This window comes from Rhea pennata, chromosome 12 (assembly GCF_028389875.1).
Source record: "Rhea pennata isolate bPtePen1 chromosome 12, bPtePen1.pri, whole genome shotgun sequence".
Lineage (NCBI taxonomy): Eukaryota > Metazoa > Chordata > Aves > Rheiformes > Rheidae > Rhea > Rhea pennata.
The window spans coordinates 11515192-11658792 of record NC_084674.1 but is presented as its reverse complement, the minus strand read 5'-3'; the positions used below and the strand labels follow the sequence as shown (position 1 = coordinate 11658792).

Genomic DNA, 143601 nt, shown 5'->3' with positions numbered 1-143601 from the left:
GGAAGCTTGATTTTGCCAGGTACTGAGTGCCTTCTGCAAAGCATTGAGTGCCATCCTATCCTTTGCAGCCAAAAAGGAGTTGATTGCTCTTGGCATCAGGCAAATCTGGACCCAGAAGACCACAGGTAGTATTTACCAATTATTTATGTGCTTTTGCATGCCAGAGGTTGTCTGAATTGATTTCCCTACAATACAAGAGAATTCAGGCATTAATGACACTTGCCTGCCACTAAACACATTATTTTTTGAAAGTAATACAATAATAAGCATGAATTTTATTGCATTGCCACAGGGAAATTAAAAACAAAAAAAAATTAACTGCAGTCCAAATAACTATTAGCTCCTTAGAGCCATGGCAAGTGTGTGAGTTGTGTACCCTGAATGAGCACCATATGCCAATTTATTATGGCACCGTGAATCACAGGACACACTGAAAAGCAGTAATTGCTTGGCATACATTGTAACATTTATTTGGATTTTTTGTTTGTTTTTTTTAAGAAATATATTCTTCACTCTGACAATAAAATGAACATTGTCTGATATGCCAGCATTAGAGGCCGTTGCTTATTTTATACTTAACCTGGAGCTTACTCACTTGTCTCTCACCACACTCATCCTCTATAGCTTTTTTCTTTGTGACTACTTGTATCATATGTATGCAGTGTCAGAATATCAGGATTGTGCTTTCCACTCAGTATTGCCTTTTTGTTTTATTTTAATCCTCTTCTCCTCTCGCCTCCTTGTGTTCTTTCTTGGTCTGATAGGGAAATTTGGACTGGATATAAGAAAAAATGTCCACCCTGAGAGTGATGGAGCACTGGGAGGGGCTACTCAGAGAGGCTGTGCAATCTCCACTCTTGGAGGTTTTCAGATCTTGACCAGGCAACCTGACCTGCTTTTGACATAGGGCCTGCTTGGAGCAGAGGGGTGGACTATATGACCTCTAGAGGTCCCTGTCAACCTATATTACAATATGATTCTGTTTAATACCCTTTCCCTGATAGGAACGTGGTGATGTGTGGTCGTTAGTTCTTCATTCCCCATTGAGTCTAACCTCGTTCATGCCTGCATAAAACAGGAGTGACCTCCCTATGGCTGATGAAATTATAGAGGTTTTACTTGTGTGGTATCAAAATCAAAATGCAAATGGTAACTTCAGTTTGAATTAGTAGGTGAAATTTGTGTATTTCAAAAATTAGTACGAATTTTGACTACCAGCTTCAGGAATACCAGGATTTCACTTGAGACCTCTAAAAATCTTCAGTAAGTGCCAAGTAAAGCTATCAGTTAAAGAGTTTTATGCATAATTATACCAGGATGATAGATATTTAAAAACTAGAGATCAGCTCTTTCCTTTTCAGTTACAAATCATGTTCTGTAGCAGCACAGCCTCAAGTAGTCTTGAAGAGAGCTTTGGGGTATTTAGGGTTTAGCTCATCGCCAGGTGCCCTTGCACTGCAGTTCTGTGCTGATTTCCTCCTGTGGCTATAACCACGTGAGGGATTTAATGCTGCACAGAGCATCTGTTTCGCAGCTGAATGCCTTCCCAGTGCTGCAGCCGTGTGCCAAAGAGCTTTGGACATGCATAGGGGCTTACGTGAGCTCTGTAAGGTAGCAAATTTTCACGGGTTGGTCAGTGTGCTTGCAAAAAATTCCATTTTTTTGGCATATTGCATTTTAAGTGCACCTGAAAAAAAGCAAAACCACGCTCAGGTTCACCATATCAGTCTAAGGAATTTTCAGTGATGATCTAGCTATTACCAACAACATGAAGAAACCTCCAACTGCTAGCAAAAATAAAAATAAGGAAATAATTTTATAGGGTTGCTCTTTCTGGAAAACTCTATCAAGATTATGTGGTTTTCTCCATGTCTCTCCTTTATCAGCAAGAAATAAGTGGCTTATACAAACACCTTATTTCCCATTAGGCTTTGTCAAGAGTCAAGCTTACAGATGGGGCCACCAGAGCGGATTGTGATCTCTCAGTTTTAGAGAAAAAGGCTGAGTCTGAGCAATCAAAAGCCATTCTTGTCCCTTGTTCTGCAAGGCAGGACTCTGAAACCAACATTTAACAGGACAGACTTGCTTTCCTATACTTCTTCCAGCAATTGCTGCCTTTCCTCTTCTGTAACCATTTAATTCTCTCCCCTTGGTGCAGATCCTCCTTCAGTGATGCAGTGGGCTGCTCTTTCAAATTTAAAAAGGGACTTGTGCTATGGGGAAGCAATACAGTAGCAGAAGATACTGTTACTCAGTAGAGTTCAGAGTTTTTCTGCTCCACTCCTTCTGCAGGGCACAAACTACTGATTACAAGTCAAATTCAATAGACAAGATAGTATTCAAATAAGGGATATAAAGCAAAACATCTAACTCTGAATCACCTGGGTTTGCAGCTCTAGAAAACTGTCAGAAGTTCACAGAGCCTTTGTATGCCTCTCAGCCATTAAAGAGGTCTACAAATGTAAAACAAAATAAGTTATCTCACTTTCTGCCATTAGCTTGCATACAGAGCATTTTTATGACTAGCTCAGCTCTTTGTCACGTACCCATCATTTATAAGGGAACTGCAGTTTCCCACCTGTCTGTAATTAGCTCTTTTGCATTCAAAAAAAAAAAAAAAAAAAAAAGGAAAAAAAAAACACACTCTCGTGATGAACAGAGCTTTGGGTGTTCAAGGTTAGTATGCCACCCTGATACCTCGTGTAAGAGTGCTAGCTTAGATGAAGTTACAGTAAGAAAGAATTTAGCCTCCGCTGCTCAGTTTTGTGAACTTTGCCTCCAAACTGGTAAACAGAAGTTGATTGAGTTTACAGTAGTCAAGTTACGACTATAAAAGCAACCTGCAATGCAAAGCACTGGCTGACATTTCTTTGGAAAGATAGGGCATGGAGGAAAGTCCTCGAGCTGTTCCTATTTTGTCCTGCTCTACCCGGGGACGCTTTCCTGCAAAAACCAGCAGCAAAGTGAGTGTCTGTAGCCCATGGGAGGGAGCAACCCTGGTATGAAGGTAGGACCACAGATACCTTTTACTTACACTGGGTCAGCCTGTGCTGCTGGCTCTTACGAAATCCCTTTGGAGTCAGCAATTCCCGCGTGGGTTCAGTGGGGCGTTTGTCCAAGTAGCGTGTGGGATCGGGTCTCCGGGCACGGAGCGGGCTCGCTGCCTTGCAGACCGTGCTGCACGGAAGCGGTTTACGTGTTACTTTCCTTAGAGAAGTAAAGTGGTGGTTCCAGCGCTCTCTGCTTTCCGTATCTGCTGACATAAAAACGAACGCAGCTCTCTGTGTGTGAGAGCTGGTGTCAAAGGTCTGTGGCTAAGTAGAACTGAAAATACCTCTCTGAGGAGATTAGCCTGAATCATGTGACGTTTAGACGCTTACAGGGTTAGTGGGGGATACAAAAGGTTTTGCTTCCAACTCCAGCCTTCAGAACAGATGGGCAGCGATCGAAAATTTGTGATTTTTGATCAAATAATGCCCAGTCGGTGGCTTGCAGGAAGCAGCGGTGCTCCTGCTGGAAGGGCCTCCTTGAGCCGGGGCTCCGGGACGTCGAGAGGACGGCGCAGCCGCGGCGCCCAGCCGAGGCCACCCTGGGTTGAACAGCAAATGCCAGTGCGCGGCCTTGCAGGCAGGCACCTGGCACCAGCTGCACAAAAACAAACACGCACCACCGTAGCTTCGCCTTGGGTTGTTTTTTTTTTTTTTTTTTGGTGAAAGTTTGCAGTTCAGGGACGAGTTTTGCAAGGTTGTGCTGTCTCTGTGAGCTTATTCATCAGCTCCACCACTTCTTCTTTTCGCACATCCCCTGTAGAAATCCCCTGCGCTCTGTTTTGCTCTGCCTATCGGTAGTTTCTGGTTCATTTCCTGTGTGAAATTTGATAACGTTTAAAGTTTCTGTTCCTTTTTTTTTTTTCTTGAAGGAAAGAAAACAACAACAGTAAATTAAAGCTCAAAGTGCTTAGAAAATCTCTTACAGTTCAAGGCCTGGGAGCAGCAGTGTCCACTAGTGCACCGCGCTGCTAGAGCAGGAGGTTGTCTCCACTTGCTGTACAGCTCTACTAGCTATAGTAGATTCATGTTTTCATTGATTCATGTTTTCACTGCTAATTGCTGCCACCGTGGAGGAGAAGTCAAGACTGAAGTCAAAAGTGACTCATTCTCGTCGTGGAGCGTCGGAGCTCACGGCTCTGTCCTCGAGGCTTCCCTCAAACTCCGCACTCCCGCCGCGGGACTCGCGCTGCTGGCCGCGCGCGCGCTTTAACCGCTTTCCTGGTGTGACTCGGTGGCCGTTTTGCACGCACGTTGCCGTGTTGCAAACCCATTCTTTCCATTTCTGGTGCATGGTGGAAAATCCTGGCCTTTCAAGTATTGCGCAGACAAGAGGGAGGAGCAAAGAAAAAGAGGATTATTCCCCTCAGCCAGTGGTGCTGGGATTTAAATTTGTGAGAATAAGGGGCTTCAGTTCAGGACCTCCTCCCCTTGCAAATGGGGAAGCTGCTTGGAGGCGATGGAGAGCTCCACCAGGCACAGCCCTGTCTCTAGCTGTATGAAAACCTGAAATCCTAATTATTGCATGACATATTTAAACAGCTGTCACAGGTGGGTTAGAAATCTGTCCTCAGATATTGTTTAAAATTGAGATGGATGGATAGAAAAAAATGAAAACACAACTCCATCTGTGTAATTGAGGTGTCCTAGCTAGATATGGCAACAGGCTGGGTACAAAGCTAATTGAAGCCTGTAGTGTGTATGGAAAACTGAGCTTGTTTCTCCCAAAACATATAATCTTATGAATATATGCAATTATTTTCTGTTTCGAAAACATACTGAAAAAAATACATCAATCTTCAATTAAGAAAAATCCCTGAACAGTAGCATTAGTGGACATCAGTGAATTTAGGGCCTAATTTTAATTAGTTGCAAAAACAGGTAAGTATAGAATGCTTTATTTCCAAGAAAAAAGAACTTTGAAGTAATGAATTTATACATTTTATTGTGCATTTGCTTCATCAAGTGGCTACTTTATTGTTTCTCTTCTATGCACTTGGGCTCTACTCTGTTATCATTGCACTGAGATTGCTGCTAGAGGGTTACATGCATTTTAAGTGCCTTGCAGATGTGTCAGATAGATTCAATACATTATTAATCACATGCAAAAAATTCAATAGGCACAACACACAACACTGACTGTTCAAGTTCATAAGCTTTGTAGGCTTTAAGCTTTTTTTTTTTTTTTTTTTTTTTTTAACAGTATCAGGAGCATCCCTTCATACTCCCTAATTTCTTATGTGATTTGAGTGGCAGTAGAACTGGTTTAATTGACACTGAGACTTGTAACTCCACTGAACAGCAGACCTTTAAAATCAAAAAAAGTAAATAAATAGGGTATTCCACTTAATAAAAATCTGCAGGATGCAAGCTGATTGAAAAGGAGAGGCCATGCACATCTTTTTGAGACAACCATCTCACCTGGAAAGCCCTCATTTTGCCATGCCTCTTGGATATTACCTTGCATTTTGTTAAGGACCCTCCTTTAAAGATAAGGGCCTGGAGAGGTGATGCTGTGCTGGGAATTAATGCTTTTTTCCTTTTGCGAGGGGAGAGCTGGCAGAGCAGCAGGGATACACGGGGAAAGCAGCAGGGAGTGGGTGCTTCTTTCCTCTATTGCTGATCAGAGGTTGTTACCTTGCACCCCCCTGAGGCGTTAAATCAGGTCAGCAGATTCGGTCCTACCTGGGAGACAGGAGACAGGGTGGTGCCCACAGCAGGATTTCCAGAGGACAGAGTCATAACCAGTATGATGGAGTGCACCAGTCACCTGCTGGACTGCTGGCTTTAGTTGTAACTAATTTATTCTTTCACATAAATCGGTATAGCAAAATGGGCAGAGTATTACTTGACTGTAGATTTTCTGCTGAAACCTGACCAAAGGTTCAGCTTTTTATACCAGCTGTGAGCTGTGACCTGATACCTATATGAAGAACATGAATGGAAACACCACAGAGGAAAAAGTATGTGGGGGGGAAAAGACACCTTTTGTCCAGACCACAACAGATTAAAAAGAAATTGCATTAAGCCTTGGGCTTTCCTTTCATAATATACTTCAGCGATATAAAGGAATGCATTTTGCTCCCAGAAAATTTTCAGTAGCAGATTTCCCAGTCAAGCTTAGAAGAGAAGTATAATAGTGAAACAAGAGGAAAAGACGAAGAAGCCATATGGAAGATGGCAAAAGCTGGAAGGAAAAATGAGAAAGAAGAAAAGATGAAGGGATAGATGTTATAATAAATACATATACTCAAGAAAAAGAAATAAGAAAAAGAAGATCTGAAGAGTCCATTAAAGACAAAGAGAATGGGCAAGAATTATTGCAGGGAATTTATTAGAGGCGTTTTTAAGAATAAGATTAAGAGAGACAGTGTGTACATTTAAAGTTTTTCTTTTCAGAAAGTACAGTAGGTAGTTTGTTTGATGAGGCAGAAAGAACTTGGATATCAGTTAAAGACAATAAATGAAGGAAGTTGGTCTTTGGTTCCTGGTGTCACCTCCAGGGCTGCCAAACAAAAAGAGATTTTTTCTCTTCTGCAGATCAGAAAGACTTGCACAAAAGCCGTAAGTCTGATCAGGCTGTTTATTTTAACCATGTATTGATTGGCTTAACCACACTGCTGCATGAAGGAGGAAGAGCTGTCAACATCAAGAGTTACAAGTTTCAAATTCCGAGTAATCCTAGGAAATGAGCCAAACAATAAATACAGTTTTATTTGGGATGTGATCCTACTACTGTTGAAATCAATATCAGTTTTTCCGTTGTCCTCAATGGACTGAAGCTGGTTGTTTGAAAGAGCAATTCTAATCCAGCAATAAGTGCTTCTAATTCTGAAATATTCATGACTGTAAGACACACAAAAAAGTCCAAAAGCAAACCACAGATACATTGACAGATCAAGGAAAACTCAATTTTGTATAGGAGGATGACTTTGATTTCCAAGATATGCAATAAAGAATGGTAGGAAAATAGGAGAGGTGGCAATGTCTAAAGAGGCCATGAGTTTAAATAGCGTCATAAAAGTTAATTATAATGCGATAAAAACACTGTCTTTCAAAAGCCATGAGACTATAATGAGGGAGAACACACAGAGAAGCTCAGGATACACAGCCAGCAGAGACCAAAGTTAGTAGCAGAGAGTCCTTGAGAACAAATGTAGTGGTACACATCATGCTACAGAAACTGTCCATAAAATTAGCAACCTGGATATGCAGTCATTCTTCAGGCAGAATTCCCAATAAAGATGCAGATTCACTAAGTTCGTATTTTGCTTTTAGATTTCTAGTGGGAAAAGAGGCTGTAAAATAATTTTTCAGTTACCATTCTAGTTGCAAATTCAGAACGTCATTGAATCCCTATTATGTGTTTGTGTTGCTATGTGTTGACCAAATAAGAAGTTGCTCCTTTGCAATGGTTCATGATCTTCAGGTGCAAGATTGCACATGTATTTTAGCATGCACAAATATTTACGATATCTGTGTGCATAGGCAGCTTTTGTTTCCTGCATGTCCATCAGGGGTTTGTACACCGCTGTTTTGAGGACTTGATTTTTAAAGCTTATTAAGGGAAGTAAGGGAGGACATGATGAATATATCTTTGGGGCTCTGACTGGTAGGTGTTACCATACACTGGTCCCCTCTCACTGGGCCCTAAGAAGCATGGAGTGGATCATTGCTGTAACCCTAGAGCAGAAGACAAACAGTGTATTTTCAGATGCATAATCCTTGGGTTTTCTATCAAAAAACCTCTGTGGTTCAGCAGTAACGTGAGCTGTACGTTTGTTCGGACAACCGACGGGTTCCAGCTGCGCTAGTGGCCTTCCCTCATCTACAGCACTCCTCATCTGAGCCTTCTGTGCAGTGTCTCCTGCTTCCCCGACCGCTCATTTTTTGCATGTTATGGAGGCTTACTTCTCAATGCCAGTATTTTTCAAAGGGCATGGGTTATCTGAGGTGCAGGCGGGACGTGCAAAGATCCGACAGTTGTAGCACGGGAGAGAGTCCGTGGAGGGCTGCCCGGGGTTAGCTGCAAAAGCTCGCCGCTTATGGTTAATCTTTTTTGGCATTTTCAGCCGAGCGCCGACAACTAATCAGTCATGGGGGAACAGCAAGAGCGATGGGGTCATCGCAGGGGAATATTTTGCCGGAGGGATTTCGTGCACCTGACTGACAGGTGGCAGCGGGACAGACGCGTGATTCTTCTGCGGGGATAAAGGAGCTATTGACTGCAGGGGGGAAGGGGAGCAGGCGCTTGGGAAGTGCCAGGGGACCGCATTTGCTCCCGTGTTAGATATTTTTCCACATTTCACTGGCATTGATTTGCCAATCGATAACTTCGGCCTCCGTTAATTAGGGTTTGTTCCAGCATACGTGAGAACCGACTCCGGCGCTGGCTCGGGCTGGATCCTTTCTCCCCTTGTTTTCAGGTCAGGGTCTCGCTGGCTGGCTGCACTCAGCCTCTTCACATACTGTAAATGGCAGCCTTGAGTGCTGCTTTTTATTTATCCATATTAAGTTCATCAGATCAAGTTGAAGCTTCCTGGAGGGGGAACTCTCACAGGCAGACGTGTCTCGGCAGCCTTGGATCACTCGCTTTGGACTGTGCAGTTGTAAGAGCATTTTCTTACAATATTTTTCCTTGGGGGAATTAGATGGGCTTAGATCTCGGATACCATCCCCACTAAGTGATACAGTAAAAATAACCTATTCTTCTCTGGTTCTGACCTGGGCGGTGACAACATATTGTTTCAGCATCTCTGTCAGACCGTTTCCCTTAAGAGCCATTTTAACCTCACCCAGTGGGACATAACTAAAGGAAATGAAACTCCAACCCCATTAAGGAAAAAGACAATGCCTTTTACTAAACAAACTTGATTTTCTTGGCTTTTCTTCGCCCAGGAGAATCGCCTGTACCCCCCACCCTTACTGCCTTTGTAGACAGTTCCTGTAATTGGTAATGGCTGGGTGGACACCAATGGTTGGCAGCAAAGGGGGATAAATCCTACATCCCTTGAACGTGACACGGGCTAGGACTGCAGTCCCAGGTGGCCGCTTAGCGTCAATTCCTATGGTGCTGGCCGACCGTACGTGCCTGCCAGCCACATCTGCTGGCCCTCAAAGCACAGTCAAGGGTTTAGCAAGACTAGATAGAAGATGCATGGTGAAACCGGGCTGTTACATGTTTTGCACAAGTGTCAGGTGCTGTACCTTGCCCTGCTAGAGCTGGTGACTTGCCACGAAATCCCAGTGGTCCATCTCCTGGCACCTCCAAAGCAGGTGTGGCCTTGAGGGTTTCTCATTTGCAGGCTAAGGGAGAGATGGAGATCCATCTTCACACTCCAGCTGAGGTTGAAACAAAATTTACACTGGGTAATTAATTGATTTTGGGGGCTTCAGCCGAATTAGAATTCCCTTTTTAAAATGCAGTCCCACACAGCTGCAAAGTTGGAATCTGAAAAGGCACCATTTAGCACTGTGTGCGTGTAATTAGGACAAACCGCAGGGTGATCAGCTTGCCTTGGGGAGCGGGAGGATGTACAGAGTGCAATAATCTGGTCGAGCTTGCAAATTCTGGGTAGAACTGAGTAACACCTAGGTCAAAGTAAATCCGCAGTGAAGAAGATTAGAGTGAGATGTGAGCCAGAAAAAAAAAAGGGGGGGAGAGAGAAAGAAAGAAGAGAAGAACTCTATTGCAAGATAGAGGTGAATGGCTAAAAATTGCAATCCTGGAACACTTTTTCACCTTGGAGGGGGCTGATGTCTGTAGGTCCCCTCAGTTTTCACACAGAGATTCCCTTGGTGCCCAGTGTTCTGTTTCTGGATATTTCCCGTATCAGTCATCACAGGGAGTAGTTAAGCTCCTATTTTAGACCTTAATCCTATGGGGATCCATACATTTATATATCTCTGTGCCCTATTAAGCAGGTTTGCAGCCATCCCAGGAGTCCATCAGAAAATGATCTGAAAAATGGAAGAGTGCCCTACCTGCTAGACATGAGTTATGCTCTCTTTTGCACACTCTTTCTCCACCTTCTGATAAGTATTTCAGTAACCTTTGTGATGAGCAATTTCCAAAAGAGACAGGGTGAATGCCCTCCATGCCTTATCCCAGAATAGCCTGTTGCCTGATGGTTGTGACACTCTCCTGCAAGATAAAGGACTCAAGTAGCACAAATAGCCAAAGAAACTGAAATTAAGCTATCTGCATCCCATGTTGCTAATACAATGAGGACTTTGGTCACCTTGTAGGTATTGTTTTGGAAAAAAGGATTACACCTTTTTTTTTCTCCCCCCCCCCCCCCAAGAAATTACTGCAGAGGATGATGGAGGGTCGTAACTGCCTGGGGGACCTGGAGTGAGATGTTAATGCCCCAAGCAGATAAAGGCTTCTGCGAATCCCTCTCTGAGGCACCTGTCTCTATCTCCAAGTGCCTTATTAGAAACCTGATTTGCTTATTGTGAATTAATTCCCTGAAGCAACTAAATACTGTTATAGAGCTGGCCTTACCGTAGTTATTCAGTCACTACACTAGTTAATCTCATACCTTGTTTCTAACAGCAGCCAGTAGGAGACATTTTAAAGGACTATACATGACCTACCCCCATACCCCTGTAACGGATAGTGGTTATCCACCACTCTGTCTTCAGCTTTCTCCTTCTATGAGCTCTCTCTGCTGTTGACTCCTAGGTATTGCAGCTGCTCGTATCACCTCCATGCAATCAGTAGTGGCATTAAAAAAAAAAAAAAAAAAAAAAAAAGCAGAAAGTCATCATGATTAGCACTGTGCAGATTAAAGTTCCTTTTCAGATCATAGGCTGGTAGGCAACTGCTATTGCAATAGCTGCTTTGCAAAGGCCAGCAATATGTCACTGGGGCAAGTGTGGAGCTGCTGTGTTTTGTCAAAATTTAGCCTTCTGAGTCTTTCCACGGTGGATAGAAAGATTTATTGGTACAGTGATGCATATCTGTCTCAGAAGTATGTTCGGATTAAAAACTTCCTGCAGAGCTAATATCAACTCAGGTTTCAGGTCACTGCCACAGCTAAATCAGGTTAGAGATCAAAAAGTAGCAAGCAGGTACTAGGCCTGCGGCTATCAAGTGGGATAATCTGACGCATGATTTTTTATGACTGTGCATACATAGTGACATGTGCAAGTAGGGAGTGGTTATGGTCTGGAATAGACTTGCTGGTTTGCTTGGTTCTGGTGAAAATTTTGCATGCTTTTCAGCATCAAAACACTATACAAAAATAACTGGTCAGATCCAGCTACAGTCACTTGAGTTATGCAGAGAATGAATTTGCCTTATATACCTGAGTTTTGGTTTACAGTGAGAAATACAATTTGTTCCTTATTTGTTTTCATTAGGAAGTCTTGGATAAAAAGACACTTCTTCAATAGAGTAACTCTATTTGGTATTATTCTTACACAATCTATGATTTTTTTGCATTATAAATTTAGCTAGAAAGGTGTGGTTTAATTTGCTTTTGGTTTTGCATCAGGTGACTCATGCCACATTTTTAATTAACCTAGGAACCATCATTCTTGCAAAATGTGCAGTTGCATAGATGTATAAAACACAATAATTGAATATAAGGGTTTATTTTTTTCCCTTTATTGATGTCAAGGGAGAGCAGTGTAGTTACGAAAATGGAATAAACTGAAAAGATTCCTTCAGCTCATGCAGGTTGATTAGGACAAATGACTTTCCAGTCCAGTTTTTATGAATGTATAGTTTTCTAAAGGCTTTATAATACTTCAGGGAAAGGAAATTGCAGGCAATAAATGATACGGGACGATTCAGGTGTTGGGAAGCAAAGGAATGAATTTTATCTGAAAAAGGTGAGATTTGCTGCTCTGCTGTGTTTCACTTGAACTTTGGCGACGGAGTCCGATGCGGTGATTTGCACCTTATTATGGGCACGGAAACAGCCTGAGACGTTTGCCTGTGCAGCAGAGGGGCTCCGTAATGGAGCTGAGGCTCCAGAACAGCGGTGGCAGATGCGGGGCGCAGTCTTTACGCACCTACACACCTCTCGTCTGCGGCCAGCGAACAGGCGGCGGTGCCATGCCGCTGCTCTCCCCCACGCTGCCCTGGCCGCTCCAGCCGTGGCAGCAGTGAGGTATCTCAGGGTCCAGGAAAGGTTTGTCTCTCCTGATCAGTAAAGGCAGCGTATGTTTTGATATCTCGACTAAATGGCAATGGCTTTTATGGAACTGAGTTGAGTGTGGTTAAACAGTCCTTGCAGTGTTAGGGAGCTGTACCAGTACAGGCTGTTTAATAAACCCAGTTTTTGTTGGTTTTTTTTTTTCCTATATAGAAAGCAGAAATATGGCAACAAAGGAAAAGCTGCAGTGCTTGAAAGACTTCCACAAGGACATCCTCAAACCTTCCCCCGGCAAGAGCCCGGGGACTCGGCCTGAGGACGAGGCAGAAGGAAAGCCGCCCCAGCGGGAGAAGTGGGCGAGTAAGATTGACTTTCTGCTCTCCGTGGCTGGTGGATTTATTGGGTTAGGCAATGTCTGGCGGTTCCCGTATCTCTGCTACAAAAATGGCGGAGGTAAGTACTTCTTATTTCCCTCTCGCAGATCAGTGTGCCTGCCTGCCTCTCGTGCTTGCTATTTCTGAATGCCTTTGCTCGGTTAGAAAAAATGATAATCAGACATCTGCTTTCTGCCTTTTTTTTGGCCAATATTTAGGAGATATTGTTGTACTACTTAATACTTTATGTTAAAACTTGGTTGTGGAAGAACAACAAGAATTTAAAATTTGAATATTACTAAACCTTTTACTCTCTTTTGCTTCTGCTACAGCTGAGTCTGAGTTTTAACTGTAAGATATGCTGTTAATATAGATCAGTAGTCTGAGTCACGCACTGCAAATCCAGAGTAACTCAAGTCAAGGGAGCTGCTGTATGGTAATAACAAAATATCAAACCATTGTTTCTACTTGATTTCAGAGTAAGAGCATTCTGAATTAGGGTAAATTGTTGTGTGTCTAACTCCAATGTTATTGCAGGTTTTTGCTTTAAAAGGTTTAAAAAGGTATGAAAATCCTTTCCTGTTTCTGAAATCCCTTTCTAATTTTATTCACCTGTTCCCCTTGTAGCATTTGAGTATGAGCAAAAATATTCTCCCCAAAAGATTATTGCATACAGATAAAAAAATCTGTGTCTTTGTCTACCTACGCCTGTTAATATGTTTTAGAATAACTTGAATAGATTCACTTGCTTCATCTCAATTTTGTACCATCATATTTTTCTCAACAGGTGCATTTCTTATACCTTATTTCATTTTCCTGTTTGGGGGAGGTCTTCCCGTGTTTTTCCTGGAGGTGGTGCTAGGACAGTATACCTCCGAAGGTGGAATCACATGCTGGGAAAAGATCTGCCCTATTTTCACTGGTTAGTACATCCTGTTGTTCCTTATTGCTTAAAGACACCTCTGTAAACCAGATGCAGCAATGTTATTCCCCCCATATCCATTAATTCAGTTATTTGCTGTCATAATTGAGAATATGATATTGGTTCCTGGAAAGATGGAAGTCTGAGAGTCTGAAAGACAAAGTAAGGTATTGATTTTGATGCTGTCATCTTGTTAACTGGCAGGAGGGCCAATAAGCAGGAAAGACATTGCATATTATGCATTAAAAGGGCAATTGTGCATTGTGTTCATGGGTGCTGGAGAAGTCGGGATTGTTTCGGAAGGCTGGCTGAGCGGAGCCTTTTATGTGGCCTTCTGTGGAAGAGTCTTCAAAAGATTATTCTGGTCTGGAAATGAACTCCTGCCCTGTAAAAGCTTATCACTGGCATAATCCCTCTGTTGCTGATGCAGCCAAAACCTGGGCAGCATTTTGTAGTAGGATTCAGGAATGGGACTTTAATCGTTACTGAGTAAGTCCTGGCAAACAGTCGCGGTTGTTTCCTATTATTAAAGGGCCTTTGCCAACAAACGAAGAATCACTCGTTACTCACCGGAATTGTATGAACACTGCTTTGGAAGTTAACGAGAATGAAAAATCAAAGCCAGGTTACTGAAGTGAGGATGCCTGCCTTGTATATAGATCACCTCTCCAGGCTGACAGCCTAGGCAGAATTATTTTAAATAATTGCACTATATAGAGGGGCACTCTTTTTTCCAAAATCTTGTTTGGAATGAAAGGTCACTTTGCACTGACTTGTCTCCAGCTCTGCCACTGTTACCACTGGGGACATCTCTCCTTCCTCTCCTTTCAGGCAGAAGCAAAGGTTTCTAGGTGGCTCATACTCCCACCTAATATTCACGTTACTGAGGTTGATGTAATTGTGCTGCTTTAGCTCAATTTTCTTTCTCCTCCCACTTCTATGAAGCTTTTCTTTGAGGAAGAGGAGGAAGAAAGAATGTTCTTTGTTTAAATAACAATATTCCAGGCATCCATGAGAAGAGAAATTGTTGTTCTAATAATGTGACTAGCTATATATTCTGCATGAAATGCAGCTGTGTAGAATAAATAGTTCTTGCTCTGGCAGTTTTAACCCAGCATAAAAATAATCCCTGGTGGTAAAGAGTCACAGCGTAATATAGTTTGAAACTGTGAAATATGAGGCAGGTATTCCAGGTGCTGCCACAGTCATCAGAGTGATGCTGGAGGGAAACTTAAAGACTTTTCTTCCTCTTGTGAGAAATTGCTCTCTCTGTTTTTAAAGGAAATCTGTTTTTTTCCCCTGCTATTCCTAAATGGCAAACTTTGTAAGTTTTTGGAGGCTCACATTCTAGATACTGAAAGATTTTCAGAAAATGGGACTTTCTGGAGTCTTTCTGTTTTTTAAAAAATAGTAACTACCTCCGACTTAACACATAGTTTGAATCTGCCAGTGGAGCTAAACTGCATAGGTTAGAGATATCAGACTCAGAAGAATAGTTTTGGCGTTCAGTTAAAGCCTTCTCCAGAGCAGCATTCCACCAGCTCCCTAAATTGTGTAGGACTTGGCCTTATCTGCCCATGACCCTGCTTTTAAAACAAACAGGGAACATTTTTTATTGTCAAATATTGATAGCAGAGTTAAACATTGATCTAATTAACCATAACAGCTACCAATATTATACTTCCTTTGCACAAGTGAAATTGGGGCAGAAATTGTAGCTTTCACATTGATAGCTCTGGAATTTTCCTTTTGAACTCGTTCAAGAGTTGGCCTGTTTTGCACATACGCTGCGCTGAGCCAGTCAGTAAGTCTGAGTGGCACGTGGGCTCCGCAGTGAAGCAGCCTTGGAGGAAACTGCCCCGGCGCCCAGTGCTGCGAGGATGGCGTTGCCCGTGTAGGCACACAAGATATGAAATGGAGCAGCTCACAAATGAGCAAAGCATGATGCCTTGACTTCCTTCCAATAAAAATGAAAATAGCTGGATTGGGTTAAAATGGGTCCTGCAAACCTCCCTTCCAATCTCAGCAAACTCTAGCTTGGAAATTCAGCCCAAAGTGCCAATACCAGTCAGAGATGGTGGCAGGTCTGTACTTCATGTGAATGGCTGATAGAATTGGGTTCAGTTTTAAGCAACGGTGTGGTAAAGAAGGACACAAGTCCACAAAAAGGTGGGAAGAGCACCAACTACTTGAGATCATGAGACGTCCTACCAAGTGGCTGTTACATAGGTGCGTATTTTTTTTTTCCCTCCCGCCAGGAATTGGTTATGCTTCCATAGTGATTGTGTCCCTTCTGAATGTGTACTACATCGTCATCCTGGCTTGGGGACTCTACTACCTGTTCCAGTCGTTCCAGAGCGTCCTGCCGTGGGCACACTGTCACCAGAAGTGGAACACGCCAACTTGTGTGGAAGACACTCTCAGGAAAAATAAAACACTCTGGATATCACTGAATGCCACTAACTTCACTTCTCCTGTCACAGAGTTTTGGGAGTAAGTGCACCTGGTTTTGTTGTGCTTTTGGGATGCTTCTGTTGCGTGGCTGAGATTTTCCTGAGGAGCCTTGGGGAATTTTAAATATGAAAAAAGTGCTCCAAATATCAGTTTTTAGATCATTTTTTCTCTACCAGTTCTCACCATTACTGAAACAGACTAGTGAGCCTGGAAATAGTGGAGGAAAGTGTTAGAGGTATAATTGCATTTATCCAAGAGAGTAGAGGGAGCCATAAGAACTGCCTATGATTTTGTTTACTTTTTTGAAGAAAACTTACTCATTGCTGACTTGGGATTCTCTAAACCAAGCATTAGAATAGGAACAAGTCCACTACAAATGCTCCAGTAGTAAGGATTTACAGTGGAAACAGTAACAAATCACCACCCTTGTGGCCACCTCTATCTCTTTTTCCCAAGCTGTTATCATTTTAAATATACTTTGTGAAGCTGTAACATATCTCTTACCAGACTGATCAAGATGCAAGGCATTGACTTTGCAGAGAAAACTGGCAGAGGTGTTCAACATTTTTCTATAAGTTTCTCAGGTCATTTTTGTTACATCGTTTTTCTCTGCAGTCTTTTCAAAGACACTATTTCGCCATATGCCTGGACTGCATCAGGCCCAAGCTTCTTATTCCCATTTATCTGTGATAGTTCAAGCTTTTAATTGTATTGCGTAACTTGATTTCTGAACCTCAGATCTCTGGGTGTTGATATAGGCATCAAAACATAGCAGCAGAGAAAGACATCTGTGGGGAAAATTATATCCAAATGATCTACAAATAGCTTAGGAAAAAATATTTTTTAATTGGACTGCTGAGATGGTCACTTCATAGTAGAATTTGGTTCTGACCCAGCTTGGCTTTTTCATCGTGATTAAAATCCAACTTGCTTCCCTGATCAACTTGTACCTACTTCTCTATTTTTAAAAATAAATATCAGCCAATAGCCCCAGCAGGAATAATGTTCATGCTGAAGCTATTTGGCCTGTGTTAGGTTTAGAAAAAGTAATCTTATGAACTGTGCTAAAATTTATAACACAAGAGCCAAAATACAAAATGCAGAATAGGTCTTAGATTGCCAGTTTTTCAAAGTGTGCTGATGACTAGTGTGACTGACAGAGTACAGGCTGTTCAAGCAATTATTTTCTCTGAGCCACAAGCACTGGAGTGACAGATGCTTTCCTAGGTGATTTCCTCCCTTGTAAATACAGACTGAGTTGGAAAAGATTTGTTAAATAATATCTTTGGATGCTTTGTGGGAACTTGAAGGCAAATTTAGGTACTTTTTATTCGTTTGGATTCTCCGACAGTGACCCTGGGACCAAGGTCTTTGAATCCAAATCAGTGGTTGGCTCGGTAGGATATTCAGAGGTCTCCTCAAGCCCTCCATAAGCATCACAAGTCTGCAGTGCTGCCGTACGGTTGCTCTGTTACATAAAAAGAGTTAGTTACAGCAAAAGAGATGTGAAAGATTAAATGAACAAGGGGTTCAGCAAGACAGGATGGTAGAAGAAGGTGGGGGAGGTAGAGATGGAAGTGAACAATGGAGAATCTCACTGAGAGACGGAGGAGCAGTGGAGGAGCAAGAATGAGCAGTGGGCTTGTGGCAAGGGCAGCGAGGGCTCCACTGTACATGGCCTACTATATCCCATGACACCCATGAAAGGGAACTCCAGGACCTTTTGGGGATGCCAGAGTTATCTATGTGTAAGGCTATGGTGTGTATATGGTGGAGGGTCTAATAGTGCAGCAGCCCTTCTGTGGGTTGGGAGCATGATGTCCCCATGGGAGCACTTTCGATATGGAGGTTTTATTTTAATTTCCTCTGAAATAAATCTAGTTTCTGTCCTCAAAACTGCTCTGCAAACTGAACCAAATCCTCCTTGAGACAAAACCTTACGTGTAGAGTCAGATGCCTGAGACTAGAGAAGAAATCTTTGGTCCTGACAGCACCTTCCTCTGACTTCCCCATGCAAGTAGTTGTATGTCTGCTCACTGTTCCTTTAGTACAGTCAGAGCAAAGGTTGTTCAGGGATTAGTGCTCAGGGAGATAGCTCTCCTTGCCTTTTGCAGCCTCTTTAACTTTTGTCCTCAAAGAGCAGTTTTAAACATCATGAACTAAGCTCTTCCCTGGAGTTGTGCCAGGGAGAAGTTTGGCTCCATACCACTACTAACACAGACATACTGTCCTCAGATCACTGTTTCATCATGAGGTAAATTGTCCTAAACAAAGCAAACTGCCTTGAAAACTCATGGCACTTACAGAAGTATTAAAAATAGCTGATCTCTCCACATAAACAGCTACTGGTATCTTAAAGTAAGAACAGAGATCATGCAGCACTGTTGTAAAGAAAAGATGTCACATGGCAGAAGCTTTTGGTACCCTCAGTTTTTCGCCAGCCATGCTACTATTCTTAATGGCTCTGAAATGGAAAATAGTCTCAAGAACATGCCCACTTTCAGCTACTTTGCCATTGTAGCCAATGCCAGCTACCACATTCAAAGGACAGGTCAATAAATAGTCTCAAACTGAAGATATACATCTGCCCTCTGGCACAATTAATTCCAATTTAATTCAGGGGTTTGGAAGTATTTGGTTTCTGAAACCCAATGCCATTTTCATTTGGGTGATTTATGTAGTATCCTCATCGGTGCTGCTTTGTAAAGCTAGCCCTGCACAGATATAATTGACCACATTGAGACATTAACCTCTTCGTGCTGAAGAACACGTGTCCTTCCCAGCCTGGCTGGACATATCGTACTGCCTGATATTTCAGTTCATTTGAACTAATGTTCTGTGCAAATCACATGCTTGCTTGAGCAGCAATAAAAGGGGGTTAAGCAAATCTGGCTTTGTATCAGGAGACTTACCTCTTGGCATCACATGCTTCAGGTTTTATTTCTTGAGATTTTATTTAAAGTTCAAAGCCTTAAAGGCTTACACACATATTAATACATAAGGGATAAGTGTTATGGGGTAATTATGATAAAACAAAACCTCTGATTGTCTGATGCTGGCCAAGTGTTTATAAATATTTGGTAATCAGCAGACTTTATTCATCCAAATCCCAAGAAAGACCATCACGTGCTAATGGCATGTAATCCTGAAGGGAGCAACAGAAAAACTAAACACAATCCGGGGCAGCTGTCTCTGCCTTTGAGGGCAAACTTGAGAATTAGAAAAATCATTTCATAGTCTCCCTGTCATAGCCCCTGGTACATACGGCTTCGGTGTTAGTAATTCTTGTTTGCGCAATATTGAAGAGTGCTTCGCCTCTCCTGGTACGAAAGGTCCTGTCTGCTTTCACTTGATTAATGAGCTGGAATATCCTTCAAGGATTGTGTAACTCTCCTCATTTTATTTTTGTTTATGTTCTAGAGCCAGTTACGACTCCTATTACATTTCCATATTCTGTATTACTAGAACACATCAGTGTATTAACAAGGTTGAAGCATTCTTGTTTACCACAAACTCAGCCTCAGCATGTTGTCCCATTCATTATGTATGAGTGACAGTTAATGACAGCACATTTACTATAAATTATAATTAATAACATCTTCATGCAGAAAAGATGTAAAGTTAGCTGAGAGAGCTTGGTTTTATCTATGTAGCAGTGGGTTTTGTAACAAAAATGAAGAGCTAGAAGTGTAGCCCAGCTCCTGTTCCCCCCAGACTTGAATTTTCTAGGTATTGAGTGTGAGTAGTTCTACTACAAAAATATATTTGTTTAGCTCTTACAACATAATTTTAACACTGAGGTTCTGCTGGAAATTCAGAGCAGATCCCTTAAGGTATTCTACCGTTGTGAGAAAGGATAATGCAGAATAGAGAAAGCCCTCACACTTCTTAATGCGCTTGCTGCCCCGACATTGGAAAGTAGCATTTCTAGCTCTCAGTAACCCGCTGCGGTGTCCTCTGAGAAAGCTGGACAGGGTTGCTGGGTCGTGCTCTAGGTGAGATGACCATGTGTTTTTAGTTCTGTAATAGGAAGCAAAGAGGTCTTGGGTAAATGCTTTAATTGGTCTCCTATTCCAAAACACTTTTGCAGTGAATTATTTATTGCTTCCTGAGAGCTATAGGTTACCTTTTACTTTTTAATAGGAACTGCCCCTTTAATTGAAAAGTTGCCATTTTTAAAAAAAGTTCAGAAGAGTACAACTGAGGTTTGTCTTATAAAGGTATTTTCTTCTTTTGTGTATGCACAGTGGGTTTTTCTCTGATTTCTTTAGGCTCAGGTGAGCCAGGACTGCAACTTTATGCAAAATAAGCATTATTGAGGGATTTTTCGTAACTGTTGACTAGCAGTGCTGATTAAGGCAGACTTGCTGTCCTGGTGCCGCTAATTCTTCTCCATAACAAAACACACACGTGTTTGAACAGCATAAAGCATTTGGGGTGAGAACACATTCACACATTCAGGTAATCTGAGTTTGGCAGATTACCTGAAATTACCAAAAATTTGGCAAGCAGAGCAAAAAAACCACACAGATGAACGTTTGAGTCCTATTAAAGTGGTCAGTTTCAGGATTTCTTTCCCAAAAACTAATTGCAAATTTTCCATCGGTGACTTCATTAGCTGTTATTTCTTTGTGTGTGCTTTACACTCCACTCCTGTAGGTGAAGGAGAGTTGCTGATTTTTGTATTTGGCAGAAAAGAAAATTGTGTAACTCTCTGTTAGGTAACAAGTTAATTTATCTAGTTTTGGGCAACGCATTTCTGTTTTGATTCTGTTCAAAATTCTCCTTAACTGAAAAAAACTTGCTAAACCTTGAGCTTAGTAGGTTTATTTCCAAAGGAGTTTTACCTAAGTAAATAATAGGAAAAAAAATGTTCTTTTATTCATAATGATCATGAATAAATTAAGTATCAGGTATGTGAGATCTCTTCAGTGCATGAGGATAGTGTGTGTTGCACAAAGTGAAAAAAAGTGATAGTTTTAAATCAGTATTAATGAGGAGCTATGGCAATTACCAAAGAGAGTATCACAGTGAATCTTTCCCCCTCAGGAACAGAGTGTTCTCATGGTCGAGTCTTGCCCCCTTAAGACCTATCTTAGAATAGGAATCTCTTTTTGTGTATTAACGAAGTGACAGAATAAAGTTTACAAGATATGTGGAGTTAGCTAACAAGACCCTCCTCGTGGCGGTGGTGGCTGCCGTTGGCAGCGTGCCCTGGACGTGGTCATGTGCAGGCAGCCAGGAGAAGGCAGAAGGACAAGAGAGCTTGTATCTAATGCAGAATTTGTGCTTCATAGCCACCCAGCGCGATTTCCTACACTGCTTTTTCTCTTTCCTCCTTGCAATAGTCACAGTAATGAGCTGAAAATGAGGAGAAATGCACAAACACAAGGTAGTTCCCAAAGTCTGTGATGGAGATGATGTGTGCAGTGCTGCCGCATGGCTTCAGAGCTGGGGCTGGAGAGATGCCAGGGCAAGTCGGTTCTGCATCGCCAAGGGGAGCAAGCACAATAGCCACAGTGCTTTGAGCATGCATACTTATCTCATACCCAGGTGGTCATAGGCTACTAAAAAAAGAGCTTAAAATGAAATGTTTGTGGTATATATTGTCAGGAAGAAGGGAGAAGTGACAGGACTGAGTCCTGCAAAGCTTAACGTTACTCAAATAAACAACGCTAACTTAGACAAGCAGCATTCAAAGGACTGGGATATACCAGTGCATCTACTGTCATAAATGCAGTTTTATACTCTCAGACATCATAACTAGACTCTGAACTAACTGAGCTCCTGCATCTCTCTCTTGCTTTGTTTTCTTTCAAATATTTAGGCGCAATGTACTGAGCTTGTCCTCAGGAATTGAAGATATTGGTATTATCAAGTGGGATCTAGCATTGTGTCTCCTCCTTGTCTGGGTGATATGTTTCTTCTGCATTTGGAAAGGAGTCAAATCGACTGGGAAAGTAAGTGCTCTTTTACCCTTTTCATAATCATTGCAATAAAAAGTTAGCAGACATCATGAGTACTAGGTAATGCCATTGCAAAAATATTTTTGCACTGAATAAAAGAGGGATTTGAATGTCTTTGGAAAGTCATTGCTGGCACTCAAGGTACAAAATGCCTTTGAGTCCAGTAGCCATCATTGCAGTGGCATCACAAGGTAGATGCAAACAGCTTAGGCAGCTTTCTGAATACCCCTTTACCTCTGTGAGGAAGAGCATCCCGATGATGATTGTAACCATCTTGGGAAATCTTAGACTTATGATAGTTGTAGTACTCTGTGCGTCCTACCCATGCTCTCGTATCAGCCAAGTTCTCCCTCAGTGGAGTGGAGCGGTTGTTAACATAGCTGAGGGGGAATGTCTGCAGGCAGTGGGAACTGCTGGCTGCATAGCATTTTTGAAATGCTGCTCACTTACGGAAGAGCTCTGTGTAGACCCAGCAGACTAAACTCAGTTGCTCTTTTAGAAGTACTCTCCTTAGCAGAGATCCTGATCTAAAACTACTGTGACATTCAGGTGTTTTTTACCAAATATCGAATTCATTTGCAGTCTGCTTATCAGGGCTCTGACTCACTTTTTTTCTCTACTAAAAACCTGAGATGCAGCTTAGGGCTGAGTGAAATGAGAAGAATAATGAATTCCTTTCTCTTTAGTGTCTGCACAAAAGCCAGAGTAGTAAAGCAGAGGCTTCACTTTTGCATGTCTCTGTAGCTTTACTTCTTTCCCCATCATATTCTTATTAGTCTGCTCTTTAGAGTCACGTTTTTCTCCAAAGGGTGACAGTTAAATCATGCCTGAACTTCACTCTACTCCAGTGCAAGTAACAAATTATAGAAAATCTTGGTCAATTACTTAGCAGTATGGGGCATGGTATTACTGCCCCTTGGGTACACGAATGTTTTTAAGTCTAGTTTCATGAGAAAACAAGGCTTTTGAAGCCATTGCATTTGTTTGTGTCTTAACTTTCAAACCTGTTGTTTGAGTCAATGTTTTCAGATAAATCTGACAGAGTTAGAGGAGTCTCAGGATGTTAAGCTCCAACAAATTTCTTGTCAACTAGGTAAAAGGGAGCAACTCTGTAGGCTCACAGCTGAAAAAAAAAGGGCACAGGGTGAACCCTTATTAGATCCCAGAGAACTCACAAGAAAAGAGAAATTGTGAAGGCCTCAGCTGCCAGAAAAGCATCATTTTGCAGTCGTACCTCACTAGTTCCTGAAGAATCAACCAAGAGACACAACTCCATAGGAAACCAGACCTCATTAGTTCGTCTGTTCACTAAACTAATTCTTTCACTGTCATTTCTGTCTTGCTTTCTGTGGTTTTCTCATGGAGCCTCATTAAAGTCAGGCTGGTGCCTTATTGTGTATTCCTGCCAGGTTTTGCCCCAGAGAACAGTTTCCGCACCTTTAAGTATACATTGACAAAAATGTTTGTGTTCTCTGTTCCCACTGATTGATGTGACGCACAGAGGTGACTGTGTAAGTTTTACAGTGAAGGTGAACGCAGTAAGTCTCCCACAGAGCAGAACGGAAATGCCCGTTTCGGCAGTGTGCTTCGTGAGCAGGGGGTCTGCTTGACACGGGCTAAGATGGTTCCAAGAGATTTTCCAAGTTCTTATTTCAGGCTCCCATGAATGCAACAAAATCAATTTGAATCAGTTATCTAATGTTTTTTATCTTCTAGAAACCTAGCAGAATTGTTCTTATGGCCTCCTTTTCACAGTATCCAAGATCATTAGGGGATGGAGCCACAGCCCAGTAAAACCATTGGAAAGTCTCTGGTTGACTCCATTAACTTTGGGGTCATACAAAAGTAAACTGTAAACTCTAATGGAGGACTTTAATTATTTGAAAAGTCTAGTTTACTTTAGTAGATCATTGTTTATAGCACTTCCCTGCTTTCCAGCGTGTTAATAGCTCTTAGGAGAGCAAGAAAAAAAAAAAAAAAAAAAAGAGAGAGAGAGAGAGAAGAAGACACAGTTTTTAAATCTTGTAGTAGCATATTGGGGAAATAAATACCAAATCATGAGGGAAAAAATAATAATTGTGCTTATTCTTTTTTTGGATAATGTGCTTGATCTTTAAAACTCCTTCAGAGCTCCTGGAGAATTCTTACCTGTGGGGTAAAGTTGATTTTGTAGGTGGAATTTACTCAGTTCCTGTGAACACATGCAAGCATATCTTTCTTGTAAGAAAACTTTGATTTTATGTAGACTGAGATTACATGTTAAAAAAAAAAAAAAGATGAAAAAGTACAGAAATTCCCCTTTTATCCTTCAGTTTTTGGTGAAAATGTGTAATCTATATTATTTGTCAGCGGCAAATATACCACTTATATAGAAACTTCAGGAAGAGAATGGAAAAGGGTCTGTATGAAAACATTTCCTTTCATTTTATGAAATCAGTTTAGCTCCATGAATTATTATGGCAATACTGGCTTTTGAGTTCTCCTCGTTATTCTCAGAGGACACACTTAAAAAGAAAAATGATGCATCCCAAGAGCTTTACTGTAGTTAAACAAATTCTGAAAAACAAAAATGTATTTTAATGCAAGGCAGCAAACTAATTACCTGAGAGGATCATCTGACTCCATGAAAAAAGTCCTTTCTTGGACAGTAGTGGTTCCTGATTGTAATGCAGCAGTTATATAAAAAATGAAAAAAGCTGTGATGAGCAAGGACAACAAAATGTTAGAGGTCAAAAAGTATGGGTCTAAAGATAGAACTGTCCAAAGCCAAGCTAAATTAACCCTCACGCTCAAGATTAGAGCAAAGGGCTCTTTCATCAAATGAATGAATAGAAAGCAGGAAGAAAAGAAGTAGGCTGTTATTCACAGACAGTGGGAAGAGAGGTTAAAGATAATGAAGACATATTCTCAAAACTAGATGAATAGATCCTTAGTTTTCAATAATGATGTTGCTGAATAGGCAGAAAAGGCAAGAATATAATTATGGAACTGGAAATTACCACTGTCAAGGCTGATGCCAACCTGGAGAGCTTAATGCATCCAAGGCAATGGAAAGGGAGACGAAGAAGCACAGACTCGATTATCTTCATCTCTAACAGAATAATCACTTGAAAATGCTGATATTATGTTTGTGAGGCTTCAGTGCAAATACAGAGTTAGCAGCAGATCTGCACAGTTGAAGAAAAACAAATGGAGTTCCACTATTGAAGAAATTCCTTGTGAAGCAGAATTTCTGGGGAAGGGTCATGGTGGCTTGCAGATTGCTTACAAACCACCCTGTGGGTTAAAGGTTCGTATAAAAAGTGAGCTAATGCTTCCAGCACCTTTGGCGCGGGAACCTCTCCAGCTTCGTTGGCAAAGGTGTGCTTGTGATATGAGGAGAAGAAATAGGGTCAAGGCAGAACTTCTAACTAAAGTCATGAGTTGTATAAAGTCCTCTGTATTCAGTGCCTGAATGACACAACCACTTCCTCGAGAGTGGTCAGAGAAGACTGATGAACCTGCATTTTCTCAAAGCCTAAAGCAACATCCTGCATTGGCTGAGTGTAGGAACCAGGAGAACAATTGCAAGTGGGAAAGAGCATTAAACTAAAAATAGACTCAACAAACAGAAACCCAGGTCAGGTCCTTTTTAGGTATGAGGGGACTTTGAATTCCAGTCATTAGATCTCTTCTGATTCTGGAATTGTAGTGTCAACCAGCACAGACTAAACATATAGTGTTTCTTTGTATTGCCAGGTAGTGTACATCACTGCCACATTCCCATTCATCATGCTCCTTGTTCTGCTAATCCGCGGAGTGACCCTGCCTGGAGCTGCAGAAGGCATCAAGTTTTATCTTTATCCTGATATCTCACGGTTAGCTGATCCACAGGTACAGAATCAGGAATGGGGAGTGGGATGATTTCTTGAATGCTTTTTACTCTGAAACAAGGGGTTCAGTCAGTGGAGGGTGATGGTGGTGATGTCACGGCACTAGATTTTTTCCATGGTCTTTAGGGGTCCAAATATAGCATGAACTTTAATGCTCAGTTATATTTTCCAGAGTATCTGTTTAAAAAGATCACTGTTATATGTGTTAATGCATTTTTCCATGTGTATGTATGTGTGTATGCGTGTGTGTGTATTTTTTTTGTGTCAAAGGACTCTGAGGCTGTAGACTCTGTCCCGTTATAGAATCTCAGCTTTCTTATTGGTAAGGTAAGGGAGATGCATTTTTTTAATGAGGATAGCCTTTAGTTTCAAAGGAGAGAAACGTGAGCTTCACAGATGGAACAAGAAGCAACAACTGTGAGTATCAGTGTCACTTAGTTCCCACTGCTCAGAAGGAGGAGATTGGGAAAAAAGTGCATGAAATAATAGAATGGTGGAGACAAATGCTTTCTGAAGCACAGCAGGGAAGATTGCTTCATACTGGCTAGTGGGAGCTAGGCTTCCTTTTTCCTTACAGGCTACAATTAGATAAAGATCCCTGTCTGGGCTCACAGAGAGCAAATAAGTGACACTTCAACAGATCAGCATCACTTCAGCCAACAGTGATCACATGAGAAATGCAAAACAATAAAATACTATACAAATAAAAAAAGGAAAAGAACAGATCTTTTAAAATAATGAAATATTGGTGACCTTGAGGATATATATTTCTTTGATATTTCTTTCTAACGAGTATTTGGTTAAAACAAAAACTATAATGGTAGCAAAATAACTGAAGCAGGAAAAGTGTAATGGAAAAACATCCTGGATATTTGTTTCATGCTGTAGTCTTGCCCCCTTTATACAAGACACCTATTTTATAGGAGACATTATATTTTATGAATGCATCTTTTATGGGACCCTATCATTTTTATGATCTACTATTAGCCCTAAGCCCAGAGTGACAGCTGATGAATGTAGAAGAGATTCACATGAGCTGGCAGGCGCCTCTTCCACAGTGAGTTTTCTAGGCTATCTCAGACTGTCCAGCAAAAGCATCATCTCCAAGGAGCTACTAGTCAGTAGGATGCTGAAAAGTGATGGTGGGAGGGAGGAGATGACTATCTACAATCTTAATTATCATTTATTCAGATGTCTTTGGTGGTTTCTACTGGCATTAGCAGATTTGCATTAGCAGAAAGAAGCTGTGAATAGATGGGCTCAGTGGATGAATTTGATGGCTTACTATGTATTTACTAACTTAGAAGTTCACAGAGTAGTGCTATATCATTCTGTCTGTTTTTTTAATATCGGAAAAAATCACAAGACTGAGGTGAGATACAATTCTCATAGTTTAAAGTGCATTATATTGTGCTTTTTTTCCCTCATTCCTATGACTTTTTATCTTGCATTTGAACAGTTAACAAAATAACCAGAAAGTGAAAAAAAAGCAAAACCTCTATTTCTCAAGCTTTTCCTATCTTCAGTGTAGAGACGCTGTAGGCTGATTCTAATTTAAATGAGTTAAAGCAGACATGAGCAATTTTATTGCATTTCCTAGTGCATTGGAATACTAAAAATATTGATCATTTCTGGGGAGGGAATACTGGGACTATTAAAGGGATGATGTTCTTGTGGGCTCTGATGCTAACAATTTTCTTTTCCCAACAAATTTGCAAATGTGATAGTCTCTTTGCCTTCCTCCCTGACCCTATAGCTATCCTCCTCAGTGGAAGCAAGTATTTTGTTAGTATTACATAGTTTGAACTGTGTGTTTGTGTTGAATGTTGAAATGCAATGATGCCTGTAGTAACAATCTTTCCATCTTTCCCTTTAGGTCTGGATAGATGCAGGGACACAAATCTTCTTCTCATATGCAATCTGCTTAGGAGCAATGACTTCCCTGGGGAGCTACAACAAGTACAAATACAACTGCTATAGGCAAGTTTCCATCCAAGGGGGTTTAGTGTTTTAGCTAAATGATGTAAATAAAGTAGGGACAATGGGTTAATTTTTTTTTAATTAACTTGCTCCATGACATATGTGTGACTTAGGGACTGTTTGCTGCTGGGATGCCTGAACAGTGGTACCAGTTTTGTGTCTGGCTTCGCAATTTTTTCCGTCCTGGGCTTCATGGCACAAGAGCAAGGGGTGAACATTGCTGATGTGGCAGAGTCAGGTACGATGGTATTGGTGGCAGTGGTGGTGGGCACTGCCGCCTAGCGTGTGAGCAAAGTTCTGCAGACTCAATCAGCTAACATCTAAAAACAGAACAAGATTTCCCATAATCTCCAGAAAAATAAGCACCTTCACACCTGTTGATTTGGGCTTGCATCTAGAGCAGTGACAACTAGCTGGGGTTATGTAGTTTACTCTGTCTTGGTTAACAGGGCAGTTAGTACGTTTCCTAGAGGGTGTCAATCCATTTCAGTTGAGATTAGCATTAAGAGAACCACACCGTTATCTAGGGTCCAGAAACCTAATTGATACGAAAATTTATTCCATCCTTCTTGTCAGACTACCTTTATTTTCACTCAAATGCAAATAGCCAGTATTTATGTATTTTTCGTAGCTTAAGTTTTGCTTGCTCACAGCGGGAATGTTATCTTTGCCTTTTGAAGGGACATGTGTTCCCAAGTCTCATTGAAAGGCAAGAGAAGTTGGAGATTAATTCTTTTGGGTTCTGTGGACCATTTTCATCCGCAATAACTCTAGTTGTTGCAGTCCTGTCTTTATCACATGCAGCTCCAGGGTGAGGCTGATGTAACTGTGAGAAGTCCATTTTGAAATGGGATATACACTTAGTCTTCCCTGATGTGAATGTGTTCTTGCCGTTGATATTCAGCTTAAGCGCACGCAGCTGAAGGAGGCTAAATCCTCACAGCACGTGAATATATCTTGGACAACCTAGATGACGTTTCTCTTCTGTGCGTGTCTTATCTGTAAGGGCAGGTGTAGCACTGCATTTTCCAGTAGATGGTGAAGCGACAGAGTAGATGGGCATTACCAGCCCCAGGAACTCAACACGTAACGAGTCAGGCCTCAACAGCCACAGGGCAGGCTTAGAGCTCACCAGATTCATACAGTGTCACTTCTGTGCAATTTTAGCGTTTCTTTCTGATTTTTTTTTTTTGAGCAACTATAATTCACCTGCATAGTATTTGAAAGCTTTTCTCTGCAAACATACCATTTAAAAATAAAATAAAATAAACAGAGCAAACCTGTCTTCTAATCATATGACTCCAGGAGTTAAGTCTTTATGAAAAATAGCTCACGTTACAAGGGCTAATGAAAAACTAATGACACTAGTGGCACCGCTGGATTCTTGGGTGGCTAAAATTGGCATATCTCTTGCAAATGCAATTAGTTAAGTCTCTTGGCCATAATGATTATTTTGATCAGAGGTTGGTTGCTTTGTTTGGACACAGGAAGCAAGGGAATAATCCTACTGAATGAATTGTAAATAGCCCCACTTTTTTAATATGTAGATGGATCAATTCCAAAAGTAGTGTTTTAAAATATTTATACGTTGAATTTTTTTTTCCTGGTCAATATTTATTCTAATTTTGATTAATTAAATCCACTGATAAACAGGCAGCTATACTCCTGTTACTTGGCGTTTGGTAAATTAAATTATTTCACAGTAACGCTGCACTATTTTTTTAAAGTAAATATTCTAATAGTAACCTTGCACTATTAAGTAATGTTTAAATACAAACTAACTAATGAATTTGGTGCTTACAGAGCATTTTTTCATCAACAGCTCAAAAAACATTTTTTGAAGGGGACTGACGTAGTCCCAGTTTTATGCCTGGGACAGCAATGGCACTGTGTAGTTTCAGAATTTCTCTTTCGGCTCTTTGCACATTTTCTAGTTGATCCCTTCAGGTTTTGTAGTTTGAGGATTTAAATCCAGCCCTAGTTGGCAATGGCCAGAAATTGCAACCATCTCAGCCGGTCGAGGGATACCTATAGCCCGGGCTGGTCTGGCTAAAGCCGCAGGGGCGTTTTGCCGCGACAGTAAGCGTTGCCGAAATCCTTCCAGCGGGTCCCGGGGTGGGTTTTCCCCGCCGCCTCCCTCGGCAGAGGCCGGGTGCTGAGCGCGTGCGGTTTTGTGTCACACGAAGTCACAGCCATCAGTCATGGGCTTGCCGGAAACGTTTCCGTTTCCCGCGGACTTTACGCCTTATATTCCAGCAGTTAGTTTCGAAGGGAAATAAAAGCCAGCGCAGAGCTTAGGGCGCTGAGGCTGCGTCGCGGAGCGAGGCCACGTGCCCCGGGCGAAGCGGGCGGCAGTCGAGCCCGGTTTAGCGAGCGCAGCAGTTTTGCATCTGTCTCACCAATTGCACAGACCAGCCGCAAATGCCGTCCTGGAGCAGGTCCTCCTGAGGCAGGTCCCCAAATCGGGACGGGGGCGGGGGGGGGGGGGAAGCCAACCCCCTGCAAATTTTAGACACCCACCAATTTTTTTTGATATCGTCTGTCGAATAAGATCCTAGTTATGTTTCATTTTAAATAAAATTAGTTGCTCGATTGTTGGCTAATTTGTATTTATTTCTGTTGAAGTATTTTCAGTGACTTAAAAGTTTTCTTTAGTTTGAAAAAAGGATTTTTTTTTTTTTACTTCTTCCTCTTCTTTTTCCATCTTTCTTGTTGCAAAGGAAAAGTGGGAGGTAGGAAGAGCAGCCTTAGAGACTTTTCTGTACATATTAGAGAAGAGAATTCAGTTCCCACACTGTAGCAGCTAAAAACCAAAATTCCTTCCCCCATCGAAAACGAAGTTTTACTTAAATCTGTTTAAAAATCATGGGAAATGATGATTTTTGAGGCTTCTTAAAAAAAAAAAAAAAAAAAAAGACAAAAAAAGAGGCATTCCCGGGTTTAATGGAAAGGCCCTGCCGGAGCCGGCAGTAAGCGCCGGCTCCGCGGCGTCCCCTCCGCAGCGGGCTCGTCCTCCCTCGGCGCTGCAGGGAGCGGTGGCCGGGCAGCGCCCGCGTCCCGGGCGCGCGGGGGCTCCGCGCGCAGCCGCCGGCCGCCCCGGAGCCGGCGCTCGGGCCGAAGGCTTCGGTCTGCCGAGCCCGGAGGGAGGCGGGCGCCAGCCCCGGTGGCGCTGCCGCGCCCGGCGCTGCCCGGCGTCTCGGTGGCCGGGCCGGCCGCGCGGAGGGTGGGGGGGGGAACGGGGCGCGGCGGTCCCGAGCGGGGACTAGCCTGCTCGCCCCAGCGCAGGGTTTGCAGAGGGGCTGCCCGTGCAGCGCAGCCCCCCCCCCCCCCCCCCACAAAATCCGAGCAGGGTTTGGAGGTGGCCCACGGCGGGAGGCAGCGGGCGCGCTAGTGCCGATCCCGGGGAGCCTTTGGAGCAGAGTCCCTTCCCTGCATGCAAAATAGTTTCATCATCATCATCTTCATCGTGCTCGTGGGGGCTAGCGATGGGATCCTGCCACTCCCCTGCGACCCCCCTCGCCCTCCCCCTCTGCGCCGGCGCTGCAGCCGCGCGGCGCAGGCATAGGAGCAGCTCCGTTACGGGCATGTTTGAGGCAGATGTTAAAACCGGTGGTCTGTTAGCCGTGGCCTTGGGGGGGTTGCCTGTGGTTTCTGCTGTAGTCATGCGTGCTTCGTTTTCAGATAAAAGAGCCAAACTGTTTCACTCCTGGTATTTCCAGCCGCGTTTGGATTTATCTGAACGGAACCAGGCATTCCTGCATTTGAGTGTGCCTACCTCTGCCAAAGAGCTGGTACTTACTATTTTTCTTCCCTTCCCTTCCCCCTTTCCTATTTTCTTTTTCTCCTCTAGGTCCAGGCCTGGCCTTCATTGCCTACCCAAAAGCCGTGTCCATGATGCCGCTGCCCACCTTTTGGGCAATCCTTTTTTTTATTATGCTTCTGTTGCTTGGACTGGATAGCCAGGTGAGTGCACCTGGCCACGGAGACGTGGCTTATCATTTCAGGCACGCGGCAGACTACAGGAATCTGTTGTAGGGTACTTTGTGCCGTGGCAACCAGTTGGCGGTGTGCTATGGGCACTCCTTCAGTAACGAATGTTGTAAGAATTAGTAAGTACGAGGAACGCAGGTGCCGAGGGTTGCCAAGTGCCAAACAAATGCAAAGCCATGTACCAGGCACAAACAGCACAAATTTTTTTTGGGGGGGGGCCGGTATACCCAGGGTAAAAGTTCACAAACTGTTAGAGGGCAAAAAAGCAGCCTTTGCCATTGGCCTGGTTCTCAGAGATGCGGAGCAACTTGGGGTGCTGCCGGCTCTCCGACGCCAGCCTGCCCTCAGCACCTCCGAGCGGCCCAGGGAGCATCTCAGAATGGCTCCAGCTGTCCCAGTGACATAGCACATGCTGCTAGTAATTAATAGCAAGAGAAAAATCAAAAAGTTCAGTCCAAGCAAGGATTTAGGTTATTTTTCCCAGTGATTGCTTGCAGGAATGTTGGACTGAATACCACAAAAGAACCTGTAAATCATTTCTAGATAGACCACTTACAAGGAAACAGATGTGACCAAGGTTTATGCTGTGACTCCGTGTTTGAAGTTGCTTAAGTTTTCAGGGCAACAGGCAGCTTTTCTGCACTCAAATGGAAAGTAACTAAGATTACAAAAAACCCCATTGACAAAGGTGAAATGTTTGTTTAGCCTAAATCCTCTCCCATATGAAGAGAGTTCTGTAAATGGATTTTTACCCAGTCATTGTGCACTTATCTCTCATATTTTTGCTATTCCATTTATCCTAAATTACTCTTTACAGCTTAATCTTTGAAATCCATTGAACACCTTGCAGTCACTCCAAAATGAATTTAAAAGTGCCCAGTACTGTGGTTCGGCAACTCGGTACTTACGCAAACTGGAAGCTGTCCATTAATTTTAGAAAGCTCCTGACTGCATGGAATGATTAAAACTAATTGGAGCGCTTAATTTCTCTCTTCCAGCCCTCTTTTTTTTTTTTTTTTTTTTTTTTTTTGGAGTGCAGTCAAGCAGGTTTCTGGAATGCCAGAGCGGTTTAAGATCAAATCAGACCAAAGGAAATGATTGTATTTAAAAAGAAAACCAGTTTTATAGAAGTTATAGTAACAAGATAGAGGACAACAAAATTTAGTGGCATAATTGCAGAATAGGCTGTCATTCCTGAATGGGACTTCAGCTCCTGATCAGAAAGGGCACGGTTATTACAGGGCACTTCTGGGCACTCTCAGAGCAATTTAGATACTGGATAGGAAAAGATACCTTGTTTTGGAATAACACTGTGTCATGAACTCTCCATGATAAAGTGCTGACTGTAAGCTCAGCCACGGAAGGCGAAGGTCATCTCCACAGAGGCTGCCTTGGCTCTCCTTGATATCCTCCTGTTTTCAGTGAACTTGGTGCTTTTGCTTCAGGTAGAGTCCAAAAGCGAACAGAAGGACTTGCGCTGACGCCTGCAAGTTTTGGACCTGGCCTGGTGGCAAGGCAGGACTTAGCCAATTGATCTCTCTCTTTCTCTGGATTTGTTTGAGAGGTGCTGAGCAATCCCTTTTCTCTGTAGGCAAGATGGGTCTTCTGTTCCAGAAACTTAAAACCTTTATTCAAATCCAGTTTTGGTTATTTGGTTAACTCAAGTTACGCGTCTTACGTAAATCTCAAACAGCACGTAAGCACAAACACGGTTAGCATGGAGCTAGATAAATTAAGATTTTGGCTAATCTGTTCAAGGCTGCATTTTTGTTGTACATGTTCAGATATTTTACCAAATCTTTGTACAGGAAATGTTTCAAGAGATCAGTTATTGTTAAACAAGTGCCCCATAGCCTCTGTCATAAGTACGCTGCACTCAAGGTTACGAAAGACTGCCTATTTAGCATCAAAGCCTGCTTTCCACTGACTGGGTTTTTATTGCCAAAACCAAGAATAAAATTATATCTAATTATAGAATTAACTGAAATAGTACTTATGAAGTGCTGGGGCACATCAAAGAAAGGCTGAGAGGTGCTGTCCCAGCTCAGAAGGCTTAAGCTTTTCTGAGCATTTTTTCTCCACCTCTTTTCTAGCACACATCTCCTATTCATGTGAAACAGCTATGGCATGGAAGCCACATAAGTCCTTCCCATCACCAAATTAAGTTCCTCAATCCTTGTGGCTTGCATTTACAAAGCCTCTTCAGCAGTTCAGAAGGGTGCTAGGAAATGAACAGCAATTCTGAAAGCTTCTTCTAAACTGAAAACTACCCCCACACTTTAAGCTTTGGGTTATAAGGAATGGTTTTGGAGTTATTTGTTCAGAGTCATGTTTTGCCACAGAGTACGGTTACAGTGTTGCTGTGCAGTGTTTGTTTAATGATGAGGCAGAATAAAATGCGTGGTGGATACGTTTTGAGTCATGTTTCTTTATTGTCATTTGCTTTAGTTTGTTGAAGTTGAAGGACAGATCACGTCATTAGTTGATCTGCACCCATCCTTCCTAAGGAAGGGTTACCGACGGGAAATCTTCATCGCTATAGTGTGTTTCCTTAGCTATCTTCTGGGACTAACTATGGTGACTGAGGTAAGTTAGGCAGATGCTGAAATTGTCTTCGTTTTTGGCAATGTGTAGACCAATTTACACTATGAATCAGACTGCACAGAATTAGCCACTCTGAAAAACAGGGCTCTTTAGAGCTCCACTACCTCTTTCATCCCTTGATCTGAAAGCATTTTAAAAGGGAGCTGAATACTCCCCCCTTTTCAGTGTGAGGAGCAGAGAACTGAAATCTCATTAATATCACTCCAATCTAAGGTATTAATCAATATGAGTATGAATATTAACATCTGGCTCCAAATGATGAAAGGCAATGGGAATCTTCAGGAAAGCAGATTAAGATCCCATCCAGTGCATGCAGGGAAAGAGATTTTAATCTTGGTTACACAGATCTGAATCAATTGTATGCCCTTGGATTTATTGTAGTATAAACAAGGCTGAAATATGTTCCAGTGGCTGCACTGTTGTGATATTTATCTCCAAAATAAAATTCAAGACAGCTTTTAAAAACAAATGGAAGAGGACAGTTGTGAGAGTTGAAATAATACCTCTAACAGCGGTGCCTAACAAACTTGGTTTTTCAAGCAGAAGTGCAGGTATATACAGTTCCATGTGGTGAGAGCAGTGAGTCTAGTAATTCAATATTAAGCCAAAAAATAGAGTTAGAAAGACAAACTCTTCTGATGAAAAGCAGTCCTTCCACTCAATTCATAAATGAAGATCCTCTTGATGAGCTGACTTACTTACTTTTTTAGTTTTTTGGAGGCATTTATGTTAAAGACCTATTATTTCTTTACAGTATTCATTTCTGTAAATGCCCATCCTAAAATACTTTTAAGAAGGAAAAAGACTTAAGTGACTCAGTCAATTATACTAAGTGGCTTAATTTTGGTTAATCATCTTCTCGTTTAGAGTGCTTTCTATAGTAAACAAGCATATTCTCTGGGGAAGGTAATGCCAGGTGTTTGCTTTACCTAGTTGCTTGACATTTCTGCTTATTAGAGAGCAGTCATAAAGATATGTTAGTAGATATTAACTTGACGTAAACATGTGCCTGGCAAGGAGCATATGCTGTTCACAAACATATTTTATTTTATAATGTATTTCTTTTGCAGGGTGGCATGTATGTTTTTCAACTCTTTGACTACTATGCAGCTAGTGGTGTATGCCTTTTGTGGGTTGCATTCTTTGAATGTATTGCTGTAGCCTGGGTTTATGGTAAGTGAGAACGCTTTCATCTAATACCTTTTGATGAGTCAGTGACAATTTTTCTAGCCAAACATTTAATAGTTAGCCATTCCACAATCTTCTTCCCAGCAACAGATTTCTGCCATAAATATAAATTTGCACTGACCTCTTGGAGGCAAATTTGCATCTGGGATCAAGCCAGCCCCCAGTGTTTTTCACAAAAAAAAAAAAAATCCATTGCTAATTAAGAAAGGCACAATCAAGCATTTACATGCGTTAAGTTTAGAGATGAGAGTTCAAAGTTTGGCCAGCCATGAAAACTTCTGTTTGTCTGTCAAAAATTTTCCTTTCAAAGCTGTCTGCAGGGGTCGAGCCAACCAAATAGAAAGTATGAAAGAAAGCCAGTGGAAAGTGCATTCTGTCCTGTTATTTCCAAGTGATGCTGATTGCCAAGGTCTGACAGTAGCCTCAGTTGCTGCCTGCAACAGTAACCTAGGAGTGATCAAGAAAGATGGCTGTTTGTGACTCGTCATTTCCCTAATTCTTCACTCCATGTCCTTAAAAAAAAAAAAAAAAAAAAAAAAAAAAGGCCTTCATTTTGGATCAAATTTCCAGAGAAACTGGGTGTACCTTTTGCTGTTGTGTCCTTCCCCGATGACTCCTCCAGCACATTAGTGGAGAGTGGAGTGTGTATGGTGGAGGGTGGAGGACCATTTTCAGCTGGTTTCAGAGGGCTTCAGCTGAGCATCCTTCTTGAGCAGTATGTAATCCTGCTTAATCCATAGCATAATCCACTGCCTTACAAGGCTTTTATATGCAGGGTTCTGATAAATATGCTCACTGTCTGTTACAGGCGCTGATAATATTTATGATGCCATTGAGGATATGATTGGATACAGACCTGGTCCTTGGATGAAGTGGAGCTGGATCGTGATCACACCAGTTCTCTGTGTGGTGAGTACTGACCCGGCTGTTTCAAGTCTTCCATGTTGCAGCTTTGAGCCTTCATCTCTTTAACTGAAGGCTGCTTCATTCAGAAGCTTGAACATAGCCCTCAAAGACATGACCTTTCTAGATGTTAGCTGTTAACGTGACCTCTCTCTGCTGTGCCTGTGCAAAATGTAGCAGGCTAAATCTGGGTTGATTTATCTTTGACTTGGCAAATGTCAGCTTCATGACACAGACAACTCACTCTCCAAAAAGCACCCTCTACTCTGAGAAATAGGACTATGAGGCCATTTTAATGAGAAGATCTCAGCAATCTGAGGCAGACATTCGACATACTTCATTTGCTAGGAAGAACATCCCAGTACACTCTTTGCAATGTGCAGCAAGTTGCTGAGCCCTAAAAAGCCCGAGGAAGCATGCTGCGGCTGCCCAGCACCATCTGTCAACATCCTATTGCCAAGCAACACTTTACATATAAGCAGATGTAGAGGGCTCTCTCAGTAATTTAAGTGGCAGAATGATTGTTCCGCTGGCATAAGATATGTTTTGTGTCCATCAGTTCTGCCTTTCAGTGCCTGGCTTCCTTAGGGCCAGTGATAATGACAGAGCCTTGCTGCTTTCAGCATTTTTTGAGTCTCACTTTGTTTTCCTTTCTTTTCTACACAGGGGTGCTTTATCTTTTCTTTGGCCAAGTACAAACCACTGACCTACAACAAGGTCTACACATACCCAGACTGGGCAATCGGCCTGGGCTGGGTTCTTGCCCTTTCCTCCATGATCTGCATCCCTATGGTGATGGTCATCCGCATCATACAGTCAGATGGGTCACTCATTGAGGTAAGGACTATCTCCTTGTGGGGCAGAGACAGATATGGGAAAGTGAATTCAGGTCTGAGTCAGGGCAGTGTAGGATTCTCTTTGCATTGGACTTCTTCTCCAGGCAATTTGCTTTAACAGAAACTGGGAAAAGAGAGGTCCCACAGGTAGGTGAAGTAGCCCTCACCCTCCCTACTTTAAGAGGGTGGACTGCTTATAGAGCATATGGGTTGCAAACATGCTGGCTTTCCTCATTAGCTTGATAAGTTAGACTATAATCTGACCAGGCATGTAGCCTTGTGTACAGTTGTCTGTACAGAGAAAGAGAGATTTAACTTGCTCTGATTTACATAAAAATAAGCACAATGATTGGAAAACTGGCACTTTGTCCAAGTAGGGCAAAGTTGGATATCTCTCCTGCAGCAAATGCAGATAAGACTGCTAAAGATCACCTGTCCTTTTGGCAAACAGTAGGAGCAGAGCAAACGCAAAGCCTTCTGGCCTCAAATAAACACCAGATGATTTTACTTCCTGCCACTTCTGAATTTTTCAGCTTGGCAAATTGTTGCCTTCGTGTGCAGACAAGCACTCAAAGACTTTCTTTGCTGTTCTCAAAGCTGTTCCTAGCTATTCCTCCTAAATATCACTGGGAAGGTGGATATAGACCTAGATCAAACCCTGATGCCTAAAAGCTTATTGAATTTTCAGGAAAATTCAGATACACTTGTGGATTCTGTGGCTCTCAGGCCTGGCCTTCACTCTGCAGGGGCTGAGTAAAAGTCAGATCCCAGTGCCAATCAATGCGCTTCACTTTTTAACTGTTTTCTTTTTCTAATTAGTCCAATCAAAACCCTGGATATAGATTCTCCTGAGCTTTGGAAAACTTGGTTTCAAATTCAGACTTGACAGTGCAGATTTGCTCAGCTTCAGATTTTTATGCAATCTCTTGCCCTTCGCACTTCAGCGCTGGTTTTCCTGGTTTGTTTTTATTCCAGCAGAGAGTTTTTAGACATTGTGCAAGCATTAAACTTACCACTTCCCATCTGTGGTTTCGATTTAGTTTTGTTTTCTCCTAGTGAGACAGTCTGAAATGCAGAGCAAGATATTCCTGAAGAAGAAGGTGGGATACTTTGGGTTAGAAAAAGAAATACGGAATAAAGTGAGAAAGGAACGTTTCCTGGAGCACAAATACTTGAATTTGTTTTCCTCCAAGTGTTAATAGTCTTTTTCAGCCGCAGCCAGAACATTTTCTTGAGTGTTTATTTTCCTGCCTACAGTGTCACCATCTATTGAGAGACAAGTCTAAAAGTAGCCAAAATACTCCTCAAAAACCATGTTAGGAAATGGAAGAGAGTAAACACTGGTCAGATGCCATTTAGTTTGCCCTTTGTGAACGGAGATGTAGGAGAAACGTTGCCACTTGGCCAAGAAATGTTGGACTGAAAGGCAGAGTTGTTCCTGAATGAGGGAAAGCAATTCGAGGAGCAGCTGCAGCACAGAAAATCCAGCGTCCAGGATGCTGGCTAAGCTTTTTCATGTCCTCTGGTCTCTCCAACTTCCCAACCTCAGGTCAAGCTCGGCAGCTGAGTGAAAGTTGACAAGGAGCATATGGACATGGTACCCATCTCAGCATCAGGGCTGTAGCATAGTCTCCATCATGCTTGCAGGGCCACACAGCACACACACACCTCAGACAGCCGCTTATCACCTTCCTGACGTTGCCACGTCCTCCACCCTGAGCATGGAGAGGTGGAACCTGTGTTTTGCCTTCTTACCTTTGCTTTCTTTCTCCTTTCAGAGGATAAAAGCGGTGGCTGCCCCTAAGGAAGTGAATCGGTGGTCCAAAGAAACGGAGAGCGGCACCCCCTTCTGCCCCAACGGGACGTCGAATGGCGGATTGATCAAGCCAACTCATATCATTGTGGAAACCATGATGTGAGCTCTCTCTGTGAGAGGATAAACCTGCTTTAACTGCCGTTTACTAACCATAGATTCTCATAGGACCAGGTTTACAGAGCTTTATATTTGCACTAGGATTTATTTTTATTTCTCACAGAGAAAGTTATTTTTTGTGTGTGGTTTTTTTTTAATATTTTGTAAGGTAATCACAGCAGATGTCTCTCTGTAGAGGGAGAGCTTTCATATCAGACTAGACATATTACAGGAATTTACTATTATTGGTTTTTTTTAAAAATATATATATCTTTATCTCTAAATATTATAAACCTTACCACTTGAATTGATTGTCTTGCCAGCAATATATTCAAGTCTCAGAAAGCAATTTTAGGTGCTGGTATGGTTGGGAGCAGGGTAACCTACAGAACACACAGAAGGAGCTCTGTTGAGAGATTGAGAAAAAAGACACTGTTTCAAGAGAATTTTCAAAGGTGTAGTATTTCCACTCTCTGGTTCAACTGTGGTAAACGACAGGCTTCAGGGTCCCATCAGGAAAAAGGGTACCGTAATATTTTGCGTAGTCCCTAAATAAAGATACAGCTGGAGCAGCTGAGCAGATTGAGGAGGCGGAGGATTTGGGTGTGGAAAGGCTTGTAGCTGTCCCATCTGAGCATGGCATTGGGACCCCATCACCCACACGATAGGAGTTTAGGAAGAGGTTTGCCAGATTTGGCATGGTTCACTCTCTTTTTTATTTTTTACTTAGATGAAATGCCTGCTATTTTTGCGTGAGTAAGGAGGTTGAGGAGCTGCTCCTTAATTTCACAGCGCAGCGTACTTTAGCTGAGGTATCGCTGTTGTAAACTTGAATTCTGCAAAATGAGACTAGCAGGCTGTCCCTGAAACAGCGGGGTCAAGTGCTGTTGAAAAGCAGCACCTGTGTTCTTGGTGCTTCAAACATTTGCTTGGTCTTTGGGTTGCTTGTTAACTATTGGACTTCGGTTTCAAGCGAAAAAAAAAAAAGAAGGAAAAAAATCCCTTATGGACTCTGACCGTCCAAAGGTGAACACGAACCACATCATCTCCAACAGTAAGAGCAAAACCACTCACCTACGCCCACAGTAATTCATATTTATAATAGACACATTGTTAATAATAGTAATGAAGATAATAATATCACTCAGCAAACAGGTGCTTTTCAGCTGTGTATCTCAAAAATACTTTACCAAGTGTGGTAACCAGGATTTGCTTTATTTATTTATTTTGGGGGTTTGGTTGGGGAAACAGATAAGGACTAAGGACCTTGTCCCATGTTACTAAAAAGTAGCAGTGGACCTGGACACAGATTGTCCAGTCTCCTCACTTGTCTTAGGTTAGACTGTAATTATTTTGGGTTTGGGGTGGGGAGTAACATACTTATGAGGCCTATGAATCTAACTGTGGAAGAAGTAGGGCTTAAAGGATTTTAAGTTAAAGCAAAGGAAACATGTGACATATTGAAAGATTTTGTACTGGGTCACAAGGAATAGCATACCATTCCAGGTTAGACTAAGGAATAAAGAGGAATCACTACGAGGACTGTAGACGTGGACGTGCAGCAGCTGAAGTGAGCAGATAATGAGGTAATGCCATGGAGAACTGCTCCCTGAAGACTGTCCAAAGGCTGGACAACCTCCCGCCCCTTTTATTTGTTTTGCTTTTTGTTTTTGTTTTTTTTTAACTTGAGCAAGTTGTGCTGGGAACAGGCTCTCTGGAGAAACTCCGCCTTTTCTTGTGGGCACGGTATTCAACGGAGAATTGTTTTTCTTCTAATGATACCACAATTAGGCCAGCCAAAGGTATCTAGAGGAAATGCTTGATAAAAATAGAGTTTGTATCTGGTTATGCTACTGTCAGTTTAGGCTGTCAGGGCAGGTTTTGTCATTTAAACAGGAACATAGCCAGTTCTTAACATTCCTACATGGTAGTTTTATTTTTCTTTAATGTCCCATGGACTAACTGGCCACAGCAGCACAAATACTTGTTGATTAACTTGTTGGTATTACTGTAAAAGAGAAGGGGTGATATAAAACTAAAAGAGATGGACCAAAAACAAAGAAAAGAAAACCCCAAAAGTTATACTTTTTTTTTCCAATTTTTTTCTAATTTGAATTTATTTATGTTTTTGCATCGGATGGCTGAATTGCAGAGACAAATTAGCCACTGCAGTGTTGCTTTTGTTTTCTTCTCTGGTGACTGTATTATAAGAGTTATAAATTAAACTTTTCCACAGGTGGAGATGGCAAATACCACATTTTACCTGCTGGGCCAGCGACAATAGCCATCCCAAAGCCTTGAGAATCTCACTGGAGAAATTTTGCTTTTTTTTTTTTTTTTTTAATAAATCTTTTACCATCAAAGCCACAGAAGTGGAATGAAAGATAACTCTCGTAGTGGGCTTTGACTTGGACTCTTGTTCTGGGGTTACAATTAGTGCCTGCGTAAACAGGCACACGTCCCTGGTTAAGATGGGAGTAACAGCTTAGGCATCTAAATTAATGGTTTGAGGAGTGCAGATGAAACACTGATGCTTGATTTTTTTTGTTTGTTTGTTTTTGATACATTGTCATATAACTGCTTTTGAGATTTGTTTGCACATTAGTTTCATGCTATGTAGCTGAGACAAACTTTAGTTAGTTAGGAGGGGGGGAAAATGGTTTGGCTTCATGAAAAATGTCTCTGGTGAGTCAGCTGGATATTGAGCCATCTCCCACCTTGCGGAGAATGTCTTTGCTTTAGGAACCAGAGGGTTAATACTACACCTTTAAAAGTACAACTAATAGAGAACCAGAACCCAGCCCCAGTTTGGTATAAACTGTGCCATTCAAATCAGTTGCTTCCATGTACCAAGTGAAAACGTCTTGCACATATGCAACAACCTCACTGAAGCGTTCGCTGCGTAACTTCTCTAGCCCCGCTGTGCTCTTTAGCATGGCTGCAAGGCAGGGCTGGGATCCATGAAGAGCGAATAGAACATTGTTTTGGGAAAATAGTGCCCCTCTCCCCTTTTCCTTCCCCTAAAAAAAAAAAAAAAAAAAAAAAGAGAGATTCTTTTTGTTATCACTGGGTTTTGAGTTCCAATGAGCACATTCACTTTTTTTACAGTTTTGGTTTTTCTAACACTTATTTTTTGGATTTCTGAATTTTTTTCTTGGTTATAAATTTGCATTTCAATATGGTCCACTGCCAAATTCATTAAAAAATATTTTTTAAAAATGTCTGTATTTTCTACCTATTTATGATTGCAAATACAACTAATTTTTTTCCTAATTTACTTGTTTAAACTATTGTGACCTATTTTACCTCTTTTATGTAAATGAGGAACTCTATATTAAAAATATCACAACTAGTCATAGATGAACTGCATTGGAGCCAGGAAAAATTAGTTTAGCTTTTGGCATGAAATCTTTAAACCAAATCATTGAGTTTAAAACTAGCGTACAGCAAAACACACTTTTTCATATTTCATGCAGCTTTGTATTCACAGAGTCTTCTGCAGCTGGAAATGACAGGTTTTCAGCAGTATTTATTTCTAGTTGAACTGAAATCAGGAGTTATTAGAAAGGTAAAGTGGAAAATTTATCCCACAGCATTCTCAGACCTATTCTTTATCTTTCTCAACTTTCCAAGCTTTTTTCAGTTCATCTATCACTAGTTATGGTCTCACTGAATGGGCATCTATTGTAAGGGACTTTACCAGTAGTCTGTATTTTGGTATTTGAACAGTATGATTTCATAAATAGAACTGTTTCTTATTGTTGCTGTTGTTATTGTTCTCATTTTCCTCTTTATCTGTAGTTTTCCTTTTCATCTGGTCCAAAACAGACCCGCACACTTAAAAAGTCCTTTTTAAAGTGTGAGATGCTAGGTCCACAATGGATTTGTTCTTGTGTTAGAGATGAAAATATAAAAGCCAAGCGGCTGTTTATTTCCATCCAAAGCAATGCCAGTGTTGGGCCTGCAGTAGCAAGGCAGCTCGTGGAGCGGAGCTAGCAGCTAGAAAGGATCGGCTGGAAGAGGAGGTGGAGCAGCAAAACGGACTTTTTTTTTTTCCCCCCCACTGCTCTTGGGGAAAGGAGAAAGAAATTCAGAGTCTTCTGCTCCTTGCACCACGCAAACCCATCAGCAGAGCCTTTTTTGTCATCATCAAGACAGCACCTGTGGCAGCTAGCTGAAGTACCAGCTCATGCTCAGGCTGATGGGCATCTTCCTCTCTCAACTGCAGATCCTGCTGCTTCCTTGTTTCTATTGTGATGTTAGACAACTCCAGTAGATCTGCCAACATGTGGACATTCCCATTTGCTAGGCCTTTTACTGGTCTCCTCCCAGTCTGCTTTTCTTTGCTAAGGAGACTTTTACAGTTTTGGTGAGGTCATGCTTGTCACACTTGGGTTCAAAGCTCCTGCCTGCTGTTACCAACGGCAAAGGTCCACCAGCGGGAGAAGGATTTGAACATTTTTGAATAACTGATTCTTAGCTTCCGCGTCTTGTGGTCGCTGCAGGATCACAGGTGGAGGTGTGGTGTATATAAAAAAAGAAGTGTTAAATAAGCTGTGTATTGAATGGAGTGGCCAAGTTAGCTAAGCAGTTCAAGTACACTTGGAAGAAAGATGACCCTGACATCAAATCCAGGAGAGTCAATGCAAGTTGCTCACTTTCAGTAAAATGTAAATCTGTGCTTAAGTAGAATATTATGATGTGAAGTCTTCCACCCACCCACAAGTGGGGACATCATTGCTTCTGTTCCTAGGCTGCAGATTATGCCTTTAGGTTTTGCAGACCTAGCCAGCATATGGCTTGAGAAAGTTCAGGCACTTCTCGCCTGCAAAGAGCCTACCTGCTGGGGAGTCTAAACTGCCTCTTCTAAACTGGCCATGCAGGGAAGGAGACGTAATGACACGAGCTGGGACTGCAGCTGCACTGAAGGAGCCAGGCTCGAGGTTGGACTTGAGGCTACTTCAGGCTCCTGGTAGCCACTGAGCACCCTTGGGTGCTTGGAGAGCTCAAAGTGGGCTCCGGTGGCTGTCCTAGGCTTGCTTCCTCCAAGATCGGCACCCACAATATAGGTTGACTGGAAGAGTTGCTCAAGGAAGACTCCCACCATAGCTGAAGCTGGGCCTAACTAGACTTTTTTGCCACTGCCACCTCTTTCCCACCACCGGCTCATTGCACTTTCCATCCATTCCCAAAATAAATCTGTTCATGGCCAATACTCTCTTGTGTTTAAAAAAGAAAAACTCTGAATTTGTTTTTTTTCTATTAAAAATGAATAGAAGATGTCAATTTTATATATATATATATATATATATATATATATATATATAGGGGAAAAATACTATATATATATATAATATATATACATACATATATATATATATATACATATATATATAGTTCCCCCCTCTTTTTTTTTTTTGGCAATTGTCAGTACATATTGGCTATTTTAATTTACTTGAGGCCTAAAACAAGAACTGGAAAAGCTTCAGGCATATTCTTAATTGGGGGGGGCACTCCAAATAAAAGGTTGAAAAAAGTTTTGTGGCAGCTTTCGCAATTGGGGAAAGAAAAAAAAAAAAAAAAAAAAAAAAAAAACTCCTGACCTTTCCAATACTGCTGCGCAGTGCCGCCATGTGCTCTTGGCACTGCTGTTTTGACATCATTTGAAATAATCAGAAAAAAAGTCAGAAATAATAGAATAATCAGCACATGCTTTACAAAGCCCCGAGTATTAAAAGCGAAGCAAATCAGAGGCAGTTTTGAAGCAGAGTGAGCACAGGTGCTTCCTCAGCACAGCCTGGCCCTGCTGGCTTTGCCCTTCGCAGCCCAGGCAAAGCTGGTGCCTGAGTTGGGAAATGGGAAGAAAAAGTTGGAGGGGGGGGGGAGGAGGAAATGGGTGCGTGGGTTGGGGGGTACCTCAGTTAAGCTAAAGCGCAGCATGTATGTACCTGGCTTGGGGGGGGGGGGTCACTCCTGTAGCATAGTATGTGTTAGCATGATACATATTGGTCCTAAATCTCTTGCATTTGCTTCTGCAGTCGAGATGCTGAAAAGATTTATTAAAAAAAAAAAAAAAAACAAAAACTATTATTATGATTCTTATTATCCACTATATAAAGAAAAAATAAAAATGAGAACAGTGGCAAAATAATTGTGTTGAGAGACTTTAAAAAAAACCAAAACAAAATTAAAAAAACAAAAACAAACCCAACACCTGAGGGGGCATGGTGCCTGTGTTTGCTGTCTGCTCCCATGCTGGAAGCCTGCGCTGGTCTCTCGGTATTGCAAGCATCCCAGTACTGTTCTGAAACGCTCGGTGTGTGATAGGATGTTATTTTTCTCCAGTGTAATGTTGTGATTGCTACCTGATCCATTTCCAGGGACTTCATATAAAAAAGAGGTGGTCCATCATTTGATGTATTTGCCTAAAAAACAGTGGTGTTTTTTTTTAATTTAAATTCCTAGCAACTGTAACTAATGTGATGAGTAGCACATGAAACAAGGAGGCTCCTTCAGTGATGCCCTCCTTAAAAACCTGTCATCTGAACTTTTTAAAAATATATATATTAAAAATATTTTTAAAGCATTTTAAAACTTGTGTGTGTGTGTTCCAAGAAGGAACATTTGTATTTGAAAACGATCCTGGAGTGTACTTTAATCCTAAAACCCTAGCCTTTGTGTATATGGTAAATGTTTGTATTTTGCTGTTTCTGTTTTTGCTTTTTAGATAAATAAACTGTATATGAATATTTTTAAGTCATCTTTGCTTTTTTTAGATGAGTTTGTAATCACCTTATAACGGAAAATAAAACGTTCCTTTATAAACTAGATGCGCTCTCTGCTGTTTCTGTTAGATCATTGAGTCCCTTGACTTTAGGCACGTGTAGTGCATTTTTCAACAAAATTTTGGGGAAGCCCTGGCACCAAGGTTCAGCCCCACTGCCTGCTGCACCGGGGCTGTCGGGCACAGCGCGCGTGGCCTGGCCATCGCCCCTTCCCTCGCCCCCAAATTCCTGGGTTTGGGCCCTGTGGCAGCTGCAGCTGCGGTGCCGGCACCCGCCTGGCAGCTGCTGCAGAGCCTCGCGCCGCTGCTTGCGCACACCGAAACGCTGCGCCCAGCCGGCAAAGCCAGGCTGCACGAGCGCCTGCACCCTTGGACCCCAAGCTAGGGTGTTGCTACATCCAGCTTTCCTATGATGCACCTTGAAGCAGGAGGACTTTTATTTATTTTTAATTGTTTTTGCGGGGGGGCATTTGGTTGTTTTCTGCTGGGTGAACAGGACTTTGAGGACTCTGTGGGGGACTTCCCGCACCAGCGATGCTAAGCCTGGGCTCAGCAGCTTAAGACTGGCATAGCCGGCAATCGCTGTGTGCACTGGAAAAACTCAATAAATAGAAAGAAACTAAAATCATGCACAACAAGCTGCTGCAGAAGGGCTCCCTGGGGGGCTGGTGGCTGCAGCAGGGTGACTGCTGCCGCGGCGGGGGGGGACATGCTGCACACCAAGGCGCCCGGCGGTGCATACCAGGCGGGCAGCATCGTGCCGGCCTTTCGCCCACGGCGCGGGGCACCGGGGATGCGCGCTGCCCCTGCGTCCACCTTCGAGCAGCTTCGGGGCTCCGGGCCGGCGGTGCCAGGTAAGGCTCGGTTACGGCAACGATTCGTCACCCCAGGAGCCTTTCCCCGCGGAGCGCCACGGCCGCGCGCCCGCCGGCCCGTTACCCGCTGGCGGACGGAGGGCTGCAAGCGGCGGCACCCCCGGCAAAGCTGCCGCCTGCCCTCTCCCCCCTCAAAACCGGCAAAATCTGGGGCAAATCCGCCCTCAAAGGCCGGGGAAACGGGGCTGGAAGCAGAGCGTCGCCTCCGCTGTCGCCCTCTGGCAGAAAGGGACGCAAGAACGGAGAGGCAGGCGTTTCATCTGCTTTTATTTAATTAAAAAAAAAAAAAGGGCAAAGTCATCGCAATCCCATTTAAATACAGAGATTTACAAACAGGTCCAAAACAGGACTAAAATATTCTTTGAAATGCTGTACTTTTAAATATTGTGCTTTCATAGATACATAAGAAAATTAGCATATAAAAATACTTTACAAGGAATACACTCTAATATATGGATAAAAATACACATTTAAGTAATGCATTTCCTCTTAGTATCATTCAAAATGCATAGGAAGGGATACAAGGACCAAGGTTTTCTTCCTTTTCTTTTTTTTAAAGCCTTTATTAAAAGTCTTCATTAAAAACCTACGAGAAGCCGCCGCGAGCTTCCGCTGCTCAGAATATTGCATATAAAAACTCTTTCGGCCGCGCTGCCAATGCTCCACAGTGTCGTTAGGGCACGTTACCTAGTAGCGGCAGCGATGGTTTGGGATACTGCATCCTCCGAGGGAAAGCGGCGACGACGACGACGAACGGCTGCGCGGGGGCCGCCGCGGAATAAAGTGCTGACAGGCGAACGGCGGCGCGGAGGCGCCGGGGGCTTCGCTTGCGGAGGGAGGGAGACGAGGCAGGAGGGAGGGCGGCCGCCGAGGCAGAGTCCCAAGCGGCAAGGCCCGAACGAGCAAGGCGGCCAGGGCTTTGGGCAGGGGTCCGGGGCCTGCAGTGCCACACGCGCGCGCGGACGGGTGAGTCGCCGCCGGGCGCCTTTGGAGCAGCGCTGCCCTGCGCCCGGAGCGCGAGGGGCTGCGGAAACCAACTCACGGGTCGGGGGGGGGGGGGATTCTGGCCATAACAGTAAAGTCCCTTCGGTCTCGCTCTACACGATTAACCAAGCGAACGAGAAAAATAATAGCACCACGGTGTGTCTGCAGGGCGGCCGGGACCGTCTGGCCCGGGGGAGGGGTCCGAGGCCAGGAGCCCACGGCTGCAGCACGCCCGGCGCCGGCCGCAGCCCCACACGTTCCCGCAGCTCCACTCGGGCCTTCAAAGCGGTGCCAGCCCCCCCCCCACAGCTTAGGGTACACGCAGCGTTTACAAATACCAGTGCAAAACGGGGGAAACACCCCGCGCACCACCGCGGCGCGGCAGGGCGCCGTCCGCTCGCTCCTCAGAGGGGCTGCGCGCTCGGCGCGGCCTCGGCGCCGGCGGCCGCCCGCCCCGGCGGCTCCCCGGCGCCCTCGCGGGCGGCGCCGGCGGCCAGCGCCAAGGGGTTGCGGCTGATCACCAGGTCCAGCTTATCTCCAGCCTCAGAAATCAGCGGGACGGCCAGGCAGCAGTCAAAGTCCCTGGTGCGGACGCGGTTCACCTGCCGGGATGGATTTAGGAGGTGCCATGGGGAGGAACAACAGAAAACACCATGTTTGTTAGTCAGAAAACGTCAGGCGGGCGTTAAACCCGCACCTGTGAAAACACACAACCCGAGGGGCGTCCCCACGCCAGGCCGGGCGCCCTCCGGCACCAGCGTCCCCGTCCCTGGTGGGGCGAGAAACAATGCAACGGCTGGGAGGGGAAGGGGAAAAAGGCCTGGGCCAGGCACAGATCTTGGCCCTGGGTGTCCAGGGCAGTATTAGAGCAGATAAACTCTGCAGGGCTCAGAATCAATTCTGCAGTTCAAGCCTGCGAGAGAAAGGTGGTCTTTTTTTTTTTTTTTTTTTTTTTTTTTGCCCTTAAGGGCTTTGTTGGCCTTAAATCTGTGATACAGGTACTCAGCACCTAGCAAACACACACAGTTCAGACCCTCGGTCTTAAGCCCACTGCTTTCCAGTTTGGCCAGCAGCAGCCTTTAAGAGCCTGTGCAGACTACAGGCAGTAAATCAGAACTAAATTGAACAGATTCTTTTTCTCCTCTCCCCATTTACAGCCTTCGTTTTGGGGGAGTATGGGTGCACGTTCACATGAACGGTGCAGAAGCTGCAAATCCTCTCGGCAGGACCCAGCCATGAAAGCTTTTCCCCGCTGTCTCTTGCAGAACTTCAAGCACATTTCAAGGCTAGGGCACCTGCATGAATCGCCTCAGCTCTCCTGCCTACAGCTCCCAAAGCGCCTGGGCTTGGGGCCAGGAGAGCCCTGGGGCAGGGGGGACTAGCAAACAGCATGGGGAGGGGAAGCAGGGAAGGGAGAAAGGAATTTCCCACCCGTCTTCGGAGCGAACATAACCCCTGGGGCCAGGCTTTGCTTCCTTTGCCGGATAAGGGCTAGATGAGCCCATGCAACCTTTGCACCCCAAACCCTTCCCCAGGCTCAGGCACACCCACAGAGCTGGGCTCCCACACAGTTGAGCTGCCCTGGTCCCACCACCAGCTCCTTACAGAGACGTGACTAATGGCAACTTCCAGATCACATGCGAACAAGGAGAGACAAGACACGAGCTTGCTCTATGCCAGGCAGGCAGCTCCAGTGCAGAAGTCACATTAGCGCAATACCACGCTCCAGCTAATCCATCTAGCCGAGGGGCACAGGGTCTATTAGCAGGGACGCGGGGTTTCGCTAGCCTTCAGCGCTGCAGCTTGCTTGCGGGCAGATCGTCGTGCCCACAGTTAGCAGCAGAGCGAAGCGTCCTCAGCAATGCATCGCTGTGCTTCTTGCTTGGAGGTGCCTGCGCCAGGTCTGCAAAGCCCTCATTCAGCGCAGCCGTGCACGTCAACGTGATGACAATTGCTGTGTCCTCTCGTAGGTGTAAATCGTGCGGTGCAGCATGTGGAAGCGGGGGCTCTCAAAAGTCTCTGCTCTGCTCCATTTAGGATTTCGGGCACACCTCCCAGAGCACTTGGCACTTACAAAGAGCGACACGTCCAACATTCAACAGAAAGGCAGCCCAGAGCCTAATTAGCTTCTTGTTCATTCTTGCACCATCTTTTATTTGAAGCCGAGAAGGAATAATTGTATAGCAGCCAACTGGCTAGAGACCATAACAAGCTTAAACAAGGTTTCCCACAGTGCTGCCAGTCCTCCAGTTACCTGATGTACATAATATATTGGCTCTACTCCTACTGCTAGCAACCCCCATCAGAAATTAGTAAAACTAAACATCCTTCTGACTGTTTCCAAATATGGTCACAAGATCTACATTTCCAAATGGCAATTTTTCCACTGGTTTGTACTTTCTCGTTCGCTATTTGAGTTGCCCTAAAGATAAAATACTTTTTTCCCCATCCATGTAAAGTTCCTCTCCAATCTCTGAAACTCATCCTGCTCTTACTCTCCTTAAGGTAGTTAGATATGCCCAGGTTTTATTTACTACAGACTGTGCTTTTGACCAGAGTTTTTATTCGGTTTCTGCATCAGTCATTTCAGATCAAGTATCTTTCGAAGAAAAATATCCACGAAAAACACTTTGCTTGAAGGACGTTTCCTAGAAAACTCCTTGAGTTGTCAAATGCATGCAAAGAACTTCAGTGGACAGCACTTAATTCCACAGGGGGCTACACAGGAACAAATATTGGTCAACACAGTCTGGTTCATCCAAAAAATTACCCTCTTAAATAACAGAAGAATGGACTCAGGGTGAGGGGGAAAGCAACAAGGCTTTTTGTTTGTCTATTTTTTGAGCTGCCACAGTTCAAAAAGAACAGGACTGGGATCGGCTCTGTATGGAAATGCTCCCTGGAATAGGTGTAGTCTACAGTTCAAACCACTTCTGCTATCTAGTGATTTCTTATTATAAAATACAGGTCTCATTGAGAGCTTGGTGGCTAGGTGCTCACCTAGTTGGCTAACTATTACCTTTCATTAAAGTTAGTGTTGCCATGGATGGTTCTCACTTCTCTCTTCCTCTCAGCCACTCATTCACTCCGTCCCAGCCTCCAGAACTGCATTTTGCATTTATTACCTGAAGGACTCTGTCATATGGCTTGAGGCCACACTGATCTGCTGGTCCATCCGGACGGACCATATTTACATAGACACCTTTTTCTAACAGGCCATCTGACACGCTGAATCCAAAGTCTTCACTCTCTGGGTCTTTGTGGAGCGTCATCTAGAGGGATAGAGCCAGAGAACGCAAGTTTTAATACAAGGGAGGCAGGAAGAGGCGTTGGGTGGTGGCCACAGGTAACGTGTGTGGTACTACAGCAGTCCTGCTCTTAGTGTCCTGGGGAGACTTTGCTTAGGCTGAGCAGCTAATATAGATTCAGCCTTATTTACCAGTTGCCAGCAGCTGATACAGACCATAGAGACATGCACTTTGGTGATCAGCAGATAACCAATCACTCAACAGGCCTTTTTCCTTTGGTTGAGGAAGGAAATGCAAATAGTGTAGTACAAACTGGGCTGCTTTATTTCACCCAAGAAGTGGGCAATGGTGGTCAATTATGCAAGTGTTATTAGTGGAGCATTGTCCTCTCAGGCACAGCTTAGGCCGTGCATCCCATGCACACAGGACTGGCACATGAAAAATGAAGTGCTCATGGGGAATTTTCAGCACAGTGTGTTAAATGTGCAGACAGTATGTCACACAGCCAGAACATCTAAACTGCTCCATTATATTCAATAGTTCTCTTCTGAAACTTCCTATAAGTAAGTGTTGACTAACTGAGGACAAAAACGGGGTAACTTCATCCCTCCTCCCTTTAAAGCCTAGGGGCCACAGATACAGCCACATTTTGGCTTCATTTAAAGAAAAGATGCACTGCTGGAACCATATCTTGTCATGGGGAGGCATGGGCAACTGATTCCCAGTACCACCACATTCTTCCCTTAGCCTCCTAAGGACTGGGAGTGTATTTCTACCAGTGAGGCTTCGCCTTGCCCACTGCACTGTGCTCTTGACTCGGAAAGCCTCACAGATGCCAAAAAAAAAAAAAAAAAAGAAGAAGAAAAAAGAAAAAGAAAAGAAAAAGTTGTTTTTGCAGCTACCATAACCACAAGTTCCGTTCTAAAGTCACACTAGGAAAGAACTAGGAAAGAAAAAGGCAATCAAATTCTTTGAAATCTGTCCAGCTCCCTTCCCTATTTGCATTCAGCATCAGCAGCTTCTACAGTTAATTACACCATTGCCACGCACCTCTCAAACTGGCTACAGTGAATTGGGCACTGAATTCAAACAAGTATCACATCAAAGTCATATGTGGGTGAAGTGGAAGGGGAGGGAACACAACTTATTTCTCAGGATAGATGGCCCAGTAAATGGTGCATACTACTGGAGAAGAGCCCATGGGTCTCCACGAGGATATACTTTGAGATATACTCTCTAATCTGTCTCTGTAGTATCAATTACTGAACTACAACACAAAGACCTTGAAATCTCATCTAACAAAGGCAATTAAGTAAAATACAGGTTTGAACTACTTTAAAGCAGGGCAGTGAGGAATGCCACTACTATGCTCTGAAGAGATGTCCTTTCCTGTTAAGCTAACCCTCTGGCAACCTTTTCTACAGATCTTGGTTGGAGCCAAACAATACCTTGGCAAGGAATGAAGAAGGCTTTCCACAGGATTGCAAAATACCCAACATCTTTTCTCACTGAGGTATTGCTGTGCCACAGCCAGATCAACCCTCTGCAACACAAACCTTGTGAAACTCAAGGGGGGTAGGGGCCATGATTTCCTGCATCTCCTTCTCAATTTTCTTCATGTCCAGATTCCTCTCATTCTTCTTGGCAGGGGAGCTGATGTCCTCATTCTGTCCTTCATCACAGCTGGAGTTTGCTTTCCTCAGTGGGCTCAGTCCCGACTGGCTGACAGAGTCCATGAGCAGCTTGCTACCCTCCAGGCCCAGGTTGTGCACACTCCCCGTCATGATGGATGCCTGTGGGACAAGGGCACAAAGTGTCACTCTGCTGAGCTAGTGAGCTAGGCAAGGGGCTCAGGCAGCAAGAAGAGATGGACCTCATAGCAAAAAAAAAAAAAAAAAAAAAAAAAAAAAAAAAAAAAAAAAAAGAAAAAGAAAAAGAAAAAGAAAAAGCATAGATGGAAATGGGCAGGCCTCTTCTGTGTCAGGAACCTTCTGGACTCTTTTAAGAATGACATCAAAAGTGATGAACATCCTGATGCTGCAGTGCTCCCCAAAGGAACTGGGGTCTTCCCAGTCTATTTCTCCAGGCTGCTGCTCACTGCCAGTGTTGCTCAGCATTAGCAATGGCCCAGAGAAGTCTGTACCTTGGACTCCGCTGAGGCCAATTCAGCAGAGAAATTAGGATTTTATCTGCCAGTAACTGGGAGCCTTCACTGAGCAAAACTGAATTAAAAATATGAAATTAAGTAGTATTTAAGCCTGGTCATCCTTAATAGCATCCATTAAAAGAAGTCCCTAAGTAGATTCTACTCTATTTGACAATACGTTTCATTAATGAAATTACATGGATCAAAGCTAATGAAGGAGTCAGGAATCCAGCCTGTGGAACCTCAACTGCCTCCAGGTCACAGAGTCCATTTAAATAACATGATGAAAATCATCACTTCAGAGTTCAGGCTTCAGAAGTCTGCAGGCCCATTAAATGCCAAAAGGTAGGAGAAAGAAAAGGAAAAGCAGGGAGCAAATAGCAAAATTTAGCAGTGCTGAATGGCAAGTCAAAGAGCAATTGTTCATGTGCACAGGGGAAATATTAACTGATTAAATCTCTAATCAAGGTCCTCCAGCTCTTTGCTTCCAGCTGAAACAAAGGAATATAAAGCAAATTCTGGTGGCAGTATGAAAGTGCCAGCATTACCCACGTTATCCCAAATAAGGACAGATAAAATACGGAAACTCTCTTAATTTTGCAAGTTTCCTAGTACTTTTCAGGGCTTCACACAAAAATCACTTAATCAGCTTGAGTCTGGACAGAACTCAAATACCTGCCACAAGCTGGAAGGACGTCGAGTTACCAAATACTTCAAGAGTAGATTAACAAATGGAGGGGTACAGCCAACCAAGGCATATTTGTTCACTGACCTCAGATAGCCTTGAAATCCCCCGGAACACCGTGCCGTAAAAACACAAGCGCCGTGGTGCAGAAGAAGAGAATGGAAAGGTCTGTGCAGGTCATGCTACTGTCCTACCTCACACTCTGCAAATGGTGTATCTAATGGCCTGCCCTTCCTACAGCATTCAATCCCTTCTGGGTCTTTAACATATTTAATCTTGCAGGATTACAAGCGATTTGCCAGACGCTGAGTTCAGTGCAAGCAGTACCTCAGAACGGGCTATTCCAGGCTCCTCCAGCCTGCGGCCGCCGCACGTTTTTTTTTCCTCATGTCTCGGTTTTCCTAACACTTAGGAACTAAAGCCTGTCTCTAACCCAGACCCCATGGGCTGGAGTGGATTGCCAGAGGTATGTGAGCATGTTTCTGCAAATTAGCAAATAAAATCAAGTTTTTAGGGTGGTTGGACAAACTTAGAAAGTCCATACTCACTCTGCTGTGAGATAGGGGTGGGTGACAGAATGAGTGGTGAGTACCAGCAGAGTGAGATGTGATCCTACGCACAGTGAGTTACAGCAGCATTTTCAGCACTGCCAGGATAAATCATCTAGATTGACTATGACCAGCCCAGGAAACAAGAATGCACTGTACTGAGCCAGCTTGCAGTGACTGGATTTTGGTAACCCCCTGGGTAAGAGATGCATAAGAAAACCATTTCTGATGCAGGGCAAGATCCCAAAGAAGTTATTTTGGAGCCTTGTTCCCACTGAAAGCAAATCTGAGTGCCTAGGTAACTTTGGGGACCTTAGCCAAATTTCCCATCCTCCTGGGTGAATTTTAGGACTTTCAACACTTTCTCAAGTTCATAATTATCTGTACGCCTCCACTCATCTGCTACACCACACAAAAGCCAGATCCAAACCTCACCCAGGCCTCATTTCCCATGCTTGTCACTGACTTCAGCCAGAATGTGCTTTCCCAAGGCCTTCAGGGTCCCAAACCAACACAGAAGGTCTCTAGTGATCCAGCTACATGATCATACATGATCAGCTCCACTGGTGGAAAAGTTATTGCTGGCAGATTTTGGTAAGAGCCTCACGTCACTGCAGTGCAGAAGAAGGCTTGAGTGCTTGGCTTGGCAGAGGTGAGACTTGCCCTAAGTTGCTTTCCCTAACCCTTGGGCACCCACGTTGTCAGGCCTCAGTGTTCAAAGGCACAAGTCAGGCATCTCACGAGTACAGGGCTCCTGATACTTAGCTATATTGGATCATTTTGTGTGTCTGTCTTTGCTCTTCAAATGTCAAGCATGAAGGGTCCAATTTTCAAACAAACAAACAATCTGAGACTGTTATAAAAATCACAGGAGTCCAGGAGCTGGGGCTCAGAAACCTCCGATACAGTGAGAGTCCTAATGAACATCACTCCTCACAAATCCCACCTCATGGAGGACAATTACATGGACAGGGAGGAACAGACTAGTGGTACTTAGGTTTGATAAAAGGGCAGCTGAAACCCTTTAAAATTCTGTTAAAAACATAGCAACTTCCTTTCTGTTCTCAGAACTTTCTAAAAAAAATCTGGAAACATGCCACATGCACCAAATCTCAGGAGGCATTCAGCTTTTTCTAAAATTTCTTTCCATTTTTAAAAACCTTCTTATAGCTGTCAAAGCTCCAAAGCCTTAAAACAGCGTGATTGAAAAGCCCATGTATTCCTGCATCACAAATCTTTGCAAAAGAAAAAAAGAATTAGCAGAAAGATATTTTTCTCTATCTTGGCATTTCAAGTTGGCCTTTCATAAATAGTTAAGATAATAAATACACAGTGTTTCGTGCTTCGACACAATAAATTTCATTGCAACTTCCTCCTCTACTTAAAATTGCTCAGGATCAAGGAGGAAAGAACAATTAAGTCCCTTGTCATCAACACTTTCACAGACAGACCAAAGCAGGACTTTCCTTTTCCGTCTCCAATTATTCTGAAATGGTCTTTCTTCCTAAAGGTTTAGCAACACGTAATTGTTCATGAGAACAGCCCAGGAGACAGGGGGGCAGAACAGGGGGAGATGGTGGAGATCCCCCTATGCAGGACTTAGGATTAAAGAGCACATTAGCCTGAAATGCCCGGCAACACCATCTCAAATCCAAACCTTGCATATGAGACATTGGTCAAGGGAGTTACCTTGGCTACTGGCCACATTTTTGAGGTGAGGCATGGTACAACCTATGGAGCCTTCCCTGATCCTCCCAGGAGGAAGGGGAAGAGAAGAGCCCCCTGGACCCTGTTTCTCCTGCTGCATTGCAAACCACAGGCTGAGTCAGACCCTGAGGACTCGTGCAGCCGTGCCCTGCACTGCCAGCCGTGCTGGCTTGCCAAATTGCAGCACGAGGTGCACAGATCCCGGCTGGCTGGCGCAGGTTTGTTCCCGCTGTTCGGCAGTCTCAAGGGAAGCCTTTATTTGCATCCCACGGCTTAAAATTCCAGGCTCCCCATCCTATAACCGGACACAATAACATGACCTCCAGAGCATTCTGGATAAAGAAAAGAGAAAGTAGTTTGTGAAGAGAGGAAACACCTTTATTTCTGCAGGAAGCAATTACTTTCCCAGATTTTTCCATGGGGAAGGCTGGCTGTAAAGCTTCCAATTACCCATTTTATTGAAATGGTATCCGGCAGAGTGACAGCTGAATGCAAGATACCTGTTGAGTCTGACTATATTTGAAGTAAGCCAAAGCTTCAGTCCCTATGGATATTTTGGGGCCCATTTTGCTTGGCCTCTAAGTGCTTCTGACAGAATATCTCTTTGCAGGCAGAGTGTTTACTGTTGGACAGGAAAACTTTGCAACAGCCAGACGAAGATTGCTGGCCAGCAACAGAGATTGTAAAAAGGAGCATGGAGTTACCGGTGGATAATTCAGCAGCTGATCTAAAAAGTGCATGTAGGTAACCATCTAATGAGACATGGCCATCCATTAGCACAAACACTTAAACAGATTAAACTCTAGGGTAACCCTCTTCACACCACTGGCAGCCCAGGGATGCCGTGGTCAATTAACACCTCTAGAAAAACAGTTGAGCATTTCTGGCAAGAGCAAAACAGAACAGCAGCAAATTTGGAAAGTGATTTACCTCAATCTCCCTCAAAAGTTCAGACTGGCCGCATGTTTCCAAATCCTCCAAAGCTTCTCCAAAAACACGCCAAAAACTATCCTCGTGAGTGGTCTCTAGGCCATTTTGGCGGTTGGGGTATCTGTTGTAATGTAGGAACCAAACATTGTCAGCACTCTTCTGCAGCGGGATGAAAGCCGCGAGGCTACAGCAAGTGTCTCACCAGTAAAAGCAGAGACTTGAAGAGTCTTCATATACAAAAGCAAACAATATGAACTTTTCAGACAAGAGTCCGAATACGAGACCTCCATGCATTTACTAACGGGGCAAGAGTCCTTCAAAGGAAGAATTAAGTTGGTGTAGTAATGTCAAAGTTCAAAGGGTAAATTAAAAAGTGCCTGTAGGAAGATTGTAGGTTTAGGAAGACGTTTTGGTGAAATAGAGAAGTGAAAGAAAAAAGGATGCGTTATGGGTAAACCAGGAGCCTCAGAGACTGTTAGTACAAAGGCTGATGGGATAGAGCTCAGATCTGAGACACAGAACACCTGAGAAGAGAGAGAAAAACACAGAGGGTAACAGACATGGTGAGAAAATGATAAATACATTAGGTCTCTATGAGAGTAAATAATGCAAAGATGTATATAAAAATGATTGCCCTAGGCTGGACAAGTAAATGCACACTACAGCCAGCAATATCGACCGTGTCAGCGTATAACCCATACAAACCGAGCTGCATTTTCTTTGGGCTGTGAAGGCCAGGGAAGTGAGATGTTACATTCAGTAGGTCTCTTTTTTGCTACATAACAGTCATTGCACTTACAGCCGTGTAAAGATTGTCATCAGGCCTGTCTACAACAGAGAATAAGGACAGAGATAACCTCTCTCAAACTTGTACAAGTACACATTAACGTGAACACTGGGTGCATCTCGCCTGGGAGTCAGCAATTTCCCACCCTGGCAGTTTCAGTTTCTCTGTCTCTGAGCACAAAGCCAGGCTCGCTTCTCGGACTTCTAAAGCAAATGGCATTTAAACATGCTGAAGTCCTCTGAAGAACTGGAGAAGCACAGGACAGCATTGTTTGGACAGCGCTTATTGCACACCAAGCTCTGTGCAAAACTCTGACCTACAGCACTCAGTCTACCAGGAGCTCTTGAAGGAAGTTCTTTGCAGCATTAAATCAAGACCATGATAAACCCATCTAACGTGTCATAGGGAGAGCGCCCAGGGGTACAGTTACATTAGAGCGGCCCTAATGCATCTCCTACATGTCTTACTAGTAGCTGCATGTACGAGGCTCCACCTCTGCAACACCTGGCACCACCTCACATGGCTTATGGAGGGTTGTTAAAGCTGCAGATGAGGGGGACAGATAGACCCAAGCCACTTGAAACGTTTTACTTGAGTATAAGCTTAAAAAAAGCTTGATTTCAATTAAATATATAATGACCCCTTGGGCTATTTTTTTTCCTGATCACTCTTAACGTTGGCCCTGATTCGGTGCAGCTTTCAGCACGTGCTTTGCTTTTCATCCACTGGTTTGAACAAGAGTTCTCCGTGGGCAAAAATGCAAAGACACACACTTTTGCTCTTTCTCGGATCAAGACCTCACAGTCTGCCTGGAAAGACAGACATTTGGCATGGCTTATTGCATTTTAAATTTACTCCCTAGCTTTCATCAGAATCAGCTTTCAAAGGAAGATCAGCCCTTACCCCAGACAGAAAGGCCAAAAAAATATCCAGCAAGACTTTACAAAAACAAACCAAAATCCCCCCAAAAGGAATTTTTGATTCTCTCCCCTTACTCATTTCCTTCCTCAGCTCTCAGGTTTCCAAAAAGGCAAACCTTCCTTCCAGTTAAGGGCTTCTTCCCTCTCCAATCAGTAATATAACAAACACGTTCAGGAATTGGATGAATTGGTACAGGCTCTCACACCAGTAGATCAGCAGGTTTTTCCAGGCTAAAGGCAGCTGGTGCTAGATGCGTTTTGTTTTCCTCTCTAATAAAAGGGCTCAGTAGCATGAACTTGCACTTTGACATCAGGGTTCAGAGCCCTCATTTGGGACACATGGGGGCTTCAAGAACTCAAATTTGCTAACCTCAGCGGTCAGCGGCCTCCCTGGGAGGGCCAATAGAGATCAACGACCTTTGCGAGGCCAGCCCTTGCTGAGAGGCAAAACAAGAACAAAGGATCAGCCGCTGCCAGCCTTCCTGCCAGTTTGATCATCTTTAAATAGGTGGAAATGGCCATGAGATGTTCTAAGGGTTTTGTTTGGACAAACAAAAATAAAAAAAAAAAAAACAACTGACAGTAACAACAACACAACACACAAAACTGTGGGGACTCTGGAGAAAGCTGAGGATAGGGTTAGTTACGAAGCAAGGACGCCTTTCCTTCATGCATGGCTCGGTGAGGGACCTGCCCGGCCTGGGCAGTGGAGGAACGAGCCAACAGGATCTTCACCCAGAGCCAAGGGCAGATGCAGCCCTCTCCGCATGTGCTGCATGCCCCCCGGGGATTTCTAGTATGGTGGTGGAGCAGAAGGTTGACTCAGCCACGATTTTAAATCAGACATACAACTGCATATTGGTCTACCAAGAGCTTTGGCTGGCCTTTTTGGCTTCTACGCATAGAGTTGTTGTGAAGCTGCATCCTCGCTTAAAAGTTTCTGGCTAAGGGGGGACAGTCCTGGCTGTACCTGTGGATTACACCTAAGCTATCAAGCAGGCCTGTACATGGCAGGAGTATGAGACGCAGTAAGAGCCTGTGCTCCCTGCAGCTGAGACCATTCCAGCTCCAAACATGAAACTGGCCTGGGAATGGCAGACATGCCACAGTTATGTTTGGGCAACCTGGTGCAGAGGAGCTGGTCCCATTCCAGGTGCCCTCCTCACCCCTACAGGATGCCAAGCCCAGGTAACCGCTCCCCTGCCCGCTGCAGACTGATCTGCTCCATCACACATTCGGGTGCCCCTTCGTCCCATAACATCACCAGCAACTCTCACATTCACGAACCTGCCCACCCATCCCTCTGTTCCCCCTGTCCCTCCATACCTGGTGGGCTTGTCCCAGTCATCTTCACTGAAGCTGCCATCCATGTAGGGGTAATTTTTCCTGGGATCCCCCGGAGGGGTGCTGTTCTTCTGCCTGCTATGTCTCCATTCATGCGGATGAAGGGCTATGCCAGCAGCTTGAGGCACATATGTACCTAGGGAAGGTGAACCATAGGGAAGAAAGAACACCACCACTTGGTTAGAAAACCCAGATGTAATAAATCACACCGAGCTAGGAGGGTTGTCTTCCCCAAATCCCAAATCTGAGGCTTTCTGTATCACACATTGCCTCTGTTTCAGTCTTTCAAAGGGGAATCAAAAAGATGTTCCGCCCATCCCTACTTGTTTTAGCCATATGAACGTTTCAGGATCTTGTCACACAGTGCCCCATTTCTCCCTTTTCCCCCTTCTGAGTAGTTTTGTGATATGGATCCACGATCTCTGAACCTGGGACTACCTGCATCCATAGATACAGGTCTTGTATCCTATCACATCAGCCAACTCTAACTTTAGCTGCTCCTGTTTCCACCCGGAACCTACAGAAATCATGCTATTGAAGTGGCCACCTTCAGATACAACGAATCTTTTGTAGGGTAAAAGGAAGATACTGCCAAACGTCCCTCAGGGCAAGCCCAATTCCATTAATTTTAAGGGATTTAGATACCTAATTTCTACTAGGAAACAAACTTAATTTAGATTCCCAACTGTCCTCGGAACTTAACAGACACAGTGGAAATACTGTAGGACATATAGGAGGACAACAGCATAGAAATCACATCTAGAGCAGCCAAATACAGTAGCCTCCCTTCAAATAGTGTAATGATGCTGAGGGTATCTAGAGGTAGCCACCTGCTTCAGTGTGATCAGTGGCAGCAGTAGGGATTGTCTTGGGAAAGAGCCCTGATCCTGAAAGCTGCCAGCAGGTTCCTGCAGCTGGCAAAGACTTCCTGCAGGCCAGTGCCTTCAGGATCCTCTGGGGCAGGTATGGAAAATGGCTTCAGTGTCATACACACACAAGGCAAGGAGTAGAGGGAAAAACTCTGCTTGCTTGAGAGAACAGGAGAATCATCCGTATTGCATTCAACAGAAGATCAATGTGAATCATTAGGATGAAATTACACAAGTTTCAGTATGTCCCCAAGGACCTTCACACACTGCAGGAGGTATTAGTCCCAAAACACAGATCCAGTGCTACTGCAAGTCACAAAATCTCCAGGTCTCATAAGGACTTGCCTGGACAGAATCATTCCAAAATAGAGCATTCCTCTCTAACTCAAGTGTCATGCGCAGTGGCAATAAATCTTCTGAGTACCCTGCTCTCGTTCTCCTGTCCATTCAGCATTTCAGAGAAATCCTCATAGCCTTTCCAAGAAACCTCCTGCACTTTTGTTACACACTGTGCCAAGCAAACAGGAAGAGGTAACGAAGAAACACATAATTAAAGGAGACTTGACCTTCCAAACAGCTAAGAGCACTGGAAATACCCAAGACAGTGCCAGCATTTTCTTTGAAAATGCCAAGCCCTGTTATTTCTCTTAGTAAGTGTTTCCTCTCAGTGTTTTCAAAGGTTAGACTGCTCTGGAGAGAGCCCCAGAAAAATGCTTGCCAACATTTTACAACAGCTAGGAGCATTAGCTGTTTGCTGGGCCAGGTGAACAAGGTCCCTGCATGTAAGTCCCTGCAGTGAGCAGGAAACAGATTTGCCCTGGGTGCACCTTGGGGAATCCACGGGTATGTATATACAGCTGCTACCTGAGTGCCATTGATTTAACCTTCTCCTTTCAGTCCTGCCTCTACAAGCATCTCCCTGGGAGAGCTGCTGCCGAATCTTTGGGATTCAGAGCCACCTGGTGGTATGTTCCCACCAGAGCCTTGCAGCACCCTTTCCCAAGCCCTTCCCAGAGCTGCTTAGCTGTGAATGGAACTCAAAAGCACAAGGGTGAGGTGCCTGATCCATCGCTCTCTATTTGGAGAGTAAACCCCAACCTCTGGGTTTCCTGCGAGCTCTCTGCATCCTGCCTGCCCTGCACTCCTGCTGGCCCCGTGGTTTAGCCTGCCTTTCCTTCTCAGCATCCTGCTGCCCCCCAGTATTCCTCTTTCCAGCCAGCAACAGCGTAACACTGTGCAGCAAAATGCAATTACCAGGAAAGATGAGAAAGCTCCTGAAGCAAAGTTGCCTTCTGTGGTTATTGGGCAACGTATCATCAGCCCTTCTCTGTGGAGCTCTGTATTCAATTACTTGCTCTCAGTTTACCAATGAAAGTAATCACTTTGCTAAATCCAGTGTCTGACTTGTGTTAATATTCAATTAGATGGAGAAAGACTGCAGCATTTTGAAGGCCAGTGGATCTCTCTTTAATGAAGCCTCTAGTCCCACCTGCACTACTGAATTAAGACTTCAGAGAACGAAGTAAGACACGAGTGCTGTGGAGTGACACACTAGCATGGTGCTGTCCTTAGAGTTTTTCTTTCTAAGTCACGTAGGCACACACTTTGTCCAGCTCACTGAAGGCGCTACACAGCACCACTCCTGGAGTACCTCCCTCTATTTCTATGTTCTTTTCTGGACAGCAGTCTTTTCACTAATTTCCTTTTTGGATGGTGTTTCAGGGGGTTTGTTTCAAGGTGGGCAACTAGCTTGTGTGACTAGCTTGTGTCACTAAATCTGAACTAGAATAGCTATTTTCCAAGTGCTTTCCTCCAAATGACAACCTATTCCCAGGACTAGAACATCTTCCATCCCAATTCTATATGCTTTTCAGAAGCCACAGCTGAACAAACTTGGCCTCAGAGTCACACGATACATCTGATCACTCGCAGGAGAGTTAGAGACCCTTTCTCATAGTATTACCTCAATTATTTTGTTGAGTAAGTGAATTCCTAGTCAAAAGAAATTCTTGTACATTTTAAAACAGCCTGAAGAGGATTAATACATCTCACAAGGCCTCTCTGAAGATTTAAAAATGAACTATAGACCAAGTATTTTGTAAGACATATGGACGGTGAATATTTCTCCTGATTACATGAACTAAAGTGCTGTAATGGTTTTGAAAATGCTGTGAACAGCATGATGCCACATAAGCAAGGAGAACACACTAATAAAAATATAAAACAGACACATGAACTCAGAGCATCACAGGAATGTATTTTAGAAGGCCATCTCCTTGCTGGAGCCAAGGAGCTATGCAAGTGCAGCCAGATCACAATCCATGGCTCAAGCTGAACCTCCAAACAGGCCAGAAGGCTCTACCTGTTTTCACATGGGCTCAGAGACCTGTAATGAAAGAGGACACTGCTTACCTTGGCTTCCATAGCCAGCATCAATGCCTGAGCCATCCCAGGACTCCATAGCACTGTCCACACTAGGAACTGTGGTAGAGTAAATCTCAGACAGCTTGCTAGTTTTCTGGGAGTCTGTCAGTTCATCTTCTGGGTCACTCACTTCATTTATACTCCCAGATTTCTTGGGATAGGGTTCTGAAACCAGAACACACTGCTTTACCAGGCATGAAGAGCAAGCCTCAGGGAAAGGTTCACATGGGAACAAACCCAGGTGATACAAGTCTTCTGAAGAACCTCTTTGATTCTTCAAATGTAACTGAGAAAAGTTTGAGCATTACAGTTAAATAGATTTCGTACAGTACCCTTACCTCACACGACACTGAAAAACTGCCTTTCAGAGTTTTAGCCCATGCAAGATGTAAGAAGCATCTACTGGGATTTGGAATATATCCTGGAATATGAGAGAGCCGAGACCTGAATCTAGACTCACAAGTCCATCTTCTTGTGTCTTTGTAAGCTTCCTACAGAGCACACCTGCCTAGATAAGTGAGAGCCACTGAGGAGTAAGGCATCATAGGTCCTTCTGATCTCAGAGAGCCTTTGTGACTCAGATCAGAAGTGCTTCCAGCCAAGAAGCTTCTGGCATGATTTGCCTTTGGGGACAGGACCCAAACTGTGTCAGTAGCACCTAGTCAGGGTGCTACTATGAACTATGAACTTCATACCAGAAAAAGTTTCACTGACATTCCCATGACAATGCAAACTAATCTCAAATGACCATGCCTGAATTTACATCCCTCTTCCAAGACTGTACAATCTCATATCAATTCAAGGCAAACCACCACCTCAGCAAGAGTCTCCTTATGCAGCCTCAAGACAAAGGTAGTATTCCTGGGTCTGATATTTTGAGACTGAATTTCCCCTGATTAATGACTGGAAAATGGAAAGCTGAACGTGGATGATGAAGCTCAGTCCTCCCTTCCATTATTTTACTAATAATAGGCCCTTATTATCATTGTATCAAATTCCCTTCCAACCAAAAGCTATACAAGCAAGGTTTCTCAACACAAGCATTTCTTCATATTGAATATTTTAAAGTCTTGATTGATTAAATATGTTGTTAGCCATCCGCATCCCAGATCTCCCACCCCAGGCCTCTGACTGCTGGAGAATTAGCTGGAATAAAGAGCCTCTGAAAGTCTGCATTTGTCAATGAGGACAGATTATTTTACCAAAGGCCAGTGTCCTGAAAGTCCCCGTTTTCCAAGCATTCAAAGGACTGCTCACCTTTGAATTGAATTGAGAACAATTAACACAATATTACCTTGGAATTTCAATTATGCCTGATTCATTCTTAGAAAGATTAACGAGACTCCAACTGGCACTTATTTCAGTGAGTGGCTGAGAGGATGCTAAGTGTCAGCAGGGAAAAATGATTATTTCAGACCAAGGATCACGAAGCTTGGCCTCTGGGAATAAGACTAGGATTTCTTGAAGAGGGACTAATTCCCCAGTTCTACCTCTACTTTGCTAAGCCACTATGTCCTGGCTTGCTTTCCTCCATTTCTAAAACAGCTGCAATGCCACAGATTTGTAAAGTGCTTTGAGATTTACAGATAAGAATTGCAACACAAGAGAGCAATGCCACTTCTCCAGATGCAGGGCAGAAATCCCATAGGCCAAGTGAGCTTGGAAGAGCTTTATCACTTGATGCCTTCCAGTTCCTGCAGCATCGCAGCCACTGCTTGGGTAGGTCAAGCCAGGTCTAGAGGCTGCTCAAGTATGGCACAAACACAGAAATGAAGGTCGAACTCACTAGCCCCCTTCTGAAATGGATGGAAAAGCATGTTTGCCTGTGATTTTGTAGAGGTAGTTTGGGGAGAAATGTTTGCACTTTCCCTGGTTTCTCCCGTCCTCCCTCTCCTTCCCCAAAGGAGTGGTCTGCCATTCTAGATCTGCTCCTGCTCCTTTGGTACCGCATGAAGTGGGACAGTTTCAAAGCTGTAGGGAGCTTGGCAAAGAAAGACAAAGGTGGATTTTAGAGTGAAGGTAGGTTGCTTTGAAAGATGATCTCAGGATCCCGAGCTAAAAAGGGGCATAAAAGATTTATTGCCAATTGCTTTCAAAAGTTCAGTTACATATTTTTTTTTTTCCATAGATTTCACTCGTTCAGAATCCCCTGGTTCATTTGGGGCATTTATATTTTAAAAACCTATACTCCTCTACTTTTAAAAGCATCTTCTGCTTTCCTTTTGTGTGAAGCACTCACAGAGACAGGGAGAATTGGGAAGCCAGTGGCACAAGGTGCCAGTCCAAAAATAAATTGTTACAGCCAAAAACCTGCTGCCTAATCTCTTCCCAGTGCCAGAGAGTCCATGGGTTGCCTTTTTCTTTCCATCTTTGTCTCAGAAGTCCAAAGAATGCCCTTCTTTTCCTACTGTCCCCAGTCTCTCCTCCCCATCCCAACCACGCTGCCCTGTCTCACCTGCCACCAACAGCCAGCCAGGTCCCCGCACACCGACGCACACGGGGAAACCCACAGCACTACCTACTTCATCGCCTGGGTCCTGGGTGGGGTACACTTGTGTCCTCCCACCCCAGCCAGGCTCCTGAACTCACTTTCAGTCTGTTTCTTGATCTTCAGCGTTACCGTCTCTCCTGCCATTTGGAGTAGGTGAATGGCTTCACTCAGCGGCTTGCCCTTGAGGCTCACGTTATTAATAGCTAATATCCGGTCACCGACATGGATGGCTCCAGTTCTAGAGAGGAAAGATGCTGTTAGAAATGTAGAAAGGCAATTTGCCTTAGTGAGACAGGCCATTAAGTTCTTGCTTCAAGCAATAACAAATTAACTCTCAGTACTTTAAAATAGAATTGAGATCATGACTCGCTTTTCTCTTGGCACTGTCTACCACTAATTCCCTTATTCATCCCCAGTACCAGGAATCTGGCTTTCCTCCAATCTTTCAGCAGCGTCTATACAAACACACATGTGCGTGAACACAGGCACATCTCAATTCCCAGGCCCCTTGGTAACTGGGACTTTAGATCAACTTACATTCGGTTTAAATTCAGAACTTTTCAATGCCAAAGCGGCTTATATGCTAAAGGGACGAGCATTCCCAGTTTGTGATGTCTACAGGTCTTCTTCACACAGAGAGCTGAAGGGCATATTTTACACTGATGGAAAGAAATGAAGGACAAACTTAGAAACCCATAAACAAGTCCAGTCAGACTGCATGTGCAAGCTGCGAGCTGAGCCAGCTGCAAATCAGTTCCTAATATAGCTAAAGTTCACTCCTATGCAGCTAAAACACTGATTTTCTCAGGCAGGATCATGCTAGAAGAGGTCACCACATTTTGTTGTACAGCTCTTTTCTGATGCTAACATCTGCTCTTTGGTAAATAAATCCTCAGGCTTCAGGAATAGCTAGGAATGAATTAATGATTCACAACAACTCTCACTCTACTCCTCCATCCTTCCCTTCTGGGTCTACCTGCAGACATAGACCCATTTTACCTCCGCCAAGGCTTTGCTGTGCTGGCAGCTCCTGTACAGCAGGTAGTGCAGAACATATCCATCACCAGCCCTGGCAGCTCCAAAGGGACTTAGCACTCACTGCTCGTCTGACCATGCTCATCGCACTGATACTACAGCTCCCTAATGGTAACAAGTGAGAGCAGCGATTCTCCCTTTCTCCAGCAGTGCTGCAACGTTTAGCTAACAGGAACCTCAGATGATTGAGTCAGGAGGTGCCACAAATCTGGACTGTCATCTCTTTTTGTTCATGGCAACGTGCCTCTCTCCAAGGTTATATTTAGTCCATTAGGAGAGAAAACTGGATTGCTGCTGCTGCAGGATAGGATTTCATATACGGTCGCAGATGAAACAGCTACTTATCTTTCCCCAAGATATGGAACTGTTTCAGGGAGGACAAAAGAAAGATTACAAATGTGCCACTGTGAAACATCTACCATAAGTAAATCAAATTAGGAAATGCAGCCAAATAGCAGGCAGGGCTGTTCAGTCTGTTCCTGTTGAGATGTCTGGACAGTACGTCATGATGGTCCCAACTGGCCACTAGATGTCTGTCTTGTACCACCGAAACCACACAGAAGAAGCCATTGGGGAAAACTTACGTAGTTCAAATAAATTATAGGTCAAACCACAACCAGAGTACTTGTCTTAAAAGTTTCATCTACACAGTCGAAAAAAACATTCTTAACTGCTAGCATATTAAAGGCGATCCTTTGCTCGCTGCAGTGGTTCAGCATTTAAGGGCCTTCTCCCATGGCAACGAAACCAGCCACTGATCTTTCATGGGAGTGCATCTCCTCCATCCTCAACACCAGCCTGACTGCCGATGTCTGAATAACATAACTGCTGTGCAGAAATTGTGAAACTCCCTCAGCAGGGGAAAATACAAAAATGATTAACAAGGAAGGTCACAACCAACCAGTTTTTCTCTTAACGGGGGAAAAAGAAAATCTAAATCCAGGCCACCAAGGGATGTCTCCCTCTCGGTTTTCCAGGCATCACTCCACAGACAAGCGGACAGAAGCTGAGCGGGAGTTAGCCAGAAACAGCTGCTTTCTCTGTAACCACCCTCGTTCCTCTCTGTTCATCACAGGTAATCCTTATTCACCTCAAACACCAGCCAGTCTAAAGACCATCATGCAACAGCAGAATCAAGCATGGGGTAAGCTCTGAGGCGCACCCGGGCCACAGCACCAGCTGCTCTCCAGATGGGTTACTGGAGAGGTGGCTGCCTGCATGCAGTGTGGATTTGCTCAGTGCATGAGTGGTGGGAGCATCCCAGCCCCTCTCGCTAATGCAGGTGGGTGCTGAGGACTCCTGGATCCCTATCTGCTTCACCGAGGAGTATTAGAGAAGGCTGGTCAAGCCCTTAAAGACATGTTCACACATCAGTGAAAGTCCAAAATTGCTCTTTCAGAACAACTAAACCTCAACCAGAATCTAACTGTACTGGTTCCTATCCCGGGCATACATGTTCAGGGAAGAAGGAAAACAAGTCCCGTGGCCCGTGCCGAGGTCACCTCTAGGCACTGCAGGAGGGGTGACAGAGTGACCAACATGGGAGAGAACCGCCGCTTGACAGTAACCCCACTATCCTGAGCCACCTCTGGAACTTTCTACAGGACCAGGAAGAAAAATGCTCAAGGTCAAGATAAAACCCAAGTCATTCGAATCCGGAGCCTTTTCAACTCCAACAGGCTGTCACCCGCTGTGATAAACGTGTGACAGGTCCTGGAGGACACTCTGCTTTCCCCGTTACCAGGAGAGCAGCACGAGCCACAGCGCAGAGCCTTCCCTGCCCCTCCACGAGCGCAGGCAGAGCGTCCCCATCAGCAGACACCAGGACCCAGTCTGCCTCGCATTGCCACTGCCCAAACGTGTGCTGTGCTCCAACAAAAGCCAGGCACAGGTTCAGATTTAAACTCCAGCCTTGAGAAACCTCTGACACCCTCAGAACCTGGCTAAGAATGTCTGTGGCATGGGGAAGGGTATGTAATGGTAAGAAAGGGACATCTTTTGCCTTCACAAGGTCAAAGAAAGCCACTGCTTACTGCTGCTCCCAGGAGAAAAAATATGCAACCTTTCCTGTAGGCAGGCTTCACTGCAGCTTTCCTTCCCCTTCCCACAGGGAGCCAAGGTTACCCAGAGACCACCCCATGATGCTCCATCCCCACACTGCTCCACTGGACAGGCATCATTTATTTGTTAGACTGTTAGGGTGAACATGCTAAACGATCCTGTTGCTCTTCTCAAAAGGTTTTTTATTTCTTACTGCGTGCCAGTTACCAATCAAAATTCAATAGTACTGCAGCACTTGCCTGCACTATGTTTCTCCAAGGAACAGACACTGATGTGCATCCAAGTTCAAACGAAGAACAGCCAGCGGCGCTGCAAAGGGACCGGAGAGCAACAAGGGAACAAGACTGTCTTCTGATGCCCGACAGCATTTGGGCTTTCTGTCTTTAACCTCTCCCACGCTGAGCAGCTGATACAGTGCAGAACTGCTATACAGAAAAGTCTTGGATATTTTATAGATCTGGCTGTTATTTTCCAGGAAAAATAACCGAATCTATAGAGGTGAGGCAGTGAAGCAAAATCCCCAAAGAGAAGAACCACTGCTGACTGAGTCCATCCTTCTTCCTTCTCAGAATATAATGAAATTCTGCTTCGGTACCAAAAGAAACTTTTGGTAGCAGCACTGCAGCACTGCAGGTGCTAAGAGCCAGGGAATTGAATGCAGAACACTGCACTGATTTGTTGTACAGCTCAGCTCAGAGGCTGGCCTAGAACCAGGGAAAAGTAAAGGATCAGGCCTGAAGCCAAACCTACTCAAGGCCTAGCACTTTATACCTATTTGTTCAGAGGTTTTTGCTGCTGTTCTACTCATTCAGCATCAGAGAGTAATTCAACCCTATGAGAAGAGTGACACATGGCTGCTGAAAAGATCTACTTACAAGTCACAGCTATGGTATGGATAAATTAAGATACAGCATATGACTTCGTTCACCTTATCTCAGCAATGTTCTGATCCTTTAAATCCCATGCTGCACATATATTCAGACACACGAACACACACAGAGTCAACCTCCCCAGCTGCTGAAGGTAAACCTGCTGTATAAATGCCTGCTGCTCTGGTGCATGCCAGCCCTGTGCTAAGATATCTCCAAATGCAACAGACTGAGCAATGAGCAAGGACAGATTCCCCAACCCCTGGGATCTGTCATTCGAGCAGACTCACTGCTGTCGCAGCCACGAGCTGTAGTCCATCAGCACATCAGTCCCAGCTAGGAGGCTGCAGGGATTTGTGGGCAGGCTGAGCACTCACTCCACAAGAGATAAGGTGGGGGAAACCAGGGACTAGAGAGCATCTCAGCAAAAGAGGGAGCAGATGAACCTTTTATCGTAGATGTTGCATTCAACCTGGATCTGACCCTTCCAGAAGGGCCTTGCTTTGAGCCTCTCTCATCACTGGGCCCTACCCTAATGGCACAGTCCCAGCCACCCCACACTTCCTGTGTGTAGGTCTGCACATCTCTCACCTGCAGGGCTGTCTCTTTGCAACAGTGCTTGTACCTTTACAGCACCTTTCCTTTTTAGCAGATTAACTGGCTAAAACGCCTAGGAAGGGTCCATGAAAGCAGAGGAATCTTTTCAAACTTCAAGATCCCTTCCTAGGCCAATACATTCTTCTGCCTCCTAAAGCTCACCTTTCTGCCAGACCACGCTTAGTCAACCCCGAAATGACGATAGGATCGAAAGGTTCCTCTGTCCCGGAGATGGTTATTCCCAAGGGACCACCATACCGCTTCAGCTCTACTGTGTAGATAATGGCACCAGTTGTCTCCTGCTCATCTGCAAGAAAAAACAGGAATGCTGAATTTTTAAATTTGACATATGAAATAGGTCACAGGAAAGATTCATAGCATTTAGAAGTAAAAGCCTGCAGTCTTTGGTTGTGCTCAGACAGAACAGAATTTTAACCTTCCAGGCTCCATTTAAGTGCAAAATAACAAAAATAGACTACAATCAATTGGAAAGTGGTGACCAGACAGGCTTCAGCTCTTATCTTTGTTGGCTTGCACTACCTATTGGGAAATGTCATTAAAGTGGACAGGCACCAGTTTGCATTGGGATTTCTATACCAGAATTATCTTCATCCTTCCTAATCTTCAATTTGACCAGGTCTTCACATTGCCTTAAAATCTGCACAGCATCCTCCATGGAGCAATTGTCGAGTCGGATGTTATCAATGGCTAACAGCTTGTCTCCCGGCTCCAAGGTGCCAGTTCTATGCAGAAAGGAAAAGAAAACTAAAAGCACATTTGTATTTGCCTTTCAGATCTTGTGATGCATTCAGTTCTGCAAGGGAGATGATGATATTAGCTTTTTACTCTCCTGGATCTTTTCTGGGAAACAACCACTAAGTTTGGGGCAATTATAACTTAAAGGAAGGACATTTGTGTGGAGCATGCATCGACCCAGAATGAGGCAGGAAGTTAGCCACCCTTACTCTTACCTATTTGGATATACAGCCTGGGTGACATATAGCACCTGAGAAGGGCCCCTGACACATATTCTACTTTTTCTGCAAGGTCCTGCACAAGCAACCCTCCAGCAGCACTAAACTGTCCTGAAAGCCTTGCTCCCAAGGCTCCCACAGTGCACTCATTCGGTTCGCCCAGGTAGGAGCTGAGATGCAGCAAACTACGTGATGGGCTGCAGCATGTTACGGCGTATGTTCGCGAAGCCCTTCATCATGCTCTTAAATGAACTGATGACTGGGATAAACACTCCTCTCTCCTATAACAGCAGCACCTCTGAATCACTGCCCTGGCCACCTTCTCCATTAGCTCAGCTTCACTAATCTCAATACAGACAGTTTTATACCAAACTCTACTGCAGCTTACGACAAACCTCTACGGTCAGCATTTCCTTAGCTACTGGAAAAACCCAGATCCAAGTGCTGCTGCTTGGATTTCTTTCTACCCCTTTTACTGGGCTGCGTATTTTGCATTGGTTTTGGCAGACAGAAAATCCTGCACTCACCTATGCGCAACACTGCCCTTCTTGATGTCAGAGATGATCAAAGGCTCTCCTGTCTTTCTGCTTGCTGCTGCAAAAGAGACAGGTGGATACGAAACTCAGTATTGAGTCTGTAATCTAGGAGGGGGGTGGTTAATGCGGAGAAGGAGTTAAAGGAAAGGGAATTTACATTTCTTTGGCAAAATGATGCTTCACACTTGAAATGTGGCTTCCTTGGAAACCAGGCCAGGGAGGGAAAAATTGACTCCTAGCAGATATCTGTTTGTTGCTGCTTCCTTTGGTCCCCTCCTAAGCAAGGGGAGGCCACACAGAGCCCAAGAAGAATAGGCAAGATTCCTTGATCCCAGCACTACTAAACAGCTTTCTCCTCACACCTCTAACTAGAGACAGGGAGCAAGTCAATATCTATGGCAATAGTCAGCCATTCCATAGGATTGCTAGCTACGGAATACCTGCTCTCACTGCTGCACTAATGTAAACATCTCCATGGTCTTGCAGGAAAGTGGGTTTGGAAAATTTCTATGTGGAAAATAACCCAAGAAAATTTTACAAATGGCTTTTCCCTGTTGGTTCAGCTCCTCAGGCCACTGCTTCATGCAACCACATAAATCACAGCATCGGTACTGCTCTCAGGGCTGGAGGTGGGAGGGGTTGTTTCCAGCCCTGTTCTCTCTTCTCCCAGACTGGCAATCTTTTCAGCCCACAAAAGACAAGTATGCACCTCCTGGAGCAGTTGCATTTTAAAATTTGCCTGTAAGACCTGCTGCTCTCTTGAGAAATCCAAGAGGGATTTATGTCTCGACCCCCTTCTGCCCTCTCTGCCATCTGCATGCCAAACATGCACCAAGAGTACCCTTGTTGCCCTGCATCACTCCTCCCTGCCTCCCTATGCGAGTTGCATCATCTCGCTTAATGCTGACGGTGCTTCTTAGCAAAAACTGCACGGGATGGAACAAACTCGCAAGTGTCTGAACATATTCAGTGTAGGTCAGATATTAATATCTAGGAAGTAGATGGTATCAATCACACAGAAACCCACCGATCTGAAAAGGAGTCAGAGAGTGCTCCAGAAAGTCAGACAACAAAGGAATAAACGCTTCCTCTTACCAACACCTCTGTTCTGGCTTGTTCTGTTGGTTACATTCATTTATGAGATTTAAAAACCTTACACATGCTTTGCCAGTCACCTACTCTCTCCCTGATATAACTAAACCTTCTGTATTGAGTAGCGCAAAAAGACAGCCAATCTCAGCTATAATAGGGTTGAGCATAAAAGTCAGGTCAGACCACAAACTGTGACTGATTATATGATAGTCATGGCAATGCGATTGTTGAACGATACAGAATCTGAAAGAATTATTTTGCCCATGTCTCTCTGAGGACCCACTGGTGCGTGGTGCCATGCAATTTTTGTCTGGAAACTCATGTTCAGCTTGTGGCTGTGAGCCGAAGAGAAGTAGAGGGGTTGTTCAGCTTCACTAAGGGCTCATGTCTGTGCTGAACCTCTCATCAGCATGGACAAGCCAAGATACACCGACTCAAGCCGGAGAGAGCTGAGCAGTGGGAAGGAATGACTAACCATAAACAGAGGCTCATGCGGCTAAAATCAATGTAAAAAACACCAGAAGGTGTCTCACATCCATCGGGTCACCAGAAGGAGATCCAGAAAGCCATAAGTCATGAGCGGCTAGATGCCAGCACAGGGAGATGTGCCATTCTGTATCTACCACTGCTATACAACTTCATTCAACATCAAGCATGGGCTGCTGTCCAAGACCTTAATCCAGCTCAGCTCAGCTGTTTCCATGTCTTCCTGAACGTGAGATATATCTTCCCTGCTGAGGCAGGTGCATGGAGCTGCAGTCGAGATGTGGAGATCCTGCTAGCAGACCTCCTCCACCCTCTCCCCACGAGGCCAAGCCCAGTGTAGTTACATGTACAGTCACTCCCTAGCCTCCTTCTGTCAAAGCCATCCAGGTTAGCTCAACTATTTCTGCTGCACGCTGTGTTTATTCATTTCAAAGCAGAGCTGGTGTGACAAAAGTGGGTTAGAAAACAACTCCATAGCCCAGGCAGTGGATTCAGGATGGTAACCTCCAAACCCAGCCCAGCCATGGCAGGAAAAATGGGTCCAGAGACCACAAATATGCAAAGGAGCAAAAAAGGAGAAAAAGAAGCATAGGCAACAACATGCCTCATGCTCTGCAGAAAAGGTATTTTACACAGCATCCATCTAACCAACACGGTGACACTCGGGATCATGGTCATGGTGGTCAGGACTGGAGCAGAGGGCTAGACCCCATCCTTCTGCAACTCAGCAACAGCAGTCAGCATTGTACATGGCACCACTTTGCTCATAGCAGAAGGGAGAGTGAAAAACACAGTGCTTTATCCATTAGGAACAAAGCAAATTTTAAGGAAAAATTGTTTTTTAAACTCATACTTTCCAAACAGACTTCATGATATTTTAGTTAAATGTATAATGGTATATTGCTTCCCCTACCAGCAAAGGGTATCCCAACTATGCTTTAACAAACCGGCAGCCCTTCATTTTTAAATAATCACTTAGTATAACATTGAAAGGCTTTATAAAATCATCCTTATTAGTCAGTACCTACAAAGCTGAAAGGTAAGTTAGAATTAATGAATAATTCTCTCTTAAGAGGCATAAGATTCAAAGTTAAGACAGTGAAATCTCAAAGTACTGAATAATGTCAATTTGAAAACCTGCAGTTAGTAACTCCCTCATTTTGCCTTTGGTCTCCCAAAGCCCTTCCCTGCCTCTCAAATGGAGCATCGAGCTGAGCTCATGTCGTTCTCCTCCCTCAGCGAGGACGTGGCTCTTCAAGGCATGCAGAAACCCGCACTGGTCTCCTCTGCGGGCACTCGGGTTTGACCTGCATCCACCAGGGCAAATCTTTTAGTGGAAGTAGGTCCTTTTTCAGATAGATTCATATTTTTGGCAGGCTTAACAGCACAGAAGATAGTTTAAATCTGCTCCAGTGACTAGGAGAAAGCTTCATAAATCAATAGTTGGTGAAGCTGGAAGCACAGGGTGGGGGAGAAACTCCAAATGAAAACACTGTTTCGCAGTGGTGACAGGGCAGCGATAAAACGGCAAATTGATCAATACTGTTATTTACTTTTTATAAATTGCTTTCAGTCTCTCGCCACCTCTGCTGGGGTTCTGGCTCACTTGGCATTTACTTTATGATGGATGACGAGGCCAGAAACACATGTCCATTTCGTGTTTTTAATAGAATGTGTAATGACTCCTACTGGTAAATTATTCCCCTCCAAGGAGCACCAGACCATAACTCAATGCCTCCACGCTTCCATCAGTTATAAATGCCCTCTGTTATCAATAAGCCAAAGCAGCATCATTGACATACATTTTGTCAATGTATAATTTAAAAAAAAAAATGTAATAATGTCCTAAGAATACATTTATGAAAACAAACATTTATAAAGGGGGAAAAAACAAACAAAATCAGGAACTCAGTAATTCCAGGATAGCTAAGCAATGGGAAAAGGAATAAAAGCAAATCTGAATCAATTACAATAAAGCAGCAACGAAAATCAAGTCCCTTCTGCTCACCTTTTGCCTGCACCATTTATTAGTTTTAGCAGCGGGTGCATAAATTATCAGTGCTTGCAGCAAGCAGGATATTTACATCACTGTAGATCTATTTCCTTTCAAAATCTCCAGGTAGCAAAACCATGACAGAATACCTCACTTCTATAAAAGCATCTTTGTAGAAGAGCTGCAAATCTCACTTGAGGCTGCAAGCGGGCAGGGAAAGGGCTCAGAGGCTGCAAGGGAAACGAGAGCGGAGCCGGCGCGCTCTGCCAGGCCGGCAGCAGCTCCCAGGTGAATCCAGCGCCCACAAGCTAGATTTGCTCGCCTAACAGAGCCACCTTCTTGCTGGGACTGCGATTCCACTCCTTGAACAACTTAACTGAAGTTATCTATGTACCCAGATTCTGTTTTTATCATCCACAGGTGGTTATAATAGCTACTCCTTATCTCTAGCACTTCACATCAAGGACACAGGAATTGACTTTTAAGATATATAAGGGTAATTCTACAAACACGCTACATAAAGAATTAATGCATAGCTCAAATAAGTGATAATATGAATACCTGCTTAAATAGCAGCAACAACATACCTGTACCCTGCAGTGAATTTCCCAAATAGCCCTTGGAGAGGGTATTTGAGACAGACAAAAAAAAAGGAAAACAGAAGAAGCAATCTTTCAGGTAATCAACTATAGTTTTCAAGAGGCTAATAACAAGTCCATATCTTGTTTTAAGAGGTCAGGTATTGAACGATCGGGTATTCCAAGAAAACATAACTATTAGCTTCTTGCTGCTGGAGATTTTAATTTGTAGAAGACTTACAGAAAGTCTGCAAAGGCACAAGTATATCATTCGAACTGAACGTAAGCAGAAAGGCAGAGCACTGGTGGTGAGTGCTCTGCTAACGGAGATGAGCAGTGCAGGCTATTGAGATCCAGTTCTTCACAGTAGTGTGCAAAAGCCTCACTGTGCACCTTGCACGCACGCGATTCGGAGCAGCTCGGAGGCCTCTGCAAACCAGGGCGCTCCCGAGCCCTCTCGCTTCCGCGCTCCAGGCAGCGACACAAGCGCGCACGCACCGTCCTTTCCCGAGGAGCCCTTGCTCTGAAAACCAACGCAGCCGTCGCCCTGTGGCAGACCTAAGGCACTGGAGTGTGCAGAAAAGGGGACAGGTTTTACTGGCTTCTTGTGGCAAGGAGTCGCCGTGCACACGGCGGCTCTGTCGCTTGCTGATCCTCACTCTGCAAAAGCAGGAGACTGAAAGGGAACCTGAGGTGCCGTAGAAATACAGAGCAGAATTAATGAGAGCCTGAAGCCTTGGACTTTCCGTTTATTCTCTGGGGGAAGAAAGGGGAAACAGCACTACCAGCAAATGTCTGCAGTACGCTTTCTAGCTTGCTTTGCTACGCTCTGTTTGGGTCCCAGGAAGAACTGCATCCTGAGCACGCAGACCGTGCACGCAGAGCACAACCACCCGCCTTAACCAGAAGCGAGCACGGACCCACGCGGTACGTCACGCCAGAACCAGCAGCGCCTGTCCTTCTCCTCGTGCAAAAACCACTTGGATTCGCGGTCCTTTCATGAGGCTTCCCAGCAGATTCCCGGTTCCTTCTGCAGACAGCCCCATTACACACATCTTTCAGTACATCCACCAAGAGCCCTACTCTCCCCCACCAGCACCCGACCAGCTGTAGGAGCCACAGCTCAAGGCGAGCTCAATCGCCTTTATTTCTGTAGTGCACCTCAGCAACGCTTTTTGCCTGCGTTAAGAAGGCAGCACTAACCTTCCTAGACAGACAAATCAAGTACAGTTGAGCTGGCTGAAACCAAGAGGTAAAACTCAAGGAAAGCAATTCATCTCCAGTGTAGCTGCACCACAAAGTTTTAAAACAAACCCAATTCTGTGGCAACTACAGCGCAGAGGCACTTGTACTGATCCTGCTGGGCTGTCATCTATTCAACCTGTCCCAGTCGTACAGTGAAGGACACAGAAATCCAGTGTGGGAGACCAGTTTGCCAAGTCCTCTACCCTGAACACAAGCTATGGTCCTTTCCTTGTCAGGAGGAAGGCTGTAAAGGCGCTTCTAGGTCTAGATCAACAGTACTGAGAGGAACTGAACAAAACAGAAAAGAGCTGTTTTTACCTCTTTTCTCATGCTGCTTGCATCACTCCTGCACGCACATCATGTCCCTGCAGGGAGGACTTACTGTAAGGTTGCTTATTTTGATGTTAATGTTCCAGACTGGTGTGTTTATCTGCTTGGTCAGAGGCAGAGTGACAGCATGATGATATAATTCACTAGGGGTCACATGGAAATAGCTTTTATGGACTAATATATGAAGACAGAATCAGGATTCAATTAGCATTTCATACTTGCCCCCACATTTTCTGGATTGTTGGTCAATAAGCAGCCAACAATCAAGTTTTTTGCTAGTTTTTGCTTGATTCAGCATAGAACTGAAGTATATTTTTATGTTTATGCATTACTTAATGTCCTACAAACATGTTCAACAATCAACAAGATCAAATCTATTACACTGTTAAAATATTGTTTTATACTTGATAATGGATATCTATCTATTTTAAAACTTGTGATCAGTTCATTCAATTTTTATTCAACAGTGATTTTTAAAAAGCGTGTGAAATCAATTTTTTAAACAAAACTCACATGAAAACATTTTCAACACAAAAATACACTTGAAGTGTAAACGCACCTCTGAAACAGATACCATTCAAGTGAGACTCCAAAAATTAAATCTGGCACTCTTGTTGGTAACCTTCAGGTGCGTTTTGCTCTCCAGCCCCAGCCAAACACTGAGCTTTGAAGCTTAAATGGGGTGAAACCCTGGCCATGCTCAAGCCAGCAGGAATTTGCTATCAAATTCAGCATCCTTCATTTCTCCCTGAGATGATGCTGAGATTTTAATACTAACGCTAGGAGCAGGGCACCAGGCTGGGGAACCCAAGGCAAATTCTGCCTCCGCTGTTTCCCTATGTCCCTGCTTGCCTGCTAATGAAATGGTTTTACCGATGCTCTACTATGTTTAGAAAGCACTTTGATATCTTCAAAAACAGGAGTTGCTACTAAGCCAAATATTAAAAATTGTTATTTCTTAGGAGTATTCTTGTAACACAAATATGGGAAGCTGGGAAGAGAGGGAGAGAAAAGAACACAAGGTGCAAAGTCACCTCCCTCCCCCCAGTCAACATTAGTATCATTCCTAGACAAAATTGGACAAAAAAAATCCACTTAACTCACTGACTAATCCTGTAAAAATTGAGAGGTAATTGCAAATAGCTTAACTGTTTTAATGAAATCCAGGTTTAAAGTGTCCTTAGTGACTCAATTCCCCAGACAAAGCTGAGTTCATGATCCTAAAGGCTCAGACAGAAGATCCCATTACTGCAGTTTCACAGGTTGCTTTGTTTCAGCTGAGACGTGGTAGTTGCCTCTGGGCATGGCAAATTGGAGATAATGCAACTTAGTTTATCCAGCAATGAAAGAGGGATGAGTGATGCAAGACCACGATTGCCATAAAGGAAAAGTTCGCAGATGTAAGACGTAGCAAGACCTAAAGTTGGCCAGAACTTAGGGATAGATATGCCTAGATGTCTCCACATTATGTCCTCTACAAAGAGGCCAAAAGTTCTTTAAATGAAAAACATGCATCAGAATAGAAACCAAGATAATTAAATGGGAGTGATGTAATGAAATCAGAACAGAAAGGAAAAAGTTTATGCCTTGTTCTCTGGGTGCCTAAGAAGTCCCGACAGGCAGGTCTTCCCCTTCACAGTGGCATTTAGTCAATGTAATGACTTTCTCAGTTGGGGCAAATCCTGCCCAGCATCCCCTTGCCCCCGAAGTCCTCTCATCCCTCAGAGGCCCATCTGCCTCTTCCTCCTCTTGGCATGAGCAGTAGTTTTCCACATCTGGATGATGGGACTCACTTGCTCTCTTTCCTCCAACTTCTCTCCCTGGCTGCCTCCTTCACCTGCACAGGTCCCACTTGAACCAGGTAATTACTTATTAAAGCAACATAATATAACTCTGAGCAAGGAAATAAAAGCAGTATTACTAATAATACTACCTGTCGCACACCCCAGCTGTAAAGGTGCCATTTGGAGATGGTATCTGCTTTTCTCTTCAGCAGTCAGCTCTTAGAAGCAGGAACCAACCATCTAATTTAGGTTGGAATAAATCACAAGCGTTGTGAGTGCTACTGGGAAACTGCCCATCATCTTTTCTCTCTCTGCTGGGCCCCTCTGATGAGCTAGGGTAGACACTAGTAGCTCTTGCAACCAATAGCAAAAATCTGAGTAATACTTACAGCTGATTGTAATTCCAAGCTCCACACCTCTTTTCTTGGGCAATTTAACATGGAAAGTACCACTGCTGGGTATGACAGACTCTGTAAAACCAAAAACAGACAAAAAAAATATGATAAAAGAGAGAGTTTTCAGTTGCACGGATGGTGTCTTTGGAACCAAGAAAAAAAGACCCATAAAACTCAGCTTCATTGGTTCAAATAAGGTTCAAATAAGGTTAAAATAAATCCAAGGCTCTGTGGACTTCAGGTTAAAACTTGGATTTTCATTAAAATAGTGTGCTCTGAACTTCAAGCTAAGTGCTCATCTCACAGTGTATGTTGAGGTAGCATTGTCACCATAGAAGGAAAATTTTTACAAAGCTGCACTTTAGCATTAGCCAGTACCTTTAGCTCCATTCATGTTTCAAGGCCATAAATTAATATAGATATTATTCTTATTAATGAAAAAATACTTGAAGAGCAGGTGGTTTCTTCACTTACTCAATAGGTTTACTTCATGCATGCGGCAATAGATGACAGGGGATTTATAAAAGCACTAAAGGAAAGACCTCCCATCTCAGTGCACATCAGAGAACAAGAAGAAATGGAAAGGGTCTTTTCACAGGATATTCTCATTCTTCTCCTGCCCAGATCTATCAAAGACCTCATGTACTTGTATACACACACTCCTTCCTATGGGTGAAGAAAAGCACTGAGATTGTCTGGCCAGTGGTAAGGAGTAGGAAATCCTTCAGCACCTTACCTGCAACATCAAATTCAATTTCAAGCACCACTTTGTTAGAGAGCGCAGCATCACGCAAAAGCTGGTTGGCCTCCTCCATGGTCCCATCTTCGGTTGCAATGCCGTTGATAGAAAGAACTCTGTCTCCTACTTGCAGCAGCCCACATCTGCAGTCCAGATTGGAAAAACAGGGAAGGGGGATGAGGAGGAAAGAGAGGAAAGGAGGAAAGAAACAACCCCACAACCAACCATGAGTTACTTCTGCCAGGCAAATTCATTATAAGACACACAGAGTGGTGACAAATTCTGACCCAAGTGGCCCCAAAGAGATGATAACTCATTCTGCAATGCCTGACCCAGTGCAAAGAACCTGTGGAAGATCACGAGACTGCAAAGTCACGTGGTTTGCTTCACCTTCAGACATACTCAGCACCTAAACAATCATTTTCTGTCATATTTCTTGCAATTTCCAGGAAAATAAAACAAACCCTCCCTCTCCTAAAAGTCAACACCATGGCCATGAAATGAAAGTGATAAATGCAAGAGCATGTGCCCTGCTACCGATTTAATGGTACGCAGCTCTTCCTGTGCGCCTGAGCCCGCTGGAATCCAAACTAATGGCACTGAAAATTGCACAGAGTCCTCTGCTTAATACATGGCTAATACTGAAGCTGCAATCCAATGAACTCATTGAAATGTCTCAGCAAATTGGATAATCATTTATCTCTTGTAATTGCACTTCTAGAAGCCAAATGTACATTGATACTGTTTAACTGCCTTGAAAGGCCAAAGTTATTCTGATGTGACAGCCAGCCAACGTAACTGCAACTGGCACTTTGGGCTTTTTGGTTTAGACTCTTCTCTAAGAGCACAAATCAGCGATTTTTTCACTTTAGAAGAAAAACAGTAATTGCAAGGCAATGTTGGAAAAGTACAGCTACAGGATAGTGTGCATCTTGAGACTCCTCTACACTTAAAAGCATTTTTTTCACATATGAGCTGCTACTTTCACTAACTACCCTCTTTTTTCCTTCTTCATTTTTTAAATCTACTATAAAACTAGCAAGACAATCCTACACATCACTTTCCATAGCTAATCTGAGCCGGCCCATGACTCTACAAAGCAAGTACAGTGTTCCCCACGACTGGTCATGGGGCAATGGTTAGTCATCTTCTTCCTTCTCTGACACCTTCTTCATCAGTTGTTAACTATAATCCCACCTTTTTGGATTTTTCTCTCAGCAACTGTCTATGGCCTATGAAGGCCATTCATTTGAGTACAGCTTGCAAAAGTGTTGCTCATCCACTATTATTGTAAGCTACAGACTGGTCTCCAAAATAGATTCAGGGATAAGGGAAGGAGCCTAAGGTTCACCTCTACATTTGGAGTCCTTTTACTGCAAAGGTTTCCCAGAAGGCATTGAGCTTTCTCCAAAGAACCTTTATTTTGCTTCTATTAAATGATCAAGCACTTCCTTTGCCTCCCCTCTTTTAGATGTCAGCTTCCACTGACATTTCATGGAAGACAAGTTCTCTTTTTTAGTAATCATTCCAGCCACTCTTCATCACTCATACAGGATTCAATTGTAAGAAAAGATGGTACCATGGCTTCTGGCCACATAAAGATAACATAAAGGAAAGCGATAGTGGGTGCATTATTCACCTCCAAACAACAGGATATAAATGAAAGGCCACGTTATCAAGAGAAAACACATAATCAAATTCAAGAAAAATGCAGAAACACAGAAGTTTTTGCCTGTGGCCCATCAAAAGCTGAGACATGAGCCAGTTTGGAAACAGTTTATAGAGATTATTTTACTGGTAGGAAGGAATTAACTTGCAATGTATTTATGTTGCTGCCTGAGTTTATGCCATCCATGGAAAACTGCTGGCTATTTCATGAGATGTAAATTCAGAAGTGCTTGTTCAAGGAGACTTGGATTAGGATAGATAACTCCATGGAGTATAAATGAAGTCGCCCTTGCAAATAAATGCTGTCAATTATTTGAAGTTTAATTACAGTCCTTTACTTGTAGATAAACAGTCAAATAGATATTTCAGCTTGTAAATGTGAACCTTGAGGAGTATGACAGAGACGTCTTGTCCAGCACCAGACCCCTCTCACTCCGGCCACAACATCTGTTTTAGAAAGGAGGGATCAACATCTGCAAGCCAGCGACATCAATTTATCATTTCAAGGTCACACTCAACCTGTTTTGACACCGCTGTTCTGGCCTCAGGGGCTGGGAGATAAGAGATTACTTTTACACAGCATAGAAATAGACCACTGCCACCTTCCTCACCTGAGCTGCTTTCTCAGTTTCTTGTGCTCTTTCACTCAGGGTAGCTCTTCCAAGGTATTTTACAGCTAATAGCTCTGTTAGGCCAAAAACATTTTATTTCTTTTTGTATCAGGCTTAGTTGATCACAGTTGCTTAAACCCTTGTCTTGCAGGCTTATAAAAATTTGCGGAGTGAAGCCACAACTGCCTGCATCCCTCAGTGAGGGCCAGGAGACCTGACGTGCCTTGTTAACTCTTCAGAATAATTTCATGGACATCAGTTTCATAAAGTCATGTGCCCTTGCGTTGAGAGCATTGTCCTGACAGCCAGGGTCCCCAGTGTCCTTTCTTTAGCTCTGTTGCGGAATCCTACAAAAACCTTTCAGATGATTTCACAAGAGGTAGCGTAGGACATGTCTCTCAGATATGCAGTCTGACATCAGAGTTTACAAAGCACTCTGAGATTACTGGAGGACAAGTAATTTTAAATCAGAAAGAACAAGAACACAAGCATCTCCTGTAGTGAAAGATAAACCTATGGATGTGTTGCAGTTCAGGACTGGAAGGTCTCCGCTAGGCTTCAGATATCTGCATTTCTTTGTGACACACTCCTTGGGCTCAAAGATGGCAATGAAACAGCTAAAGTGTCTTGCTAGACATGGAGAGGTGCAAGTTTAAGCCTTGGAAGGCTTGAAGGAGCTGAAGATCTCACTTAAGTGTCATTAAACATCTGCCTGGTCACTCCAGCTGTGGGGCAGCAGCTGTAACTGCAACTGCATCACTGACTGTAGAAACTGATGCATTGTGCCCTAGCAGGCTCCTGAGTTAGCGTGTGCAGGTCAGATGCATGCACATTTGTGTGTGCGTGCACACCTGCATGTGTATATTTGTGGGTAAGGTGACATCCTAAAAAGCCCAGAGCTTTGCTGGCAGCTTTACCTAGTTTCTCTTGTGAACTCTTCATACCAAAAAGCCAGAAACACGATGACCAAACAATTCTGTCTGGGCTGAGCAAAAAAGCATGTAATGCAGAAGACAAGATTGATTTTGGCTACCTAGACAGAGAAGCAAGATACTCTCCCACTGCGGTCAATGACAGCTGGAGGAGAACAGAGAGAAAATTATGGAAAAGCTGCATGTTGCAAGGCAGCTAAGGCAGGGGGACATGAGGCGTCTTGTTCCACTCTCTCTGCTGATAACAGGGGCTGAATCATGGTCTCATTTTGAGCCCAAAGGCTTCATCTTGCACTCAGTAAACAAAATACAGCATGGGGAGGGAGGTCTATTAGAACCTATCGGCTATAAAACAGATCACAAGTCAGGGAAATGAGAGCTTTCACCTGAGACTGCCTGTCATAAGCTAACACAAAGCAGATACTAAATGTGATGCAATGCAGCTTCCTCAAAAAGGTGACGCTAATCTCTTCCCTGCACTAATTGGAAATTAGTGAAGCTCCAGGAGCCAGTAGTGCCGCTCTGTGGTGTGAAGCACCGACCTGAACCCCAAGTGCTTGGAGGCAGTAGAGGTAAGCATCCGCCCGCTCCCCTCCTTTTAGGTTTCGGCCACTCAAGACACAGCAGGCACATGATGCCAGGAGTGCTGCTCCGGACTGAAGATCGCCTCTTGGCAGCAACCCTGCACCAGCAGCAGAGGAAAGACTGCTTTGCAAGAGGTTAAGCAAGGGCTGGAGCAGCCCCATCCTGCACAATACTCAGCAGTTTGAGAGCATTATAACACTGCATGGGAGAACTGGCATTATTTTCACCCTACTGCCTCCTGTTAGTACCTGTTCTTTACTGGGAAAATCACTCTTCAAATGCATTGGGTCCTGGTACCTCTTGAATTGTTGTTAGTCACCCAAGAGACAGCTCCTCTAGGGCAAGACAGATGGACAAAGTAATTGTGGACTGTGCCCTGTGCAACCGCAAGTTTAGATTCTCAGTCCTTGCACAAGAGTGTGTGAACACACAGGACAGATGCAAGGCGGTGAGCCCAATCCCTCCAGCTCTGCTGCTCACCCGCTTTTGCAAAGGGCGACGACTGCAGCGCCAGAAACGGCGTAGCCCAGCCTCAGCCAAGCACTGGCCTTGTAAACAGGAGAAAAACGGCTCTGATGTCTTTAGTTGCAGTTACATCAAAACCTGCCAAGAATAGGGAATAAGGTACCTAGCAAGGACAGAGCAAACAAGCTCTGCATGACAGCAAGGAAGAAAAAGTAAAATGAAAACTTAAAACCACCTTTTCCACCTCACTGCAAACCCACTGGATTTGTCACTTCAAGATCGGGAGGAAAGAGAGCATTTTGCTGCCAGCTAGGAAGAGGAGCATGATCTAGGAAAGGGAGAAACACACTGCACAGATTTTAATCCCCAAATCAAATCCATGCTGCAGATGGAAGGAGAATTGCTCCCAGCCACCAGAAAGCACAAAAAGGCAGCTAGGAGAGCGTGAATCCTGCTGGGTGGGCAGCTGAGAGAGAGCATGGCGTGAGACACATTAAAGTCAAGCAAGACCACACCATGGGGCTTTGCTTCTGCTCCAGGCTTGGCAAGACGATAAAGCAAAGCCTGGAGGATTTCAGCACATCTCCCCTCTCCCCTGGGACAGCAGGCTTTGTTGCTGCCTGATTTCTAATATGAGTTTGGTGCTTGGCAATGTGAGCCAAATTCACCCTGGTAATAAGGGATTAAAAAAAAAAAAATCAAAAAACAAAATACCCCTTTCATTTTTAAATCTTGTTTGGAAACAAACAAACAAACAAGGTGCAAGAGCTCTTTGAAACCCGTCTTAATCTGCATCATGCGGGACAATACTTTTTCCTGTGCCAGTCCCTTGTGCCAGTCCTGCCCACCTACCCTCGCAGACACCCATGACTCGCACTCGCGCTCTCCCTGCCACAGCATCTGCTGCCACACAGAGAGCCCGTACAGCAAAGACTGCCGTTTTCCCATGCACGTGCTTTCCTTGTCATGAAAATACCGCCTGGATTCTCCAGCAGGTTTGGTCCGTGCTTTGTTTTCCTGATCTGCCTTGGGGATGCCTAACCACGAGGAGGCTGAGAGCGCCCACAGAGGTGTCTCCTTCCAAGGAAGGTCTGAGCAGGTGCCAAGCACTGTCATTTCATTGCACCTCAGACACCACGAAGCAGGACAGATCATCAGGGTAAATCACAGGCAGGAAGGGAAATCCGCCTGTGGGTCTAAGTGCCAGCAGCAGCTTTGGAGCTACTGCGGTTCATTCAGCAGGAACTCAGTGTGAAAAGGGCTCTCTTACTCCTCACTATTTTATCTGCCTAAAGAAATCAGCTCTCTGTTTTATCCAACAAGAGTTAAAGCCATACTGGGATCTGTTCTGTTCAGTAACAAAGCCCTGTTAGAGGACACCTGTACTACAGCAGCACAGAGACACCCCAAGACGACATCAAACACACCTAGTAAAGGTGTAGGAAGCAGTTTAGCCACCGCAGTCAGAGCTCTTGAGCTGAGGCTGGGCAGCTGGCAGAGGGGTGCTTGCTCCCAGGACCCGAACCAGCTTTGCAGCTAGCTGAGTCAATGCTATGCTATGTTACCCTGATTACATTACATCTAAGAGTTATCAAACACATCAAATTTAGCTAACAGTTAAGGTGTCTTTTTAAACGGAGAAAAAGACAACAGGCACAAAGAGCCGAGAGGAGCATTCGGACTTGCAAACCAAGAAGCCCGCACTTTGCCTGCTGGCTCACTCCCCTGGAGGATCAATGCAAATAGGTATAGACATCAGTACCGCTCCTCTGTTTGCTCTTTGCCCAGTGGCTGTTTTGCTGAAAGAATGAGTAAATGCAACACATCCTCCTTCTGAACCACCAGCATCTTCTTTGGGGGTTTCAGACTGGCTTTCAGGCCCGCATATACAGCTGGGCTCTGCTGAAATGAAACTGGGCAGAAAACAGTTTCCTGGGCCCATATGTTTAGGTTTTTCCCCATTCTGCATCCAGACCAAAGCTTTATCTTTCAGAGAAAAAAAATGGGAATGGCTTGCTCGCTCTCACACACAGACACACGCTCCCTTCCTCCTCCTCCCAGAACAGCCATAGCCTGGTGCCAAGACGTTCACCTGGGATACGAGGGAGGCCGTGGTCAGCCGACGAGTGCAGAAATGGCAGTGACAGTAAACCATGCCCAGTGAAGAATGGGAGATATTACAAGGATGATAGTAAATATCTAAATGAGCCTCTGAGGAGAGAAAACAAACCAAACCATGAAATGTTCATCAGCAGCACCATCAGCATCCAAGGGCAAGGTCTCTAACCTCTCTGCCGGGCTGTCAGGCTCAATAAAACGGACGAGAGGTGGGGAAGACAGGGTTTCAGTAGCAAAGATGCCTCCCTGGAGCTGAAGTCCAAAGCCATTCAAAGGGTCTCCCCTGAGAACGACCTCTGTCGTTTCCGTGTGGACAATCTGCCCGCCAGGACCCACCGTGCTAGAGGCCAGCGACACTGAAAGGAGGAGAGAGGTAGAAGGTCAGGGTCACCATAGGCCTCATGGGGTGGCTGCATGCGTCCCTGGGGATAGCTGAAGCTCCTTAAAAGGGACATCAGCAGGAGGCAAGGTGGCAGTGCTAGCACTTGTTGTGCAGCAGAAGAGGGCGGTAGGGATGGGCTCGCAGGGCTCAAAGAACAAGGCTCACACGTGCAGAGAGGAGGAACAGGGAAGACTGACGCTGCTGCAGAGCAAGGTAGCAAAAGAAGGTAGCAAAAAAGAAAAATTAAAAGGGAGAGAAGCTAAACCTGTTGCTTGATCCTTCATCTTGGAGAAGGCATGTGTAGGGAAGAGACTGTATTGACATCAAGGCATTGAGTCAACATAACGGGTCTGGTCACAGACCTTGGTGTAGCTGCGGGAGGGCAGCAAAAGAAGAGGGAGGCACCAATAGCACTGGGATCAACAATCCTACCCTGGCACTCTGGGCACCTTGTTAGCAAGTGCAACAAGGCCAGTGAGGTAAGCACTTGCACCCCTTCCAACCAGGCCCCAGCCCGTTGCCACTCTTACACGAACTCTTGTGCTCCTTCTTTTTCTGTCTCCTCCTCATCATGGTGGTGCGGGGGCTCATGGGATGGGAGCTGCGAGGTAGCGTATTTGAGTTCTGGCAGGGGAAGCCTTGCGCATTCATGGTGGGAGACGAGAAGTTGGCAGCAACCAGAGCTGGGGAAACAGAAAACGCATTACAGGACATGCACAGAAAAACATGGCAGTGCCACAGGGAAACAAACCCTACGCTAGAGACACATTTATTGACTAAATCAATTTGCTGGAATCTGACTCAGACAATTAGAATTGGGATGTGGCTTCCTGATAGGAACAGCCCTTGCCTAGCTGGACACTGGCTATGTCTGCATGGCCATAGAAAGAGAGGTTTCAAACATGTCAAGCAGTGCAACTTGCCAGCTTTATATTTGCCTGGTGAGCAGCTAAATGGGGCTCACAGCACTTGTACCATTCTCAGGAAGAGCATGTCCACAGCCCTCTCTGTGTCTGACCCATCTGCTCAGGTTCACACTAAAATGTTTGGACATCTAACCAGTTCAGACCAGCCCTTTCTACCTAACTCAAGGGCTCAGGCTGAGGTGAACCCTTGTCTTGAGCTTGAAGGTCTGTAAAACAGATGAGGGGCAAGAGTGGTTGTGAGGAGCGGCTTAGATCCAAGAGAGACATCACTCTCTGGGTGTATGGGCTAAAGCAGTGATTCCAGTTATTGGGGCATCTACAACAGAAGCGTGCAGGTCACTAGGCAAGAAACGTATCACAGGTGCAGAGCAGCCAACAGAGGATTGACACGATGGCACTAATGAAGATTTAAATATAGAGAAACGATGAAGAAATGAGGGATACTTCCCACTACAGAGCTGGTGCTAGAGGTCAGGTTATTAAAGGAACAGAAGGGCATGACAGAAATGAACACATGCAAAGGCAGGGTGGCATTGTGCATGGGGGTTACATTTGCAGTAATCCTGGCTAGGCGTCTGGTTCCAAGTGGGTGTCTTGCAGTGGCCAGGGTGGTGGGTGTGACAGTAGTTGACACAGGGGTCCCAGCAGTGGTGATGGTCGCTCTTCTGCACTTTGACTGATGTCACCCAAGGAAACAGAAATCACCGCAGACAGGGAGGAAAAGGTAGAGAAAGAAATGGTAAGAGGCACAAGTCAGGAGCTAAAGTCTACTGTTCATTTCTCTCTTCAGTAGAAAAGACAGACTTGTACTCGCTCAGGACAAGTTAGGATGCAACAACAACATGTCAAGTACCAGCAGCAAGAACGCACCCACATCCATACGTAACCTCACAATACTTGATGTGAGGTGGCAGAAATCCTCCCCTTCCCTACAAAAATCTCCACATCCTGAGCCAACGGCTTGACTAAAACAAGCTGGCAGCTCGCAGATGTCACTACTATTTGCAGTCTGTTGTGCAATGTGCAAAAGCTCCCTCTAACTACAGGTTTCCAACAGAGGCCATCAACACTACCGGGGAATCCTCCTTGTACTGCTTCCCATGTCACTGCATGAGCTACCCTCCCTGGGACAAGGCTGAATGCCTCCCAGACATGCCAAGACAAGTTTTGAGCTCTTTGCTTGGCTCCAGCATTTGATCGTTTCATAGCTCCTGTGGCCAGGAATCCATTGCAGGGTGCATGTATGAAAACAGAGGAGTAGTAGAGGGCAGACTCCAGCTCACCAGAACAAAAGGCTCACTTACCCAGGAAGAGAAACCAAAGCTATGGCCAAGAGTAAATGAAAACAGCGCATCAACACAGCAGTCTCCCTATTGAAGGCCACATAACCGCTTTAACTTCAACCCTAACCCCTAACCCAGCATGCATTGGCAGAGATCTATCTGTAATATGACATCCTGCACCAGAAATCCCTTGTCCCAGCAACCACGGCTTTACAACACCAGGTCACGATGCCACAAATCTCTGAAATACAGGAGCAAATATATACCCAGACACAGGTACCTTTTTCTGTTCTGCTTGCAACTCCTTTTAATCCTCATCAGCACAAGATTGATTCTACTTTTTATGCCCAGCAGCACTGGGTTCTCAGTCCCAAATCCCTGTGCCATGCCGTTTGCATCTGTTTTCTTCCAAGAGAAATTACTAGCTAACAAGCAAGATTGCAACAGTTTCTTTTATTCAGCTAAGCATAAATGGCATACCACAGCAGAACGTCACTCAAGACATGTTTTATCCTACAGCTCTTAATCTTACACTGACTGGCAACTACTCTTCCTGGATAAAATCTCCTTGGATCTGCACTTCCCAAGCGGCTGTAATTGCAGACAATGCTAGTAGCACCAGCTCTTTCTGAGGGTGCAGATCTCAGACAGGAACGCAGCTTAACCAGTGGGTCCACCCAGAGATCTGATTTAAAAGTCACCTGCTAGTGACTTTAGCAGTAGAAATCCATTTCGTGAATGCGCATCACAGGCATCAAGCCACCGAGGTCAGCTTTTCTGACCAATAACAGTAATTATTTCTATGTCCTTGCTAAACATCTTTTGAATTTAGCACTTATTCTATCAAGCTCTTCAAAAGTTCATTTCCAGCTCTGAGGCTTCTATTTTGTAAATTCACATTCAGAGGGCTTTTAAAAATAAAAATCAAATAAATCTATGTAGCTATGTCTAGAGAAAAAGGAGAATGTTAACTGTACTTAGAAAAATTAAATACTTTAAAACCAGGGACAGCTTATAAGCTTATAAACAAAATCATCTAACCCATTTGTAGTAATTAAAAATCTCCCATTTGTCTACAAATTCTTAGCTTGTATCCAATACAACAGATAAAAGGCCTGTGAAACTCGGACACTGGTGCACTGGGGGAAGAAAATGGATTTTGGACATTTCTGTGATAAAGCCTACAGCAGCCTTCCCAGAGCTTCCTGCCTCTTCCTGCCTGCATCCCTGCCTAAGGTACTCAACCATCTTGGCATACCTCCTGGGCACCATCCTCTCCCTCCGATCTTGTGAGCAGAACACAAGCTTCCCCACAAGCTCCCAAAATGCCCCAGGAGCCAAAGAGAAAGCAAATTCAGTTTGACAAATCCTGTGCTTCAACATTAGACCTAATGGACCATATTTTTCATGACAGTCAATAGTGCTGAGCAGCCACAGCCTCAGATCTCTCTCCACATACTCAATAAATGGACTTTGATTGCACTAGAAGTCACATTCAAAAAAACATGACAACAAGCCACATATAGGCACACCTTGGATGGACTTATTAATGAAAGTACCAAACAAACATGTAGTCTCCTCTGTTCAGCTGGTCTCCAGTAGTCAGTGTCATTAGGCTTCAATCTCCTGCCAACCATGACAGTCTGCCTTCCCATGGCCCATTTTTTCCTTATTGCTCATGTTTGCTTCCCACAACCCCATGAAAGCAGTCTGTGGAATTGGCACATGGTGTCTATAATGGATAGCAGAGCCTCTCGCAGATCCGAAGTGGGTTCCCTAACTTTGGTGTGATTCCTCAGCTACCCGGCTGTGCGATGCAGCAGTTGGTTATGCCACCCTGAAGCACCGTTCAGTGATCTGCTCCTCTTGTCCAAATCATGCTACTAAGACCCTGCTTCTTTTTTTCTGTCCTCACCACCTCCCTTCCCACTCCCATCAGCATCAGTGAAGATTTGAGACCAAGCATTGGTCTCAAACCACATATCTCTGCCTCCTAACAGCAGTGCACGTGAACAGCATCCTTCCTTATGATCCTTTACTTATTAAGGAGTTTAACTAAAAGTGGTAACAATTATTGTATCCTTTATATTTTCATGTTTTGCAATTACTCTTACAAGTTTGTGCTCTGGATTTCTGCCACAGTAGACTGGTCTGATATATGAGATTAAGGGGAAAGAGGCTCTGAACAGAGAGTTGTCGTTCCACAGACCTTCCTTCTCTGAAACTGCTGAATGCTTATATTCTGAAAGGAGATGAGGACCAGAGCATTAATGGAAGAAGGAGAATAGTTAATTTTAACAGCCATTGAAAAAGGATTATAGCTTTCCATGTTTTTCTGGGCACAAAGGTCAAGTCATTCTTCCCCTTTGTTAAATGGCTTTAATTCTGCACAAATTGGACTAGACATGTGTAAGATTTATTTCTAGACACAGAGATGTTATTAGATTTTATGTTTCACTGCATCATGCTAAAGAAGATGACACAAATATTTTCTTCCTGATCCCAAATTGCCTTAGAAGAGGATAGAAAGAAGAGTTGTGCCTAGGGCTACTGCACAGAGGCATTATTAAAATGTACATTCCTGAGGGACATTCATCATCTGGGTGACTGGAAAAGGTAGCAAAAGCAGCTGGACTGAGCAGTCAATGCCTGAAACACATTAATTTTAAGACCACCAGCATGCATTACATCAAAAGTGCAGGCAAAATCTGCAATAAACCAAGCAGTACTGAGCTTATGTTCCCACCAGGTTTAGATGAGCAGCTAACTCAGTCTCTCAAATGGAAGGAGACACTAAAGCTGGGCCATAAGGTGGTTAATCAGGGTAAATCCATAACAAAGTCTGAAATTTACAGGGATTTTGGTTTTGATTTCATAGGAGCCACTTTCGTGGTCTACCACTGACTGGTCAGACACAGCTGCCATTCAAACAGGCTTGTCCAGATGATGAACACTCGTGTTACAACACTCTTTCCTATAGAAGGCCAACGCGACCCTGCCTAGCCACTGACATGTCCTTTGAGGAGCATTACCAAACACCAGCAAATGAAAGCTGAGCTTGGAAATGTATTTGCCAGCACCAAAGTTGTTTTTCTCCCTCTCCATTAAAGTCTCTTATCTGGGGTACTAAGAAAGTGGCTTGCACAGCACTCAACACTGCAAAACCCTGGGATTCCCAATGACAATTTTTCCCATTCAAGCACAGATGTTACCTTTTTTCCTATTCATATCCTTGAAGAACATTGCATAATCATATGCATTTCATCAAAATATCCTTTTTTTTTTTTAAACCCTCTGCAGATGTCCCTCTTTGGAGTCTATTGCCAGCATTCCAAAGCAGTGACTAAGGACAGTGAGCAAGTTTTCAGGGCAACCAATAATGTTTGCATGGGGAACACACCTGTTTCTGGAGGCTTCAAAGGCAGCCTGCTTTGGTGAACAGGTAATATCTCCAGCTTGACGTTTTCTGAAGTGGCAGCTAAAAGCTGAGTTGCCTCTAATAAAGAGCAGTGCTCTGTGCTCGTGCCATCAATGGAGAGAATATGGTCACCAACGTGCAATGCACCACATCTGCAAAGGAAACAACAAGAGGGATAATTACACGCATGGTTGAAGTCCATGTCCTTACGGTTGGGAGCAGAAATGTACAAAATCCAGCTGTTTTGAAGTGAATTTATTTTTTATCTATTTTCATGTTCCACTCTTTGACTTCCAACTTGAACCTTAGGTTCGAGTGTTGCTGAAAGCATGAACTAAAGTGGTCAGGTTTGAGTTAGTGCTGCTGGTGGCTTGGGAAAGATATTTAAGCTTCTAATAGTGCCCAGCCATAGCTAGTCAGGATGTCTGAATGCACATCTAGCCTGTTTCTCTAAGGTCCTAATCAGAATTTCAGAATTTTTAGGAATAAGTTCTAGGAGCCAGCAATTCAGTTGAACAACAAGAATGATTGTAGTTAGGACCACAAAGAGGTCCGTCTTCCTGCATCCTGATGTAAAAGGTAACTAGCTGCATTGCACACCAGGAAAAGGCTCCAGTAACAAGTTTCCAAAATAGACTTTTGTCGTTCCCATGCTCCAGGGCAGCCAGATCAGGTTGTTGTTGTTGGGTTTTTTTTTTAAGGGAGCTCAGCTTTCACATGCACTCAATTACATTCATTTCTGGTGAGGAGTGGCCACTGGTGTTGGGTCAGGTATTTTTAGCGCACTTGGTTTGCCCAGAATACGGATGTAGCCATTTCAAATAGAGGGAGGGAAGAACAATATTTAGGTAATGAGGGGACAAAAAAGGAGCAGAGAAGGGAAAAGCAGAACACGTTCAGCCTGTTGAGCTCTGTACCTGTCCACCACGCTGGCCGGTTTGATCTTGTCAATGACAATGACCTGCTTGTTTCGGTGCATGGCTGTTGTCAGCGTGATTCCCAGCGTTGAGCCCGGGGTCTTGGCTATCTCCACTAGTAAAGGACCTGAAGCATTTGCTACAGTATCTGCAAAACAGAAGAGCATCTGAGGACACTTCTCACACAGTGCTTCCCGTTTCTAAATATGGAAGCAGACAGTGGGTTGGCCAATAGTGCTGACTTACTGTACGTACCAGCAAACCTGTAGTTTGGACCTCCTATGTGCTCACCACTCTGCCTCACACAGTAAGAAGGAAATTAATTCAAGAAGCAACACTGCTTCTGCACAAAATATATATGATAATAAAGTGAAAAGATATAACAACAATTCACTCGTGGGTCCAATTCTCCCTACACCTCCTTTCTGTGGTTAAACAGCAAGATCAAGGAAGTGATTGTTCCAAGGCTGTGCAGCAGTCACATCAACAGTATTATAAGAAAAGCACAAAAAGGAAGATCAGGGGGATATCAGTGTTTTAGGCTGCTTCAAAAAACAGTCAAAAAGGAAGCAAAAATCCAGGATCACACTTCCTGAGATATTCCAAAGTCCTGTGTGCAGATGATCAGCCTGGGAGCCAACAACTCTTAGGTGCTCTAGCACCAGCTCTGACATATCCCCTCAACTGTTCGTTTCAGCTCCTCTAGCATGATAGTGGGAGCAGAGACACAGATCTCCCTACTTGCATGCTTACGAAAGCCGCCTCTCCCATCAGACAATACAAAGGTAGCTCATGTTTAAATGATGCATTTTTGCAATAAGCTTAATAGACGCTGTAAGTGAGACTATGAAACTCCCACGAAATTGCACCTGTTAGCAAAAGCTTGCATCATACCTATTCATCTGCTCTGAGACAGAGGGAGGAATCAAAATCTGGGTCTTGGATTGATCAGACAGAAATTCCCTCCATCTCCATTACACACATTTGCTTCCAGATTAGATAAAGCCATTATAAAGAGACTGGCTTCGCAGTGTATTACGAACCCCATCAAGGCACAGGCAGTTCGACCCTCTCCCACCAGAGCGCTTCACAGAAACCCAGCCACCAGCACCAAAAGAAAGGCCCGCACAACCCGCTCTGAGAGCACAATGCCTCCTCCACCCTTCGTTATTCCGAGAAGGCTATTCTCTTCCTAAGCTATGCTCCACTAAAAATATTGATGCTATTTGGCTCCAAAACTTGACACGTGGCTCATTCTTGCTCTCTGATAAATGGGAGCGTTGGTGCAGATCTCAGAGGTTAAGCTGCAGCGTAGTTTTTCCTGGGATTCCTTTAAGATGCTGATTTTCTGGAGAAAGAAATATCCCTGGCACAGAGATCAGCCAAGGGGCATCTGTCTCTGGCTCTGCTCACTATGCCCTTTTCTCGAGGGAGAAAGGAGGAAGAATGGGCTATATTAAAGCTTATGAAAGACTCGCTCCAAATAAAACAACATTTATTCTCTGTTGAAAAGGGTCACTGGTGAGACTTGCAGGCCCTGGCAAAAAGCACAGTCCCAGCTTAATCAAGAGACAGACAAAGCACCCAGATAAAGCCCACACAAGGTGCACTTAAGCCTTCACTAGCAGAGGAAGCACCAAGAGACTGAGGCATCTCTTCCAACAGCAAACACCAGCTATATGACACTGATTTAGCAGCCTGTTTGCAAAATCCAAAGAGAGTCACATGTGTATAGTCTTCCAGCCAAAGGGAAGCAGATAAAAAAAAAAAATGTGGAAAGGGCTTGCTGCAGTGGTAGACCTAGGTGTTTCTTGGCAAGAAAAATAACTGCTACTTTTGGTTTTACCCCGTGTCCCTCTCACCTCCCTTCCCAGTGGCAACAACTATATAAAGCACTAATGCCTCCTGACTGCTTGGATCAGAGCAGCAATCAAGGTTAACCCCAACTCCCTCGAGGTGGTTTGCATCTTCTAAATGAGTCTTGCAGCCCAGAGGCCGGGAGTCTGGCTAGTTCATCCACTCGCTCTTGTTCACATGAGGCATACTGCAGCAGTGCAAACTCCTGTGCTTTACCAAGTGTTTCCCAGAGGTTGGTCTCCGCATGATGGTAATGGATGGGGCTCTGGACACCTGCTCCCCTGTCAGGAGCCAGTCAGCAAGACAGCAGGAAATTAAAGTCCTTCCTCCACGGGCTTTCCTCCTGCCACTCAAAGCAAGGGCCTCCCTGCTGTCCCTTCAACTCTGATCTCCTGTTGCATAGATGAGGATTGCTCCAAATCCATTTTATAAAGGCATTTGTTGGAGAATACCAGCCAAGCCTCTATTAATTATTCAGGTTTGGGTCAAATCAAAGGTCAGGAGTCCACAGTTTAGCAATATTTGGGAGGCATGATTAGCACGAGGCAATTACACCCAAGCTAATTTAAAAAGAAACATTGAAGGGGCCTGGCAGGCCACACAAAAATCTTACTTTAGGGAGACAATTCGCATGGCCGCTTTGGCACCTTGGAGGTGTTTCTGTGCCATCAGACACATCAGCAACCTCATCTAGCCCAGAAAGGAAGCAGTGGCAGGGAAAGGCATCCACATCCTCCTACACTTCAGAGCAAATCTCATCTCACTTAAAGCAAGATCCTTTCTCACAAGTCAAGAGAGTTTAACCAGTTGTTTTGGAGGCTGAGCATTCAGGGGAGATATTCATGGCTCAGCATCTACTGAGGGCCAAAATCACTCTACTGCAAAACAAGCATCGCAGAGGCCAGTGCAGTCAGTTTACGTGGCACAACCGCTTTCTTCATTTCTATAGGGTTTTGTTACCAAAGAACAGAAAAACTACGTATGCTTACGCTGCCTTGCACAGCTGTGCTGATTTTTGCATAAGGGTTTGAAGGCATTTTATAAGCAATGAAGAACTGTGCTTCCCAAAGGAGGAAGGTACCATTTTACAGATTGGGAAACTGAGGCACAGCTGTCACATAAGTTGTCCAAAAACCACACGGTTGTTCAGTGGTTAGCCTGAAAGGTCCAGAAAAGGAACCCAATCCCATTCCCCTTCACTGGACAAAAGATGTTACATCTCTTGACATTGCTGGGAAAATTCTATCTTCATCCGTCTGCCCAGTTAACCTCCACCTCCAAATCCTGCCTCTACTTTTCCCTCTGAACCCGAACTTACTCCATCTCAAAATGTTCAGGTAGAAATTCAGCAGCGAACAGGTTACTCACTACACATCTAATCAACCCTAATCTTCACTAAAACAGAAAGCAGAAAATCTATCAAAACTTGCTCAAGTACAGTGAATCCCGTCCTCCTGTCTAGCTGGCTGACCCTGGGCAGGATGCAAAGGGCTGTGAAAGTCCACTCACACCCATATGCCTTAAGTCTACTCACCCACAGATGGATACTGGGGAACCAGAGTCTTCTCCATCCTGGCACCAAGTAGTAACAGTACAGAGCTAGCACATTGCCCCATCAGTCAAATGCTGAGGGTTGGCAGGTGTTTTATTTAAGATCTTTCTCTTGCCAGCTTAGTTTAGAGGAGAAACAGTTGTTCTTCCCTTGCACTAGGTTTCCTTGAGCCCCATCCACCCTCACTAACCTCCCCAAGGAAGGATGCTCTGGCAACCATGCTAGAAAGTGCTACAAGTCCCATACACTAGAGAAAAAAAAAAAAAAAAAAGAAAAAGAAAAATGAGAAAACCAAATTAAGCCTCACACCTCGAAAGAACCAGACTGGGGAGCTTCAACGACATGGCACGGTGGCTCCGGGCTCCTCCGGTGTCGCTGGCACACGGAGCCTTCTGATTTCAGGGCTCTACCCTGCTGGTTTGCTGCTTGCTGCTGGCCACCAGCTCCCTCAGCAAGAGGGCCTCACAGACCCTTGTCTCCGGCCTCATGTCAGCGGGCTGGAGGCAGCTCGGGGAAGGAGGAGGAGGAGGAGGAGGAGGAGGACACAGCCAATCTCTCTGCTCATTCATCATCCCCAGCAGAGAGCTTCCCCCAGGCACAAGGCAGCCCCGAAGGCTCACAGCCCAGCGCTGCATGTCACGGCGCACACGGCTTATTTACGGAGTAACCATTCAAATGCCACCGGTTTGCGGCCGGTCGGTTTATTTGCTGCGTTGGAGCGGTATTTTTTTCCTGCTTTAAAAGGCCCACAAGACGGAGCGTCGCACCTCTGTTTATCGTGAAGTTTACCTGGTGTCAGGGAAGGGCAGCGACTTTCCAAACACCTGCAGGATACGCATTCCCAAGGTGCCTTCTTTTTAAATGGAAATGGGAGATTAATGTAACACCGTAGTTGGCCTTGAGAAATCCCACCCAATTCAGTCTGGAGCACAAGGTGGCCTTGTCCTACGCCAGTGGCTGAGGCTGCCGCATCTCCAGCTCGGCCTCAGCACGCAGTTTTGGCTGGGAAAGCACGCTGCCAGCCACAGCTGCCACGATCCAGCTGGCCCTCTTGCCACGGCGAGCTGCGGAAAAGCCACGTTCCCTCCCCGCTGCAGCAGATCTGTCCGTGCTCCGCATCTTCCTTCGCGACCAACGGGCACCGCTGCACGTCAGTGGCTATTCCCAGCGATTCCCAGTGGCTATTCCCCGGGAAAGGGAGGGCTGCAGCCCCACGCGTGTGTTTCTGGAGTGCTCCAGTGGTTGCGCAGGTGTCATACCCGCATCCAAACCCGGCTCACGCAGCACCGTGCCCCGTCAGAGGAAGGACACCGTTGGGCGCCACGTGTGCCCGGAGGTGCTGTGCACGCTCCCCTCCGCACCCGAGGCCGCTGAAAGAGCTGTTATATTTCTCCCCAAAACCGAGAGCGAGCTCAGGAACAGGCTGCACTAGGTGGAAGCACCAGCGGGTCCACGGTGTTAGGCAAAAAGCTCCACGGACCCAGGCTCTCTGCACACGAAGAGCTCGCTTCAACCTGCTTTCCCGCAGCAAGCAGCCGTCTGCTCCCTGGAGAGCACAGAGCAAGGTTTTTGCAGTGCTCCCTTCGGGCTAATAACGTACCCTGTGGCTTCCAGTATCCGCTTTTCCCTTCCCTTATCATCTTCCTCCAGTTAGCAAAGTGATTTGGGGGTGATACGCTCATGTCCTATTGCAGTTATCAGCTGTTGCCTGGCAAATCTGTCTGCAGAGATTGATTTAAGCTACATGTTCTCCATCTCCTTGCTTTTAAAAAGAAGTATTCTTAGGCACCTAAAAAAAGTGAAAGCAAGGCAAGTATATCTCTAGATGGGGCTGGGGAGAAGCAGCCTCTGTGAAGGAATTATTTGAGGAAAGAGTTGTTTTTGTATCTTCTTTGCAGGCACCTGGCTGTGGTCACTGTACAGTGACACAGGATGGAGAATCACTGCAGAAAACCTGATACCGCTGTGTGTCCACTCAACCCTACCATTTTTAGGTGGGTGACTTACTCAAGAAGAAATATCACGATACCTTCATGGCTATTTTTGCTCCAAGTCTGGTTTTAAAACAATCAGCCTTCTGCAGAATAGGCACCAGGGAGCTGTACAAACAAAACCCCAAAAGCCCATTTCCTGCACACTATTAACTGTTTGCCTCTGTTCAGGCTTGAGAGCTCTGCAAAATTCCTTCCTAGCCCTGCCGGCCCCGCTCCCAGGACAGAGGGCTGCCAGCAGAGAAAGCTGCTGAGAAAAAGAACAGACATCCCTCATTGACCTTTGTAGAGGTATTGCAATCAGAATCATATAAAAGGGTAGAAAATAGGGTTTGAGTAGTTTCTGTTTTCTGTAATTTTCATAATTGAGAGTTTCCTCTTTTTCTTGTATACCATCCAATTTCTAAACTCATCTTGTAACAGGGCAGAAACCAGCTAGCATGCAGGTAATTGGAGAGGTCTCAACTGCTCCTTTCAGGTCTCCCAGTGGAGCATGTGTCTGTGTCACAGGCTGCTGCCCAGGTCTGCAGCTTCCTCCAGAGGGGAGAGAGCAAACTATGTTGATGCTTGTGCAATCTGTGCTGAAAGGAAGCAAAATAGTTCTGTGGAAAGAGGCTAAAAAGGGAGTAGAAAGTCCTCAGAGCTTGTGCAAGGAGCTCCCTTACTTTAGAGCAATCTTCTCATATCTTGCATGGAGTGAGTTCTACAGTTCTCAGCTCCTCTTTTCAGGGAGTGAGGAGGGGGCAGTCATTAGACTCTCTCAGCTGCAGATCCTTTTGATTTCTCTCCATACTGGCAAACCAGAAAACACCCTGATCTCATTAATTTCTATTCCTCACCACATCCTAGGCTCAGATATGCCAGACTAGTTTATGAGATTTGCAGAAGAGACTCCAAAATAATCCAGCTTGTGGCTCCAGTGGGGGCAGAAACCCCTCTGGAAACATATATGCAACATCCAAACCTAATGCACAGCTCAATGAGCTTCCAAGAGCCAACACAGCTTTGGACTCTGTGGTAACCTTAAACTCATTAACTACGCTCCCTGCAGTAACAGCTGTGTGTCACAAAGACAGCTCAAAATGACTTTACAGTAGCTAATAATAAATCTTTTCTCAAAGCCTGAAACTGAAAAATCAAACCAAAAAAAAAAAAAAAAAGAAAAGAAAAGAAAAGAAACCCCAAAATACCCAACCCCCAAACCAACCCACCCTTCCAAATCCTCCAATTTACCATCTACTGTGTAGCACATTTCTTTTAAATACCCATCCTCTGCCCTCCAGTAAGTTCTGTCTTCTTTGGGGTCAATCAGATGAACACTCCTCATTTATTTCAGAAGCAGATCTGAACTAAAACTTCTAACAAAGGGAATCGCTCTAGAATTAAACAGGGTCAAAATTCAGAACCCAAACTACAGCCACATCAAGCCCATATCTGCTTGCAAGTCTCTCCCTTGCACAGATTTAATATCAGTATTTGCAGTGCTGGCAGCATGCCTGCGTTCTAGGCGCCTTTAACTCTGACTTCTCCTATGTCCCCTCTTTGCTTACACTAGAAATTCCCTTCTAGCCTTCCTAAAATCAGTTGTCATTTGCCTCGAGAAACATTATCAAATGCAGACATTTCAAATGGTTTTAACCAAGCCTTTGAACTCTCCATCCATGCTGGCAGCACATTGCTCAGCAATTCTTCCATTGAAACCAAGTATCCCAGTTGCTGCCTCTGCTCACGCATACTTTCCAGGCAGTCAATGAAAATGTTACCCCAACCACCTTGGCCTTACCCATGATGGTCACATCGTACTCAATCTGGAAAAGGGCCTCCTGGCTGCACTGACGCAGGATGTTGAGGGCATCGGCATGAGTCACGCTATGCAGAGGAATCCCATCAATGCTCAGCAGTCTGTCCCCCATTTTCAAGGACCCTTCCCTGGAGGAAGCCACAGGCAAAAACTCACTTAAAAAAGTGTACACATATAAGCCAATTACCTTGATCCGGCAGGAACTAAACACTCCTCAGAACAATAATTTGGGGTATTTAGAGTGTCAGGCCTATCACATTAAGTTAGCAGCATGCAAACAGACAGACCACCTCCTGCTTTTTAATATAGCACAAGCTCTTCATGTTCTCCAAGTTAATTAAGCAGCTGTCTTTGGAAGAGATCTTTCTGGGTGCTCCAGTAACACCCATGCACAGGCCAGCACGTAAGCATGGCACACGTCCTCCACTCGCACCAAGGGCCCCAAGCTTCACAGCTGTGTTGTTCCAGACAGTGCCTGCACTCAAAGCCTTGGGGGCATATGTAAGGGAGACACCAGCAAGAAGGACAAGAGCGCACATCCAAAAGTGTGATGGGGGCTGCTGTCCTGTTTCATTAAAGTCCACTGCTCTGGGAGGTGAAATGTGAGAGTTACCTGTCTGCTGGGCCACCTGGCCTCACGTAGGTGAGAACCAGCGGTCGGGACTTGTGCCAGTCTTCGTGGGCTCCCCCTGCAACGAAAGCGGGAACGCTGTAAGTAACTGTAGATTTGAAGTTGGAAGGAGAGTGCTGAGAAGCTAGAGATATTTATCACATAACGGCTGACACAGCCCAAAAGCAAAATGAGTGCCTTGGACTAGGCAGCCAGCGGTCCTTGAAGGCTGTGCAGCACGCTTGCCAAGCATGCTCTTGCTCTTCATCAGAGGTTTATGACATTTGCCCACTTCCTTTTCTCTTCCTGCTCCCCGAATCACCCCTGCCAATACATTTCTCACCAGGGAAGCCACTAACCTCGCAGCACAAAGCCAAAGCTGTTGCCTTCCTTGTACAGGGACACTTCGATGGTCTTGGGAATAATGCCAGCACTGCTCTCTGGCACTAAGGGGAAGAGAGAGAGAGAGAGAGAGAGAGAGAGAGAGAGAGAGAGAGAGAGATGCAGTTACCCCATGCTGCCTTACCCTGTTGAACCAGACCAAAACTCAGCTGAACAGCATTGAAATGAAAGTGCAGACCCCACACCAGGGCTCTCCACCCCACTGGGAGGCACAAAGGCCCCTACCCAGGTGTCTGAACCTTTCTTAGAGCAAACCATCATCTTCAGGCATGGTTTCATCCACAGAGCTTTGTGCATCTCCCCTCATATTTGTCTTGGTTGATACTCTGACATTTAAGTACAACCCCTTCATTTATCAACTGGCTTTAAAGGGTTCAGCATTATCCAAAAGCCAGCAGCTTCTGCCACAAATGGAAACTTATTAAAAAAAAAAAAAAAAAAAAAAAAAAAAAAAAAAAAAAGCCTCACCAGCAGCCATGTAAGGAATCAAGTCACTGCCTGACCTTAAAGAAAATGAAAATCCCAAATCCTCCGTGCAAAAGGTTGAGGGTTTTTTCCCTTCCCTCCCACATTCTGACTTTAGAAAAGATTAAGTGAATGCTTTAAATTGATCTTGGGGGCGATGCAGTAATTTTATGTTAAATACACAGCACTATTTAATGTACAAAAGTAAAGAGAAAAAAGGAAGAAAATCACTTCTATCTCTTGCTGCCCTCTGCTATTTAATGATTTATCAAAGCACTACTGCGAATATAGGACAATTTCCCAGCCTCCTCTGTCCAGACCTGCCTGTGGTATTTCAGCAACCCCTGAACCAGTGTCCTTGGAAAAGCCACCCTGCTTCTGGTGCTGGGCCCTGCCAGCCAGTGTGGACATGGCCTAGAAATGCTTCAGAGTGACACATGTGGAGGACAGGCAGGGTCTAAGCTAATGGGTGATACCCATCTACCAAGAAAAGGGTATAAAGCATCCACAGATGGGTTAGGAGACCGCCCAATTTCTGTCCTAAGCAGCCAAGCATGATGTTCTGCCACAGCCTTTCACAAGAGCTGCGGGAAGCAGGGAAACGTAAGCTAGTGTTAACACAGTGCTTGGCTTATCGATGCAAGAGATGATAGGCTACTGTGGCCTGAAATCTAGACTTGCACTTGTGAGGTCTCTTCCCAAGCAACCCATTACATAGCAGGGAGAAAAATTCAACCCCACAAGTACAAGCTATTGAATTGCACTATATTTCTGCTTTTTGCCCAGGGAGGGAAAGAAGGGTGCACATAACAGCAGCAGACCCTCACCGCAGTCAACAGCGCATGAGGTACCAACATTTCACTGGAGCAAGGCAGTAATTGCCAGTTCTCTCTGTTCACTTTTTGCGGCGCCTCTTCTTTTGGATTAGTCATAAAGAGCATCAACAATCTCATCCGAGCAAAATCATTGTTTCGGTAGTGCTCTTACTGCTCATTCAGAAGTGGAGGTATTTTGCTTCGCTGCTATTGATTGAGTCATGCGGTATTGGCTCCGCTCCTTAGCTCGTAAGTACAGCTTATCCAATTTCTAATAGTAAGGCTCACAGCTAAGGAAAAAGGTTAAGAGTTGTCATCTTTAGTGAGCATGAGAACACGGAAAACTTGAACTGGGCCGGGGAGTTGTTTTAACCAGGGTTGTGTGCAAAAGCTAGCTAACATCTACTGCAGGAGAGAAAGGGATGATGAAGAAAGGTTCAACTATTTTTTTTTTATTATTATTATTATTGGGGTTTTATATGGCCATTTATTGTATTTCAGTACTTTTTATAGAAAGGCAGCAGCAATAGCAAAGCCTAGGAAGTGTAAGGTCTTATCTGTGATAAAAGGTTTAGATCTCATTAGCTTTGTCTTTCTTCTTTTTTATTTTATTTCTTCTACTCAATTATTCTCTGAATTTCTAAGACACTGAAGTAGCAGTAATAGCATAGATCATTTCTGCAATGGAAAGACTGATAAACTGTTTCACGGAATGTATTTGTTTTAATCAGAACAAACAAATCCATGCAAATGCACAGTCTCCCACGTTAGAGGACAGCCCCAGTTTATCAGATCTGAGTTGGGCAGCCTCTGCCAGGGACCCCTTAGCTAGAAAGCAGATTGCTTCAACTTTCCTTCTGAAAACACACAGCATTTTAAAGCATCTTGAGAAATAATGGCACTTGATGCAGTTCAGAGAAGAGGATCTGGCACTATATGCTAAAGACTGAAAACCTCCTGTAGCCATGCTCCAGAAGAAAAGGGGGGAAAAAAAGGATAAAGGAAAACAAGCTGAATCAGGAGGCAGATTGGTCTGTGCTACCAAGCCGCTGTGAGGCAAGACAAATCTAATCAGCCGTCTCCCGTCGGTGTGCATGAACAGGCACCCACTGTGCTGGAAAACACAGCACTCCACTCTGCTCCGACGGTGCGCAGCTCCACAACATGCACCACGGCTTTGCGAGCAGATGAAGACAGAACGTAAAAACGCCCCAGGAAGCAGCCTTGGCCACGATGGCTAGAGCACGCATGGACCCATCTGTATCCCAGGACAAAAAGCAGCCAAGAACAGCGAACAGAATTATCTTAGAGGCACCCACCGGCTGGCGGAAGTTCATACTCTACTTCTAGTACTACCCTTTCGCCCACATTTTTCAGCAGGCTGATGATCTCGTCATGCCGCAGCTTGGTTAGGTTAATGCCATTCACCGACTTGATGTAATCCCCAACATTCAGCTGGTCACTTCTGCAAAGAAAAAAAGAAAAGCAGTGGTAATAGAAAGTCTCTGCTGCATTCAGCCTGGACATGCATGGAGAACCTTTTGTGACTGCAAGGTTTTCTGAACAAGCCATCAAAGATGCCAAAGATGACCTTAGTTGTCTAACTACATGCGTCCATTATTTGAGAAAGAAATGCAAAAATCAAAGCCATCTATCTTCTCTAGTGGCAATTTTTCAGATCTGTATATAAAGCAACAATCAGTGTACATGTTTCACAGCCTCTCATTTTGTTGCTCAGTTCTCATTCTTGCAGAGCAATCAGTCAATGAGAAACACACTTAAGAGCTGTCGGGAAAAAAAAAAAAACTCAACAAGAAAAACAAAAATCTTTCATCTGTTTTCTGCAATGTTGTCCAATCATTCCTTTCCTTTCTCTGCTTCCTGAAGCCTTTCTTCTCCCATTCCTTTACTGATCCAATAATGTTACTTACACACTTGCTATTCAGAAAAGATACAGTATTAGGCCACTTAGTTTATATCCTAAAACAAAGTTGCAGGATGTGATTGCACAGACCATAAGAAATAGCTCAAAGTAGAAGAGGGTCTACTTACTGAAACAACAACTTTGCCTTTTGAGGCACTAAAAAAAAAAAAAAAAAAAAAAAAAAAAAAAAAAAATCTGATGCCAACTATTTTAAGTATAATCATATTCATTCAGTAACTGGAACATGCAACTGTTAGTTTCCAGTGCTCTCTGGGTCCCATTTCCATTTCTCACCTTGCTGCTAGTCCTCCTGGCCTCAGGTTGGAGACTCTGGGCTTTCCATCTTTGTCTGTGCCACCCGAAATAGTTAATCCGAGGGTGCTTCCTTCCTTCTTAATCAGCTCTACGATGGTGACCCCTCTGAACTCCTCTGAAATATCAGGAGTAAAGGTAAACATCTCAGCAGCAGGCACGTTCCTTTCAATCCCAAGGACACCCTACCTCTACACGTGGTGGGAGAGCAGATCTGGGATGATTTATATAATCAACAAGAAGAAACAGTTTCAGTTTCTTTAAACTGATAAGACAAACATAGAGGACTTATTATGAAAGGGAAGCTTAGAGGAGTAAGAGGAAAGAGAGAATTTTTAAAAGTTTAGGGAAGTGAAAGCAAGGAGGAAATTCTCTTTTCTGAATGTTCTTTTTTTTCATTTTTAAGTCAGCCTGAGTTCTCGGAGGAACTCATCCCGACAACTGTTTTTTCTGCAATTGCTGCTGACAGTAGCATTGTGACAGCTAAGTGACAGCTCTTCTGCTGGCTGACATCCTGGAGACACCCGAGCTGCAGCCCAAACAGCTAATACTGTACCACTGCCTGCCCTGTGCCAGGGCCAAGGGCCCCAACCACGTCTGTTTAAGTCAGCCCCCGCTCCAAGACGCTGGCACACTTAGACCAACAAGCAATGGTTTTACTGGGTTGTGAAAGTGAAGCAGATCCTGATGGACCACAGAAGTGGGGAGAAAGCATTTCATGCAGATCTGATGGGCAAGAGCAACCAGGGCAAGGGAGAGGAGTGAGGACTTGTGAGAGGATAAAAACTTGCTGTTTCCCAGGTGATAGAGACAGAGTCAGTGGAGGGATTCAAAACCAGGGTGATGTGAGTAGGGCAGTGGTCCAGGGAGATTACCTCAGTAACTATGTTTTATATGGACCAGGATGGGTGTTAGGAAGGCTGGATAACAGGCAGTCATATTTACCAGGTAGGAGGATGCTGTGGACCTGGAGAAGCTGCCTGGACAGACAGAACAAGGTGGATCTTAAAATACCATGATTAAAAAAAATACATTGAGCCTTCAGCGCAGTTGGGACGTAAGGAATGTAATGTGGGGAGCGTGGGATCCTGAGCTGGCAGGATCACAGTCATGTCAGAGGAGGGGGAAGCATGAGCTTCATTCATTCACTGCGGCTTCCCCATCCACGTGCACCTGGTCTAAGACAAATTTGTTCCACGTTGCCCACCTCATCTACTCCTGGAACTGAAGATATTAGTCACTTGTAAAACAACCAGTACACACGCAATGCAGGCCATAATACATACGGTAGGGTCTGTTTTATGGGACATATTCCTCTTCCGTTTGCTGCAGGGAGATACTCTATCTTCCCTTCAGTTCAAGAAGACATTTGTATTTATTCATCCTCTATGAATCAAAACATATCTGATGCCAGTTCTGATCCAATCCATCTCTGTGCTTTACAAAGGCAGTGTAAAGCACTAAATTATCTCAACTTTTGGATTTGACATAGAGGAAGGGCACAGGCCGGAGGTCCAGCACTGGCCCAAGGAAAGACCAAGAGCGCCACTGACTTGGCAAACGCAGCTCCATGTTAATCCACATGACGGCATCTGCACTCTTTGCTCGGAGGACTAGCCCTGGGACAAATCAGATGACTTTCATGCCTTGCCAGAGCCTCCTTGAAGAAGCTTTTGCAGAATTTGCCTACAACATGATTCATTTACACACACTGTCCTTGAGTACTTAAGTCCCCTTGCAATCTTACAGGAGCAAAACAGCCTCCCTCATGCAGGGCACCTTTCACTGAGACCACACATGAGAAAGTGGCAATGGGCATTGGCAGCATATGGCAAACAATACTCTTGAGACTGTGGACTGAAATGCACCCTACGAAAGGCCAAGAAGGAGATCATTTGCACAGCCAACCCTACCACGCTTTAATGAGATACTCTACTTGAAGAGGGAACATTTGAAACCTTTCACACACTGTGAATTTCCAGAGCAATGAAGTAAGCGCTCTGAAATAACATATTGACACAGCAGCTCTGTACCGGTGTAGGGCTGTCCCCTCAGTCTCTTTCACCAGGAGAAAACACGGTGTCCTTTGGCACTATGGTGCCTCATCTGTCTGCAAGGCCCTGCTAGCGCTTTGCTCCTTGTGCAATGCCGTTGTGCCACCAGAAATTGCACCTCACTTACAGTCCCACCATGCACTACCTGTTTTGTAAAGCACAACCCCAAGAATAATTTCTGCACTTGACGAATGCAAGCAGGGAACTTCTCTGCAATCTAGCACCGGTTTGGAAGACATTCAGGCACTGCTGTGCCCCCATTTAACAAGGCAATGGCAGCTCATTGTAAAACGTCAGGTCCATAATGCTCCTGCTCTTTAAACTCCAATGGTTTTGATCCCTCGCCAACTACAGCGACTTAGTTTTCAATTCCCCAACCCAAGATCTCAGGGGCTGCCAGAAACTTTGCAGAGGCTCCCTGCCGTGCTGGATGGATAGCCATCCGGCACTACTCTGCAAATTTCCTCTCAACTACAGACATGACTGATCAACACAGATGGTGCCGCAAGGGGAGACTATTAGCTCTTCAATAGGGTTTAATTCTGATCCTTGATAAGTGTTTAAAATGAGGAGCCCCAGAGTGCAATTATCCATCTTGTGGGTTCAAGGAGAAATCACCACTCTGAAAAAAAGGCAAGTCTCCAAGATCAGTCCATCAAGGGTTGTTGACCAACGCCGCTATAAATCTGCTGCTGCTATCACAGACACACACAAACAGGTAAGAGTGCTGTTAAGCAGGGTCTGCTCCTTCAAGATACTGTCTTTAAGTGCAAATAACAGAAGCTTAAGACAGCTCTCACAGGGAAGCATCCAGCCCATGGCCACACTAAGGGCAGTACAGGGTTGCCATCTTGCACTGATGGTGACCAAGAGGACAGCCTGTTTTGCCTGGCACAGACAGGGGCTGGTTCTTCCAGCTTTTGTAGTTTTGTCTTCATACCTCTCTGCTCATGATGCTCCTTCCAAGGAATTGGGGGAAGACTTTGGGACAGGAACCACAGGTAGGAAGCACCCCTGTCAATAGAGGAGCACAGATCCCCTCCATTCCTCTCTTTGGGAACCTAAATCTAACCCCTGCTCATGACCTAGAGCCACCTCAAGCCCTCTTGACTCTTGCCAGCCTCATTTTCTCCTTGGCCCCCCAGGATCTGCTCTGTCACCAGTACCAAGCTGCTCTTTGTTGTTCAAAGCACCCTGGGGCAGGGGGAGCAGACCTGAATTTTGCCCTCCCTATGGGATGCTTTAAGTCAGGACTGATGGATAGACTTGCTCTTGCAAGAGAGGAGTCATTCCCTCTCCACAAGGGTCCCGGGATGGTGACAACACGTTGCAGCAGCCCCCATCACACAGGATAATCCTGGAGCTTGCTGAACCTTTTATCCTTCCTGGAGACCCTGTAGCAGACCTGGACGAAGAGCCACATCTTACTTGCGCCATCGTGATGATGAAGCGATGGCAAAAGGCCTCACTGGCCTCTCTGGCACACAAAACCAAATGGGCAACTGTGTCATTAATGGTCAGAAGTCAAATCCAAACCCCAGTCCTCACTAGGAAGCAGAGGAATTGTCCAGAGTAGCCCATCCAAATCCGCTGACAGGCCGCAGAGAGACAAGACCTAGCATCAACATTTCTGTTACCTCTTCGGGCCTCCAAGAGCTCTTCCGCATGGAAAGGATTATATCACACAGCAGTGTGATGCCACTGACTAAATATCACAGCACACTTAGTCCCACGTGCAGGGAAATGTGAAGCTAGCCAGCCACTGTCTCCCTCCCTTCCCACTCCACGAGTCTAGATGTGCCAGTGCTTCTTCCCTCTCTCTTTGCTGTGATTTTCCTCCCTTGCAGGTATAATCTCAGGGCAGGAACTAGGTCTTCCCTGGTTCATTTTAACTGCTCCAAACCAGACTGCGGTTGCACCCATAACACATTGCTCACGCTGACGCTGGTTATTACCACCTGCTGCTGCCCTCCATGCAAAAGCCCTGCTCACGGATACACTGAAACAGGGGTTGCCGGGCAAGGCCCAAGGGATTCCCAGAGGTGTGGTAGCATGGGAGTGAGATAAGACCTTCTCCTTTACCTGGAATGCTTTGCCTTCTGGAGACCAGAGTCGCATCCATCCCACCAGAGTCCTTGCTCCCCTTCGAGTAGGGGCCATCATCTGGGAGCAGAGCAGACACAGAAGCTAACGTTAGTGCCAAAAGCAATAAAACAGCAACAAAACTGAAGTATTTCAAAAAGGGTGTCCATGATGTAACCACAGGTGGGACCACAACCCCTGTCATGGATTGTAGGTGAGAAAAAACATTTCCAGCTCTTTGCACTGCCCTGTGTGGGCTCACCTGCTTTTTAGAGGCAGCGAAAGAAACAAGAAACCGGCGGCACAACAGCATTATCTGATTTATTTCTCTTGGAGCTAATCCATCCAGAGAGAACAAAATTCCCTTACTCCTGTAATTATGGGGAACAGCTGAGGACAGAGAAGGCTGTGGCTTTAGTCTCACAAGTTTTAAGCTTGTCATTATGCTTGTGAAGAAACTTATGGTCTTTGGAAATGGAGTAATACATCAGGACACTAACAGGGCACTAAATCACTGCACTTGAATTAAATTGCCTATTCTTACAGATCCTATTATTTCAAAGTCGCCTTTTCCTGCTGCTGTTCCAGCCTTTGTACGGTACAGGCAGCACCTTCTCTTTAGGGACTTAAAGAAAAAAAAGACAGAAAAAAGAAAAAATGATATCAGTATCAGCACTGTCCAATGTAATTTCAAATTTAAATGTAAAATATTCAAATACTTTTGCATTCTCCTATTGGAAGATTCCTACATTGCAGAGAGTTCACTTCCAGAGAAGTGAGCATGCTGCTACAGATAGCACTGCCACCCATTTAAAATGCCTGTTCTCTGTGGCATTTCATGAAAACCCGAGCATCATTGATCAATAATTTCCAGTAAACATGTAGTATCAAACAACTCCTATTTTCAATAGCTGCATTCCAGCATTGCCCTTCCCAACTCTTCAGGAGCTGTGAAGGTGTATAAGTGCTACGTGTTAGTTTAAATATTTGTTACTGGAAAACCCTCCACCTGTCCCTGTCCCCAGCCCCTTAGTAACTTAAATTTAAGTTATAGAGAAGTTTTTGTCTTCTTGCGTGCAGAGGAACAACTATTTGCTCAGCCTCATTCAGGACAATGAATTTGTTCCCAGAGCAATCAAAATTGATTTTCAGTTTGCTGGCAGCCCTCTTCCCCCAATAACAGGAAAACGATGGTATTAACCAGATCGCACGATGCATTTAGCCACCAGGAGTTGCATTTCACTCAAGGGCTTAAGCATTTTTTTTAAGTCAGATAAAAATAAGTATCCACCTAATACAGTTTTTAAAAAGGCACAATGTATTTTTTTGATTTAGCTTTAATTCTTGTTTCCCCAGCTGAAGTGATTTTCACAAGCTGACAGAAGTCAGTGAAATGTTTTAGTTGATCCAAGTCTGAGCTTTTAAGTATAAAAAAAATCTCAGCTGAAAAATAAACATCCTTGTGTTTTTTAGCCTGGGATTTTCAGCCCACAAGGCCTAAGGAAGACACCTACTCCCTGGACTCTTCTCCTCTGTCAGGCTGAGGGCTTTTCCATCACCATGAAACTGAAGATTTCTAACAAAACACGAACTGGCACTTGCAAGGGGACTGCCATCAAGCTAAGCCAAATCATTGCTGCCAAAGCACATCGACACAGACAGCCGGGCAGCCAGGATCTCTGCGAAAGGAAGGGGAAGCACAGGTAGGATAACGCAACGCTGTCCCCCCGGGGGGACCCAGCAGCATCCCTCGCTGCTGAGTCACAGCAAGCACCAAGTCGAGCCATTGATTTCAGATAGGTGCTGGTACCGCCTGGCCTCTACTCAAGAGCAGAAGGCTTAAAAATTAAATTTGCATTTTTAATGGAAACAATCCCTTGGGTGTCGTGGAGACCAGGGACAGGTTAATCTGGGCTTAATGTCTCTGGACAGAACTTCACTTCACTCGGGACAGTTTTGCTCCAACATCCAATTTTTTAAAAGCAAAAGAAAGACACTTGCTCTCTCTTCTTCAGTAAACGTTTGAGACTGATAAATATTTAGAGATTTTGCTCTCTGCCAGCCCTGGCCACATTCATCTTAATTTCTCTCTCTGGCAGGTTATTCCTAATGCTGTGTCCTCCTCCCTCCCTGCCACCCTGCGCCTTGCAGGACTGCAGAGCCACAAAACAGGGGTAGCCAAGAGGAGCCTAAGGACAGTGATGTTTCCTGGTGGAGCTACCTGTTAGCTCAGGACAACACTCAGCCGTTCGTACCCCACCGAGGCGAGGCGGCTGCTTTATACGTCAGGGTATTTTTGCCTGCTCTGACCCAAGAAAATGCACTGGAGACGAAATCGCTCTGCCGTGAATGAGAACCCGGGACACCACGGAAGATGATTCGAAGCCAGCTCGCTGATCTGTTGGCAAAGTAAGAGAGGCAACCATCTGCTTGGCACGAACACGCCGCCCCGCGCCAGACATCTACCGGAGCCCTCCCGGGCTGAATCTCCCCCTCGCAGCCCCCGTCAACATTGCTACGAAACCTCGTTTCGGTAGGTTAGTCGCCCTCTCCGGAGGGCTCCAACAGCTCTTGGCAAATGCGCCTCAGCTACCGTTACAGCAAGCCAGCAGGGTGCCCTCCCGTTAACAACAGCTTCCACCAACAGCCGAGCAGCCAGGAACAACCACCCAAGCTACAGCCGCCGCCTGCGACGAGCCTAAAGCAACGTCCCGGGCTGCATCGCTGCCGGCCCCCTCAGCCGGCAAATAATTAGCGCCCTTCCTCCCAAACGCAGCTGATTACGCTAAAGGTGTTTGGCTTTTTTTGCTCGTTATCTAGCTAAAGTGTCTGAACAGGGGAGGAAGCTTCCTCGCGCCGCCCACCGAAGGGCGAATTGGCATCTGCTTGCAGGAGCATCCCCACCACGCGGCTCCTTGCTCACTCGCAGCCGCCTCCGGGCTCTGCCGCTCAGGCTGCTCTTGCTGGAGTCGCCTTTTTCGTGGTGGCGTTTTTTCTTTGGAAGATCTCTTCCCCCTCCCCTTTCTTTAAAGAAAAATAATAATAATAAAATAAAGGAATGTTAGCTTTTTGGGCTCTCTCTTAGTGATTTCTCCTGCCTAGCCGAGCAGCTGGGCAGAGGAATCGCTCGCCTGATCGCTCCGTCAGCCCAAATAGTAGCGCCAACCCAAGCACTGAAAATTCATGAACCTCTCTGCTCTCTAAAATTGGGAAAATAACTTCTACTTTTTAAGCCCAGGTATTAGGTTTAACTCAGCTGGTTAGAGCGTGGTGCTGCTAATGCCAAGGTCGCGGGTTCAATCCCCATACAGGCTATGCTGAGGGTTGGACTAGATGATCTCCAGAGGTCCCTTCCAACCTTACCATGCTACAGTTCTATGTCCTTTTTGCAGGCACTCAGTGCTGGAGCCATTAAAGGTATATTTTCCAAGCTTTTTCCCCCTCACACCAAGCAGGCCAAAAATCTTCAAAAGAAAAGCAGCAGAAAGCAGTGATTTTCAGGCAGTTGTGTTAATTCAGGCTCCAGGTCTTTAAGAAAAGCTCCCCGAGAACATAAGACCCTCAACAAAACTGAAGGCGCAACACTTTCCATATGTTAACCCCAGGGGAATCTGTGACAGTATAGAAAAGCTCCTGCAAATTCTTTGATAATTTTTTTGCTATATCAGGGTCTTACTAACACAGGGAGAGAAGAGCTCCCAAGTCTCTGCTCTACAGAGGTAGCCCTAGGCTTTCTTTTCTGCAGCCGCAGCATTTTTACAGTAGCATCATGCATCTCGTGCAGTAACAAAAACGAGGACGCAGTCCCACCTCATCCCCTCAAAACCAAACTTGACCAATGAAGAAAAAGGAGCAGGAGCAACTGCTGCAAAAACCGTTTCGCCAGGCAGCAAGAGCCCGTTACGGAAACACCACGGCTGGCAAAAACATGGGCCAGATCAAAGCAAGCCTGCTCCCCACTCAGCCTCGTTAGGAAACCGTCTGTTTTTGGAAGCGCCCGGTCGCGCACAAGACAAAGCAGGGAGCTGGAAAAAAAAATAATAATAAAAAAGAGGGGGCAGCCGAGCCAAGCCGTTTCATTGCCTGCTCTTGCTCCGCTCAGGGCACCGAGTTACAGAGCCAGAGCTCTGCCACTTGCTTCACAAACACCGTCCGTCACCCTCGCTCCAGCAACGGCCACGTGGCAACAAAAATTTGTCGACGCCTGCTCTGGCACCAGCAGGACCACTGCTCCCTGATTCTTCAGTGTTTGCTGTTTCGGGGGTGGGGGGAAGAATTCATGCCATCGCCTGCTTTTGGACAGAAGCTGACCCAATCTGAGTTTTTTTTTTTTTTTTTCTTTTAAGGTTAAGAATTGGGATATTTATAGAAAAGAAAACAAGCTGCTCCATATGCAGCAGGACTTGATTTCCCACAGCTGTCTCTGACGTGGATTCTCTTAGGTCTAATAGTAAGGTTGAACTTATCTCCCCACCTTTGTCTGCTGAGAAAAAGAAAAAAACATCATGGACATGTTGCATTTAGGCTAGCAAATAAGATTAGGGGAAGAAGACATTTCAAAGGAGGGTGATTTGGGGATGGACAACATTAGGACACTCAAACCAGCACAACCCCCTGGTGTCACGTTGTGCCAGGGACAGAATTGCTCGCAGCCTCTCCACAGAGAGCATTTCTCCCTTCTTCAGATAGCAAAGCAGGAGAATGAGGAGGAGCAGAAATGCAAGACGATAAACTAAATAAAAAGAAGGACAAGGGCTCTAATCATTCCTAAACATCTTCACACATAATCTTGCAGACATTCAAGGTACCTAAGGCCTTGAATCCGATCACTTTGCTAGCAGAGCTGTTGCAGGCAGTACATTTTGCACTGCTCCAGCTAGCCTAGATTTCAATCACTTCCAAAACTTCCTTCAATAATATGCCCCTAGTCCAAACGAATCTATGATTGTTGCGCTGGAAAGAATTAAGGGAGGCATCAAGGAAGTGAAAAGCTTATTTTAAGAGGGAAACAAAATCAGATGCTTTGGCTTTGTATTAACACCTAACTTGGGGGGAAGGTTTGGAAGAAAGGAGAAGATTCAAGAAATAGTTTTTAATAAGAGTAAAAATCCAAATGAAACCATTCTCTTCTTGAACAAATACCATTTTTACCCAGAAATTGTTTCCCCCTGCTGCAAAAGTTTAAATAAAGCTCTTCCTAAAGACATGCGGCAATAATCCATCAAAATATCTCAAATTGTTGCTAGCCAGCTGATTCACAGGGGCCAACTACACATATTTAACTCACATCCTATCTAACAGAAAGGACACAGCTTCCCCCTAAATTAGAGATCTCCAGGCTTACAGAATGGTTTAACCTACTTGTTGCCCCAGCCAGTCAACCTTGCAGCCTGTCCGAGACGCCCCATCAGCTCTTGTCTTTCCCTGTTGGGAGCAAATGGGGAAGCCCTTGGTCAAATGCTAGCTCCATAGCAATGAGTAATAAAGCTGATTTCAGTAATGCCAGGATTTCACTCAAATTCCCAATGGGAAGTGTGTGCAGGCATCAGGGTCTTCTGAAATCACTGAGGTCTCAAGCCAACCTCTGTCAAAAGAAGGAAAAGCTCCCTTGAAAGGAGCACTGATTTAGGAGTTCATTATCCCTGCCAGGGGAGGGAAGGTTTTTTTTTTTCATTTAGAAGAGTTACAAGTCTATGTTATTAACAGAGTTCACCTCTTAATGAAAATTAGCATTTGGCTAAATAAGATTCTGTGACAATTAGCCTTGCTGTCTGCAAGTTGTTCAAATTCCCAGATCGGTTTAAGACGGTTCCCGCAGAGAAAGTGGATTAATCCTGTGGGAAGATCAAGAGGTAAAATCTCCCATTTGTTTAATGGAAAAAAGACAGTTGGAGACAGTTATATCGCCATAGGGTAATTGCTTTCCTTGTTTAGAGAAACGAATACTAACACAGCGTTAAGACCCAAAAGCTGTTCATGCTAACACAAGCTGGTATTTTTTGCTAGACTAAAAGCATGAGGTTTGTAGCAGGAACTCAAATGACTAAAACTAAGCATGATTTGATCCATTTCAAAGAGAGTTATTTCTTTAAGCCAGAAGAAGCATTAATCTGTAGTTAGATAAAGAGCAGTCAGGGTGCACGAGACTGGGTCATGTAGCTAGTGATAACTCAAACTGCAGCCTCCTCGGAGGCAGTCTCCAAGGCCAAGGATTTTAAAAACAACCGAGTGCCTTAAGATGCAGGCACGCACTTGAAAAACGGACTACAGTCATCCGTCTGATTCTTTAGGCTCCTAAATACCTTCAAAAAAGATCTGTCTCTAACAGGTTTCGGAGGATTTGCAGGTTGTCATACTACTAGGAAGGGAAAAAAGACGCAAAAGATATCTTGCATGAGTTGCTGATCTACTTGCTTGCAGCCTCCAAGAGTTCCTCCTGTGCCTCTGCGCCACGTCAGTGCGCACAGGAGCCTCCGCTTCCGCAGCCAAAGACTCCCAGCCTCCTCAAGCCTTCCTCGTGAGCCGGAGTCAAATCCAAAGCTCCTAACCCCTTGGAAATGTGTACACGAGTTCATTAAGCCCAACACAGATGTTCAGTTCTTTTCCTGTCACCAGAAATACGCTGCTCTGGCATATTAGATAACAGTAAAGTTAAAAAAATAAACAAAATCCAAACAAATGGATGAAAAAAATCTGCCTGTAATCTCCCACCTGTTTTTCTTAGAACACTGCAAAAGTTGAAATAAGGTTCATGAGTCTGTCCTACGTAAAACCAGCCCCAGCATACAGCAACAAATATGCTGATTCTTATGCAAAAGAGCACATGCTCCTGTGGATTGCTCAAAAAGAAAAAAAATTTTTTGCTTTGAAATTCTGCAGCACAATTTCATTTTTACAGCACTATTTTGCTCACTGTAAAGAAAAAGAAAAAGAAAAAGAAAAAGAAAAAGAAAAAGAAAAAGAAAAAGAAAAAGAAAAAGAAAAAGAAAAAGAAAAAGAAAAAGAAAAAGAAAAAGAAAAAGAAAAAGAAAAAGAAAAAGAAAAAGAAAAAGAAAAAGAAAAAGAAAAAGAAAATCCACAACATTTTCTTCTGTTTTATCCTCTAAGAGGTTCGTTGGGGCATTTCGAAGTCGGCTGAGTCAACAAACTGGTGCCTGCCCCAGACCTCATCTCCAACTCCACCAGTCCTGTGGAGACACTTCCAAAGCCACAATAGGCACCAAGCAGTGAGATGCTCCCATGGGAGCTGCTCAGACCTAAGCAGGGCTTCGAAACTCTTCTCCCCCTCCGCTGCACCAGGAAGATTTTGAAATAAGTTTTGCCCTTATCAGTGTGTTCAGTCAGAAATAGACCAAGTTATTTTGGGAACAGCCCCCCTTGTCCCCTCAGCTTCATAAATACATGTACCAACAAATTAATGGTACACATGATGGAGGCCACCTGTTGCTAAGAAAAATGCAATATTCTTCCTTTCGCTGGCAATAAACCCTCGTACAACAGACTAATGAGTTACAAGGATGACAGATGAGGGCTTGAGGGAATGCTTTCTCTTTGATTTCTCTTACCACAAATTTTCTAAAAGCATAGCCAAAGAGGAAGTCTGGACTGTAAAACCATGGAACAGCTGAGGTTGTCAGGACCTCTGGAGATCATGTGGTCCATCCTCCCCTGCTCAAGCAGGATCACCTAGAGCAGACTGTCCAGCACCATGCCTAGTCAGGTTTTGTACATCTCAAAGAATGTAGATTCCATAGTCTTTCTGGGAAACCTGTTCCAATGTTCAACCACCCTCACCATAAGAAAAGATTTTTCTTATGTTAAATAAGTTTTCTAATATTTCGATATAACTGCACTTGCTGGAACGAGGTCCTTGCCTCTAATAAAGAAACTGAACTTTATCCCCAGCAGCATTTTTCAGCAGACATAAAAACTAAGAGTACCAACAACCTACAGAGATGCTAAGACAACCCTAATCCTGCTCCTTTCAAAAAATGTGCAAAGCAGGTCAAAGAAAGTCTTCAACATGATGATGAAACTTGAAGCAGGGCCTCTTCACATGTCCTTGAAACAAACCACAGAGCAACATCATCCTCCCCACTCCAAGGAGCACCCATAGGGGCTGTCTGCCACCTGGGCAAGCCATACCCCTTCCCACTCTGCGCCTAGCCTTGGTGCCCTTACTCTTCTCCATGTGGCTAACTACAGCTCCTCTGTTGCATCTCCAGCCCAGCTGCCTTCTGTTCCCCTCTGAAGGTCCATTTCTTCTAAGGACAATTACAATTCCTAGATACATCTGGTACAAGAAAGGTCCCAAGAGCATTTCCAAAGCACTAACAATACCTGTGGCAGCCACACTGAGACGATGCTGTGCTCCCTTCCCCAGGGATGGGGACATGCACCACCACCAACAGTTTCCTCAGGCATGAAACAGATTTTTACAGCATCTCCTCCATTTGTGCAGTATTTTACCATCCAAACCAGAGAGAAGTTGTCCAGACTTTGAGGTTATTCCAGGAGGATGTTGTACTTCCCAATTCCCCATACACACAGCACACATTTCATCTCCCCTGACCCCCCCACTCCTTCCCTTCTTTTCTTATAAAGCCTTTATTCAGCGCTCTACCAACCCTTCTAAGTCACATATAATTTCATAACCACCTGCTGCTTTATTCACAGGAAATGGATCTATAAAAGATACAATAGTCTATTGTTCAACAGAAAACACCATGCTTTGTTCCTCTATTTTTTTTCTTTTTAATAAGAAACCAAAATTACTTTTAAAGGAACAATTTGTTTCAAGCAACCATTTTCAACCAAAAATGATGTAGATAATTATTTGCATAGCAGTAGCCTTTATGAGACCCAGATATGAGCCAGAACACACCAGTGTTATCAAGCAGGCTGGCTTCCAAGGGGATACCAGAGTACAGCCCTCTGCTAGCCCTCAGCATACATATAAAACATTTGAGGAAGAAGGCTCCTGCTTCCCACAGCAGAGCAGGAAGAGAGTCAGCATTTATTGAACCCGCATAAGATCTATATTTTTGTGCAAAACCCATTTAAGCTGGCTCTGCAGAGAAGCCAGGCTTTGGAAAGGCTTCATATCAACTCTAACAGGATATTAAGCACTTCCTAAAGACTGATCCAAATCTGATCTGATAAGAACGAATGTTGGACCAGACTTGAAATGCCAAGATCTGGTATTCCTCATGTTTTCTTTCAATATAGAGCATTCTAATAAAAATAAAAAACAAAACAAAAAACACAAAAAGAAAAGAAATTCAAAACATGATTTAAGAATCTGCAGTGAACCTGCCGTTACAGTTGCATCTTCTATATGGCAGACACTGCTGCCATGCGCTGTCTGTCATCTGTTACTGCTGCGGAAGCCAGCCACAGAGTAACCTGATTTATTTAATCAGTGTATCTGATGGGATGTGCAACACAAGACCTGGAAGCAGTTGTTCATTCCCACGCAAGCTGCACCAAGAGACAGAGGAAAAAGTACTTTTAAAAGTACTTAAATTAGTGCTCTCAGCAAAGCAGAAAAGTCTGCCATGCAAACAGCTCCCTACTAGCCACAGCACCCACTTCCCTTTCTTTTCTGTAGTAGGGATAGGAATAAGGAATATTGGATGCAAAAGCTGTAGGAGATGAGGCTTCATTTACTCTTCTGCTCACAGAGGAGCTTATGTTGCTCTTTCAAAGTGGCCTGGAGTTTCTTTTCTTTTTCTAATTTAGAAATATCAGAGACAACTCTTTCCTCATTCTGGTGAGGATGTGCGTTGTGTGTCAAGTCAGGTTTATTAAGAGCTCCTTGAAGGAGGGCACAGGCTGGGTCTGTAGTACAGACAGCATTTCCCAAATGAAAAGTAGACATCTTTCCTTTCAAACATCCCTTCCAAAGCACCTTCTTAAAAGTCCAAAGACCAAAAAATCCCTTTTGCACTGGGACCTTTTTCAAGCCCCTCTCAGCAAGATCTGAATTTCCAGTGTTAAAAGAGAAAAATAAGAGGAAAGGGGACAGAGGCTCCCTTCTCACAGTCCTTCCCACCACTTTCAGACAGCTCCGTTGGTTTACACTTATGAGGAACTCAATGGCAGAGGAAGCGACGCAGACTCTCACTCCCTTGCAGGTCACATTCGCCTGTGTGCGCACACACACACGTTATACACAGTAATTTTGTGCATGAGGGACAAGAACAGTGCAGAAATCAATTCATTGAGATTATTATTTCTCACTGGTTCTACTGCTTGAAATGATGTTATTAAAGTTACATTTTCCAGTCAATCTGGCAATTTCTCTTATTAAGCAGCGTAGGCTGTATGGGGGAGAATCCAGCAATAAGCTAGGAAGATGAAATATTGCTGATATACTGATAGTGTTATCTGAAGAAACTACCTTTCAAAAGTAAAAAATAATGAGAAATAAGGTACTTTTTCAGACTGATCTTCTGTGAAAGTTATTCAAGCGAGCAATTGTAATATGGTGAAAAATGACCAGTAAAGTCTAAAGCCATTTGCAAGGAAGAACGCCTCTGTAGCTACAGCTGCGTCTATTCATCTGTGCAACAGGCAGCAGGAAACCCTAGTCAGCAAGGGAACACAATTCTCCCTACTGACTTCAAGCAAGCTCCCAAATTTCTTATTCAATATGGAGATGGGAAGGAAGTGCAGCCTCCCAAATTCAAACCCTGTGGCCTTCCCTTTTTTATAAGCAACAAATGCCATACTAGGTATCTGTGGAGCAAAATCAAATAAAAAGACAGCCCTATTGCAGCTTTTTACCAGAGAAAAACTGGCGCCATCTAAAACAAGTGCCCACCATTACGTGCTTGTTTGAAAATCTTTGTCAAAAAAGTAAAAACAAATGTTTTAATAAAAAAAGTCATGATTGCTTTCACTGCACACGGTTTGCACTAAGTTCCCTCCCAAATGGGACGGTTTTCAAAAGGTATGACAAAAAGAGAAAGTTTTTATTTTTTGATATATCAGTAGTTAAAGTCAAAAAATGTGTCAATGTTTGCAACACAAAACATTTTTTTCTGAGCAGCAAAAGCCTCTTCTCTCTGAGAAAAGAAAACCAACAAACTCCAAGCCCTGATTAATCTAGGTCTGTCTCATCTAGCATTGAGCTTAGAGTCGCAAAGCTCCAGGGAGGAGAAGGGGAGACCGGATTCAGCCCCCATTCGCAGTGCTGAGCACTGAGCGCACTTGTGTCACAGCCTGGGTGTGAATCCACAGCGTAAATCAGCAGTTTGGAAATGGCAGAACAGGTGGGAGATGCCAGCAGTTCTTTGAAATTTGCTGCAGCAATAGTGACAACAAATTCTTTGACCTTTTTTTGTCTTTTACAAACTCCCTTTCGGTCCCTGTGACCTTCACACTAAAAATGGTATCCGCTGTCTCCCAAGGTCTCAAAGTGCTGTCAGATCAAGAGGCTGTTAACTTCCTGATGGAGAGAAACCTGCCTCTGGTTCGTGGGAAAAGCCTCCTCCTGATTTCCGTGGTAGAAGTGTGCCGAGAAGTCTCCTAGGGAGGGAACTTCGGAAGCACAATCTAGTTCACACGCCGAAGAGAAGAGGAGAAGGCAGCTCACTCCCAATGCAGAAGCACCTACGTGGGAGGACAGTACGCAGCTTGGTGAGCCTTGGTGTGGGAACATGTGTGTTCATCCCACGAGAGGAATCAACCTCCACCACACTGTGGTACCTGGTGGCTTTTTGTGAAAGGTGGGCAACTCTCCAAAAACCATCTGGCATCCCTCAGTCAGGAAATTTGGGGAACGATCCACAGTATTTGGGCTAAGTTCTTCAACATATATTACACAGGGGTGGAAAATGGGTTATAAATGACCCATTCTGGCTGGAAACGAACCAGTCCAAAGAATGGGTAAACGTGCCATTTGGGCTGAAGCTGGCTGAAAAGAAAAATTGCTGTTCAGTGAAACGGCTATTTTCCTCCACAACAAGTCTTTTCTGTGATTCTGAGCAGCTCAGAACTTGAGATCCCATCCCCACCAGAAGCAGGAGGATATATCTGGATTTCTCCAGCAGAGCCAAAAAGCAACGAGCACCCACATTCCCTGCTCTGCCTTGCTCTTCCAAAAGATGTTCAATTTCAAAGGGACACGAAACCAGGAATACCCTCTGCCCAATGCACACTGACGGGAAGCAACGAAATGGAGTGGGAGTTTGGAAATAAGGATATTGCCACTAGATATCCTAGAGTCTGTAAATCAGCGGGTTGAGAACACAGCTTTTCTTCTGTGCTTTGCTCTACCTGCATAACTTCACCCACTCCAAAAGGGCAATCTTCTGTTAGAGCAGACAGCAGCCAGGGCAGAAAGAAAAATCCACTGGATTCAGAAAAGAGGGAAGGTAAAGCAGCAGCAAGACGCCATGCCAGCATTCAGTTTGATAATCCTTTTTTGACAAGGGGACTGTTAACGTTGCAACACATCTTTTTGTTGTTGTTGTTCTACTCCTATAGCATTTCCAAGAGAGTCCATGCTACCCATGTAAAATAAGTGCTCCCAAGAGTACATATAAAATTTTAGTGCCTGTGCTAAATTTACAGCATGTTATGTGCAGCTCAACTAACAGTGGCAAACCAATCTCAAGGAAACCTGCTAGGAACGCTAAGTCCTTCGATAATGATGGGATGAGGAAAAACCTTCTTAGAGTGAATCACACTCTGTTTCTCTGCTGACCTACAAGAGCGGCCTCAGCTCGACGTCGGCAGCGCCTGCTCCTGCAGGGATTAACAAGGGGCCGGCACCGGGAGCTTGGCCGGGCAGCGGGGAGGGAGGTCACCCTGCCCTGCCTAGGTTAGCACCATCTCTCTGCTCCTGATTACAAGACTGCACCAGCTCTGGGAGCAGGACCAGAAAAAGAAATGAAGAATCAGACTGAGGAGATTTGCTGTGCTGGGTCAAGAGGCGGCTGAGATGGATGTAGGATCAGTCAGTGCCAACAGCAACAAACAAGCCCACACAAAATGCAAGAAAACAGAAAACCTCAAGCAAATGAGGCAACAGAAGAGATGGGCTTTAGTGCAGCAACATTTAATAAAGAGATGAGCCAGGGACCAAGAGGTGAAGTGAGAAAACAGATATACATAAAACCTAAATGACGCCATCAACACTGGCACGAAAAACAAGAGTCAAATGAACTATGAGAGGTGGATATCAAAGCTGTCCGTGACATGATTTGTTACTGCACTGATCTTATCCTCCGGGCTAGCCCACAGCTTCACAGGCAGTAATGGAAAATGAGCGCAGTTTGGTGAAGCAGGACCATCGTGGTCAAGAGAAGCCTGAAGCCAGGCACACGTTCAGCCACGGCCACAGCAACTTGCTTGGGGGAGTTTGTCCACGAGGGCAGGGCTCACACCAGCTCCAAGAGGGGACTCTGACCGTGGAAAGAGAATAAAATAGATTGACCCAGTGGTCGCAAGTAGCAGCAAGTCATCAGCCTTCTTTTAAAAAGGGAGTGACCTTTATCTTCATCAGCTTTTTCCAGTCTGCCGTGGGCCAGGCCACTAAAATTTCTCGTAGGCAGGTCTGCCAGCGACACTGCATCGGGGCACCCCCAGTGTTGAGGCTCCCGAGGTTCAGGAACCCTTTTAGGAGGACTGCAAAGACAGCCAGTGCTACAGAGAGCTGGCATCACATGAGATGCCATTCAATGCAGTAGGTTGCAAATCAGCTGCTTTATCCTGGATTTGCACTGCATTCTGATGCAAAGTGCTTAAAAAACAGTGGCAGTCAAGAAGTAGGGAAGACGTTCCAGACAGCATTAACTTAAAAATAAAGAAAGATTTCCAGCACCCATTTAGATTTGTTTCCAGCTTATCCACGAAGCTCCACTAAGTCTTACTAAGATTTAATTCCCATAAATGTGCTTCTCCCCCCCAAACCCAGTGTTTAGCTAAGTAGCAATGTTTCAAAAAAGTAAACAGCAAATCGTGGGAGTTGGATTATTCATTCATGTAGTAAAAGCCATTACATATGAATATATACAGATGTTCCCACTTCACAACTGATCTAAACATATGTAGATTTTAGACTCTGACACACAAACCATCCATTATTAAATGGCCCGTGTATACGTCTGGGCTGCTTTTATCCTAGACTTTGTCAGGAGGATTCACAGGAGCTGCGTGAGAGATGGAATAAGCTTATAGTTAAATGACTAAGGGAATTTTAAGCAAGAGGCTTGCTTAAAGTGGAAGGAGGAGGGAGAAAGAGAGAAATCAAAGAGCTGGGGAATCTCAGATTTATAAGGACAAGATGATGAAATAAAAAAGTTTCAAAGCTTGAAATTCTTTGACGATGGAAGTGGTTTCATCTGACCCCCATCAAACCAGCTTTTAAAAAATCAGCTAGTCCCTGGATTGCCCATTAAATCTCATCTCCCACAAGCCCTGCTCTTGTTACCGCCCCGCTTGCGTTCTCTCTGAGCCCCAGCTTGGACAGCTGTCCCCCCAGGCCAGCGAGGAGCGGGCCAGCTCTGCTGGCTCCCCATCCTCCAAACAGGCTGATGCTCAGAGATCAGCACAGCACCACCACGACAAATGCAGACGTCCCATTTAGTATGAAAGATGGGTAAGGCTGTGCTCCAGCAGAGTTACTAATGCACTCCAGCTGTTGTATGTAGCTCCCTTTGTGCAAACGCTTGTGCAGGTGCTTTACCTTGCGTGGGCAATGCAATGCAAGTGGAAAACCCACTCTTGACTGCAGTTAGCCCAATAATTCCCAAGAGGCATGGAAAATCCTGGTGAAAATCAGAATACACCGCTGTAAGCTACCCACCATCTGCTGAAAGGCTCGGGAGATACTCACTCTCGTGAGCTCCTTTCTGAGCACACGGGACAGCCTTGGGCTTTCCAGGCTGAAATCCTGCCCCTCACACAACTGGGACCTCTGCCTTCTCCCCATACACTGCAATCCAATGCCTAGCATGGTCTGAGAGGAATATACGTCTGAATAAAAAGGCAGCTGGGAGTTTTACAGGTAGGAAGTGGCAATGAAATTTGGGAAAATTCAGGTGTAACAAAAGACCGCAGTGCATTGAGGAGAGAGAAGACTCGTGATAGCCTCTCACCCGTCAAGAGCACACACCATTAAGTGTAATGCTTCACATTATGGTTCCCAAATATGCACTTAATTTTGATTCAACAAGGCACTTATGTTAATAAAAATTTAAACCAGCAGGTTCTGTTGAGTGTGTAATAGATGTGTGGAAGAGTAATGCATGCAGGTATTTCTAAAATTAACCACAAATGCTAAAACTGTCTGACTGCTTTCCAACTCCAGCAAAGTCTAGGGAATGCCGCATAAATCACTGTCTATCACTCAACATGTGCGCTCCACCGAGGCACACGAGGCTGTGTAGCACCTGTATGACCCCTCAACCATACCATGTCTGCAGCGTGAGGAAAAAAAAATCCTCGACATCAGGCTCCTCCTGTCCCACCTTGCCAACCTCTGGATGGAGTCTGGATGTCTCCGGGAGCAGCTATTGCCAAGTACTTCCCTCTTGCCACTGCCTACCCAGCACCGAAGGCAGCTGCCAAGTAACACATTCGCACCAGTTTTACGCAAACGTGAATGTCTGTGGGACTACCCTGGTGTAAACTGAGAGCAAGCGAGCCGAGCACATGCACAGGGAGGAGAGAAAGATCGGCCTTGTGAACGTTAGATACAGCAGATCCATTTAATGATTAAACGCATATGATTGTTTGCTTATAAAATGCTGTGTCACATAAATCTGCTAGGAGCTAATTGCCTATTATAGCTCATGGTACTGCTCAAGCCAGCTGCTGAATGATAAAGGGACTTTTGAAAAGAAAAGAAAGCCAGCGGCACTTTGCTTGTTAGCCCGAGCCACAGACTCCAAAAGGTTTTGTTTTCCAATTTCTGCAAGGTGAACGCTTCTCACTGCTCTGGCTAACTGACAGGATCCATCTGCTGAACTCACCTGAATGCAAAAGAAAGGGCTAACCTGAAGCAAAGGGGGAGTTCTTTGGTTTTTAATAAACAAATCTCTCTTTCTCACTCTTCCCCAGCATCACAACATCACTGCAGCTACTCGACTGTCACTGCCTCCCTGGGGCCTGTCCGGAGCTGGGCAATGTTCGGCCACTGCCCCAACGGTGACAGCAGCAAGAGGGAAGGAAAACTTCCACGCAAGCAGAGAGGCACATGCTGCACAGGAAGGGTAGGCAAGGAAGCAACAGGCTGCAGGATGAAACCTGGTTTTGGTGCAAAACTGGGAGCAAGGAGGGGAGTGCCCTCCAGGTCAGGCACTTCCTAACCTCCACCTGATTTTGGCTCTACAGGCCAACAAGAGAGAGAAGTCACCTGGGAGGTTTGGTCCAGATCTACAAAAAGTACCTGTGCATCTTCCTACTGACCTCTCTGGAGGTCAAGCACCTCCTATGAAGCTGTGCCCTGACTCGCAGCTAGTCCACTCCTACCCTGCACACGCACACGCTTGGTCCCCATGCTCAACTCCATCCCGTGTGCTCCGGAGGAGCCAGCAGAGGATGGATCTACAGGAATTTCCCAGGAGATCCCCTTCTCCAAACACATCCTTGCACCAGGGGAGATGAGGACGATGAGCTGCTGGGCTGCAGTTTTAAGGTATTCTTCCAGTACAGGGAACAGAGCGTAGCGTTACAAAGCAGGAAGGAGCACAGCCTGTTTACACAGTAGGTTACACTGGGAATGCCTTGAATTATTAGAAAAAAAAGCTTTAGCAAAATACGTACATTCATCTTATGCCAAGAGTTTAATCCTACTCGAATGGCATTGCATTTCCTAACAAAAAAAAAATACCCTTGATAAATGACAGGGGCAGGAGTAGGCTACAGGCTGAAATATCCACCTCTAAAATGGCCTGGTAAGGATCAGCTGTCAGCAAGAGCAGGGCAGGAGGGAGTCTACGCCGCTGGCACAGCAGGAGCAGGGGCAGATGTGTTACTGGGACAACTCCACCAACGTCGGGGACACTGCAGCAGGGACCAGTTACAGCACAGGAGCAACAAGAATACTGAGATCTTCAGCATTTGTAACACATACGGTTGCTGAAAGACAGAGGAGCAGACCCCTGCCTTAGGGGGGTTATTGGGCTGGAGAAAGCAACTGATGGAGCTGCACCTGATGGAACAGCTCCCGCGGAGGAAGGGGCTGCCACGCTGCTCCTGCAGGCTGCCGGGGCTCCACGTGGCTGGGAAGAACGAGGCAGAGCCTGGGAGGGACGAGCTGTTCAGCGATTCAGGCGAGCCAGGTCGTTTAACAGCTGCAGATGACTTGGTGCACAAACGACACGGCACGCAAAGGGTGCGACGGGAAAACATCCGCCGCGTTGCGGAAACGAAGTTACCACTGCAGGCTTATGGCAACAGCAATCCCACGGGAGCGGGACCACACTAGCGTCCCGGCACGAGTAGCGGCAGGCTTAAAAGCCTGACTGCCACGAGCGCACCAAGCCCTGCTTCAAGGGCACACTCATTCAAAGTAAACCCCGAGCGGGGACGTGCCCGGCAGAGCCGGTTCGGGGGCACAAGAGAGGTCCTACCTAGGTCCCGCGAGTCCTTTGGAGGAGGAGGATGCAATAAAGGATGAGGATGCAACAAATCCCATTTTCACCCGCACGGCAGCGGAGCCAGGAGCCAGCGCAAGGTCCTGCCTCCCCGCACGAGAGCGCGTTTACTCTTTTACGACTGCTCTGCGACCTTTCTCACCTTAATGCCAATATTGCTCTCCCCAGACCTGAGTCAGCTCCTAACTTATAGCTTCATTAGGATATACAGACAGTGGTGATTACACACTGAGACTGGAAGCTAGAGCACTGCCAGCAAGAAAACCACAACTCCTTTCACCTTTCTAACAATTTTACATACCTGCACGATAAGAAACAGATCAGTTTTAAGGCATAATTAAGTGGGATCATTTCTTCACATCTCAAATTCACTAAATAGCTTGTGAGGCCATTTTGGGACTGATATGCAAAGTGAATTAACAATGATTTAACAAAAAAATATGATATTCCATCCTTTCGTGGTTTCCAGGTGTTAGGACCGATTTACTTCACAGCAATTCTCATTTCTGGTCCTTTTTTTTTTTTCCCCCTCCTACCCACAAAATCCTGCAGCTGCCAACTACACTGGCATCTACAGCAGCTAGGAAACGAATTTCCCTGTGAAGCAAATTCTTCCAGGATGAATTGAATGAAGGCAGAGCTCGTAATTGCACATTACTGAAAACATTTCTGATAAAAAAAAAAAAAAAAGAGTAAGTTATTTTTATCCACATCTCCAGTTGAAAATTGCTGGGAAAGATGCTTTTGAAAAGCCATAGTCTCCAAGCATGTAATTATCAGATCCTTGAACAAAAACACATGGTCAAAGGCAAAAAAATCTCATTAAAATAAAAAAATTGGGGATGGCAATTGTTGGAAAGGGAAGGAGAGAAATCCATGTAACCTCCTATGTGATTTTGTACATCTCTGAAGTTACCAGACTGATTTGAAAATCCACAGATCAATAAATTAGGCAGCTGAGAACATTCAGCTCGGCTAGTAATTTTTCTTGTTATGAAGGGAATAATAATCAAAAGAATAATCAGAACCAGACTGGCAGTCAGACTGTCACAGCACCCAAATTTCCATAACTCCCACACAAGCACGCTTGTCTTGAAAAAGTGTTCTGCCACCTTGACTAGACAGCCATACAACGACCCGGGGGTCCGATCCTAGCAAGGCTTAAAACCATGCACATACCCTGATGGGATTACTCACAGGCTAAAAATTACGCCGTAGCTGAATTGACAGCTGAAAAGAGCCTTAAATGTTATTATGCCTGGTATCATTCAGTTGTCAATGGGCAAACCCTGATAAATATTTATTTTTGCTCTACCTCCTCTCCTCCAGATCTGCAACACCACCTCCTCCTGATTATTATCACTAGCTTTAATTGTCCCTTTTACTTGCAACACCTACTCTTGTCCAAACACAAAGGCACAGGCTCCCTTCCCTCCTCCGAGCTCCATGCACCTTTTTCTGACTTTCTGCTAGAATTTCATGATTTCCATCCTTGAATTAACCGGATAGTATCACAAGCAATACACATCACCATCTACATGCAAATATCAATTTTAACATTCCATTTTCAAAGGAAACCAAACCCTATATGCCCTAACAATATATGCGCACACTCTGGCAGTACATTTATCCCTAGCTTGTATGGCTTAACAAAACAGAACATGCACTAAAGATAGTGAACCTGGACATGAAGCCAAAAGTGAGATTTAACACACTGCACCACATGAAATTTGGTCTCCTACAACGGGTCAATCAACACCAGAGTGCAGCTCTTGCAGCTGTAACTACAACCTGTACTTCAGCCGGTTGGCAGAGACATAAACATCTGGAGAAGGAACCAGACTGCCATGGTAAGCGCTGCACAGCTGACCTCAACAGCCGTCCTTCTGTTACTGTTACATTTGCACTGAAAAACAGCTTTCTACTAACAAACGTGTACTAATGAGATGTGCGCAAGCACAGTCTCCTACAGGAAACTGCTCTTCCCTGCACAGGGCAGGGAAAATTGCCTAAAAAATAACCTATTCTGTAGGCCAGTGAAAAGAGTAAGAGAAGTTTGCTCTTTTCCAACCATCTAGATAGCCAGTTCTCACTCCTTGGGGGAACTGAATTATTTTGTCTGTTTTCTACTGCAAAAAGTAATTTTAAAGGAATAGGTCATCTCTACAAAAGGGCAAAAGTTCTCTTCCACTGGGTAGACCAGCTCGTTCATACTTAGCATAAAAATATGACTACCAACCAACAAAACTTTAGCGACATGGCCACTAAAGTACTAAAGCCACCAGCAGGTATTGTTAGTATTGTTAAGACCTTATGGATGTGGTGAGGTATCACAAGACTGGAGAAAAACAAAATGCAGTGTTTAGATTAAAAAAAAAAAAAAAAAGATGCAATGTTGGAGAGAGGGCAAAAAAAATTACAAATATACTCCTCATCTTCAATTCCTGGAACTGATCATCTATTTGTGAGTTGTAAAAAGAAAACTAGGAGGGCTAACCTCAAATTTGGAGTAAGTCACGCTCACCCAATTTCTACAGCAACATTTCTGGGTAGACAGAAAATGCAAGTTGTTGTATCTCCATTTTAGAAATGCTTCTGACATGATTTCACATGCTATTTTTATAAGCATGTTTAGGAAGCAGGATACAGATGATTATGAAGTGTATGCAAAACTGATTGGAAAACCACACACTGATAAAAGTCATCAGTTGTTCACAATCAGAAGGGAAGGATGTATTAAATGGAGTTTTATAGGGGCCCATCCCAAGCTTGCTAACAGTCCAGGTTTTCATTAATGACCTGGATGATTACAGAGAAATTGCACTTACTAAGTTTACTGACAACCACCAGCTATAAGGGATTGGAAGCAGGCTGGAAAGCAAACTTTGAATCCAGAGTGATTCATACCTGCTTGACATTGATCTGAGATAAGCAATTCAGTAGAGATGCATGCAATTTACTACACCTGGCCAGGAGCAATCAAATGAACAAATAAAGGATGGGAAAAGCTATCTAAATAATAGCTTTGTGGAAGAGACTTTGGATGCTGTGGATCACAAATCAAACACAAGTCAACAGCAACACGGCATATGCAAGAAGAGCAAATACCTTAGTGGTACATCTAATGATGGCTATAGCCTGCAAGAGCTGTGATTTTTTATTATTATTATTTTACTCATCATTTTACTCATCACAATATCCAGATTTGGATACCACAGTCCAAGAAAGATGTGGTCCAGCTGGACTTCATTCTGATTAGGTCAATGCAGTCTGGTCAGACATCTAGAAGACAATTTAACAGACTAGGCTGAAGTAAGATGAGTTGTCTATCTTAAAAAGAAGAGAGAGGGGAAAGAGTGAAAGGGTTATTACTGTCTTCAGACATTTGCAAGAGCGATGCACAGAGTGAAGGAGTAATCTCTTCTTCATGTTAGGACAGGAAGCAACGGCATTAAAACTTCAGGTGCAGAAAGCTTTTCTTAATATTTAAGTTTAGTGAAAGAACTGGAGTTAATGTGGCATCTACAGCACAGCTCTCTTCAAACGCAAGATGGACTACCAATAACATTGGTATGGTTGGTATTAGTTCAGGGCAGAGGAATGGCCCAAATTCATTGACCTTTTATTCTCTCTGCCTAGTTTGGGGGAAAAAAAAAAATCAAGACAACCATAATTGTGTCCCAGACCCAAAGACGTCTTTCACTTTCTAAGTCCATCTCTGTTTCTCATTCTCTTAATCTTTCACTTTGCTGCCTCTGAGGCAAAATTGACAAGTGATGTAAGCAGCTGGATGAGTAGAAATTACATTATATAATACTATTGTGAAAAATTCCTTATTAAGAAAGATAAAGTCTTTCTTCCTAGATGATTTATCTATAAAGATTTCCTGCTGTTGTCTTCCAGCTCCTCAAAACAGCTCTCTCAGGTATTTTTCTCCATTTGTCCTCCTGCCTATTTGGGAAGGTGGGAAGATCTGGCCCTATACCAGCACAGCACTGCACAGACCAAGATCACAGGTGAACTGATCCCCTCAAAATCAGCAAGCAGGAAGAGGCAAAGATCTATTGACAAGTCACTTTTGCTGGCCATCCTCACCCTACAAATAAAGGATGGAGTTTGCTGGTGAGGATTAAGGCACAGGAAATTCATACTGCTGTCCCTCGTGTGCAGACAATGCATCTCAGTTATGCTAAGAGCATGGTTTCTAACAGCAAAAGGAAGCAAATGGAAAACATACTGAAGAACATCCTGATCTACCACATTTGTTTTCTTTCCCTATATAAACCACGTTTTAAAAATGAAAAAAAAATGGAGTCACCCAAACACGTGAACTGCTCAAAAGTAGCTTTGCAGAGAAGGACTTGGGAATCCTAGCAGACAGGTTGACCATAAGTCACCAATATGCCCTTGTGGCCAGTGGTATCCTTGCTTGCATTAGGAAGAATGTTACCAGCAGGTCAAGGGAGGTGACGCTGCCCCTCTACTCAGCCCTGGTGAGGCCATACGTGGAGTACTGTGTCCAGTTCTGGGCTCCCCAGTACAAGAGACACACAGAGCTACTGGAGTCAGTCCAGGGGAGGGCTACTAAGATGACTAAGGGACACGAGCATCTCTTACAGGAGGAAAGGCTATTGAGAGAACTGGGTCTGTTCAGCCTGGAAAAGAGAAGACTGGGGGGAGGGGGGGGAGGAGGGAATCTTATCAACGTGTATAAGTGTCTGAAGGGAGAGTGTAAAGAGGATGGGACCTGACTCTTCTCTAGGGTGTCCTGCAATAGGACAAGAGGCAACAGGCACAAACTGAAACACAGGAAGTTCCATCTGAACATGAGGAAAAAATTCTTTACTGTGAGGGTGACTGAACACTGGAACAGGTTGCCCAGAGAGGTGGTAGAATCTCCTTTCTTGGAGATACTCAAAGCCATCTGAATGAGGTCCTACGCAATGTGCTCTAGTGACCCTGCTTGAGCATGTGTTGGACTAGATGATTTGCAGAGGTCCCTGCCAGCCTCAACCACTCTGATTCTGTGAAACACATACTTCACATATAAACACATATAAAGGGTTTTCTGAAATTGCCTATGTAAAATCAGCTCACCATTTAACTTGGAGTAGTCTGTGATCAGATCTCAGCTGGTCAGTTTGACCAGCAAGAAGTAGATTGAATTACCTTTGTCATTATGTCCACTCCCGCAATGATCCTGCCCTAAGGCCCAACTGAACAGAGCATTTGCTAGAGAAAAACCTATAGAGCCTTCCCAGACTTCATGAAGGCCAAAAAGCATTTTAGGAAGTCCTCCAACTGCAAGAATGATTTGATTGCAAAGCCTCTCATGGAAACTCCATGTCACACTGGTATTAGCAGAGCCACATACAAGCTTATACTAAGAAGATAAAAGTTCCCCCCAACTTCCCATAAAACATCATTGCTAGTTTGCACTTCATGGTCCTTCAGTTATGAAGGGCAGACAAGAACTCTGTTTTAAAAATACATATATTTGATAGGATTTTGTTTTGTTTTGTTTTTAAACAGGCCAGTAGGGAGGAAAAAATCAAGACTCTTGTGGTGGTCAGCCCAGGAAGCCTGGAAACACTTCTGAACATCTGACTGCCTCTTTTTTTTTTCTTTCTTTCTTTTCTTTCTTTTTTTTTTTTAATGAAGAAAAAAAGAGGACTGTACCACTATTTGGGTTCCATTTTTGCCCATCACACTTAAAATGCTAAAATATGAATTAAATATGAGAGTAATATGAACACAAGTCACTATTGTTTCCATCTCAGATGACTTCCAGATGAGGAAATCTCACAGAGTCTCAGGAAAAAGTCAGGTTATCCGGAGAAAAACCACACTGAGAACACATCTGAGCAACCAAGTAAAAGCTGCATTAAGCCACAGCAAAATCAAACCCATTACATTGTAATCAATCCCCCTCAAAGCTCTCCCTCTGTGCTGTCTGCAGAAGAGAGCTGAGAGGAAGAGGGATGGTGCAGACAGGATGAGATGGCCACCTCTCTCTCTCTGTGCTGTTGTGCTATGGTTGGGACAAAAGAGGGCCTCATCTACCAGATGTTACAGAAACCAGCACCTACTAGGTGATGGAAGTATGGGGGTGGTCCCCAGGAGCATCACCACAAGCAGCAGCTGCAAGGTCTGATGCCTGGGTGAAGAAGGTTTCCTCACCAGGTCAGTGAATGCACCATCCCCTCGCATGTGGCAGAGCCACACACTGCGTTGACTCAATGTTCTCCAAGGGAGGTCTGGGAGTTCAGGCCAGCAAAAGTTCTCAATCTCACAATACCCAGGCAATATCACAAATCTGCAGCAAGAGACCTATCGCCAGGACTTGCATGAGAGAAGCATCAGAGGCTTCTGGAACTGGATGACTGATCTTCCCCTGCAGCTGGTGGCATCCAGGAGACTCCTCTACAGCAGTCAGCATCAACCAGCCCCTGAGCCAGGGGCCCAGTTTATGGCTCAGCCCTAAGAGCGGTGGGAGCTCCTGCCAAGTTGTCGTTTGATCCTTTCATGGAACGGCTGCATTCCTGCCCTGTTAAGTCATGCGCCCGGGCTCTCTCTGCCTACTGGAACTCCTCTCCATGGCTCAGTTTTGAAATAAGCCCCAGCCCCCAAACCACTCCTTGCTGTGCTGATACAGTAAGTGGACATTGCATTTAGTCACCACTCATGTGATTCAGCAACGCAGCCAAGCTAAACTGGTTTACACCTGGTTTATTTTACCCCTCAGATTTTAACTGACATAAGGTTCATGCTTTAGGGCTACTTGGGGCCAGAGTCAGGACTGAGTGTGTCTCATTAAATCCCTTCAAGCAACGTGAAACGATTCAGAATCCATAAAGTACCTCTCTACTTCCAAATCCAACGCCTTTACTTTCAGGAGGGAAGAGCTTGTATCACAGAAGGGAAAAGCAAGCTCCATGCAGTAGATCTAGCTGCAACAGTCAGAGCTACAGCATGCAGCAAAGTACCTGAACATTGCACCCTGGTTGGAAATACCAGTGCCTGCCCATCCTGGAGAGGCTGCTGCCAGGATTTGTGGCTGTGCCTTTTGGCAAGGTGCCCTTCTACATCAGTCTACCTACTCTTGTGCAGAGACAAAACAGATTCCTTACACCCCACATCAATAGCACCCCAGGTTTCCAAAACAGGGGTTAGTGTCTCATTGAAATGGCAGTTTTTATGAGCTCAAATATTTAAGTTAGACAACGTAGCAGCAGACAACACTCAAGGTGGGGAGTGACCCCACTATAGTCGGCAGAGCTCCTTCCCCCCCCCCTTTTTCCAGGGCACAAGCAGAGCCCCATTTTCATGGTCACTGAATGACCAGTCCCACACTGATCTTGAAAAATAATTTTAGAAGAGTTACATTCAGCGTTGTCAAAAAAAAAAAAAAAAGAAAAAAAAGAAAGAAAGAAAAAAAAAAGCTGCAAAGACTCTGTAATATTTTGGGTGCCTCAAGAGCAGTCCCTGTTTCTCCCAATCTTGCAATCCTGTAAGATGAAAGATGGGAAGCAGCCTGAAGGGTACTCTCCAGGGGTTACAGAGAGAAATTCTTCCCAGAGAAGCAGAGAGACGTTTCACAAATCAAAGCAATTAAGTCACAGTTTGCAAGCTAAGGTTTGAATTTACAAAATCCCTCTGGAAAGCAGCACATGAAATTGTTAGTGATATTCAAGGCAGTTAAAGGAAATGCGAGTAAATAAAAGTGAACTACAGGAGGAAAGGGGAGAAGGGAGGGGAATATTACAGGCTCACTCACCAAAGTCTGACTGCAAATCCTTTTTCAGTCCACAAAGCATGTCTGCTCTTATCTATCAAAGCATTCGACTAATTGCAACAGCAGCTCCTTTCGCTCTCCCTGGCTGCGCTGGAGCCACTTCACAGCAGCTCACTTCCAGCCTGCTTCCCGCTGCCGAGCAGGGCTGCAACGCACGCGCTGCCCCTCCGCTTCACAGCGCAGAAGAAATCACCGTCCTGTGCACTCCAGTCCACCAGGACTCCAAAAACGTTGCAATCCCTAAAAAAAACCCTAGGGTCTTTACACGGCTCTTTGGAAAGCGCGACTCGCCAATCCTACGTGGTAGTTGAACAGCGAAGGGTACGGGCTTTTTTTAGCTGGTCCTAAAAACCCCGTGCTAGTTCTCCCGGCTCGACCGGCCATCAGGCATTGCAAAGCAAAAGTTGGAAACGCGCTGGTTAAACCGAACAGCTGGTTGAAAGGGAGGCGGCAAGCGGACCCCGATTCTCCGGCAGACGCATCAAATGTAAAGCGTGCACTTCGTTCCCAGCGGTATTCCCGCTCGGAGCGCGCCGGCCGGGAGCGGACATCATCCCATCGAGACGTGCTCGCCCTTCGGCGCGGGGACCCCGTGGGGGCTTTCACGGGGATTTCAGGCAGGAGAGGGGGAAAAAAAAAAAAAAAAAAAAAAAAAAAAAGAAAGGAAAGGAAGGAAGGAAAGGGAAAAGCTGGAGGCAGCTGGTGCTGCGGCGGAGGCTGCCGCCTGCCCCCGAGCCGCCTGGTGCACCGAGCCAGCTGCACGAGCGCGCCGAAACCTCCAAGTTGCAGCAGCGGGGCTCAGCGCGAGAGGCAGCTGCGGCTGCAGCGTTGCCTGACACACTTTCCTCTCCCCCACCCCCTCTTGGCAACTGCTCGCAGAGCCTCCAGCACCTTTCAAGGCAATGTCAAGCTGCTGTCAAAGCATTATGCTGCCTCCCGAACGCGCGCGCGCGCACGCAGAGGGCTTGTGAGGGAGTACGAAGCTGCAGTCATGTCCTGCCTACAGCAGTTTGGGAAAACTCAGTTTAACCCCTTCGTAGGGAGGGCAGAGGAATCACCTCCGCGTGCTTCCAGCACCGGGCTGAGCCGGGCAAAACGCACGCAAGTCCTGCGCTAGGATTTAGATGAGCAACGGACTGCAGCAAGGGAGGCGGGTTATAACCCGCAGGCTTTGGGGGAAAATGCAGGTCACCAGCTGGGCCATGGGGAATTTTGCCCTCCGGGACAGGAGGCTTCACGCATGACCCCAAAACAGCTGGTACCAACCTGCAGCTGGGAGGTACGCTACGGGACCAGGAAGAAATTGCCATAACAAACCTGTGTCTGCTTCCTTTGTCATTAAAACGAAAGCCCCGGCGGCGGAGGCTCCGCGCGAGCACAGGGCGAGGCTACCCGCGCGGCAAGACGCGCAGCCTGGGGCGACCAGCCAGCCCACGGCTTGCACCGGCGCAAGGGCAGCGGAGTCGCTTTGTCCACCTGGGACCCGGCCTCATCATGACGGCAGGATCACGCACCGCGAGGGCCCGCGCCCACCTGCCTGCGTGCAGCAGGACACTCGGCAGTCCTAGGGCCCGTAACGCTGCGCGGCCCACGCGGGGCAGGACAACGGCGTTCGCCTAGCGCAAGAGCTTTTGCTAGGATTGAAATGCAGCAACATGTCTATTTTGGTTCAAACTCTGCTGTTCTACGCGCAGAAAACTTACACAAAAGCAATAAAATTACTAAGTAAGAAAAACCTACTCATGAAAGAGTATTTTGGGTCATAATTTGTTTTTTTAAAAGTTTTTCAGTCTGACAATAGACTTAATTAGTAGTTGAGCGGAAGTTTGTAATTAGGAATCTTTTCACACAGCTATTAATGCTTTTACTGCATAGAAAACTCATCTTAAAGAAAAAAATATCTCTAATTGCACCACAAATACAACAAGAAGCTGCTAATCTGAGAACAGTACTTTGCTTTGGATGCCATGACATGGATGTCTTCAACAAGATATTTCGGAGAAAAGCTTAAAGCAATCATTTATGTTTATTCCACCCTAAAAATCTTTCCAGAATATCTGCTGTGTTGGTGAAGGGTATGAGAGGGCACAAGCCCCTCTAAAGCCTTTCCTGCTGAACCAATCTGGGCAGGTAACAGGACTCAGTGTGGTAGAAAGGGAGAGGACCCCCCTCCCAGTCCAGCGGTTTGGGGAGGGGAGACATTTCAGCAGGGAACACCTCTTGGAGTAAGGATTGCAACCAGTGGGTCTGCTATGTAGTTGAAGCTACTTGCTTTTGTGGATGAGAACTGGATGGAGCTGCCCCATCCCTTGCTGTCCATGGAAGATGAAGAGGCATTTTGGCATTTCAAACTGGGACTGCCTGGGGTATTCACTAACCTACTGGTAAGACCACAGATTGCCAGGAGCCCGCAGAAGAGAGGATAAAGATGCTGACTCTGTGATTACCGGACAAAATACATAAATTCAATACTTGCATGAAATTTCTGGTGGCAAGATATTAAAACCAGTTGAAGCAAACAGCTTGAGTGTCTCAAGGGGAAGGGCACACCTTACGTGGTGACAAATTCAGGGAGCCAAAAAAGATACATTATGATATCAAAATATGTGGGCGTTATTAAAGAGTGCCAGGCATCAACCTAAACTACGGCTTGACAAACTGGAGCAACAGTAAATAGAGCTTTGATTTACCAACAACGTTCTAAACACGCTTCATTAACTACCTCTTCATTAACTTTAGGATTGAGTGTACAAACTTAACAGGCCTCACCTAAGAATGCCCCCGACTTTTTTTTTTCTTTTTTTTTCTTTTTATCAAAACGTTACGTCCACTGAAAAAAAAGAGTTGATTTAAGAAAGTTAGAAAAAAAAATCCAAACTTTTCACAGAAGAAAAATTTACTCTTGCTTTCACGGCAAATACTGATCTCCTATGACCTGAACTGAGAGTAATGAGAGTGAAAAAAAATGTTTTTTCAGGCTTCCTTTTAGTTTGAAATGCAGAGTTGAAGGGAACAGCACAGGTTCAGGACAGGTCCATCACTAGAGCAGCTTCCATGTGGTGCCTCCTGGAAATACCTACCTGCACAGGTTCTTGATGGGAATCAGCAACTAAAGAGGCAAAGACAGTCAATAGGCCATCAGTCTAGAGAAAAGGGTATTTATTCTTCTCATAGACAGACTGACCTTTGAGAAGTTACTTTCATCCATTTAAAAAACAAAGTAAAAAATCATTTATTGTAACCGAGTCACACGAAGCTACCTTTCCATATACCCACGCATACTAATGCCTGGTTTGTCATTTACCTGACACATAGCGTCCTGCTCCCGAACTTAGTATCCTTCCCCAGAGCTAACTTGCAAATCCTTGAAGAACCATAGCAAGAGTGAAGCTGCAAATCTGACATAGCCTACATTGGATTGGGATGACATTTACAGAATACACTTATGCAAACAAGACAGAGAGGATAGAAGACAGAAGATCACAAGCTATTCAGATTATCAATGACTTAGTCCATTACTTGATTGATACGTTTCCTGTGACTTAAACCACTACTTATTTAACCACATCCAAAAGCACTCTCATCCAAAGCCACAGGATTGTGGAACACTACAGCAGGATCCAGAGAAGGACCATTTAGTGTCCAAAAAACTCCGAGCCGGGAAGAATCCGGAGAGGATCTCACATCACTCCATCTCAGTAACTCTCCAGAGGCTCTCCAAAGACAACTGAATGGATGTAACAAACAGTCAGCCACAGAAAAATGAGAAAAAACACCCAACCACATGCACTTAACAGCACACAGAAAAACACCTAAGCCGTAACCACATATAAAAATCATATTAATAGCAACCAAAATTGCTTAGGGTTAGGGAAGATTCAAAAGAGACTGATGCAGATGCTTTCTGTTTCTGTTAAATTTGAATTTTAAGTTGAGCTTTTACATTGCAATTTCCTCCTCCCCATCCTAGTTTCTCCATCTCCCAATTCACCTCTGCACAGTGGGGGTCTGCTTGGGACTGGAGACCTCTGTCCTGCACACACCCTCCTCCAGGCTATGTCCAGCACAGGAAGCTCCTGCTCCCAGATGTTTTACTGGGAAAACTAACTTGTACTGAGAATTCCCTCCCAGTCCTGCATGAAATCAAGATGTTTGGAGAGCCTCTACGCCTCCCTGATTGATTTTGGGTCAGATCAGAAGAGGGGGAGGAGGAGGAATGAGAAGAAGGCTCATCACTCTCTTGATGGAAGAGTGTTCACAGTTGATTACTCAACTATCCACTGGCTACACACTTGCTCCATTTCATTTGCTCCAATTTTACATAGTAGTGCTTATTTGGAAACCCTCAACAACTGCCTGCCAGCCTCAGGCCTGCAACAGGGCTTATCTTGGTCTAAGCAGATGCCCCATTTTTAGTACATAGGGCTAAAATGTAATACAGTTTTATTTTTGTATATTTATATATATATTTAGGAAAAAGAAAAAAGAACTTTTTTTTTTAATCTTTAGGAAGTCTGGTATTTAAACAGCTTAAAGATGGAGCCAGAGAAAGTAGTCCTTGACCACTCTGCCCTTTAAGAGCAAATTCCACTAGCCAGTCCAAAATATTAATTTATTGTCAGTAATGAACACTATAAGATAAATTGAACCACCCAATAAGCAATTAGAGCCCTTGCTGCACGCACACACAGAGCACTGAGATGGAGAGGATTTCTAAAGGTATTTCTAGGACCCTCATCCATTTCCTCCCCCCTCCCCCCAATCATTAGGGCACAATAAAATGGTCACTGTTCATTTTTCTGTTTAACCATTTCGGAAAGAGACATCGACATCTGTCATTGCCTGATGGCGCTGCGGGGAAGTGGTGGGGGAGATGGTAGTGAATATAGGATGCCTCCGAGAGCTGTGATTAATGGGAAAAAAGGAAGGGCCGCAGTGACCCCACCGTGTGACAGCAGCTCTTTGAAGTTCATGAATTATGTGTTTCACTCGTATGGCAGCCATCCCTAATTTTTTTTTTTTAAAAAAAAAAAAGGAGAGAGAGAGAGAGAGAAAAGAAAAGAAAAAAGAATCAGGAACACGCCAAAGCTTCAAATAGGCCAAAGTTTCAAAACTCAACCTCACCTGATGTCCCTCTTTCATAATGGAGGATGAGACGTTTCCTTCTCTAATTCATGTAGATCCAAGCCTAGGCCCTCGAAGTTACAAGAGATGTATTTTCCAAGGAGAAAAAAAAAATCCCTGTCCCTCCGTGGGTTTATGCGCAGGATGGCATCTCCAAATCAGTCTGGCCTTCTTGACTGGAGGCAAATTTGCCCTGTAATAGCTTAGTCCTTTCCTTTTGCAAGCATCCAAGAAACAAGTCACACAACTAAAAGATTTTTTCGCTAAAAGGAGACATACCTAAAAGATTTTTTAGCTTTTTTAGGAGGAGAGAAAACCTCCGTCTCAACTTAATGGAAAGAATCCACCATACTCAAACCAAAATGAAAAATGAACTATATTTCATTCCCTTGAAAACTTCACTGGCTGGTCTCAAATAGATGAAAGAGCACACTAGCTCTAAACATCAAGGGTCTGCACATCCCCCACGCAAATGTATGTTTACTGACAATTTGTGCTTGGTTTCTCTGTGTCTGTTCCTGGAAAAAACTCTTTTGTGGAATGAGGGGAACAAATACATGAGAAGATTGCCCAAGAGCAAAACTCAAGGGTCAGATCAAGACAAGACAGGAGGTACCAGCTTCATTCCTATCCAGAACAAATTTGAAGGCTTGAACCACGTGAGAGGGACTGTCAAAAAAAAATAGCTGAACAGATTTGGGAATAAGAAATATCTAATCCAAAACTGAAATAAGAACAGCGTGCTTTATCTGCCATTTTGGCAGTTACAGGAGGGGGTTTTTTTGTTTTTTGTTTTTTTTTTTTTTTTGTTTGGTTGGGTTTTTTTAACAATTTAGACATAAATGACTTCAGGCAGAAAGTACTGCTCCCCAGTGTCGTTCCAGGTCCACGTAAAAGCTAACAGTCATGGCCACAATAGTCACTTTGTACACAGCTCTCATCCTTCCAGCCTCTTTTTGCCCATATCTGTCTCTGCCAACAGGGTTTTTCTGAGGGGAGCCAGGTCCATGCCTTCTGCAACAATCTGTCAGGGGACACCATGCCACCAGGCAAAACAGCCGTTTCAAACAGGCTCCGTCTCCAGAATCATGCCCAAGAACCAAACCCCCATCAAGATCCGGATTCAGACTGTTTCAAAGCATTTCTCAGCTTTTCTGTTTAACTTAGTTTGTCTTGAACCAAAAGGAACAGCTTCCTCCAGGCAATTCCTTCTTACTGCCCCTCTTTAGCTAATACTCTAGCCAGTTATCTAAAGTTGTAAAAATGGGTTCAAAACCCAGGCAAAAAGAAAAAGGACTTCTCATTCTCAGTCTGCGTGGGAAGAAGGCAGTGCTCAAACTCTTTGGGGAGCAATTGCATTTATGGATCCTTCTCTTAAAGGATCCGTATTTCAGGTGAGGCTAAGAGCAGCCCCAGTCACATTGCCCTAGCTGAGGTCAGGAAGGGCAGGTCCTCAGGACAGCACGGAGCATGTCCATCTCCCTCAATGCTCTGTGTATTCTACATAAGTTTTTCCTCAGTCACTGAACTACAGGGGAAATCCCACAGTTGACCCAGTGCTCCAGATTTCTAAATCTGAGTAATCAGAGGAGGAACACTTCAAGGTGGATTACGGGTTACCTGACGCATGTGACAGTGCCTGCCTCCATGGGGACTCCAGCGCTGATAAGAGAAACAGAAGACGACAAATTGACTGTAGCAAAGTACAAGATACCTTACTTTCTGGCCAGCTCTAATGATGCGGAAGAGCTTGTTCTGGGACCTTGTTAGCAGAGGCAGCCTTTCATCCCAACAAAAGTGAACCTCAGCTTTTGGAGATCATCTTGACAACACACAGCAGTAAGTGGTGCAGCAGGAGGTTAACAATCTATACGTAAGCCGCAGGCACTCCTGGGCAAGGCAGGATTTTAAGATCTCTCCCCATCACCCTGCTTTCACCCCTGGCAGCACTCCCAGGTTCCCCGATGGAAACAGTGCTAGGTTTCTGCTTTGGACACTCGTGCACTAGATCTGAAAGCAAAGGCACTGCTTTCAGTTAGAGAAAGCACATTTCTCCCATTTATTCCTAGCTCTGTAATCGTATTGCTGCCAGTAAGCTTTTTTGCTGAGCAAAATACATACCCCCATTTGGGGATTCTCCTCAGTGGCTTTACTCTTATTTTGCAAATCTCTGATAGTAACGTAACTAGCAGACAGAAAACAGCCTTGGACACCGTTAAAACCTCTTGAGTCTGCACTGAACCAGCTCAGCAGAAAACTCTGTGTGTGAATGGAGGAACAGTGCAGAAACTGAAGCTGAAGAGTAGGGCCTTGCAGCAGAGGGAAATCAAAATGCACAGAAGCGCCCAGCTTGTGGGCCAGCAGCGATCAGTGCTCAGCATTGTAGCCTCATCCTTCCAAATCCTCTTTTCGTTTCAAACAGGGAGAAGGCAACTTGCCTCCAGTTTCAGGGAGAGGCATCAATGTGGCCGTAAGTGCTTAATAACGCAGGAACTCTTTGCCTTGGGGGTCTGGGAGAGGGAGAGAAGACAGAAAAAGTGATCCCACTCTCCCAAGGGTGCCCCTTGCCTCTCATACCTACAGAGAGGATGTGAAAGCCATGCTTGGCATCTCAATATAGTCACCGGCACTGCTCTGGCAGGACCTGAGCATGACCTCTCCTCTTTGGCAGAAATACTGTTTCTTCTTAGCATTTCTTTAGTATTGCCAAAAAGGAAAACAGCGGAGAGTCTGCAATAACAGTGGCTCAGTATCCACTTCTAGAAATCAGTTTAGACAAAAAATGTTCCAAACTGCATTAATCAGAATGAGAAGTAGGGAAACATATCCCCCTAGAGAGCCTTCGATTAGACAGAAAATGGGGAACTGGCACTTTGGCATCCCAGGGGTTAAGTAGCCCCTTGGTTTTACGTGTCTCTCTCACCTGTGCCGCCCTCCCGCACTGCAGGAGAGGGCTGCTTCAATCATTGGAGCTGCGCCTTTCCACGCGAGCCCAGGGCACGCAATGTGCCGCTGCAGCAGGGTCAGCGCCCGCGGGCAGGCTCGCACGAGTCACGGCTCCCAGCGAGTTGCTGAGACTCCCACCTGGGTGCCCGCTCGCCTTGGAGAGCTCCCCTGGGCCATCAGGACTGTGCAGTCCTTCAAGGAGGTCATCTTTGGCTGCTTTTCCAATTCAAGAGCCTTTCTGCCTAGAAACTGAAGAGTCAGAGAGGTCATGTTGCACGGGGAGCACAGGCAGAGGCCAGCATACGGGCCAGAATCTCTTCTGCAGCGTACAGCCACTGCTGCCCCT

General features: G+C 44.7%; 2 protein-coding genes across 10 annotated transcripts in view; one reads left to right on the top strand and one right to left on the bottom strand.

The window, feature by feature from the left end:
- SLC6A6 (solute carrier family 6 member 6) overlaps positions 1–44395 on the top strand; it is a 55949-nt gene extending 11554 nt beyond the window's left edge. For 3 of the 5 annotated variants that reach the window (XM_062585444.1, XM_062585442.1, XM_062585443.1), the window contains 13 exons: positions 12368–12607; positions 13316–13450; positions 15709–15943; positions 21732–21864; positions 25609–25743; positions 27619–27722; positions 27836–27960; positions 31573–31685; positions 34161–34298; positions 35387–35489; positions 36313–36413; positions 37074–37244; positions 39022–44395. In XM_062585444.1, the coding sequence (XP_062441428.1) occupies positions 12379–12607; positions 13316–13450; positions 15709–15943; positions 21732–21864; positions 25609–25743; positions 27619–27722; positions 27836–27960; positions 31573–31685; positions 34161–34298; positions 35387–35489; positions 36313–36413; positions 37074–37244; positions 39022–39162 (1863 nt within the window). In that variant the 5' untranslated portion in view covers positions 12368–12378 and the 3' untranslated portion in view covers positions 39163–44395. Of the gene's footprint in view, positions 1–68; positions 126–12367; positions 12608–13315; positions 13451–15708; positions 15944–21731; positions 21865–25608; positions 25744–27618; positions 27723–27835; positions 27961–31572; positions 31686–34160; positions 34299–35386; positions 35490–36312; positions 36414–37073; positions 37245–39021 lie in introns of all 5 variants that reach the window. The other 2 variants (XM_062585445.1, XM_062585446.1) reach the window with 1 other exon arrangement.
- A 2669-nt stretch (positions 44396–47064) lies between these two features.
- On the bottom strand, positions 47065–135760 carry GRIP2 (glutamate receptor interacting protein 2). 5 transcript variants are annotated; one of them, XM_062585195.1, is made up of 24 exons: positions 135168–135760; positions 109782–109862; positions 105628–105763; positions 104729–104874; positions 102087–102173; positions 101731–101806; positions 101100–101245; positions 93917–94064; positions 92982–93151; positions 88849–88974; positions 87903–88055; positions 87160–87346; positions 80609–80754; positions 79867–79947; positions 71961–72024; positions 71057–71202; positions 70622–70766; positions 65996–66135; positions 63395–63571; positions 60096–60249; positions 57063–57183; positions 52603–52839; positions 50924–51070; positions 47065–48400 (listed from the first exon to the last, which is right to left on the bottom strand). In XM_062585195.1, exons 1-24 carry the CDS (start codon positions 135205–135207, stop codon positions 48203–48205), a joined length of 3252 nt encoding a protein of 1083 aa, XP_062441179.1. In that variant the 5' UTR covers positions 135208–135760; the 3' UTR covers positions 47065–48202. The 5 variants fall into 5 exon arrangements, 4 of the variants coding, with proteins under 4 accessions (XP_062441179.1, XP_062441178.1, XP_062441180.1 ...); XM_062585194.1 differs by having other exon boundaries at positions 71961–72027; positions 135168–135759; XR_009959649.1 differs by having other exon boundaries at positions 48317–48400; positions 49404–51070; positions 71961–72027; positions 135168–135759.
- Positions 135761–143601: the final 7841 nt, after the last annotated feature.

Excerpts from the sequence above, each read along its gene's own strand:
- GRIP2 (XM_062585194.1), bottom strand. The coding sequence starts at position 135,207 with ATGCTTTGTGGACTGAAAAAGGATTTGCAGTCAGACTTTG. Across the intron at positions 101,246-101,730 it reads CCAGGTGGCCCAGCAGACAG|GGAAGGGTCCTTGAAAATGG; the intron begins GTAACTCTCACA and ends GGCTTCCTCCAG. Across the intron at positions 94,065-101,099 it reads GTACGATGTGACCATCATGG|ATACTGTAGCAAATGCTTCA; the intron begins GTAAGGCCAAGG and ends TCTGTTTTGCAG.